We start from the raw sequence: 141,993 nt of genomic DNA on the forward strand, positions 1-141,993 counted from the left end.
GAGGATGGTTGTTTTGGGGAGGGGGTCTGCCTCTAAACCCACCACATTCTTGGCGAGCCAGGCAGGAGAGGAGTTTGTTATTGTGCATGCTGCAGATCGGATTGCAAAAGATAAGAGAGTTTAAATTTAGTTCTGGGCGTCGTTCTGGTTTTCTGGCAGTTGGGGCTCAAAGTGTTGTTGTTGGGGCGATTGTGTGAGTTCCTGTGGATTGCAGGGGGACACCTGGTGCGTGGCCGGTGGCACGGAGCCCCTCCTGCTATTTCAAGCAGGGGTGGCTCTTAACCATCGGAATTGGGGCTTCGCTTAAGAATGCGGGCCCTGCCCCTCCTCCACCTTTACTCTCTGCGGAGCGGCAGAAGCGGCGGGGAGTGAAGTGGGGGAAGGGGCAGCGGCGAGCAAATCAAAGTCAGGTCCGTTCTTGCTGCAGGGTAGGGCCAGCCGCGGCAGAGCGGGTGAGCCCGGCTCCCGATACCCAAGGAGGGCGAACGGGAACTCAGTTCGAAAGCTGTTCTCAAGGGCCCTGGGGACGCGTTTATGGCTTTCGCTGGAGGAGCCGTTTGAATGCCCGAGGGGTGGAGGCGATTTTGATTCTGTACCGCGGCGGTAGAGGTGGCTGGAGCCCTGCTGTATGCTCGGGTTGCGGCGGTGGCGGGTCCGGCCGTGCGCCAGGGGCAGAGACGGCGGCCCGGGCCGTGCACTCGGAGTGCGGCAGGGACCGGCCCTATTCTCTTCCCCGACTTTTCGGACGAGTTCTGAAAATGGCGCCTAGCACCTGGCTCCACCTCCCTTCTTCTCAGCAGGTTGTGGAGCAGCCCCTCCCTCTCCCGGGGTGGGGCTGTGTAGTTGGAGCTGCCACATCTGCGGTATGCGAACGCCCAGTGGGGGGGCGGTGTACCTGTGGCATGCATCTGTGGAGCCTCGGGCCGCGGCTGAAAGCGGTCAGCACTGGGCTTGGGATAGGTCCGTGCAGTGTTGAGAGAGGCTCAGCGTGCTATTTTCCTGGAGGGGTGGAGAAGCAGCAGAGCCTGATTGTTCTGACTGGCTTGCCCCAGGGGTGGAAATATGCCGCTGAGTAGATAGAGATGGGAATAAAGGTTTGGTTGAGAGGTTGTGAGGTTCTTTCCAGGTGACCAGGATGTCCAACGGATCCATGAAGACCTTGCACCGCAGAAGAGTGAACTCTGCATTGTGGGAGGTTCCATTAGATGAGAGAAGAAGAACTGGAATGGACTGACACTTGAGCTTGAATGAGAGACTGTTTGAGTGGACGCCCAGATGAAGAGATGGACTTCGCCGGACATGTCATCAGAAGATTTCTGATTTGATGATGTGTTTAGGTGCAAAGATTATGGTATGAAATAAGGGGTGGCGTGTTGCAGTTTGAGCTGGGTGCCCCCTGATGTGTTCACTTCCTGTGTCCAGAAGTCCAGCCCAGAGGGATGGACACAGGAAATTGTGTGTATTTCCTACCATAATTCTTTGCGCCACTATAAGATCCAGTGTGGGGTCTAGCACTTTCTCTTTTCTTCCTCCTCCGTCAGCTGGTAACTGGGGGAGATGTCTCCTGGCTTTGCGCCTGCTAGGCCCAAGGCCACGGGGAGATGGGCAGTCTCAGGCCTGGCCAGCTGTGATTAGCCCAGCAGAGGGAGGGGGAAGAAGGAGCCCTGGGGGTCTCGGGTGTACCCTCAGGTGGGAATGGGATGCCTCTGGGTTTGCTTTGGGATCTTTTTTTGTCACTGCGCTTTGGGTTTTCTGTAAACATTCACCGCTTTCTATTTAAACTTTCATCACTTTTGCAATCCGTTTGTCTTGAGTGTTTTTATTCCTGCCCGTGGTGGGGAGAGGGGGCTGCCTCAACCCAGCACAATAAGAAAAAAAAATAATTCTTGCATGCACTTTGAGCCTAACAGAATTTCTTCCTTAATAATTACTTTCTCTCTCTCTCTAACCCTTTTGGGAAAAAAGGGAGGTGGGGGGAGAGAGGGGGTACAGGGGGGGGAACCCTCCTCTTTCCGGAGGAGGGAGTTTTGTTCTGTATTACTTTCTTTGCTGTGTATTTCTGTATATATTGTAAATACTGTATATATTTTGTATACATTCACTGCATTTCATCCTGCTTGTAAATATAGCTTTAATTCATCTTGCTTCTCCGACTGAGTTAGCTGTGGTTTCTTTCTTTGTGGGGGAGGGAGAACTGAACCTTCTCTCACCACCACACTTGTAAATACAGCTTCATTTGCTTCTGAGTTGGTCTGGAAAAGTTAATGTTGGGGGGAAACTTCAACCCACCACACAGCCAAACCTCCCAGTTTGGTATCATCAGCAAACTTGCTGAGCAGACGCTCTGTCCCCTCATCAATGTCATTGATGAAGATGTTGAACAGCACTGGACCCAGCACTAATCCCTGGGGGGCTCCACTATTTACAGCTCTCTAGCTGGACTTGGCAGCATTGACCACCACTCTTTGGACTCTATTTTGTAACCAGTTCCTAATCCATCTCAGTGTGTGCTCTTCTATCCCACACTTCCTGAGCTTATTCACAAGGATGTTATAGGAGGCAGTGTCAAAAGCCTTACTAAGGTCAAGGTAGACTACATCCACTGGTCTCCCTGCATGCATCTACCCATTCTGTTACAGCATCCATGCTGACTACTCCTGATAACCACCTTCTCTTCTAAGTGCCTAGAGATGACCTCCAGAATGAGCTGCTCTATCATTTTTCCAGGGATGGAGGTGAGACTTACTGGTCTGTAGTTTCCTGGAACCTTTCTTGCTCTTTTTGAAGACTGGAGTGACATTGGCTTTCCTCCAGTCCTCAGATACCTCTCTTGTCTGCCAGGATTTTGCAAAAATGATGGAGAGTGGTAGAGCAACTACATCAGCCAGCTCTCTCAACACTCTTGGGTGCATCTCATGAGGCACCATGGACTTATGGATGTTCATTTTATGTAACTGATCCCTAACCCAGTCTTCACTGACTAGTGGGAGGTCCTCTTTCCTCTAGTCTTCTTCTTCATCCAGGGTCTGGACTTCATAGGGCAGTTCAGTCTTAGGAGTAAAAAATGAAGCAAAGAACGCATTCAGCAACTCTGCCTTCTCTGCATCCTCAATTATCAGGGCTGCCTCCTCATTCAACAGTGGGCCCACACCTTCCCTATTCTTCCTTTTCCTACTGATATATTTGAAGAAGCCCTTCTTATTCTCTTTTAATTCCTTTGCCAGTTTTAGTTCCAAGAGGTCTTTGGCCTTCCTTGTTGCCATCATAGTATCATAGTATCAGTCAATGTTGGAAGCGACCACAAGGATCATCTAGTTCCAACCCCCCTGCCATGGGCAGGGCCACCCCACACTAGATCAGCCTGGCCAGAGCCTCATCCAGCCTGGTCTTAAACACCTCCAGGGACGGCGCCCCAACCACCTCCCTGGACAACCCATTCCAGGGCTTCACCACTCTCATGGTGAAGAACTTCCTCCCCACCTCCAGCTTCATTCCATTCCCCCTAGTCCTATCACTACCTGACACCCTAAAAAGTCCCTCCCCAGCCTTCTTGCAGGCCCCCTTCAGATACAGGAAGGCCACAATTAGGTCACCTCGGAGCCTTCTCTTCTCCAGACTGAACAGCCTCAACTCCTTCAGTCTGTCCTCATAGGAGAGGTGCTCCAGCCCTCTGATCATCCTTGTGGCCCTTCTCTGGACACCTTCCAGTACCTCCATATCCCTCTTGTAAGAGGGGCTCCAGAACTGGATGCAGTACTCCAGGTGGGGGTCTCACCAGAGCTGAGGAGAGGGGGAGAATCACCTCCCTTGACCTGCTGGCCACACTTCTCCCGATGCAGCCCAGGATCTGATTGGCTTTCCGGGCTGCAAGTGCACACTGAGAGCTCATGTTGAGCTTCTCGTCCACCAGCACCCCCAAGTCTCTCTCCTCAGGCTTGCTTTCCAGCCAGTCACTGCCCAGCCTGGATTTGTGCCTGGGATTGCCTCGACCCAGATGCAGGACCCTGCACTTGGTCTTGTTGAACCTCATGAGGTTGGCTTGTGTCAAGGTCCCTCTGGATGGCATCCCTTCCCTCCAGCGTGTCTGCTGCACCACACAGCTTGGTGTCATCAGCAAACTTGCTGAGGGTGCACTCAATGCCACTGTCCATGTCACCCACAAAGATGTTGGACAAGACTGGTCCCAGGACTGATCCCTGAGGGACTCCGCTTGTCCCTGGCCTCCACTGGGACACGGACCCATTCACAGCCACTCTTTGGGTGCGGCCATCAAGCCAGTTCTTTATCCATCTAGTGGTCCACCCATCAAACCCATGTGTCACCAGTTTGGAGACCAGGATGTGGTGCGGGACAGTGTCGAAGGCTTTACTCAGGTCCAGGGAAACGACATCAGTTGCTCACCCCTCATCTATTAATGTTGTGACCTTGTCATAGAAGGCCACCAGGTTGGTCAGGCAGGATTTGCCCTTGGTGAAGCCATGCTGACTCTTCCCAATCACCTCTTCACTATTCTTCTGAGTCAGTAGTGCCTCCAGGAGGATCTGGTTCATGATCTTTCCGGGCACAGAGGTGAGACTGACTGGCCTGTAGTTCCCTGGTTCCTCCTTCTTACCCATTTTGAAAATAGGGATAATGTTTCCCCTTTTCCAGTCTGTGGGGACTTGCCCAGACTGCCATGACTTTTGGAATATAATAGAGAGGGGTTTAGCAACCTCATCTGCCAGTTCTCTCAGTACCCGTGGGTGTATCCCGTCGGGTCCCATGGACTTGAACACTTTCAGGTTCTTCAGGTGATCACGAACCTGATCTTCACTTATGATGGGCAGTTCTTCCTCCCCGTCCCTGGCATTGTCTCCCATAATATCAGGAGTGTGGCTGGAGGCCCTTGCAGTGAAGACTGAGGTAAAGAAGTTATTGAGTACCTCAGCCTTTTCCTCATCACTTGTGACCATTTCACCAGTTTCCTTTCTGAGAGGGCCCACACCTTCCCTAGTCATCTTCTTCCCATTAATATACCTGTAGAAGTTCTTAGTGTTCTCTTTAACCTCCCTGGCTAGATTCAATTCAAACTCTGCTTTGGCTTTCCTAACCAGGTCTCTTGCTGCTCGGGCAGCTTCCTTATATACCCCCTAGCTGTCCTTCCTTCCATTTCCTGTAGAGTTTCTTTTTAAGTAATAGTGTGTCCAGTAGCTCCTTGCTCATCCAGGCAGTCCTCCTAGCATTCTTTCCTGCTTTTCTCTTTGTTGGTATACATAGCTCCTGGACACAGAGGAGGTGGTCCTTGAATACTGACCAGCTGTCCTGGGTCCCTCTTCCCTCCAGGGCTTTGTCCCATGACACTTTGGCTATCAGATCCCTGAAGCGATCAAAGTCTGCACGCCTAAAGTCTAGGGTCGTAAGCTTAGAATACTTCCTTCTGATTGCCCTGAGGACATTAAATTCAACTGCTTCATGGTCACTGCAGCCAAGGCTGACTCTGAGCCTTACATTGGTTACCAGCCCTTCCCTGTTGGTGAGAACAAGGTCCAGCATAGCACCTTTTCTTGTTGGTTCCTGTGGTAGGTTGAGAGAGGGCCTAGCTCTCCCTCCCCCACAGAGTAAGTAACCATGGCTAAACTCAGTCGGAGAAAGCAGACTATATTTGCAAGCATATATGGAAAGCAGGTTATATATAACACAATATATACAGGTATTTACAATATATATATACAGAAATATACAGCAAAGGAAAATAACACAACAAAAATTCCCTCCTCAGGGAGGGTTTCCCTCCCTGTAACCCCCTCTCTCCCCCCCCACCTCCCTTTTTTCCCAAAAAGGGGTTAGAGAGAGAGGAAAAGGCAAGTTATTAAGGAAAAGAATAGTTATAAAGCTTTCAAAAGCACATGCAGGATTAGTTTGCTTATCTCAAGGTCAGCTCCGCTTAGTTTTCTGAGAAGCAGGCAGGGAGAGAAGCAGTTCAGGCTGGCACGGCAGAACAGGCTGAAACCCAAACTCCCAAACTGTGAAAAAATTCCAACTGCCCTACAATTTAAAGTTGCATTTTGCCCATCTACCAATGAAATTCATTTAGAATATCAGAGTGTTTTTGTTCTAGTACCAAAAACATTCAGCCAGTGTCCCAGTACTGTCTGTTTCTTAAAGGCACAGCCTCAAACGGTCACAGTTCCTCTACCATTTGGAGGAGGAAGTTGTCTTCTATGCAGTCCAGGAACATCCTGGTGCCTTGCTGTGTTGTCCCTCCAGCAGATGTCAGGGTGGTTGAAATCACCCATGAGGACCAGGGCTTGTGACCTGGAAGCCGCTTCTATTTGCCTGTGGAGGGCCTCATCTGCTTGGTTCTGCTGGTCAGGTGGCCTGTAGGAGATCCCCATAGTAATATCTCCTTCCCCTGTCTTGCCTTTAATTTTATCCCATACACTCTCAACCAGCTCATCATCCCTCCCCAGGTGGAGCTCCACTGATTCCAGCTGGTTATTGACATAGAGGGCAACACCTCCTCCTCTCCTTCCCTGCCTGTCCTTCCTAAAGAGCTTATACCCGTCTATCCCTACATTCCAGTCATGGGAATCATCCCACCGAGTTTCAGTAATAGCCACTATGTCATGGCATCCCAGCAGCACAGTGGCCCTTAATTCATCCTGTTTGTTGCCCAAGCTGCGTGCATTCGCATAGAAGCACTTCAGCTGGGCTGGCCCTGTCGTCCTCTTGTGCCAATTCCCCTCGGTTTCCACAGAATGTCCTGGTGCATCATTCGTGGCTTGCCTCAGGGCAGCAAGTTGAGAGCCCTTACCAGCTCTCCATCCCTCTGCCTCTGGTGAGCTGCCCCTCTGCTTGTCACAGGCCAGCAGACTATTAACCCCATGCCCTGGCAACTACTCTATAGTTCTCCCACGTGACAAGTCCTTTCCTCCATGAACTGTAAGTTTCTTCCTTCCATGAGATTTCCTTCAGAAGCTCCTTGTTCATCCATGCAGGTCTCCTGGCACGTCTCCCCCATTTTTTACTCAAGGGAACACACCTATCTTGGGCTTGGAGGAAGTGGCATTTAAAAATTGTCCAACTTTCTTGGGCTCCTTTACCCTCCAGAGTCTTAGCTCATGGGATTCCTACAAGTATATCTCTGAGGAGTGCAAAGTTAGCCCTGCAGAAGTCCAGGGTTGTAATCCTACATGCTGCTCTGCTGCTACTCTGTATAATACTAAACTCCACCATGTCATGATCACAGTTGCCAAGGCTGTTCCCGACCTTAATGTCCCTCTGTGTATCGATAACACCACACAGCTTGGTGTGATCTGCAAACTTGCTGATGGTACATTCAGTCTCACTATGTCATTGATAAAAATATTAAACCATGCAGGTCCCAGTACAGACCCCTGAGGGACACCACTTGTCACTGCTCTCCATCTGGACTTCAAGCCATTGAGCACCGCCCTCTGGATGCAACCATCCAGCCAATTCCTTATCCACTGAACAGTCCACCCATCAAATCCATATCTCTCCAACTTGCTGAGTAGGATGTTGTGGGGGACTGTGTCAAAGGCCTTGCAGATGTCCAGATAGATGACATCCACAGGTCGTCCCTTATCTACTAAAGTAGTCACTTCGTCATAGAAAGCCACAAGGTTAGTCAGGCAGGACCTGCCCCTAGTGAAGCCATGCTGGCTGTCTTGAATCACCTCCCTTTCCTCCATGTACCTCAGCATGGCATCTAGGAGGATCTGTTCCATGATCTTCCCAGGCACGGAGGTGAGGCTGACAGGTCGGTAGAATAGAATAGAATAAACCAGGTTGGAAGAGACCTTCAAGATCATCGCGTCCAACCTATTATCCAACCCACCTAATCAACTAAACCAGGCAACCAAGCACCCTATCAAGTCTCCTCCTTGTTGCAGTTTGGGCTGGGTGCCCTCTGCTACGTGAGGTGCTTCCTGTGTCCAGAGGTCCAGCCCAGTGGGCGGACACAGGAAACTAGGTATTTCCTACCATAATTCTTTGCACCGCTATAAAATCCAGTGCGGGGTCTGGCACTTCCTCTTTCTTCCTCGCTGTCACCCGGTAACTGGGGGAGATGTCTCCCGGCCATGGGCCTGGCTAGGCCCAAGGCCACGGGGGGATGGGCAGTCTCAGATCTGGCCAGCTGAGACTAGCCTAGCGGGGGGGGGGGGGGAAAGGAGCCCTGGGGGTCTTGGGTGTACCCTCATGTGCTGGGTGCTCTCTCCCCACCACGGGCAGGAATAAAACACTCAGGACAAATGGATTGCAAAAGTGATGAAAGTTTAAATAGAAAGCAGTGAATGTTACAGAAAACCCAAAGTGCAGTGACAAAAAAGAGATCCCAAAGCAAACCCAGAGGCATCCCATTCCCACCTGAGGGTACACCTGAGACCCTCAGGGCTCCTTCTTCCCCCTCCCTCTGCTGGGCTAGTCTCAGCTGGCCAGGCCTGAGACTGCCCATCCCCCCATGGCCTTGGGCCTAGCCAGGCCCAAAGCCAGCAGACATCTCCCCCAGTTACCGGCTGACGGAGGAGGAAGAAAAGAGAAAGTGCTAGATCAACAATCTTCCAGACAGAGAACAACTGAGGTTACATCCTTTAATCCTGACGAGGGGACCTCTGGTTTGGCACCACCAAAGTCAGACAGTGAATACTTTGATGAAGACCAGGAGTAGAGGGTCCCTGCCTTTGGCCAGGAGGAGGAATACTGGACTGTGTGGTCTGGCACATCAAAGCCACGTAGCTGCAAATTCTCTAGCTGAATAGTTGGGCGTAAAAAGGAAATCAAGAGAGATAATTCTAAACCAATTTCATTGGTCAGATGAGTGGGGATGTAGTTTTATGATCTTACATTTTTTTCTCTCACTCTCACTCCGTCTCTTTCTCTGGCATGCATGCTGCTCTTGGACAGAGACTGCTTATCATCTAACAACCTTGAGATAAGCATTACTAGCTTTCTAACAACGCTTTTGAACTAACTGAATTTTCCCCTAACATCTCTCCTTTTCTCTTTTCTTCTAATTATTCATTGCATTCCATTATTGCTTGTAAAATACAGCACTTTCATTTGCTTCTCCGACTGACTTCAGCCGAGCTTTTGTTTGATGTGGGTGGGTTAAACCATCACAAACACGCAGAGTTGCAGAGGCAAAAGATAGAGAAGAAGAATCCAGCCAGTTTGCAGAGGTAAAAGCTGTCCAGCTAGCTCCAGCTGAATGTGAGAGATGGCCAATGCTTTATCTCTACACTGATTCATGGATGGTAGCCAGTGCTCTGTGGGGTTGGCTAAAGGACTGGAAGAAGAATGGTTGGCAGAGGAAAGGAAGGCCTATTTGGGCAGCTGACCTGTGGCAGGACATTGCTGATCGCATTGAGAGAATTCCAGTGAAGGTGAGACACATTGATGCTCACGTGCCTAAGAGCAAAGCTACTGGGGAACAGCAACACAACCATCAGGCAGGTCTAGCTGCAAAAGTTTCTCAAGTAGATACAAACTGTGATCTCGATCTTGATTGGAAACACCGAGGTGAACTCTTTAGCTCGGTGGGCTTGCGATTCATCAGGACATCAAGGCAGAGATGCAACCTACCAGTGGGCTTGTGACAGATCCATAGACATTTCCATGGATGCTATCACGCAAGTCATCCATGACTGTGACATTTGTGCTGCTATTAAGTGAATCAAGCTGTTGTGGTATGGTGACCGATGGTCCAAGTGCAAGTATGGTGAGGCCTGGCAGATTGACTACATCACTCTACCTCGTTCTCAATCTGGTAAACAATTTGTGTTGACTATGGCAGAGGCAAGCACTGGATGGCTGGAAACGTATCCAGTTCCTCATGCAACTGCATGTAACACCATTCTTGGTCTGGAAAGATAAATCCTGTGGAGACACGGAACTCCAGAAAGAATTGAATCAGACAACGGAACTCATTTCAAAAACAATCTTGTAAAAGACTGGGCCAAAGAACACGGCATCGAGTGGATATACCACATTCCCTACTATGTACCAGCTTCAGGAAAGACTGAACGTTACAACAGTTTGCTGAAAAACCACTCTCAAAGCCATGGGGGGTGGATCTTTGAAAAACTGGGAGAAAAATCTGTAGCAGGGAAGAATTAATTGGAGTTTGATTAGAAGTACCCAGCTGCCAAGGACTGCCTGGGAATAATTGGTGTCTGTGCCCAGCTGCCTGGGGGTGTCTGGAAATGCCTGGTGTTTGATCAGAAGCTCCCAGGTGCACAATAAGAGTAGCGGATAACATGTATCTGTAGGCCCCTTTGTTTATGATTCTGAGCGGGGATGGGAACATGTTGACATCCTGAGCTGACCGCAAAAGATCTTCAAGCTCTCGCTTGACCGCTAATGGACCTGAGGGAGATGAAGATGAGGAAGGCTGTTGCTGGGCAGGGAGCGTACGACCCCCTGAGCGGGCTGTGTGCATGGGCAGTAGGGTGAGAAGTTACATAACATGATTGCAAAATATGGGTGGGGCTTTGGCTCCAAGACCCAGCCTCCTGTGATGTCTTGGCCTGACATCATGGGATGTGGGACCCTGGAACAACATCTAGCACAAGCAACCTGGTTGGTAAATAACAGAGGTTCATAAATCGAGCTGGACCTGCGCAATCAGATTTGTTACAAAAGGTAGAAGGTGATAGAGCTCCTGTTATTAGAGAAAAGAATCTGTTAGGCAAAACTGGGTATTTTCTCCTTCAGGCAAGGCCAAGCTTGTCCAAGGGGTGGTTTCTGCTGAAGGCCCGGGTCACAATTACTGGGTAATGCAAGAGAATGGTGAAAGTCAGTGTATTTCACAAAGAAATCTAACTTTAGCTGAGAGAGTTTAAATTCAGAGTGTTGTACAGACATAACATCGTGCCCAGAGGAAGAATCCATGAGGAATCTATGGTGCATGAACCCTCAGAGCCCTGAGTCACCTGAGAGACCCTGTTCCTTTTCTTCGTCTCATCTGCAAAGAGACAAACTGTTTTTTTCTTATTTCCTGGTTTTTGAACTTCTGAATCATCTACATCTGAGATAGCCAGAATAGAAGATAATCTGAAGATATGGACTATGACCTCTGTTTACTCATTATTGTAGATATTGTTTTAGATTAGATGGATAGTATTAGCAGCCAATGGAATTGTTTAGAAGGGATGGATTGTGATAGTTTTAGGCTATGCCTTTAAAAATTTTTCACAGATCTCGAACAGAAAGTAGTAAAATGTAAATAAATCACTATTGGGTGCAAAAAGGAAAATAATGATAATTCTAAACAATCCCATTGGAAGGATGACCAACTTAAGCTAGTAATGTAAACAGTTTCTCTCTCTTCTCGATTCCTCCAGCTGGGAGATACTAACTGTAGAATAGAATAGAATAGAATAGAATAGACCAGGTTGGAAGAGACCTTCAAGATCATCGTGTCCAACCTATCAACTAATCCAACCCACCTAATCAACTACACCATGGCACCAAGCAGCCTATCAAGTCTCCTCCTGAACACCTCCAATGATAGTGACTCCACCACCTCCCTGGGGCAGCCCATTCCAATGGCAAATCACACTCTCTCTGTGTAGAATTTCTTCCTAACCTCCAGCCTAAACCTCCCCTGGCGCAGCCTGAGACTGTGTCCTCTTGTTCTGGTGCTGGCTGCCTGGGAGAAGAGACCAACCTCTGCCTGTCTACAACCTCCATTCAGGTAGTTGTAGAGAGCAATAAGGTCACCCCTGAGTCTCCTCTTCTCCAGGCTAAGCAACCCCAGCTCCCCCAGCCTCTCCTCATAGGGCTTGTGTTCCAAACCCCTCACCAACTTTGTTGCCCTTCTCTGGACACGCTCCAGCAAGTCAACATCCTTCCTAAACTGAGGGGCCCAGAACTGGACACAGTACTCGAGGTGTGGCCGAAGCAGTGCAACGTACAGGGGCAGAATCCCCTCCCTGCTCCTGCTGGCCACACTGTTCCTGATGCAGGCCAGCATGCCATTGGCTCTCCTGGCCACCTGGCCACACTGCAGGCTCGTGTTCAGCCCACCATCGACCAGCACCCCCAGGTCCCTCTCCGCCTGCCTGCTCTCCAGCCACTCTGACCCCAGCCTGTAGCACTGCATGGGGTTGCTGTGGCCAATGTGCAGAACCCGGCACTTGGATGTGTTCAATCTCATGCCGTTAGATCCTGCCCATCTGTCCAGCCTGTCGAGGTCCCTCTGCGAAGCCTCTCTACCCTCCAGCAGATCAACACCTGCCCCCAGCTTGGTGTCATCTGCAAATTTACTGATGATGGACTCAATGCCCTCATCCAGATCATCAATAAAGATGTTAAAGAGCATGGGGCCCAGCACTGATCCCTGGGGCACACCACTAGTGACTGGCCACCAGCTGGATGTGGCACCATTCACCACCACTCTCTGGGCTCGGCCCTCCAGCCAGTTCCTAACCCATCGCAGAGTGCTCCCGTTCAAGCCATGGGCTGACAGCTTGGCCAGGAGTTTGCTGTGGGGGACAGCGTCAAAGGCCTTGCTGAAGTCCAGGTAGACTACATCCACAGGCCTCCCCACATCCACCAGGTGGGTCACCTGACCATAGGAGGAGATCCGGTTGGTCAGGCAGGACCTGCCCTTCCTAAACCCATGCTGGCTGGGCCTGATCCCTTGGCCATCCTTTAAGTGCTGTGTGATTGCACTCAGGATGCCCTGTTCCATAATCTTGCCTGGCACTGAGGTCAGGCTGACAGGCCTATAATTCCCTGGCTCATCCAACCGGCCCTTCTTGTGGATGGGCACCACGTTGGCCAGCTTCCAGTCTTCTCGATTCCTCCAGCTGGGAGATACTAACTTTGTGCTTCTGCTGGCTTCTGCTTCACCTTGGCTGCATTGTTTTGGTTAACTCTAACGCCTCTCTTCTCCTCTCTCTTGTCCCTTTTGTACAGGGGGGTAAGGGGGAGGCAGGGAGGGAGAAGCTAATAGCTTGCCCTGGTCCTTGGCCAGGGGGGTTCTTGTGCTGTTTATTAATTGTAAATACCTGCAAATATTATAAATACTGCATATTTAGTACATATTCATTGCATTTCATTGTAGATTGTAGTTTTGCTTGTAAATACAGCTTTCATTTGCTTCCAGCTGAGCTGGTCTGGCAAATTTAATGTTGGGGAGGAAATTTCAATGCACCACACCATCCTCCTCCATTAGTCGCTGAGGTGATGTGGTGGGTTGAGACTACCCCCCAACAAATTGGAGAATTACCCTCAAAATAAATTACCAGACTAGCTCAGTTGGTTTGAAAGCAGAATGAAGCTATATTTACAAAGCAAGCAAAATCGAGAAGTATAAAATGCAATAAATATGTACAAAATATATATACATATATTTACAATTTAGAAACAACACAAGGATCCCCTGGAATTGTTCCCAGACCCTTCTGGACAGTCCAGGGGGCTGCTTGCAACCTCCCTTCTCCCCTCCCCCGCCCCCTTCCCTTCTTGGTACCTCACAGACACAGTATACGACAGCTGAAGGTCAGGAAAGAGATAAGAGAGCAAGCCATGCAAGCCACAAAGAGAGAAGCAGCAAAAAGAGACAGAAATGTTTATGCAGCTAACTTTTATCCCTATTAGCAAAGCCAATGGAGTGATGTAGACATGTCAGTTGTTATTATTTTGCATCCAGTGGTAATCTATTTACCTTTTTACTCAAAGATGTCCAGAAAGTTCCTATTCTTGTTTCTGCAGTTAGGAACTAGGCAAAAGTTCCACCTTCAAACCATAACAGGTGATGATATGAAGCACAGCTGATCCCATCCCCTCTCAGACCATCCATGATGACATGAGGCCACAGTAGCGCAGTATGGTAGGGGTTGGAGGGGACCTCTGGAGATCATCTAATCTAATCTAACCCTCCTGCCAAAGCAGGATCATCTAGGGCAGGTCACACAGGAACATATCCGGACGGGTCTTGAAAGTCTCTAGAGAAGGAGACTCCACAACCTCTCTGGGCAGCCTGCTCCAGGGCTCCAGCACCCTCACACCAAAGAAGCTTTTCCTTCTCTTCAGATAGAACCCATTGCCTCATATCACAGGGCATCACTGAAAAGAGACTGGACCCGTCTTCTTGACACCCACCCTTAAGATATTTGTAATCACTGAGAAGACCCCCTCTCAGTCTTCTCCAGGCTAAACAGCCCTAGGTCTCAGCTCACACCTTGATTTAAATTCATGGACTGGGAAATTTTTCACATCATTTGTGTGGCCTTTATTTGTTCTCACACCGTTTCATCACAGTAGGTGAACTCAAATCCAAGACGACCAGGTCGGCTCTCCTCACAGATTCTCTACAAACCCCAAGATCCCTCCGAGGCCCCTTGTGCGGGGCAGGGAAAAGGCCTCAACCCCGCCGACTGTCCAACACTCTCCAGCCCCGCCCAGGAACCGGCTCCGCCGCCCAATAGTGCTGCACCGAACCTGGGGGCACCGTTTCTTCCCCGACGCCATGGGACAAAAGATTTGTTCATGAGCACGGTCCCACCGCAAAGGCCGTGCTCACCGCGCCATGGCAGCCCCACGCCGTTAGTCCTGCCCCCCCCCCCCCCCCCCCCCCTTATGCCGAGCACTGCCGCAGCGGTTTCCTTCACTGCCGAGCCTCCGTGCTTCCCCCGCGCTTCCCATTCGCCGCTGTTCTAGCAGGAAGTGGTGGCGGGAGACAAGGGAGATCTGGAGGAGGAGCAGCTGGCGGGGGAGGACGAGGAGGACCCGGCCGCGCTGCTGCTGTTCTCCTCGTCCTCCTCGTCCTCCTCGCCCTCCCAACTGCTCCCGTTGCTGGGTTCCGTCCTGCTATCGTCCTCCTTCGATGGGCAAGAGGCGGCGGCTGGAGCGCTCTGCGGAGCGGATGATCTTCAGGGCATGATGGCGGCGATACTGTCCCAGGCTTACGGCGGTGGTGGAGGCCTGGGCGGCGGCTGCAACGGCGCGGGGGCGGCAGGCCTGAACGACGAACAAGCGGCGCTGCTCTGCCGAAAGAGCGTTAACACCACCGAGTGCGTGCCCGTGCCCAGCTCCGAGCATGTGGCCGAGATCGTGGGTCGTCAGGGTGAGTGGGGGGACCGGGAAGGACGGGAAAACACCCCCGGGCTGGAGGGGTTGGAGGAAGTGAGCCGCGGCCTGGGCTGGGTCTGCTGTCCTTCCCCTGGGATTCGGGGCAGGCCTCTCCCCGCACACCCCGGAGATGAGCCCGGGTGAAGGACCCCCTTATTTCGGTAGGAGCTTCATGGTCCCTGGGGCCTCCCAAACCGCACAGGGCATAGGGTGCCAGCACCAGGCAAGCTCTGCCTGGGAAGCCAAGAGGTGAGAACGAGCCCTGGGTTAGCTCAGACCCTCATTTATTGTTCATTTAGGCTATAAAACCCGGTTTATAGTCTGTCCGTGTACAGGTAGGTGTTGGAATAGGTTTTGGTCTTTGGTGACACTCAACTTGTGGTCTTCAATAAGAACCTGTGTTTCACTATAGCAACTTAGAACCATTTTTTACAAAGACTTTTGGATGAGGGACTTGAATTTGCCTTTCAGAGCAGGCTGACTGTTCCTCCAGATTTCCAGGGTGCTTACCGAGACAAAATAGGACTGGGAGCCAGTGAGATGGAGAAAGGAGCCACGTGCAGCCCTCTTGTGCGTGAAAGCCCTTGTCTTTCCGCTAGGGTTGTGGCTTCCTGTTGATCAATATCGCTGTACTGTGGGATGTCTCTCTGTTGCATTGGGATAAGGTGATATCTGTGATGTCAGTGGGAGCAGGGCTTGGAGGAGTTAGAACGATGATGTTCCTCACCAGCTTTCTGGTAGTGAATCTAATTTTAAAAGCACTTTTTATATCGAGAGAAGCGCAGAGCAATGTCAAGTGTGGGTGTAGAAATGCAGGCAATCAAGTTACCATTCTCTATCTTTTCTGTGTTTGTTGTTCTTTACTGATTTTGGGGGTAGTGTGTCCCACTTGCTGATTGGCTCTGATAATGAGCAGTTATGCTGTCTGGTTTCTGCATCAGTGTGTCTAAACCAATGTAGTACTAAAGAAATAGCCGCTGAGCAGTGATGCTTAGTAGGCTTTTGTTTGCTCTTCCTACTGTTATTTTAGGCTTTTTATCAGTCAAGGGTGAGGAATCTTTTGGGTGTGTCAAAGGAGAACCAAAGGCCTTCCTATGGAAATTGTCAGGTAGCTTCCTCTGATGCAGACAAGTCTGTTCTGTTCATGCAAAAAAATATATTTTCCCCACAAAATGATGTTTGAATCTCTTAAGACTTTACACGTGTCATTGGGGATGGCAGATGGGGGAGGGGGGTAAAGATGGAAAAGAGAAAGAGAAATCTGAATTATGGGGATTCAAGGGCTGATTATGCTGCCATGTTTATTCTCCACCAGATCTCTCTAGTGTTTTTTTCAGGACTGTGAGTCACTAAGTTTGTTCATAGTTTCTCCTTTTATTCTTTGTCTGATGTCACACTCTTTGACTTGCAATAAAATCTTGAACCATGATGGGGAGGGATTGTACCATGAGAAGTATTTGGGCTACAAAAGAGAAGCAAGCAGAAGGAGTGGAGAGAGAGCTAAAACAAATTGTGAACAAATATACTTGCATGAAAGCTTTGTTGTGAGGAGGTCCTTCAGAATTCTCATTCAAGGGAGACTTAAGCTTAGAGACTGACTTATATAAGTGGTATTAGTTCTGCTAAATATTTTTGAAGTTTCTTAGAAATCCTAGTCCTTGCATTTTCCTTGTATGGTCCAGACCTGTGCCAGGTTGCTGCACAGGTAATCTCATCCATCTGCTTTGCCTCTGTCTGTGCTCTAGTGCAGTTCAATCTGCCTCAAGCAGAGCTGGCCAGAGCTGGATCCTTCACTGATGGTTCTGCTCTCTCTTAAAATGAAGATGCTGCATGTTCTCTTCCTCGCATTGTAACCAGCTGGTTGAGCAGTTTAAGTTTTGTGCCAGACTCCTCTGTGGTGTAATATTTTAATATCTAATTATGCAATTATAATGTTTCTTCAGCTGGATTTGTGCAAAGATTAAGCTTATGTCCTTTTATCTCGCTGTCTTTGTGAAGTATAAAAAGGACTTGAAATGTCTGCAGCCTGAAATCATATCATGGGGTTGAGTTTAAATTTGCTGTTATTATTCAAAACCATGCTTCTGTCATGCCAGCTTCAAAATGAAACTGCTGGCTGGAGCAAAGTATTATGGGGCTTGAAGTTCAGATTGTAACACAAGAGGCTTCCTGTTCCAATTGCTGCTTTTGACTTCCAGGGTTTTGGATGTTGGCTTCTTCCCTGATGGGATGGTGGTGTGAGAGGGAGGGATGTAGAGGTTTAGCTCGCTGAGTTTCTGCTTGCTGCTGCTGTCTACTGTGCTTTTTCTGCAAATAGGCTAAGGTAATTGTGCATTATATCATCTCATTTATATTAAATTCTTATCTCAGCTCTTTATCTCAATCGGGAGTTTTTGTGTGTTACTTTTCCCTCACTTATGTGTTGGGGGAAACAGGCAGGTTAACCCTTTCACAGTGCTTTAACCTGTTAAGAAGGATCAGCTCTTAAATGCCAGGAATGCTGAGTTTGATTTGGACTTGAGCTCATTTTTTGAAATCCAACATAAAAGCTATTTTACTGAGAAGTTAGTCTTGTCACTGTTAGAGCCTGGAATCCCAAGAACTGAAACACATGAGCATACTGTGGCATGGCACAGCTCAAACCATTTCTGAAGTTTCATAGGCCTTATTGTTCTGGTACCATGTTGCGAACATCATTTCAGTTCTGCTATTTGTCATTTGTGCTATGCAAAAGATCCAACTTGAGTTGCAAAGTATCAGGATGGGGCAAGCTCTTCAGCTGGGATGATAAATCCTCAGTCATAAATGCTGCTTTTGTGTGGCTTGTTAGGTGGGATTCGAAGGGGGAAGGGGCTGATGAAACCAGTCCTCCCAGACAGGAGTCTGGGGGTGGTAAGCTGGAGTCAGGGGTGAAACCAGCAGCCTAGCTGAAGTACATGTACACTAATGCACGAAGCTTGGGTAACAAATGAGAGGAGCTGGAAGCTTTGTTACAGCAGGAAAGCTATGATGTAGTTGCCATCACAGAAACATGGTAGGATGACTCACGTGACTGGAGCACTGTAATTGATGGCTACAGGCTCTTCAGGAGAAACAGGTGAGGGAGAAGGGGAGGAGGGGTGGCCCTGTACATCAGGGAGGCACTAGATGCCAGGAAACTAGAGATCAAGGAAGATCAGGTTGAGTGCCTGTGGGTGAGAATTAGAGGGAAGACCAACAAGGCTGACATGCTGGTTGGAGTCTGTTATAGACCACGCAGCCAGGACGAAGAAGTTGATGAATTATTCTATAGGCAGCTAGAGGCTGTCTCAAGATCACTTGACCTTGTTCTTATGGGCAATTTTAACCGGCCTGATATCTGCTGGGATCTCAAGACAGCAGAGAGGAGGCAGTCTAGGAGGTTCTTAGAGTCTATGGAGGACAGCTTCTTATCCCAGTTGCTGTGTGAGCCTACCAGGGGTAAGGCTTTGCTTGACCTTCTTTTCACAAACAGAGAAGGGCTGGTGGGAGATGTGGTGGTTGGAGGCTGTCTGGGGTCCAGTGACTGTGAAACAATTGAGTTTTCAATACACAATCGAGCTAAGAGGGGCAGCAAGAAAACCTTCACTCTGGACTTCTGGAGGGCGGAATACAGGTTACTCAAGGAACTAACTCAGAAGGTTCCTTGGGAAACAGCTCTTAAAAACAAAGGGGTCCAGGAGAGCTGGGCCTACTTCAGTGTGGTAGGTTGAGAGAGGGCTTAGCTCTCCCTCCTCCACAGAGTAAGAAACCACAACTAGCCCAGTCGAAAGAGCAAGCTATATATTTACAAGCATATATGGAAAGCAGGTTATATATAACACAAGATATACAGGTATTTACAATATATACACAGATATACAGCAAAGAGAAATAACACAACAAAAAATCCCTCCCCGAGGGAGGGATCCCCTCCTTGGAACCCCCTCTCTCCCCACCCTACCTCCCTTTTTCTCCAAAAAGGGGTTAGAGAGAGAGAAAGGCAAGTTACTAAGGAAAAGAGTTGTTAGTAAGTTTCAAAAGCCCATGCAGGATTAGTTTTTGCTTATCTGAAGGCCAACTCCAGCAGTTCGCAGAAGAAGCAGGCAGAGAGAACAGGCTGATCACCCAAACTCCCCCAACTCCCCAGCGAAACTGAACTGAGAAAAAAAAAATCCCAACTGCTTCACAATCTAAAGCTGAATTTTTGTCTATCAACCAATGAAATTTGTTTAGAATATCAGAATGTTTTGGTTCTAGTACCGAAAACATTTAGCCAGCGTCTCAGCACTGTTTGTTCTTAAAGGCACAGTGTCAAACGGTCACATTCAGGAAAGAACTCTTGAAGGCGCAGGAACAGGCTGTGCCAGTGTGCTGGAAGATGAGGCGCCAGGGCAGACGGCCAGCCTGGATGGTTGATGAGCTTCTAAAAGAACTAAGGGAAAAAAAGAGGGTGTATCATCTTTGGAAGAAAGGGGAGGCAACCCATGGAATGTTTAAGGATGTTGTTAGGTCATGCAGGAAAAAAAATAGAGAGGCAAAAATACATTTGGAGCTTAGACTGGCCTCTGCTGTGAAGGACAACAAAAAGTCCTTCTATAAATATATTAATAGCAAGAGCAGGGGCAAGGACAACTTCCACTCCTTAGTGGACATGGAGGGGAATATTGTAACTAAAGGTGAGGAAAAGGCAGAGGTACTTAACACCACCTTTCCCTCAATTTTTAGCAGCAAGATAGGTTGTCTTCTGGACAACTGGCCTCCAGAACTGGCAGATGGAGTCAGGGAGCAGTATAGTCCCCCTCTGTTCCAGGAGGAAGCAGTTACAGACCTGCTTAGCCACTTGGATCCCCACAAGTCCATGGGACCAGATGGGATCCATCCTAGGGTGCTGAGAGAGCTGGCAGAAGAGCTGGCCAAGCCGCTCTCCATCATTTTTCATCAGTCCTGGCTCACTGGAGAGATCCCAGATGACTGGAAGCTGGCCAACGTGGTACCCATCCACAAGAAGGGCCGGTTGGATGAGCCAGGGAATTCCAGGCCTGTCAGCCTGACCTCCGTGCCAGGCAAGATTATGGAAGAGGTCATCTTGAGTGCAATCACACAACACTTAGAGGATGGCCAAGGGCTCAGGCCCAGCTAGCATGGATTTAGGAAGGGCAGGTCCTGCCTGACCAACCTGATCTCCTTCTATGATCAGGTGACCCGTCTGGTGGATGTGGGGAGGCTTGTGGATGTAGTCTACCTGGACCTCAGCAAGGCCTTTGACATCACCCCCCACAGCAAACTCCTAGCCAAGATGTCAGCTCATGGCTTGGACAGGAGCACTCTGTGATGGGTTAGGAACTGGCTGGAGGGCCGAGCCCAGAGAGTTGTGGTGAATGGTGCCACATCCAGCTGGCGGCCAGTCACTAGTGGTGTGCCCCAGGGATCAGTGCTGGGCCCCATGCTCTTTAATGTCTTTATCAATGATCTGGATGAGGGCATCGAGTCCATCATCAGTAAATTTGCAGATGACACCAAGCTGGGGGCAGGTGTTGATCTGCTGGAGAGTAGAGAGGCTTTGCAGAGGGACCTCGACAGGCTGGACAGATGGGCAGAGTCCAACGGCATGAGATTGAACACATCCAAGTGCCGGGTTCTGCACATTGGCCACAGCAACCCCATGCAGTGCTACAGGCTGGGGTCAGAGTGGCTGGAGAGCAGTCAGGCAGAGAGGGACCTGGGGGTGCTGGTCGATGGTAGGCTGAACCTGCAGTGTGGCCAGGCGGCCAGGAGGGCCAATGTCATCCTGGCCTGCATCAGGAACAGTGTGGCCAGCAGGAGCAGGGAGGGGATTCTGCCCCTGTACGTTGCACTGCTTAGGCCACACCTCGAGTACTGTGTCCAGTTCTGGGCCCCTCAGTTTAGGAAGGATGTTGACTTGCTGGAACGAGTCCAGAGAAGGGCAACAAAGTTGGTGAGGGGTTTGGAGCACAAGCTGTGTGAGGAGAGGCTGAGGGAGCTGGGGTTGCTTAGCCTGGAGGAGACTCAGGGGTGACCTTATTGCTCTCTACAACTACCTGAATGGAGGTTGTAGACAGGTAGAGGTTGGTCTCTTCTCCCAGGCAACCAGCACCAGAACAAGAGGACACAGTCTCAGGCTGCGCCAGGGGAGGTTTAGGCTGGATGTTAGGAAGAAATTCTACACAGAGAGAGTGTGATTTGCCATTGGAATGGGCTGCCCCAGGGAGGTGGTGGAGTCACTATCACTGGAGGTGTTTAGGAAGAGACTTGATGGGGTGTTTGGTCCCGTGGTTTAGTTGATTAGATAGTGTTGGATGATAGGTTGGACTTGATGACCTCAAAGGTCTCTTCCAACCTGGTCTGGTCTATTCTATTCTATTCTATTCTCGTCTGAGAGGTTTTCATACACATACAAAGGAAATCCTGATGAATCTGCTTCCAAAGTGTGACATGAAAAAATGGTGATGATTTTGTTTTTAAGCTTTTAAAAGTCAGCAGATGTGCATTTCTCTCTCTTAGCACCTGTTATCATCTTCTAGTACACTGTGGTCTGCATTTCTGGAAAAGAAACTCTGTTCTAATGAAATTGTTGAATATCTCAAATGTCTTAAATTCAGTTTTGATGCAATACCTCCATCCCATTAGGCCAGTTCCTCATTGTAGGCAAAAAAATTTAACAGGGATATGGATGAAAACTTGCTGTTACCAAAAAATCCTCCAACAAACGAACCAACCAAACAAAAAAATGCAACTTTTGTGGTAATGGTTGCAATAAGCAGTGTGAGCAATCTGGCAGTGTAGGCCTAGAGCCTGACATGGTGGTAGGCCTTGTCCAGCATGGGTGCAGAAGTGGCTAGCAGTATAGCAGAATAATGGTGTGCCTGCACCATGTAACCAAAGCAGGACACCGGTAGCTATAAACACAGAGAGTTATCTCAGAATAACAGGACGCACACCTGCATCAACAATCTTGCGTGTTATTACTAGTTTAACCAATAATCTATAGTAATAGTGTGTGGTCACTCGTGAGGGGCCAATGAAGCCATGCCAGCAATGCCCTCCAAGTTGATATAAGTTGTAAAGGTTTTCTTACTGTGCACTTTCCTCTATGCACTTCTTACTAGCCTGTCAGCTCTACTTTCTGCTCTGTACTATGCTTGCATTATAATCAAATAATATGGAAGCAATAAATGGACAATACTAGATCATATTGATCAGCTGTATTGATTCCATTCTCTATTGTCGCTAAAAATTTTGACACCATTCCCCACAGCAAACTCTTGGCCAAGCTGTCAGCCCGTGGCTTGGACAGCAGCACTCTGTGCTGGTTTAGGAACTGGCTGGAGGGCTGTGTCCAGAGAGTGGTGGTGAATGGTGCCACATCCAGCTGGCGGCCAGGCACTAGTGGTGTCCCCCAGGGATCAGTGCTGGGCCCCATCCTGTTCAGTATCTTTATTGATGATCTGGATGAGGGGATTGAGTCCATCATCAGTAAATTTGTAGATGACACCAAGTTGGGAGCAGATGTTGATCAGTTAGAGGGTAGGAGATCTCTGCAGAGGGACCTTGACAGGCTGGACAGATGGGCAGTCCAACATGGTGGCATTCAACAAATCCAAGTGCCGGGTGCTGCACTTTGGCCACAGCAACCCCATGCAGTGCTACAGGCTGGGGTCGGAGTGGCTGGAGAGCAGACAAACAGAGAGGGACCTGGGGGTACTGATTGACAGCTGGCTGAACATGAGCCAGCAGTGTGCCCAGGTGGCCAAGAAGGCCAATGGCATCCTGACCTGCATCAAGAATAGTGTGGCCAGCAGGAGTAGGGAGGCCATTGTGCCCTTGTAGTCAGCACTGGTTAGGCTGCACCTTGAGTACTGTGTCCAGTTCTGGGCCCCTCAGTTTAGGAAAGATGTTGAGTTGCTGGAGCATGTCCAGAGAAGGGCAACAAGGCTGGTGAGAGGCCTTGAGCACAAGCTTTACGAGGACAGGCTTAGGGAGCTGGGATTGTTTAGACTGGAGAAGAGTAGGCTTAGGGGAGACCTTATTGCTGTCTACAACTACCTGAAGGGAGGTTGTAGCCAGGAGGGTGGTGTTCTCTTCTCCCTGGCAACCAGCACCAGAACAAGAGGACACAGTTTCAAGCTGTGCCAGGGGAAGTTTAGGCTTGAGGTGAGGAGAAAGCTCTTCACAGAGAGAGCTGTTAGCTGTTGGAATGAGCTGCCCCAGGGAGGTGGTGGAGTCACCATCCCTTGAGGTGTTTGAGAGGGGATTGGATGTGGCACGTGGTGCCATGGTTTAGTAGTCATGAGATCTTGGGTGACAGGTTGGACTTGATGATGTTTGAGGTCTCTTCCAACCTTATTGATTCTGTGATTCTATGATTCTCTGATTCTATGAAAACTGAAAAAAAAACTCCAAACAAACACAAAAAACCCCACCACAAACCAAACACTCCAAACATCTGAACTGTAGAATGTTTTTATTGAATCAAATGAAAAGGCCAAAAATATCTAAATTAAGCAGTTGTTTCTGATTTCAGCTGTTTTTTGAGAATGTCTTCCTTTTCTCTTTCAGGTATTTCTTTAAGTTCATGAGGTCTTATACCAGTGAGGGAAATTGAGCTCCGTGAGTCAGTAATCCTTTGCTGCTCCTTTGAACAGGGACATACCATCTCTTACTTTTTACTTTCTAGTTAATTTTACATTTGACAGGATACTGTGGAATTTAGTGTATGAAAACACAGCTCTAGCAGCATTTTTGAGCCAGGGATTTGGTGTAGGTGAAGATTTGCATTGTTTTTATTTCTTTTTACTGGCCACATGTGCATAAAGTGTAGCATGTTGAGTGATGGTCCTTTTTAATATTCTCCTTGTGCAGGTCAGGTTTCCCCACACTGTTGCTCACATCACAGAATGTTAGGGGCTGGAAGGGACCTTGAAAGATCATCTAGTTCAACCTCCCTGCCAGAGCAGGTTCACCTAGTGCAGGTCACACAGGAATGCATCCAGGTGGGTTTTGAATGTATTCAGAGAAGGAGATTCCACAACCTCTCTGGGCAGCCTGTTCCATGATCTGTTTAATTCCTTTGATCAATATTTTAATGAAAATAACTCTTTCTGTAGCTATTATTTGGTGGATGTACTCCCTCTCTTAACTCTTCCTTTTCTACAACTATATTGTTCTAAATTTGTTCCTTTAGTCCTTGTGCTGCAATAGTGTGAGTAATTAATATTGCAGTTGTTGCCCTCTGTCTCTATTGCTGCCTGTAACTTGTTTACTGAGTTCCCATCTGTCTTGGGAATTGGAGCAATCCTCTGCCTGTGATTGATTGTCCTAGCCTGACATCCAGAAGGAAGCAGTATGCAGGCTGACTGCTACCTAAGAAATCATTATTAAAGAGTTAGTACACAGTTCTTGAACCAAGACTTTTGTTTTCCAGAAGAGGGAAATGTCCCTAGAGCTTGTGAGCAGCCTTCCCTTGAGAAGCTTTTGCCAGTGCTCTTTTCCCATCCATTAGCTTGGCAGCAGTAGTCCTGTTCCCTGTGGTTTGGGACAGCAGAGTGGTTGACCATGATTCCTTGACTTTTGGCTGAAGTACTTGAGACTAGATATCAAGAAATTCTTTACACTGAGGGTGGTGAGATGCTGGCACAGGTTACCCAGAGAGTAGTAGATGCCCCTTCCATTGGACTGGGAGTAAATCCAACAGGAGCGCCCTGAAACAACATCAGGAGGTTCTTTTGTGATATTCCATTGGAGGAGGTTCAAAGTAGGCCACAAAAATGATGCGAGAGCTGGAACCCCTGTGCTGTGAGGACACAGTGAGACAGTTCAGTGGCTTCTGCCTGGAGAACAGCAGGCTCAAAGGAATCCTTGTGGCCTTTCAGTAGTACTTAAAGGGGGCCTATAAGAAAGATGGCGACAGACTTTTTATTGGGGCATGTTGTGACAGGACAAGGGGTGATGGTTTTAAATTAAATGAGGGGACATTCAGACTAGATAGAATGCAAAAATATTTTAGACTGAGGGTGGTGAAACACTGGTACACATTGCCCAGAAAGGTGGTAGAAGCCCCATCTCTGGAAACATTTCAGGTCAGGTTGGATGGGGCTCTGAGCAACCTGCTGTAGTTGAAGATGTCCCTGCTGACTGCAGGGGGGGTTGGACTAGGTGACTTCTAAAGGTCCCTTCCAACCTGTATCATTTTACGATTCCAGGTTGTCCTCCTTCCTGCTACCTCAACAAGCCCATACCTGTGCCACTCCAGCATCTGGTTCACCGAAGCTTGAAGCTCTGGTCTTGAAAGCACTTCATCTAAAAACCCTTCTGCTGTTCCAACTTGATGACAAGTAGGGAAGCAATTTATCATCTTAATGTTCTGTCAGCTCCCGCTGCCCTCAGCTTTGCCGCGGAACTGGATGCAGCACGGGGTGAGGCGGTCGTTCCGGCTATTTCAGGCAACAGTGTTGTTACCACAGCTCCTGATGTGGTTCTAGCAGTTTCATCTGCAGAAGTGGGTGGTGCTGGCTTGAGTGGTGTGGTCTGCTAAGGGCAGCAGGGTCATCCCCACTGCTCCTGGCATGGTCCGGGATGCCATGGCAGTGGTGGTGGCAGCAGCTCCCCCTACTCCTGGCATGGCACCAGCCCAGGATGCCATAAGTGGCCCTAGCCCAGCTGTCATTTCAAAAATGGTGCCTGGTGGAAGTGACCTCTCCCTTCTGTGTGAGTTGGTGACACAAGCAATTTGCACCCACCTCAGGGTGCCTGCACCTGGCATGGCCACTGCCCTTTCCAGTGCAGCAGTGATGATGCAGCGGGAAGCGGCCATGCCTCGGTACCTCTCTCCCCTCAGTGTAGGTGGCATGCTTGTGCAGGCAGCAGCCACAAACAGCGCACATGTGCCTACTGTAAACCTTGGTAGCCAGCCTGGACCCAAGTTGAGCACTGCCATGGGAGTGCCCACAGCAAGCCTCAGTGGGGATCCACTTCCCCCACTGCAAGTCGCTTCTGAATCTACAGCGGCTGGAAGCAGTGCTCCCTTCCAGAGCAGCCCTGATGATCCTGCAGCGGTGGTGAGCATTGGGGCTGCAGAGGCATCTGCAAGCCTCAGCGGAGATCCACCCCCCCCCCCCATCGCCCACAGACTCCTGCCATCTGGGTGGCAGAGGCAAAGGCTGTAGTGGCGACTGTCGCAGCAAGTACCAGTGGCAGCACAGGTCCCGTTAACCTGGCAGTGGCCAGTCCTTATCCCGAAACTGGCAGTGGTGATAGTGGCATTGGAGCTAGCTAGCAGGAGCAGGGCTCCATCTGCCTCTTGGCTTGTTGCCGATCCCACAGTGGCAAAGGGCGACAGCACAGGTCTGCTTCCTTTCATGTGTGTTCCCACTGATTTTTCAGATACGGCAGCCATGTCAAGTGGGCTACCTAGTGGCAGGGGCAAACACAAGCAACACCACACCCGTGGAACCGGGGGATGGTTCCCTCATGGTGGCGTCCCCTCCTGTCATCTTGGCGGTGGCACCAGCATGAATATATACATAGAATAGAATATACATAGAATAAACCAGGTTGGAAGAGACCTTCAAGATCACCGCGTCCAACCCATCAACCAATCAAACACCACCCAAACAACTAACCCCTGGCACCAAGCACCCCATCAAGTCTCCTCCTGAAAACCTCCAGTGATGGCGACTCCACCACCTCCCCAGGCAGCCCATTCCAATGGGCAATCACTCTTTCTGTATAGAACTTTTTCCTAACATCTAGCCTGAACCTCCCCTGGCGCAGCCTGAGACTGTGTCCTCTTGTTCTGGTACTGGCTGCCTGGGAGAAGAGACCAACATCCGTCTGTCTACAACCTCCCTTCAGGTAGTTGTAGAGAGTAATAAGGTCACCCCTGAGTCTCCTCTTCTCCAGGCTAAGCAACCCCAGCTCCCTCAGCCTCTCCTCGTAGGGCTTATGTTCCAAGCCCCTCACCAACTTTGTTGCTCTTCTCTGGACTCGTTCCAGCAAGTCAACATCCTTCCTAAACTGAGGGGCCCAGAACTGGACACAGTACTTGAGGTGCGGCCTAACCAGTGCAGTGTACAGGGGCAGAATGACCTCCCTGCTCCTGCTGGCCACACTGTTCCTGATGCAGGCCAGGATGCCATTGGCCCTCTTAGCTGCCTGGGCACACTGCAGGCTCATGTTCAGTCTACCGTCAACCAGCACCCCTAGGTCCCTCTCAGCCTGACTGCTCTCCAGCCACTCTGACCCCAGCTTGTAACTCTGCATGGGGTTGTTGTGGCCAATGTGCAGAACCCAACACTTGGATGTGTTCAATCTCATGCCATTGGACTCTGCCCATCTGCCCAGCCTGTCGAGGTCCCTCTGCAGAGCCTCTCTACCCTCCAGTAGATCAACTCCTGCCCCCAGCTTGGTGTCGTCAGCAAATTTACTGATGATGGACTCAATGTCCTCGTCCAGATCATCAATAAAGATGTTAAAGAGCATGGGGCCCAGTACTGATCCCAAGCTATGCCTCTCCTTCGAGCCAGAGAGCAATAGACTGTGCCCCCAAGCGGCTGTAGTCCCTCCATGGTACTATGTACACTTGCATGGCAATGCCTGCAAGCCACAAAGGTACCCTGATGGTACTGCACACACCCCTACCAATGAGGCAGCAATACCACTGAGTGGTCTCAGCCAAATAGCATCATTTGCAAGTAGCTCCAACCCAGCAGCAAGCCCTGCTGGTAGAGCGGTGCCAGCCTCTCCTGAGGTAATCTGTGTTGCAGCTGCTGGGGGGAAGGACAGGGCATAGAACAGAGAGATAGAGGAGTTTGATGAGGAAGAAGAGGAGGATGCAGAAGCAGAAATAGATGTAGGGTTGGTCCAAGGACGCCTATGGCAGCTAGTGGAGCAACCAATGGAGGGTATGCGTGCACAACTGCCTGTGGATGTCCCTTGTACTCAGCCAAAATGGTGGCTTGTGCCATCACCACTGGTTGGTGCAAAGGCACTGACAGTCAGTGTTGATGTACAACTCCCGTTGGGTGGCGTTCCTGCCCAGTCAGCAGCAGTTACTCCACTTGCCCAGCCAGTGGTACCCCCTCCTGTACAACCAGCAGCTCCTCCTGCTCCTCCTCCCATACCACCAGCAAGGCAGCCTATGCCTAGTAAAGACCCTAGCCATGAAGGTACCCAGTTGGTATCAGACACTCTTGCCAATGAGGCAGCGGTGTCGAGGCACAGTCCTGGCCCACCAGTGCCTGTGAGTGGCAATGACCCTGCAGTGGTTCCTCCCAAGGCAGCTTGGGATGCAGTGGTTCCTTCTGCTGGGCAACCAGTGGTGGTCCCTCCTGCTAAACCAGTTGTTCCTTCTCCTTGTCCTCTTCGTGAACCTCCTTCTGTTCAGCAAGCCATTGAGCAGGTGGATGAGAAGCTCAATGGAACAATAAAGGAGTTGGCTGGGCAGATGCATGGGGGAATTGAAAAGCTTGAGACATTTGTGTCTAAGTTGGAGAAAGATGATACTTCTTCTGAATTGATCCAGGTTTCAGCTATCAAAACCAAATGTGCTCCTAAAAGGCCAGCTCAAGCTGGGCCGTACCAGTCACAGGAGGCAGTGAAGAACCTCCTTTGTGACCAGGGTAAGAACATGAACCAGTGGCATAGTAAGCCTCTGATTTTGCAGGCACAATAAAAGAGCTGCAAGATGGCACCACCGGGAGTGGTGGACAGTCTGGCACAATTGAAGTGCAAACATACAGAGCTCTCATAAATATTTGAGCTCAGGTTATTTTGATCCCCTTGAAATATGTAGGGGTGGAATCCATAACTATAGCAGGAGTTACTGGTGGGTCTAAAAACTTGACTATGTTGCAGGCTGAAATAAGTCTGACTGGGAAAGTTTGGGAGAAAGATTATATTGTAACTGGGTCTGATGCTTTCAAAGATCCTAAGGGTTACAAATGGGTGCTTGGAATGGCAGTTGTGGAAACTGAAAGTAAAAAGCAACTGTCTCTTAAGCCTGAGCTTTCAGATGATCCTGCAGTTGTGGGACAGCATGAGGTAGAGGATGTGAAACTACCAATTGCTTCTCAAATTGTTCAGAACAAATGGCTCGACAGGTTGAAGAAGTGGAATCCATCTGTATTTCTGATGTGACAGAGGGATCTTTAATCCTCCATCTGTTGGAAGATGAGCATCTGAATGAAGCTACAGTTTGTCTTCACCTGGAGGGGTGGGACACAGTCTCAAGCTGTGCCAGGGGAGGTTTAGACTCAAGGTGAGGAAAAAGTTCTTCACCGAGCGAGTCATTCGTCATTGGAATGGGCTCCCCAGGGAGGTGGTGGAGTCACCATCCCTGGAGGTGTTCAAGGGGAGATTGGACGTGGCACTTGGTGCCATGGTCTAGTTGTGGGGTCTGTTGGGACAGGTTGGACTTGATGATCCTTGGGGTCTCTTCCAACCTTGGTTATACTGTGATACTGTGATACTGTGAGTGATTGTACTTAATTGTCTCACTCGATTGCCCCAGGGGTGGAAACACACCATCTGGACCATTTGAACTGGTCATGGACTGATCCAGACTGTACCAGAACAAAGTGAAGCTATAGACAACTCTGCAGTGAGTGGTTGTCTGTGCATTAGTGGTTTAGTGGGAGAATACTTGCCTGATATGTGGGAGGCCTGGGTTTGATTCCCAGCTGGTGCACCAACTGCAAATCTGTGCATTAATGGTTCAGTGTTAGAATTCTCGCTTGCTCTTTGAGGGACCTGGTGTTTGATTCCCAGCTGATGCACCCACTGCAAAGCGATCTCACCCTGAGTCCATGTTTCTTCTGGTCACCTGGGAAGTCCTGTTTTGTCTCATCTGATAATAAGAAAAAACTGTTTCCTGCTTCTGAGTGATCAACTGTTCTGAAGAACATTGAGATGAAGAATGTTCTGGGCCCCTCAGTTTAGGAAAGATGTTGACAGCAAAGCTGGGGAGGGGTTTGGCGCACAAGCCCTATGAGGAGAGGCTGAGGGAGCTGGGGTTGCTTAGCCTGGAGAAGAGGAGGTTCAGAGGAGACCTTATTGATGTCTACAACTACCTGAAGGGGGGTTGTAGCCAGGTAGAGGTTGGTCTCTTCTCCCGGGTGGCCAGCACCAGAACAAGAGGACACAGTCTCAGGCTGTGCCAGGGGAGGTTTAGGCTGGATATTAGGAAGAAGTTCTTCATAGAAAGAGTGATTTGCCATTGGAATGGGCTGCCCCAGGGAGGTGGTGGAGTCACCATCACTGGAAGTGTTTAGGAATAGACTTGATGGGGTGCTTGGTGCCATGGTTTAGTTGATTAGGTGGTGCTGGATGATAGGTTGGACTTGATAATCTCAAAGGTCTTTTCCAACCTGGTCTGGTCTATTCATCTCCTACTTGGACTTTGCTGTATGTAATCTAAAGAGACTTTCTTGTTTGATGATACATTTGATCCAAGAATTATGGAATAAAGGGGTGGAATGGGTTTAGACAGTATGTCTAACCATAGAAAAGGGTCCTACAGGGAAGGGTAGAGAGTCCTGGGATGGACCCAGGATATGATGAATTTTTTTGTTTGTAACATCCCATAATTTTGTTAGCTTACTCTATTTAAGCTGCCAGCAAAGCCAGATCTTCTTCTTTCTTCCCTCTCTTCTCCCAGGGAGGCACCTCTCTTATCTCCTTGTATTTTGTTTTACTACTCAATCATGGCCTAGGCGGGGGGGGTGGGGTAGTAGTGTGGGCTTATTGGGCCTCAAGAGGGAGAAATAAGTGGGGGGCAGTTCTGGTCTGGCCAGCCTGAACTGGCTGGAGGTGTTTAGGAGGAGTCTTGATAGGGTGCTTGTTTGCATTGTTTAGTTGATTAGATGATGTTGGATAATAGGTTGGACTTGATCTCGATGCTCTCAAAGGTCTCTTTCAACCTGGTCTATTGTATTCTATTGTATTCATTTGGTAACTGTCCACTAGCATTTTCCAGGGCTCAGTACTGAGGCCAGTTCTCTTTAAAATCTTTATCAGTGACCTGGATGAGGGGATTGAGGCAATCATCAGTAGGTATGTGGATGTTGCAGTTTGAGCTGGGTGCCCCCCTGGTGTGTTCACTTCCTGTGTCCAGAAGTCCAGCCCAGAGGGATGGACACAGGAAATTGTGTATTTCCTACCATAATTCTTTGCACCACTATAAGATCCAGTGCGGAGTCTAGCATGCTCTCTTTTCTTCCTCCTCCGCCAGCCGGTAACTGGGGGAGATGTCTCCTGGCTTTGGGCCTGGCTAGGCCCAAGGCCATGGGGGGATGGGCAGTCTCAGGCCTGGCCAGCTGAGACTAGCCCAGCAGAGGGAGGGGGAAGAAGGAGCCCTGAGGGTCTCGGGTGTACCCTCAGGTGGGAATGGGATGCCTCTGGGTCTGCTTTGGGATCTTTCTTTGTCACTGCGCTTTGGGTTCTCTGTAACATTCACCACTTTCTATTTAAACTTTCATCACTTTTGCAATCCGTTTGTTTGAGTGTTTTATTCCTGCCCGTGGTGGGGAGAGAGGGGGCTGCCTCAACCCAGCACATTCTTGGTAGCAGAGGATGGTTGTTGTGGGGAGGGGGTCTGCCTCTAACCCCACCACATTCTTGGCGAGCCAGGCAGGAGAGGAGTTTGCTATTGTGTGCATTCTTCAGATCGGATTGCAAAAGATAAGAGAGTTTAAATTTAGTTCTGGGCGTCGTTCTGGTTTTCTGGTAGTTGGGGCTCAAAGTGTTGTTGTTTTTGGGGCGATTGTGTGAGTTCTCGTGGATTGCCGGGGGATACTTGGTGCGTGGCCGGTGGCACGGAGCCCCTCCTGCTATTTCAAGCAGGGGTGGCTCTTAACCATCGGAATTGGGGCATCGCTTAAGAATGCGGGCCCTGCCCCTCCTCCACCTTTACTCTCTGCGGAGCGGCAGAAGCGGCGGGGGGTGAAGTGGGGGAAGGGGCAGCGGCGAGCAGATCAAAGTCGGGTCCGTTCTCGCTGCGGGGTAGGGCCAGCCGCGGCTGAGCGGGCGAGCCCGGCTCCTGACACCCAGGAAGGGCGAACGGGAACTCAGTTCGAAAACTGTTCTCAAGGGCCCTGGGGATGCGTTTATGGCTTTCGCTGGAGGAGCCGTTTGAATGCCCGAGGGGTGGAGGCGATTTTGATTCTGTACCGCGGCGGTAGAGGTGGCTGGAGCCCTGCTGTATGCTCGGGTTGCGGCGCCGGAGGGCCGGGCCGTGCGCTCGGAGCAGCGATGGCGGCTCGGGCCGTCCTACTCGGGCTGTGGCGGTGGCGGGTCCGGCCGTGCGCCTGGGTCAGCGACGGCGGCCCCGGCTGTGCACTCGGGCTGCGGCGGCTGAGGGCCGAGACGTGCGCTCGGAGCGGCGGCGGTGGCTCGGGCCGTGGACTCGGAGCGGCGGCGGGGCCGGCCCTATTCTCTTCCCCGACGTTTTCGGACGAGTTCCGAAAATGGCGCCTAGCACCTGGCTCCACCTCCCTTCTTCTCAGCAGGTTGTGGAGCAGCCCCTCCCTCTCCCGGGGTGGGGCTGTGTACTTGGAGCTGCCACATCTGCGGTACGCGAACGCCCAGTGGAGGGGCGGTGTACCTGTGGTATGCGTCTGTGGAGCCTTGGGCCGCGGCTGAAAGCGGTCAGCACTGGGCTTGGGACAGGTCCATGCAGTGTTGAGAGAGGCTCAGCGTGCTGTTTTCCTGGAGGGGTGGAGAAGCAGCAGAACCTGATTGTTCTGACTGGCTTGCCCCAGGGGTGGAAATATGCCGCTGAGTGGATAGAGATGGGAATGAAGGTTTGGTTGAGAGGTTGTGAGGTTCTTTCCAGGTGACCAGGATGTCCAACGCATCCATGAAGAGCTTGCACCGCAGAAGAGAGAACTCTGCATCGTGGGAGGTTCCGTTAGAAGATTTCTGACTTGATGATGTGTTTAGGTGCAAAGATTATGGTATGAAATAAGGGGTGGCGTGTTGCAGTTTGAGCTGGGTGCCCCCCTGGTGTGTTCACTTCCTGCGTCCAGAAGTCCAGCCCAGAGGGATTGACACAGGAAATTGTATTTCCTACCATAATTCTTTGCACCACTATAAGATCCAGTGCGGGGTCTAGCACGCTCTCTTTTCTTCCTCCTCCGCCAGCCGGTAACTGGGGGAGATGTCTCCTGGCTTTGGGCCTGGCTAGGCCCAAGGCCATGGGGGGATGGGCAGTCTCAGGCCTGGCCAGCTGAGACTAGCCCAGCAGAGGGAGGGGGAAGAAGGAGCCCTGAGGGTCTCGGGTGTACCCTCAGGTGGGAATGGGATGCCTCTGGGTCTGCTTTGGGATCTTTCTTTGTCACTGCGCTTTGGGTTCTCTGTAACATTCACCACTTTCTATTTAAACTTTCATCACTTTTGCAATCCGTTTGTTTGAGTGTTTTATTCCTGCCCGTGGTGGGGAGAGAGGGGGCTGCCTCAACCCAGCACAGTGGATGACACCCAGTTGCATGGAGTGTTGATCTGCTTGAGGATAGGAGAGCTTTATAGAGGGATCTGGAATGGCTGGATCAATAGGCCAAGACCAGTGGGATGAGGTTCAACAAAGCCAAGTGCTGTGTCCTGCACTTGGATCACAACAACCTCTTGCAACATTCCAGGCTTGGGGCTGAGTGGCTGTAAGGCTGCCTGTTGGAAAAGGACCTGAGGGTGTTGGTTGATAGCTGGATGAAGATGAGCCAGCAGTGTGGCCAGGTGGCCAAGAAGGCCAACACTTCCTCACTCCCTGAAAGTAGGTTAAAGTGGGAATCAATATCTTTTCCCAGGTAACAAGCAACATGATGAGAGGAAAGGGTCTCAAGTTGCACCAGAGGAGGTTTAGGTTGGATATTAGAAACAGCTTCTTCACTGGAAGGGTTATCAAGCACTGGAACAAACTTGCCAGGGAGGTGGCAGAATCACCATCCCTGGTGTCCTGGAAGGGCAAATAAGCCCAAAAATGTCCCAACAAGTCAAAACTCAACCCCCCTCTTCTCCCCCTCCCTCTGGAGTTGAGATTTTCCACACGAAACAGACAAAAGGTCAGGCACCTGTATGTCTAGGTAAACAAGGACATGTTTGGACATGTCCTTATCTGTTGTAAACAATCACACACCGGACCCATGCTTGCTTATGCTAAGGCTTATGCACTTACTGGATTTGGTCAAACTCAGTACTATAGGTTAAACCAGTCTGTTTATTTCTTTTGCTCTTGGCCAACATGTTTCTTGGGAAATGTTAAATACAAGCTGAGATGGTGAACAAATCACCCTTGTATACCAAGAAGCCCTAGTTGTTGCTAAAGATGCTGCAAAACCAGAACTACACCATAGCTGAAGCCTAGTCAGTGGAAGCTGTTTGTATTTACGACAGCCTTAGCATGAACAGCCCCACTGGCAAGCAGAAGCTGCATTGCCAAGCAGAGAAGGAAAAGCCTGGGAGAGCCGAGCGCCCCATGTGAAAGACTAAAGCTTGTCTCTCCTGGTATGACTCAACAAAGATAAAATCACCTTTGCTGCTTGCCCAGACAATAGCTGATGTGTATTGGGCAGAGCCAGTGGAACAACTCTTGGGAAGGTGCAAGGATAACATTGCTCACTGGACCACAGCTGGCCTGACAACAATGGACCAAAGCCACCTTCGGGAATATGCATAAGACAAGATAATCTCCACCCTTCAGATACCCTGGAAAGGGAGAATGGTGAGACAATGGATTCACCACCTGGCCCCTGATTTCCTGGGTGACAATACTTGGACACATACCTAAGGACTAAAAACTGTATAAAAGACTTGAGCAACTACTGGCTCAGTAGAACCAAAAACATAGAAGGAAAACACAGATGAAGAAAAACACAGGAGAAGGACAATGCTGCTGAGAAGGAAAACACGAGAGAAGGAGAAGCCTGGGGCAATGCTGCTCTGAAGAAAAACAGAAAGAAAAAATGACAGAGACATCACCATGGAGCCTGGAAGAAGCAGAACCCTCTCTCCGTGTCCTAAGTTCCGCCTGCTGCAACTCATGGAGCTGAAGAGGCTGCCCAGAGGACCACATCTCTTCTACAGCCAAAGCCTCAGCACCCTTTCTCTACAGACCCAACATCTCCTGCAGCACCTTTCCTCCACAGATTCCAACTGTCTTGGGGGGTGAAGGCTGTGGTAAAATAATTTCTTTCCTCTTCTCTCTCTCACTCTCTATTTTCTCTTTCTCCCCTTCTGATCCATCCACTTTATTTATGTAATAAATAGTCTAGCTGTTGATATTTTGGCCTTGTTTGTGCCTCTAATTTCACATCACAGGAATATTCAAAAGAACTGAATCTCTTTCCCTCTCCGGACCAAGACACCCCGGGAGAGCTGAGTGCCCCAGGAGAATTGTACCACAGCAGCTTGCAGCTCTGTGAATCAAGACCTCACCAGCCTGCAAGTCTGGAAAACTCCCAAGAGCTAAGTGCCGGAGCCCAAAACCATCTGCCTGAGAGCGGAAGAGATGCCGCCACGAAAACTGTGGCAAGACTGGTCTGAGAAACCATGAGAAAGCCGATCTGGCAAGCAGCACCAGTCACCTTGCTGAACTGGGAAATGCGCATGCCCTGTGAGCACCCAAATGCTGAGAGGCTGCCAAGTTGCAGCAGAAAGCCTAGCCAGTGAATCATACTGACTGCCATGCTATGAAAGAAACTGACGTACCCTGTGAAAGCATGCTGTTGGCTCCAAACTGGGAGCTCCCTTCTGCAAACCGTGTGTTGCAGTTTGAGCTGGGTGCCCCCTGATGGATTCACTTGCTGTGTCCAGAAGTCCAGCCCAGGGGGTTGGACACAGGAAATTGTGTGTATTTCCTACCATAATTCTTTGCACCACTATAAGATCCAGTGCGGGGTCTAGCACTTTCTCTTTTCTTCCTCCTCCGTCAGCCGGTAACTGGGGGAGATGTCTGCTGGCTTTGGGCCTGGCTAGGCCCAAGGCCACAGGGGGATGGGCAGTCTCAGGCCTGGCCAGCTGAGACTGCCCTAGCAGAGGGAGGGGGAAGAAGGAGCCCTGGGGGTCGTGGGTGTACCCTCAGGTGGGAATGGGATGTCTCTGGGTTTCCTTTGAGATCTTTCTTTGTCACTGCACTTTGGGTTTTCTGTAAACATTCACTGCTTTCTATTTAAACTTTCATCACTTTTGCAATCCGTTTGTCTGAGTGTTTTATTCCTGCCAGTGGTGGGGAGAGGGGGCTGCCTCAACCCAGCACACCATGATAGCATCAAGCCACAGCAGCCCCGGGTGCCTGAATACCAGCTGCTGCCACATGAGCCAAAGCTGCTCTCCTGAGAACCCCCTCCTACAGAAAGGAACTACTGTTAAGCCGCAGCGAAGTGCCGCCCCGTGAGACTAGTGCTGGAGTGTGCGAGAGAAACCATGCCAGCTATAGCTGAGCCCTTGGAAAAGCCCAAGAGGACCTGAGAGAAGTCACCATAGTGACCCACTAACCATGGCAGCTTTGAGAGAAGTGCACCGTGAACTAGGAAAGTCCTGAGAGCCAACTACAGCCTGAGAGCTGGGGAAAAGCCACTTTGCCCCTTCCCCATCTCTACACCAAGGTAAGACTGCTGGAAAGTAAACCTGCAAACTCTGGAAAGTTTTACTCTGGCAAGCTTACCACGTGGCACAGGCTCAAGGCAAGGAGAAAGTTCTTCACCGAGAGAGTCATTAGCTATTGGAATTGGATGCCCAGAATACATAGAATAGAATACATAGACTACATAGAATAAACCAGGTTGGAAGAGACCTTCAAGATCATCGCGTCCAACCCATCAACCAATCCAACACCACCCAAACAACTAACCCACGGCACCAAGCACCCCATCAAGTCTTCTCCTGAAAACCTCCAATGATGGCGACTCCACCACCTCCCCAGGCAGCCCATTCCAATGGGCAATCACTCTTTCTGTATAGAACTTTTTCCTAACATCTAGCCTGAACCTCCACTGGCGCAGCCTGAGACTGTGTCCTCTTGTTCTGGTACTGGCCGCCTGGGAGAAGAGACCAACATCCGTCTGTCTACAACCTCCCTTCAGGTAGTTGTAGAGAGTAATAAGGTCACCCCTGAGTCTCCTCTTCTCCAGGCTAAGCAACCCCAGCTCCCTCAGCCTCTCCTCGTAGGGCTTATGTTCCAAATCCCTCACCAACTTTGTTGCTCTTCTCTGGACACACTCCAGCAAGTCAACATCCTTCCTAAACTGAGGGGCCCAGAACTGGACACAGTACTCGAGGTGCGGCCTAACCAGTGCAGTGTACAGGGGCAGAATGACCTCCCTGCTCCTGCTGGCCACACTGTTCCTGATGCAGGCCAGGATGCCACTGGCCCTCTGAGCTGCCTGGCCACACTGCAGGCTCATGTTCAGTCTACCATCGACCAGCACCCCCCGGTCCCTCTCAGCCTGACTGCTCTCCAGCCACTCTGACCCCAGCCTGTAGCTCTGCATGGGGTTGTTGTGGCCAATGTGCAGAACCCGGCACTTGGATGTGTTAAATCTCATGCCGTTGGATTCTGCCCATCTGCCCAGCCTGTCGAGGTCCCTCTGCAGAGCCTCTCTGCCCTCCAGCAGATCAACTCCTGCCCCCAGCTTGGTGTCGTCAGCAAATTTACTGATGATGGACTCGATGCCCTCGTCCAGATCATCAATAAAGATGTTAAAGAGCATGGGGCCCAGCACTGATCCCTGGGGCACACCACTAGTGACTGGCTGCCAGCTGGATGTGGCACCGTTCACAACCACTCTCTGGGCTCGGCCCTCCAGCCAGTTCCTAACCCATCGCAGTGTGCTCCCATCTATGCCATGGGCTGACAGCTTGGCCAGGAGTTTGCTATGGGGAACGGTGTCAAAGGCCTTGCTGAGGTCCAGGTAGACTACATCCACAGGCCTCCCCGCATCCACCAGGCGGGTCACCTGATCATAGAAGGAGATCAGGTTGGTTAGGCAGGACCTGCCCTTCCTAAATCCATGCTGGCTGGGCCTGAGCCCTTGGCCATCCTCTAAGTGTTGTGTGATTGCACTCAGGATGACCTGTTCCATAATCTTTCCTGGCACTGAGGTCAGGCTGACAGGCCTGTAATTCCCTGGCTCATCCAACCGGCCCTTCTTGTGGATGGGCACCACGTTGGCCAGCTTCCAGTCATCTGGGATGTCTCCAGTGAGCCAGGACTGATGAAAAAGGATGGAGAGTGGCTTGGCCAGCTCATCTGCCAGCTCTCTCAGTACCCTAGGATGGATCCCATCTGGTCCCATGGACTTGTGGGGGTCTAAGCTGCTGAGGAGAGCTCCTATCACTTGCTCATGGAACACAGGGAAACTATGCAGCTCCCTGGCTCCTTCTGCCAGCTCTGCAGGCCAGTTGTCTGGTAGACATTTTTTCCCGCTTGTAAAAATTGAGGTAAAGAAGGTGTTAAGTACCTCTGCCTTTTCCTCATCCTGTGATACAACATTTCCCTCCATGTCAACCAAGGAGTGGAGGTTGTCCCTGCCCTTCCTCTTGCTATTAATATATTTATAGAAGGACTTTTTGTTGTCCTTCACATCAGAGGCCAGTTTGAGTTCCAAATGTGCTTTTGCCTCCCTAATTTTCCTCCTACATGCCCTAGCAACATCTTTAAACATTTTATGGGTTGCCTCACCTTTCTTCCAAAGATGATACACCCTCTTTTTTTCCCTTAGTTCTATTAAAAGTTCATTACTCAACCAGGCTGGCCGTCTGCCCCGGCGGCTCCTCTTCCGGCACATTGGCACAGCCTGCTCCTGAGCCTTCATCAGTTCTTTCTTGAAGTAGGTCCAGCCCTCCTGGACCCCTTTATTTTTAAGGGCTTTCTCCCAAGGAACCCTCTGAATTAGTTCCTTGAGCAACCTGATGTCCGCCCTCCGGAAGTCCAGAGTGGAGGTCTTCTTGCTGCCCCTCTGAGTATGACCAAATACCAAAAATTCAATTCTCTCGTGGTCGCTGGCCCCTAAACAGCCTCCGACCACCACATCACCCACCAGCCCTTCCCTGTTGGTGAAGAGGAGGTCAAGCATAGCCTTGCCCCTGGTAGGCTCACGCAGCACCTGGGATAAGAAGCTTTCCTCCATGCATTCTAAGAACCTCCTAGACTGTCTCCTCTCTGCTGTGTTGAGATCCCAGCAGATGTCAGGCAGGTTGAAGTAGCCCATAAGGACAAGGTCAGGAGATCTTTAGACAGCCTTAAGCTGTCTATAGAATGCTTCGTCGACATCATCCTCCTGGTTGGGTGGTCTATAACAGACTCCAACCAGGATGTCTGCCCTACCGGTCTTCCCTCTAATTCTTGCCCACAAGCATTCAACCTGATCGTCCCTAATCTCTAGTTCAATGGCATCTAGTGCCTCCCTGATGTACAGGGCCACCCCTCCACCCCTTCTTCCTTGCCTGTCTCTCCTGAAGAGCCTGTAGCCATCAATTGCAGCACTCCAGTCATGTGAGCTATCCCACCACGTCTCTGTGATGGCAACTACATCATAACTTTCCTGCTGCAACAAGGCTTCCAGCTCCTCTTGTTTGTTTCCCATGCTTCGTGCATTAGTGTACATGCACCTCAGCTGGGCTGCTGGTTTGGCCTCTGACCCTAGCTTACTGCCCCCAGACTCTTGCCTGAGGGGACTAGTTTCAGCCCCTTCCCCCTTCGAAACTGGTTTAAAGCCCTGTCAATGAGAGCTGCCAGTTCCCTCCGCAGAATCTTTTTAACTTTGGGGGACAGGCCATTCTCATATACTGTGATCTTTCCCCTTCTTTGGGACAGATGTACTCCATCTGTTGCCAGGTGGCCTGGTGCAGTAGAAAGTTTACCAAGATCAAAAAACCCAAAATTCTTTTGTCTGCACCAGCCTCTAAGCCACTTGTTGATTATGGCTGCTGTCCTGTTCCTTGTGGTATTCCCTCCTGCAACTAAGGGTATTGAGGAAAAAATTATTTGAGCACCTGACCCCTCAACCAGATCTCCCAGGGCCCTGAAATCATTTTTGATAGCCCTAGGGGTTATGATTACAACATCATCATTCCCTATCTGCATAAGTAGCAAAGGATAATAGTCAGAAGGCTGTACCAGCCTGGGCAGCCTTCTGGTAACATCATTAATTTGGGCTCCAGGGAGACAACAGAGTTCCCTATGAGATGGGTCTGGCCGACAAATGGGGCCCTCCATTCCCCTCAGAATTGAATCACCAATAACAATTACCCTCCTCTTTTTTTTGAGGGAGCCGGTCCTGATGCCAGGGGAGGGTTGTTTAACCTTAGGCTGCTTTGCCTTAGGACATTTAACCTTCACAGTATCACAGTATCACAGTAACTAAGGTTGGAAGAGACCCCAAGGATCATCAAGTCCAACCTGTTCCAACAGACCTCACAACTAGACCATGGCACCAAGTGCCACGTCCAATCTCCCCTTGAACACCTCCAGGGACGGTGACTCCACCACCTCCCTGGGTAGCCCATTCCAATGACGAATGACTCGCTCAGTGAAGAACTTCTTCCTCACCACGAGTCTAAACCTCCCCTGGCACAGCTTGAGACTGTGTCCTCTTGTTCTGGTGCTGGTTGCCTGGGAGAAGAGACCAACCCCCTCCTGTCTACAACCACCTTTCAGGTAGTTGTAGAGGGCAATGAGGTCACCTCTGATCCTTCTCTTCTCCAGGCTAAACAATCCCAGCTCCCTCAGCCTCTCTTCATAGGGCTTGTACTCAAGGCCTCTCACCAGCCTTGTTGCCCTTCTCTGGACACATTCAAGTGTCTCGATGTCCTTCCTAAACTGAGGGGCCCAGAACTGGACACAGTACTCAAGGTGTGGCCTAACCAATGCAGAGTACAGGGGCACAATGACCTCCCTGCTCCTGCTGGCCACACTATTCCTAATACAGGCCAGGATGCCATTGGCCCTCTTGGCCACCTGGGCACACTGCTGGCTCATGTTTAGGCGGCTGTCAATCAGCACCCCCACATCCCTCTCTGTTTGGCAGCTCTCCAGCCACTCTGACCCCAGCCTGTAGGTCTGCATGGGGTTGCCGTGGCCAAAGTGCAGCACCCGGCACTTGGACTTGTTAAATGCCATCCCATTGGACTCTGCCCATCTGTCCAGTCGGTCAAGGTCCCTCTGCAGAGCCTTTCTACCCTCTAACTGACTAACATCTGTTCCCAACTTGGTGTCATCTGCAAACTTGCTGATGACTGACTCAACCCCCTCATCCAGATCATCAATGAAGATGTTAAAGAGGATGGGGCCCAGCACTGATCCCTGGGGGACGCCACTGGTGACTTGCCGCCAGCCGGATGTGGCACCATTCACCACCACTCTCTGGGCTCGGCCCTCCAGCCAGTTCCTAACCCAGCACAGAGTGTTGTGTAATGGGTTGGGGCAGATCCCCTCCCCACCACAGGCAGAAATAACGACTCAGACAAACGGATTGCAAAAGTGATGAAAGTTTGAATAGAAAGCAGTGTATGTTACAGAAAACCCAAAGCGCAGTGACAAAGAAAGATCCCATCCCCACCTGAGGGTGCATCCAAAACCCCCAGGGCTCCTTCTTCCCCCTCCCTCTGCTGGGCTAGTCTCAGCTGGCCAGGCCTGAGACTGCCCATCCCCCTGTGGCCTTGGGCCCAGTCAGGCCCATGGCCGGGAGATCTCTCCCCCAGTTACCAAGTCTCGGAGAGGGAAGGAAAGAGAGAGTGCCAGACTCCGCACTGGATCTTATAGTGGTGCAAAGAATTATGGTAGGAAATACACAATTTCCTGTGTCCATCCCTCTGGGCTGGACTTCTGGACACAGGAAGTGAATGCACCAGGGGGGCACCCAGCTCAAACTACAACATGTTGCAGTCCAAACCACGAGCTGACAGCTTAGCCAGCAGTTTACTGTGGGGGACGGTGTCAAAGGCCTTGCTGAAGTCCAGGTAGACCACATCCACAGGCCTCCCCACGTCCACCAGACGGGTCACCTGATCATAGAAGGAGATCAGGTTGGAGAGGCAGGACCTGCCCTTCCTAAATCCATGTTGGCTGGACCTGAGCCCTTGGCCATCCTTCAGGTGCGCAGTTATTGCCGCCAGGATAATCTGTTCCATCACTTTCCCTGGCCCTGAGGTCAGGCTGACTGGTCTGTAGTTTCCAGGTTCCTCCATCCGTCCCTTCTTGTGGATGGGGACCACATTGGCCAGTTTCCAGTCATCTGGGACCTCTCCAGTGAGCCAGGACTGGAGGAAAATGATGGAGAGCGGCTTGGCCAGCTTATATGCCAGCTCTCTTAGCACCCTAGGATGGATCCCATCCGGTCCCATGGACTTGTGGGTGTCCAAGTGGCTCAGCAGGTCCCGGACTAATTCCTCATGGATTTCTGGGGCATTACACTGCTCCCCGACCCTATTACCCAGCTCAGGAGTCCACTCATCCTGGACTCCTACCTTGCTGCTAAACATCAAGGCAAAGAAGGCGTTCAAGACCTCAGCCTTTTCCTCATCTTTGGTCACCGTGTTCCCCTCCAGGTCCAGTAAGGAGTGGAGGTTCTTCTTGCCCTTCTTTTTAGCGTTGATATATTTGTAAAATTGCTTTTTATTATCTTTCACAGAGGTGTTCAGCTTCAGTTCCAACTGGGCCTTTGCCTCTCTAATTTTATTCCTACATAATCTAACCACTTCCTTAAACATACCTCGAGAAGCCTTCCCCTCCTTCCAAAGGTGATACAGCCTCTTTTTTTCCCTTAAATCCTTCAGGAGCTGCTTGCTCATCCAGGCCGGTCGCCTTCCCTGCCGGCTCATCTTTCGGCACATGGGGACCGCCAGTTCCTGTGCCTTCAAGAGCTCCTGTTTGAAGTAGGTCCAACCCTCCTGGACCCCTCGGTTCATGAGGGTTGGTACCCAGGGAACTTTACAAATAAGTTTCTTAAAGAGGCTGAAGTTTGCCCTCTGGAAGTCCAACCTTAGGTTGTTTACCCTTAGGCTCTTTAGCCTCAGGGAGAACCCCAGATGGTGTGTCCTCTGGCAACAGGACCACCTCACCCTCGATCTCCAGTGCCCCATACCTGTTTTTCAAGAGCAGCGGGGAAGGTGTGGGAAGGCAAGGAGGTTTAACCTTGTGTCTTTTGAGAGGAACCTGTGTCCATTCCCCTCTGCTTTTTGGGTAACCAGCCTCTGCTGTGGGAGCCTGCAGAGCCTGCTTACTCTTGTTCATATCTTTCCCCCTCTGGTTTATCTCTTTCCTCTTCTGGTTCATCTCTTCCCTACATTCCCTTACACTTTTAAGACTAGCAACCTCATCCTTTAGTCTGGCCACCAGGTTAAGTAGGTAGTCAATATGCTCACACCTTTTGCAAGAGTTACCCCTACTACTCTGCATCTCAAGAGCCAGGCTCCAGCACTCTCTACAGCCAGATGCCTGGACAGCTACCTGCTTGTGTTCTTCCTCAGTCTGGGTTGACACTGACTTTTTTAGGGAGGTTTTGCTACGAGTTACAACCATGATTGTCCTTGACCACAGCACCCACTAGAAAAAGAAAAAGAAAAGAAAAAAAAAAAAAGTAGCGAAACCGTGACAATACGGGCTGCCCGACGAATGGACCCCTCGTGTGCGGCAGCAAACCGCGTTTAAATCAGCCGGGGGTGTCGTAGTGATCACGAGCCCAGCGGCGCAAAGAGACTATTCCCGCCAACCTCGCGGCGTGTTCAACGGACGTTCTCAGCTCCAGCGACCCCCGCTGCCCCAACAGGAGAGAATCGGACGGTCCCCGGTGGCTGCAGGTCCCGGTGCGGTCCCGGCTCGGCTTCCCAACGAATGGACCCAGGGACCCAGGGAGGTGGTGGAGTCACCATCCCTGGAGGTGTTCAAGAGGGGATTGTATGTGGCACTTGGTGCCATGGTTTAGTCATGAGGTCTGTGGTGACAGGTTGGACTTGATGATCTTTGAGGTCTCTTCCAACCTTGGTGATTCTGTGATCTTTGCTTTGTTTAAATGCGTGCAGTGTGTACCGTATTCTTAGGATTATAGTTGCAGCCCCAGTAAACTCCATAAAATTCAGCTCTGTGAGTAATCAGCATTTGCCTATAATGTCTCTTTGTAAGACGTTCTTTTGCCATCTGCCTTGTGTTATGGTTTTTAATATTTAAAAATTGGTGGACTAATTAATTAAAAAATAATAATTTCATTAATAAAAAATCCCACAGAAAATATTAATGAAACGTATTTATTGATTTGAAATATTTGATTGTGGAAAGCTATCTCACAATCAGGAACATTTAACAATTTAAACAATATTAGCAAAACCCAGAAACAACAAACAGTAATTTAAACTGTAAAGAAAAACAACTTCGGCAACATGCCGGCTTTGCCCACAAAGGGGAACTCTAAAACTCACCCAATAGAGTGACTAGGACAACAGAACCTTTTAACAGATGATCATAAAAATTAGATTTGCTGGGTTACTCACTGCAAATCAGTTTAGTCCAGTATATTTGGTTACTTCATTTGTAATCCCAAGAATATGGGACACATTTGAATTTGTGCTGAATGGCGGTGGCATCTGCACTTGGATGCTGCTATGCTGGGGAGAAGATTCTCTGTGAAGGATGCGTCCCTGGCATGATGTAGGCAGGCAGATGATGCACATGACTGGGCGGGCTGTGATTTGGGGTATCTTCAGTGCTCAGGCTTTTGAGCAGCTCTGAGCTTGGCAGCTTTTGTAACTTTGCCTTCTATGGATGGGTTCTTTAGCTGCAACCTCCTGTCCTGAATGGCTCTGAGTCAGACAATGAGCCAGGTGGGTGTGCCTTTGGCCACGTTTGAAAAGGTGGTTTTCTATAGGTTGCAATACCAGGGTTTCACCCCTAGATCTGTGGTGCTACTGGCCATTATTGCCTCGGGAACATCTATAAGTACCAGCCCAAAGAGCCAGAGGGTTTTCTTGCACTTGTCCACCCTCTGGAAGGAAGCACGAGCTTCGCCTGGAAGCTGAACTGTGTTTCAGTTTTGCCCAGACAGGACAACAAAGACCCCTCGCTGCTTCAGCGTTGTAAAGCCCAGCGGACAAACACGCGTCTTGCCGGGCCGAGAGGTGAAACCCCAGAGGAGCTGAGTCCCCGGGACAGTTTCGTTTGACTGGAGCAAGGAGCGAGCGCTGCTACAAAGGATTACAGCCGAGAAACCTCCTCTCTACAAAGGTTTCAGCTACAAATCTTTTGGGAATAAAGCCTGCCTCAGCAATAAGCTGCAGACACCAACAGAAAGTGAAACGGTGACCCTGTAGCTTCCACATGGTCGACGCCATTTTGGTTTGTCCAGATCTTAACGTGTGCCAGGAGGTATCAGGATCAGTGAGTAATTACAATATCTGGTTTTTGTAAGCATCTATTGAAGGTCTGTTGCCCTAGGGAATTCTGGAGTTCCCCCCCCCCATTGTGGGCAATCGCCGGCTTCATTGCCGAGGTTCCTTTTCTTTGCAGTTTAAAGTGCTGTTTGTTTCTGGATTTTTGTACATATTGTTTAAATTGTTACTTGTTCCTGCTGGTGAGGTATCTGTTCCACAACCGAACACCTCAAACCTGTAAATAGGTTTTAATTAGTTGTTTGGGGTTTTTTTGCGGTATTTTTATGATTAATAAATTATTACTATTTTAATTAATCCCCCCGCTTATTGAACATTAAAATATCCTTTTATAGACCCCCCCACAACACCTCCGCAGGGGCTCTAGTTGCTTCTTCCAGTAAAACAAGGCAAATTGCTCACGCTTTGGACAAGTAATTACAGATTTCCTGTGGCAATGATAACCAGTGGCAACAATGATTAAGCGATAGAAACCTGATACCTTAACCTACAGAATCAGGTTTTCTCCAAACACGGCCAAAGGCACACACACCAGGCCCACATGCACTGCGGCAGTGCTCAGCATAATGGAGGATGGGGGAGCCAGGACTAACGGCGTGGGGCCACCATGTTGTGGTGGGCACGGCCTTTGCGTATGATAGCAGGACGGAACCCAGCAACGGGAGCAGTTGGGAGGGCGAGGAGGACAAGGAGGACGAGGAGAACAGCAGCAGCGCGGCCGGGTCCTCCTCGTCCTCCCCCGCCAGCTGCTCCTCCTCCAGATCTCCCTTGTCTCCCGCCACCACTTCCTGCTAGAACAGCGGCGAATGGGAAGCGCGGGGGAAGCACGGAGGCTCGGCAGTGAAGGAAACCGCTGCGGCAGTGCTCGGCATAAGGGGGGGGGGGGGCAGGACTAACGGCGTGGGGCTGCCATGGCGAGGTGAGCACGGCCTTTGCGGTGGGACCGTGCTCATGAACAAATCTTTTGTCCCATGGCGTCGGGGAAGAAACGGTGCCCCCAGGTTCGGTGCAGCACTATTGGGCGGCGGAGCCGGTTCCTGGGCGGGGCTGGAGAGTGTTGGACAGTCGGCGGGGTTGAGGCCTTTTCCCTGCCCCGCACAAGGGGCCTCGGAGGGATCTTGGGGTTTGTAGAGAATCTGTGAGGAGAGCCGACCTGGTCGTCTTGGATTTGAGTTCACCTACTGTGATGAAACGGTGTGAGAACAAATAAAGGCCACACAAATGATGTGAAAAATTTCCCAGTCCATGAATTTAAATCAAGGTGTGAGCTGAGACCTAGGGCTGTTTAGCCTGGAGAAGACTGAGAGGGGGTCTTCTCAGTGATTACAAATATCTTAAGGGTGGGTGTCAAGAAGACGGGTCCAGTCTCTTTTCAGTGATGCCCTGTGATATGAAGCAATGGGTTCTATCTGAAGAGAAGGAAAAGCTTCTTTGGTGTGAGGGTGCTGGAGCCCTGGAGCAGGCTGCCCAGAGAGGTTGTGGAGTCTCCTTCTCTAGAGACTTTCAAGACCCGTCCGGATATGTTCCTGTGTGACCTGCCCTAGATGATCCTGCTTTGGCAGGAGGGTTAGATTAGATTAGATGATCTCCAGAGGTCCCCTCCAACCCCTACCATACTGCGCTACTGTGGCCTCATGTCATCATGGATGGTCTGAGAGGGGATGGGATCAGCTGTGCTTCATATCATCACCTGTTATGGTTTGAAGGTGGAACTTTTGCCTAGTTCCTAACTGCAGAAACAAGAATAGGAACTTTCTGGACATCTTTGAGTAAAAAGGTAAATAGATTACCACTGGATGCAAAATAATAACAACTGACATGTCTACATCACTCCATTGGCTTTGCTAATAGGGATAAAAGTTAGCTGCATAAACATTTCTGTCTCTTTTTGCTGCTTCTCTCTTTGTGGCTTGCATGGCTTGCTCTCTTATCTCTTTCCTGACCTTCAGCTGTCGTATACTGTGTCTGTGAGGTACCAAGAAGGGAAGGGGGCGGGGGAGGGGAGAAGGGAGGTTGCAAGCAGCCCCCTGGACTGTCCAGAAGGGTCTGGGAACAATTCCAGGGGATCCTTGTGTTGTTTCTAAATTGTAAATATATGTATATATATTTTGTACATATTTATTGCATTTTATACTTCTCGATTTTGCTTGCTTTGTAAATATAGCTTCATTCTGCTTTCAAACCAACTGAGCTAGTCTGGTAATTTATTTTGAGGGTAATTCTCCAATTTGTTGGGGGGTAGTCTCAACCCACCACATCACCTCAGCGACTAATGGAGGAGGATGGTGTGGTGCATTGAAATTTCCTCCCCAACATTAAATTTGCCAGACCAGCTCAGCTGGAAGCAAATGAAAGCTGTATTTACAAGCAAAACTACAATCTACAATGAAATGCAATGAATATGTACTAAATATGCAGTATTTATAATATTTGCAGGTATTTACAATTAATAAACAGCACAAGAACCCCCCTGGCCAAGGACCAGGGCAAGCTATTAGCTTCTCCCTCCCTGCCTCCCCCTTACCCCCCTGTACAAAAGGGACAAGAGAGAGGAGAAGAGAGGCGTTAGAGTTAACCAAAACAATGCAGCCAAGGTGAAGCAGAAGCCAGCAGAAGCACAAAGTTAGTATCTCCCAGCTGGAGGAATCGAGAAGACTGGAAGCTGGCCAACGTGGTGCCCATCCACAAGAAGGGCCGGTTGGATGAGCCAGGGAATTATAGGCCTGTCAGCCTGACCTCAGTGCCAGGCAAGATTATGGAACAGGGCATCCTGAGTGCAATCACACAGCACTTAAAGGATGGCCAAGGGATCAGGCCCAGCCAGCATGGGTTTAGGAAGGGCAGGTCCTGCCTGACCAACCGGATCTCCTCCTATGGTCAGGTGACCCACCTGGTGGATGTGGGGAGGCCTGTGGATGTAGTCTACCTGGACTTCAGCAAGGCCTTTGACGCTGTCCCCCACAGCAAACTCCTGGCCAAGCTGTCAGCCCATGGCTTGAACGGGAGCACTCTGCGATGGGTTAGGAACTGGCTGGAGGGCCGAGCCCAGAGAGTGGTGGTGAATGGTGCCACATCCAGCTGGTGGCCAGTCACTAGTGGTGTGCCCCAGGGATCAGTGCTGGGCCCCATGCTCTTTAACATCTTTATTGATGATCTGGATGAGGGCATTGAGTCCATCATCAGTAAATTTGCAGATGACACCAAGCTGGGGGCAGGTGTTGATCTGCTGGAGGGTAGAGAGGCTTCGCAGAGGGACCTCGACAGGCTGGACAGATGGGCAGGATCTAACGGCATGAGATTGAACACATCCAAGTGCCGGGTTCTGCACATTGGCCACAGCAACCCCATGCAGTGCTACAGGCTGGGGTCAGAGTGGCTGGAGAGCAGGCAGGCGGAGAGGGACCTGGGGGTGCTGGTCGATGGTGGGCTGAACACGAGCCTGCAGTGTGGCCAGGTGGCCAGGAGAGCCAATGGCATGCTGGCCTGCATCAGGAACAGTGTGGCCAGCAGGAGCAGGGAGGGGATTCTGCCCCTGTACGTTGCACTGCTTCGGCCACACCTCGAGTACTGTGTCCAGTTCTGGGCCCCTCAGTTTAGGAAGGATGTTGACTTGCTGGAGCGTGTCCAGAGAAGGGCAACAAAGTTGGTGAGGGGTTTGGAACACAAGCCCTATGAGGAGAGGCTGGGGGAGCTGGGGTTGCTTAGTCTGGAGAAGAGGAGACTCAGGGGTGACCTTATTGCTCTCTACAACTACCTGAATGGAGGTTGTAGACAGGCAGAGGTTGGTCTCTTCTCCCAGGCAGCCAGCACCAGAACAAGAGGACACAGTCTCAGGCTGCGCCAGGGGAGGTTTAGGCTGGAGGTTAGGAAGAAATTCTACACAGAGAGAGTGTGATTTGCCATTGGAATGGGCTGCCCCAGGGAGGTGGTGGAGTCACTATCATTGGAGGTGTTCAGGAGGAGACTTGATAGGCTGCTTGGTGCCATGGTGTAGTTGATTAGGTGGGTTGGATTAGTTGATAGGTTGGACACGATGATCTTGAAGGTCTCTTCCAACCTGGTCTATTCTATTCTATTCTATTCTATTCTACAGTTAGTATCTCCCAGCTGGAGGAATCGAGAAGAGAGAGAAACTGTTTACATTACTAGCTTAAGTTGGTCATCCTTCCAATGGGATTGTTTAGAATTATCATTATTTTCCTTTTTGCACCCAATAGTGATTTATTTACATTTTACTACTTTCTGTTCGAGATCTGTGAAAAATTTTTAAAGGCATAGCCTAAAACTATCACAATCCATCCCTTCTAAACAATTCCATTGGCTGCTAATACTATCCATCTAATCTAAAACAATATCTACAATAATGAGTAAACAGAGGTCATAGTCCATATCTTCAGATTATCTTCTATTCTGGCTATCTCAGATGTAGATGATTCAGAAGTTCAAAAACCAGGAAATAAGAAAAAAACAGTTTGTCTCTTTGCAGATGAGACGAAGAAAAGGAACAGGGTCTCTCAGGTGACTCAGGGCTCTGAGGGTTCATGCACCATAGATTCCTCATGGATTCTTCCTCTGGGCACGATGTTATGTCTGTACAACACTCTGAATTTAAACTCTCTCAGCTAAAGTTAGATTTCTTTGTGAAATACACTGACTTTCACCATTCTCTTGCATTACCCAGTAATTGTGACCCGGGCCTTCAGCAGAAACCACCCCTTGGACAAGCTTGGCCTTGCCTGAAGGAGAAAATACCCAGTTTTGCCTAACAGATTCTTTTCTCTAATAACAGGAGCTCTATCACCTTCTATCTTTTGTAACAAATCTGATTGCGCAGGTCCAGCTCGATTTATGAACCTCTGTTATTTACCAACCAGGTTGCTTGTGCTAGATGTTGTTCCAGGGTCCCACATCCCATGATGTCAGGCCAAGACATCACAGGAGGCTGGGTCTTGGAGCCAAAGCCCCACCCATATTTTGCAATCATGTTATGTAACTTCTCACCCTACTGCCCATGCACACAGCCCGCTCAGGGGGTCGTACGCTCCCTGCCCAGCAACAGCCTTCCTCATCTTCATCTCCCTCAGGTCCATTAGCGGTCAAGCGAGAGCTTGAAGATCTTTTGCGGTCAGCTCAGGATGTCAACATGTTCCCATCCCCGCTCAGAATCATAAACAAAGGGGCCTACAGATACATGTTATCCGCTACTCTTATTGTGCACCTGGGAGCTTCTGATCAAACACCAGGCATTTCCAGACACCCCCAGGCAGCTGGGCACAGACACCAATTATTCCCAGGCAGTCCTTGGCAGCTGGGTACTTCTAATCAAACTCCAATTAATTCTTCCCTGCTACAGATTTTTCTCCCAGTTTTTCAAAGATCCACCCCCCATGGCTTTGAGAGTGGTTTTTCAGCAAACTGTTGTAACGTTCAGTCTTTCCTGAAGCTGGTACATAGTAGGGAATGTGGTATATCCACTCGATGCCGTGTTCTTTGGCCCAGTCTTTTACAAGATTGTTTTTGAAATGAGTTCCGTTGTCTGATTCAATTCTTTCTGGAGTTCCGTGTCTCCACAGGATTTATCTTTCCAGACCAAGAATGGTGTTACATGCAGTTGCATGAGGAACTGGATACGTTTCCAGCCATCCAGTGCTTGCCTCTGCCATAGTCAACACAAATTGTTTACCAGATTGAGAACGAGGTAGAGTGATGTAGTCAATCTGCCAGGCCTCACCATACTTGCACTTGGACCATCGGTCACCATACCACAACAGCTTGATTCACTTAATAGCAGCACAAATGTCACAGTCATGGATGACTTGCGTGATAGCATCCATGGAAATGTCTATGGATCTGTCACAAGCCCACTGGTAGGTTGCATCTCTGCCTTGATGTCTTGATGAATCGCAAGCCCACCGAGCTAAAGAGTTCACCTCGGTGTTTCCAATCAAGATCGAGATCACAGTTTGTATCTACTTGAGAAACTTTTGCAGCTAGACCTGCCTGATGGTTGTGTTGCTGTTCCCCAGTAGCTTTGCTCTTAGGCACGTGAGCATCAATGTGTCTCACCTTCACTGGAATTCTCTCAATGCGATCAGCAATGTCCTGCCACAGGTCAGCTGCCCCAGGGGTGGAAATAATGCCGCTGAGTGGATAGAAATGGGAATGATGGTTTGGTTGAGAAGTTGTGAGGTTCTTTCCAGGTGACCAGGATGTCCAACGGATCCATGAAGAGCTTGCACCGCAGAAGAGAGAACTCTGCATCGCTGGGAGGTTCTATTAGATGAGAGGAGAAGGACTGGGATGGACTGACACTTGAGCTTAAAGGAAAGACTGTTTGAGTGGACGCCCAGATGAAGATGTGGACTTCGCCGGACATATCATCAGGAGATTCTGATTTGATGATGTGTTTAGGTGCAGAGATTATGGTATGAAATACAGGGGTGGCATGTTGCAGTTTGAGCTGGGTGCCCCCCTGGTGTGTTCACTTCCAGTGCGGGGTCTGGCACTCTCTCTCTCTTTTCTTCCTCCTCCGCCAGCCGGTAACTGGGGGAGATGTCTCCTGGCTTTGGGCCTGGCTAGGCCCAAGGCCACGGGGGGATGGGCAGTCTCAGGCCTGGCCAGCTGAGACTAGCCCAGCAGAGGGAGGGGGAAGAAGGAGCCCTGAGGGTCTCGGGTGTACCCTCAGGTGGGAATGGGATGCCTCTGGGTTTGCTTTGGGATCTTTCTTTGTCACTGCGCTTTGGGTTCTCTGTAACATTCACCGCTTTCTATTTAAACTTTCATCACTTTTGCAATCCATTTGTCTGAGTGTCTTATTCCTGCCCGTGGTGGGGAGAGAGGGGGCTGCCTCAACCCGGCACATTCTTGGTAGCAGAGGATGGTTGTTGTGGGGAGGGGTTCTGCCTCTAAACCCACCACATTCTTGGCGAGCCAGGCAGGAGAAGGAGTTTGTTATTGTTTGCATTCTGCAGATAGGATTGCAAAAGGTAAGAAAGTTTAAATTTAGTTCTGGGCGTCGTTCTGGTTTCTCTGGCAGTTGGGGCTCAAGTGTTGTTGTTGTTGGGGCGATTGTGCGAGTTCTCGTGGATTGCCGGGGGACACTTGGTGCGTGGCCGGTGGCACGGAGCCCCTCCTGCTATTTCAAGCAGGGGTGGCTCTTAACCATCGGAACTGGGGCATCGCTTAAGAATGCGGGACCTGCCCCTCCTCCACCTTTACTCTCTGCGGAGCGTCAGAAGCGGCGGGGGGTGAAGTGGCGGAGGGGGCAGCGGCGAGCAGATCAAAGTCAGGTCCGTTCTCGCTGCGGGGTAGGGCCAGCCGCGGCGGAGCGGGCGAGCCCGGCTCCCGATACCCAGGAAGGGCGAACGGGAACTCAGTTCGAAAGCTGTTCTCAAGGGCCCTGGGGACGCGTTTATGGCTTTCTCTGGAGGAGCCGTTTGAATGCCCGAGGGGTGGAGGCGATTTTGATTCTGTACCGCGGCGGTAGAGGTGGCTGGAGCCCTGCTGTATGCTCGGGTTGCGGCGGCTGAGGGCCGAGCCGTGCGCTCGGAGCGGCGGCGGCGGCTCGGGCCGTGCACTCGGAGCGGCGGCGGGGCCAGCCCTGTTCTCTTCCCCGACGTTTTCGGACGAGTTCCGAAAATGGCGCCTAGCACCTGGCTCCACCTTCCTTCTTCTCAGCAGGTTGTGGAGCAGCCCCTCCCCTCCCGGGGTGGGGCTGTGTACTTGGAGCTGCCACATCTGCGGTACGCGAACGCCCAGTGGAGGGGCGGTGTACCTGTGGCATGCGTCTGTGGAGCCTCGGGCCGCGGCTGGAAGCGGTCAGCACTGGGCTTGAGATAGGTCCGTGCACTGTTGAGAGAGGCTCAGCGTGCTATTTCCTGGAGGGGTGGAAAAGCAGCAGAGCCTGATTGTTCTGGCTGACTTGCACCAGGGGTGGAAATATGCCGCTGAGTGGATAGAAATGGGAATGATGGTTTGGTTGAGAAGTTGTGAGGTTCTTTCCAGGTGACCAGGATGTCCAACGCATCCATGAAGAGCTTGCACTGCAGAAGAGTGAACTCTGCATCGCGGGAGGCTCCGTTACATGAGAGGAGAAGGACTGGAATGGACTGACACTTGAGCCTGAAGGAGAGACTGGTTGAGTGGACGCCCAGATGAAGATGTGGACTTCGCCGGACATGTCATCAGAAGATTTCTGATTTGATGATGTGTTTAGGTGCAGAGATTATGGTATGAAATACAGGGGTGGCATGTTGCAGTTTGAGCTGGGTGCCCCCCTGGGGTGTTCACTTCCTGTGTCCAGAAGTCCAGCCCAGAGGGATGGACACAGGAAATTGTGTATTTCCTACCATAATTCTTTGCACCACTATAAGATCCAGTGCGGAGTCTAGCACGTTCTCTTTTCTTCCTCCTCCTCCAGCCGGTAACTGGGGGAGATGTCTGCTGGCTTTGGGCCTGGCTAGGCCCAAGGCCACAGGGGGATGGGCAGTCTCAGGCCTGGCCAGCTGAGACTAGCCCAGCAGAGGGAGGGGGAAGAAGGAGCCCTGAGGGTCTCGGGTGTACCCTCAGGTGGGGATGGGATGCCTCTGGGTTTGCTTTGGGATCTTTCTTTGTCACTGCGCTTTGGGTTCTCTGTAACATTCACTGCTTTCCATTTAAACTTTCATCACTTTTGCAATCCGTTTGTCTGAGTGTTTTATTCCTGCCCGTGGTGGGGAGAGAGGGGGCTGCCTCCACCCAGCACATTCTTGGTAGCAGAGGATGGTTGTTGTGGGGAGGGGGTCTCCCTCCAAACCCACCACATTCTTGGCGAGCCAGGCAGGAGAGGAGTTTATTGTGTGCATTCTGCAGATCGGATTGCAAAAGATAAGAGAGTTTAAATTTAGTTCTGGGCGTCATTCTGGTTTTCTGGCAGTTGGGGCTCAAGTGTTGTTGTTGTTGGGGCGATTGTGCGAGTTCTCGTGGATTGCCGGGGGGCACCTGGTGCGTAGCCCGTGGCACGGAGCCCCTCCTGCTATTTCAAGCAGGGGTGGCTCTTAACCATCGGAACTGGGGCATCGCTTAAGAATGCGGGACCTGCCCCTCCTCCACCTTTACTCTCTGCGGAGCGGCAGAAGCGGCGGGGGGTGAAGTGGCGGAGGGGGCAGCGGCGAGCAGATCAAAGTCAGGTCCGTTCTCGCTGCGGGGTAGGGCCAGCCGCGGCGGAGCGGGCGAGCCCGGCTCCCGATACCCAGGAAGGGCGAACGGGAACTCAGTTCGAAAGCTGTTCTCAAGGGCCCTGGGGACGCGTTTATGGCTTTCTCTGGAGGAGCCGTTTGAATGCCCGAGGGGTGGAGGCGATTTTGATTCTGTACCGCGGCGGTAGAGGTGGCTGGAGCCCTGCTGTATGCTCGGGTTGTGGCGGCTGAGAGCCGAGCCGTGCGCTCGGAGCGGCGGCGGTGGCTCGGGCCGTGGACTCGGAGCGGCGGCGGGGCCAGCCCTGTTCTCTTCCCCGACGTTTTCGGACGAGTTCCGAAAATGGCGCCTAGCACCTGGCTCCACCTTCCTTCTTCTCAGCAGGTTGTGGAGCAGCCCCTCCTCTCCCGGGGTGGGGCTGTGTACTTGGAGCTGCCACATCTGCGGTACGCGAACGCCCAGTGGAGGGGCGGTGTACCTGTGGCATGCGTCTGTGGACCCTCGGGCCGCGGCTGGAAGCGGTCAGCACTGGGCTTGGATAGGTCCGTGCACTGTTGAGAGAGGCTCAGCGTGCTATTTCCTGGAGGGGTGGAAAAGCAGCAGAGCCTGATTGTTCTGGCTGACTTGCCCCAGGGGTGGAAATATGCCGCTGAGTGGATAGAAATGGGAATGATGGTTTGGTTGAGAAGTTGTGAGGTTCTTTCCAGGTGACCAGGATGTCCAACGGATTCATGAAGAGCTTGCACCGCAGAAGAGTGAACTCTGCATCGCGGGAGGTTCCATTAGATGAGAGGAGAAGGACTGGAATGGACTGACACTTGAGCCTGAAGGAGAGACTGTTTGAGTGGACGCCCAGATAAAGATGTGGACTTCGCCGGACATGTCATCAGGAGATTTCTGATTTGATGATGTGTTTAGGTGCAGAGATTATGGTATGAAATACAGGGGTGGCATGTTGCAGTTTGAGCTGGGTGCCCCCCCCCTGGTGTGTTCACTTCCTGTGTCCAGAAGTCCAGCCCAGAGGGATGGACACAGGAAATTGTGTATTTCCTACCATAATTCTTTGCACCACTATAAGATCCAGTGCGGAGTCTAGCAATGTCTCTCTTTTCTTCCTCCTCCGCCAGCCGGTAACTGGGGGAGATGTCTCCTGGCTTTGGGCCTGGCTAGGCCCAAGGCCACGGGGGGATGGGCAGTCTCAGGCCTGGCCAGCTGAGACTAGCCCAGCAGAGGGAGGGGGAAGAAGGAGCCCTGAGGGTCTCGGGTGTACCCTCAGGTGGGAATGGGATGCCTCTGGGTTTGCTTTGGGATCTTTCTTTGTCACTGCGCTTTGGGTTCTCTGTAACATTCACTGCTTTCTATTTAAACTTTCATCACTTTTGCAATCCGTTTGTTTGAGTGTCTTATTCCTGTGCCTGTGGTGGGGAGAGAGGGGGCTGCCTCAACCCAGCACATTCTTGGTAGCAGAGGATGGTTGTTGTGGGGAGGGGGTCTGCCTCTAAACCCACCACATTCTTGGCGAGCCAGGCAGGAGAAGGAGTTTGTTATTGTGCATTATGCAGATAGGATTGCAAAAGGTAAGAAAGTTTAAATTTAGTTCTGGGCGTCGTTCTGGTTCTCTGGCAGTTGGGGCTCAAGTGTTGTTGTTGTTGGGGCGATTGTGCGAGTTCTCGTGGATTGCCGGGGGACACTTGGTGCGTGGCCGGTGGCTCGGAGCCCCTCCTGCTATTTCAAGCAGGGGTGGCTCTTAACCATCGGAACTGGGGCATCGCTTAAGAATGCGGGACCTGCCCCTCCTCCACCTTTACTCTCTGCGGAGCGGCAGAAGCGGCGGGGGGTGAAGTGGCGGAGGGGGCAGCGGCGAGCAGATCAAAGTCAGGTCCGTTCTCGCTGCGGGGTAGGGCCAGCCGCGGCGGAGCGGGCGAGCCCGGCTCCCGATACCCAGGAAGGGCGAACGGGAACTCAGTTCGAAAGCTGTTCTCAAGGGCCCTGGGGACGTGTTTATGGCTTTCTCTGGAGGAGCCGTTTGAATGCCCGAGGGGTGGAGGCGATTTTGATTCTGTACCGCGGCGGTAGAGGTGGCTGGAGCCCTGCTGTATGCTCGGGCTGCGGCGGCTGAGGGCCGAGCCGTGCGCTCGGAGCGGCGGCGGTGGCGGCGGCGAGGGCCGTGCACTCGGAGCAGCGGCGGGGCCAGCCCTGTTCTCTTCCCCGACGTTTTCGGACGAGTTCCGAAAATGGCGCCTAGCACCTGGCTCCACCTTCCTTCTTCTCAGCAGGTTGTGGAGCAGCCCCTCCTCTCCCGGGGTGGGGCTGTGTACTTGGAGCTGCCACATCTGCGGTACGCGAACGCCCAGTGGAGGGGCGGTGTACCTGTGGCATGCGTCTGTGGAGCCTCGGGCCGCGGCTGGAAGCGGTCAGCACTGGGCTTGAGATAGGTCCGTGCACTGTTGAGAGAGGCTCAGCGTGCTATTTCCTGGAGGGGTGGAAAAGCAGCAGAGCCTGATTGTTCTGGCTGACTTGCACCAGGGGTGGAAATATGCCGCTGAGTGGATAGAAATGGGAATGATGGTTTGGTTGAGAAGTTGTGAGGTTCTTTCCAGGTGACCAGGATGTCCAACGGATCCATGAAGAGCTTGCACCGCAGAAGAGTGAACTCTGCATCGCGGGAGGCTCCGTTACATGAGAGGAGAAGGACTGGAATGGACTGACACTTGAGCCTGAAGGAGAGACTGGTTGAGTGGACGCCCAGATGAAGATGTGGACTTCGCCGGACATGTCATCAGAAGATTTCTGATTTGATGATGTGTTTAGGTGCAGAGATTATGGTATGAAATACAGGGGTGGCATGTTGCAGTTTGAGCTGGGTGCCCCCCTGGGGTGTTCACTTCCTGTGTCCAGAAGTCCAGCCCAGAGGGATGGACACAGGAAATTGTGTATTTCCTACCATAATTCTTTGCACCACTATAAGATCCAGTGCGGAGTCTAGCACGTTCTCTTTTCTTCCTCCTCCGCCAGCCGGTAACTGGGGGAGATGTCTGCTGGCTTTGGGCCTGGCTAGGCCCAAGGCCACAGGGGGATGGGCAGTCTCAGGCCTGGCCAGCTGAGACTAGCCCAGCAGAGGGAGGGGGAAGAAGGAGCCCTGAGGGTCTCGGGTGTACCCTCAGGTGGGGATGGGATGCCTCTGGGTTTGCTTTGGGATCTTTCTTTGTCACTGCGCTTTGGGTTCTCTGTAACATTCACTGTTTTCCATTTAAGCTTTCATCACTTTTGCAATCCGTTTGTCTGAGTGTTTTATTCCTGCCCGTGGTGGGGAGAGAGGGGGCTGCCTCAACCCAGCACATTCTTGGTAGCAGAGGATGGTTGTTGTGGGGAGGGGGTCTGCCTCTAAACCCACCACATTCTTGGCGAGCCAGCCAGGAGAGGAGTTTATTGTGTGCATTCTGCAGATCGGATTGCAAAAGATAAGAGAGTTTAAATTTAGTTCTGGGCGTCGTTCTGGTTCTCTGGCAGTTGGGGCTCAAGTGTTGTTGCTGTTGGGGCGATTGTGCGAGTTCTCGTGGATTGCCGGGGGACACTTGGTGCGTGGCCGGTGGCACGGAGCCCCTCCTGCTATTTCAAGCAGGGGTGGCTCTTAACCATCGGAACTGGGGCATCGCTTAAGAATGCGGGACCTGCCCCTCCTCCACCTTTACTCTCTGCGGAGCGGCAGAAGCGGCGGGGGGTGAAGTGGCGGAGGGGGCAGCGGCGAGCAGATCAAAGTCAGGTCCGTTCTCGCTGCAGGGTAGGGCCAGCCGCGGCGGAGCGGGCGAGCCCGGCTCCCGATACCCAGGAAGGGCGAACGGGAACTCAGTTCGAAAGCTGTTCTCAAGGGCCCTGGGGACGCGTTTATGGCTTTCTCTGGAGGAGCCGTTTGAATGCCCGAGGGGTGGAGGCGATTTTGATTCTGTACCGCGGCGGTAGAGGTGGCTGGAGCCCTGCTGTATGCTCGGGTTGCGGCGGCTGAGGGCCGAGCCGTGCGCTCGGAGCGGCGGCGGCGGCTCGGGCCGTGCACTCGGAGCGGCGGCGGGGCCAGCCCTGTTCTCTTCCCCGACGTTTTCGGACGAGTTCCGAAAATGGCGCCTAGCACCTGGCTCCACCTCCCTTCTTCTCAGCAGGTTGTGGAGCAGCCCCTCCCCTCCCGGGGTGGGGCTGTGTACTTGGAGCTGCCACATCTGTGGTACGCGAACGCCCAGTGGAGGGGCGGTGTACCTGTGGCATGCGTCTGTGGAGCCTCGGGCCGCGGCTGAAAGCGGTCAGCACTGGGCTTGGATAGGTCCGTGCACTGTTGAGACAGGCTCAGCGTGCTATTTCCTGGAGGGGTGGAAAAGCAGCAGGGCCTGATTGTTCTGACTGGCTTGCCCCAGGGGTGGAAATATGCCGCTGAGTAGATAGAGATGGGAATGAAGGTTTGCTTGAGAAGTTGTGAGGTTCTTTCCAGGTGACCAGGATGTCCAACGGATCCATGAAGAGCTTGCACCGCAGAAGAGTGAACTCTGCATCGCGGGAGGTTCCGTTAGATGAGAGGAGAAGGACTGGAACGGACTGACACTTGAGCCTGAATGAGAGACTGGTTGAGTGGACGCCCAGATGAAGAGATGGACTTCGCTGGACATATCATCAGGAGATTTCTGATTTGATGATGTGTTTAGGTGCAGAGATTATGGTATGAAATACAGGGGTGGCATGTTGCAGTTTGAGCTGGGTGCCCCCCTGGTGTGTTCACTTCCAGTGCGGGGTCTGGCACTCTCTCTCTCTTTTCTTCCTCCTCCGCCAGCCGGTAACTGGGGGAGATGTCTCCTGGCTTTGGGCCTGGCTAGGCCCAAGGCCACGGGGGGATGGGCAGTCTCAGGCCTGGCCAGCTGAATGTGCTGGGTTGAGGCAGCCCCCTCTCTCCCCACCACAGGCAGGAATAAAACACTCAGACAAACGGATTGCAAAAGTGATGAAAGTTTAAATAGAAAGCAGTGAATGTTACAGAGAACCCAAAGCGCAGTGACAAAGAGAGATCCCAAAGCAAACCCAGAGGCATCCCATTCCCACCTGAGGGTACACCCGAGACCCTCAGGGCTCCTTCTTCCCCCTCCCTCTGCTGGGCTAGTCTCAGCTGGCCAGGCCTGAGACTGCCCATCCCCCCGTGGCCTTGGGCCTAGCCAGGCCCAAAGCCAGGAGATATCTCCCCCAGTTACCGGCTGGCGGAGGAGGAAGAAAAGAGAAAGTGCTAGACTCCGCACTGGATCTTATAGTGGTGCAAAGAATTATGGTAGGAAATACACAATTTCCTGTGTCCATCCCTCTGGGCTGGACTTCTGGACACAGGAAGTGAACACACCAGGGGGGCACCCAGCTCAAACTGCAACACTACTTGAGAAACTTTTGCAGCTAGACCTGCCTGATGGTTGTGTTGCTGTTCCCCAGTAGCTTTGCTCTTAGGCACGTGAGCATCAATGTGTCTCACCTTCACTGGAATTCTCTCAATGCGATCAGCAATGTCCTGCCACAGGTCAGCTGCTCAAATAGGCCTTCCTTTCCTCTGCCAACCATTCTTCTTCCAGTCCTTTAGCCAACCCCACAGAGCACTGGCTACCATCCATGAATCAGTGTAGAGATAAAGCATTGGCCATCTCTCACATTCAGCTGGAGCTAGCTGGACAGCTTTTACCTCTGCAAACTGGCTGGATTCTTCTTCTCTATCTTTTGCCTCTGCAACTCTGCGTGTTTGTGATGGTTTAACCCACCCACATCAAACAAAAGCTCGGCTGAAGTCAGTCGGAGAAGCAAATGAAAGTGCTGTATTTTACAAGCAATAATGGAATGCAATGAATAATTAGAAGAAAAGAGAAAAGGAGAGATGTTAGGGGAAAATTCAGTTAGTTCAAAAGCGTTGTTAGAAAGCTAGTAATGCTTATCTCAAGGTTGTTAGATGATAAGCAGTCTCTGTCCAAGAGCAGCATGCATGCCAGAGAAAGAGACGGAGTGAGAGTGAGAGAAAAAAATGTAAGATCATAAAACTACATCCCCACTCATCTGACCAATGAAATTGGTTTAGAATTATCTCTCTTGATTTCCTTTTTACGCCCAACTATTCAGCTAGAGAATTTGCAGCTATGTGGCTTTGATGTGCCAGACCACACAGTCCAGTATTCCTCCTCCTGGCCAAAGGCAGGGACCCTCTACTCCTGGTCTTCATCAAAGTATTCACTGTCTGACTTTGGTGGTGCCAAACCAGAGGTCCCCTCGTCAGGATTAAAGGATGTAACCTCAGTTGTTCTCTGTCTGGAAGATTGTTGATCTAGCACTTTCTCTTTTCTTCCTCCTCCGTCAGCCGGTAACTGGGGGAGATGTCTGCTGGCTTTGGGCCTGGCTAGGCCCAAGGCCATGGGGGGATGGGCAGTCTCAGGCCTGGCCAGCTGAGACTAGCCCAGCAGAGGGAGGGGGAAGAAGGAGCCCTGAGGGTCTCAGGTGTACCCTCAGGTGGGAATGGGATGCCTCTGGGTTTGCTTTGGGATCTCTTTTTTGTCACTGCACTTTGGGTTTTCTGTAACATTCACTGCTTTCTATTTAAACTTTCATCACTTTTGCAATCCATTTGTCCTGAGTGTTTTATTCCTGCCCGTGGTGGGGAGAGAGGGGGCTGCCTCAACCCAGCACCTGAGGGTACACCCAAGACCCCCAGGGCTCCTTTCCCCCCCCCCCCCCGCTAGGCTAGTCTCAGCTGGCCAGATCTGAGACTGCCCATCCCCCCGTGGCCTTGGGCCTAGCCAGGCCCATGGCCGGGAGACATCTCCCCCAGTTACCGGGTGACAGCGAGGAAGAAAGAGGAAGTGCCAGACCCCGCACTGGATTTTATAGCGGTGCAAAGAATTATGGTAGGAAATACCTAGTTTCCTGTGTCCGCCCACTGGGCTGGACCTCTGGACACAGGAAGCACCTCACGTAGCAGAGGGCACCCAGCCCAAACTGCAACAAGGAGGAGACTTGATAGGGTGCTTGGTTGCCTGGTTTAGTTGATTAGGTGGGTTGGATAATAGGTTGGACGCGATGATCTTGAAGGTCTCTTCCAACCTGGTTTATTCTATTCTATTCTACCGACCTGTCAGCCTCACCTCCGTGCCTGGGAAGATCATGGAACAGATCCTCCTAGATGCCATGCTGAGGTACATGGAGGAAAGGGAGGTGATTCAAGACAGCCAGCATGGCTTCACTAGGGGCAGGTCCTGCCTGACTAACCTTGTGGCTTTCTATGACGAAGTGACTACTTTAGTAGATAAGGGACGACCTGTGGATGTCATCTATCTGGACATCTGCAAGGCCTTTGACACAGTCCCCCACAACATCCTACTCAGCAAGTTGGAGAGATATGGATTTGATGGGTGGACTGTTCAGTGGATAAGGAATTGGCTGGATGGTTGCATCCAGAGGGCGGTGCTCAATGGCTTGAAGTCCAGATGGAGAGCAGTGACAAGTGGTGTCCCTCAGGGGTCTGTACTGGGACCTGCATGGTTTAATATTTTTATCAATGACATAGTGAGACTGAATGTACCATCAGCAAGTTTGCAGATCACACCAAGCTGTGTGGTGTTATCGATACACAGAGGGACATTAAGGTCGGGAACAGCCTTGGCAACTGTGATCATGACATGGTGGAGTTTAGTATTATACAGAGTAGCAGCAGAGCAGCATGTAGGATTACAACCCTGGACTTCTGCAGGGCTAACTTTGCACTCCTCAGAGATATACTTGTAGGAATCCCATGAGCTAAGACTCTGGAGGGTAAAGGAGCCCAAGAAAGTTGGACAATTTTTAAATGCCACTTCCTCCAAGCCCAAGATAGGTGTGTTCCCTTGAGTAAAAAATGGGGGAGACGTGCCAGGAGACCTGCATGGATGAACAAGGAGCTTCTGAAGGAAATCTCATGGAAGGAAGAAACTTACAGTTCATGGAGGAAAGGACTTGTCACGTGGGAGAACTATAGAGTAGTTGCCAGGGCATGGGGTTAATAGTCTGCTGGCCTGTGACAAGCAGAGGGGCAGCTCACCAGAGGCAGAGGGATGGAGAGCTGGTAAGGGCTCTCAACTTGCTGCCCTGAGGCAAGCCACGAATGATGCACCAGGACATTCTGTGGAAACCGAGGGGAATTGGCACAAGAGGACGACAGGGCCAGCCCAGCTGAAGTGCTTCTATGCGAATGCACGCAGCTTGGGCAACAAACAGGATGAATTAAGGGCCACTGTGCTGCTGGGATGCCATGACATAGTGGCTATTACTGAAACTCGGTGGGATGATTCCCATGACTGGAATGTAGGGATAGACGGGTATAAGCTCTTTAGGAAGGACAGGCAGGGAAGGAGAGGAGGAGGTGTTGCCCTCTATGTCAATAACCAGCTGGAATCAGTGGAGCTCCACCTGGGGAGGGATGATGAGCTGGTTGAGAGTGTATGGGATAAAATTAAAGGCAAGACAGGGGAAGGAGATATTACTATGGGGATCTCCTACAGGCCACCTGACCAGCAGAACCAAGCAGATGAGGCCCTCCACAGGCAAATAGAAGCGGCTTCCAGGTCACAAGCCCTGGTCCTCATGGGTGATTTCAACCACCCTGACATCTGCTGGAGGGACAACACAGCAAGGCACCAGGATGTTCCTGGACTGCATAGAAGACAACTTCCTCCTCCAAATGGTAGAGGAACTGTGACCGTTTGAGGCTGTGCCTTTAAGAAACAGACAGTACTGGGACACTGGCTGAATGTTTTTGGTACTAGAACAAAAACACTCTGATATTCTAAATGAATTTCATTGGTAGATGGGCAAAATGCAACTTTAAATTGTAGGGCAGTTGGAATTTTTTCACAGTTTGGGAGTTTGGGTTTCAGCCTGTTCTGCCGTGCCAGCCTGAACTGCTTCTCTCCCTGCCTGCTTCTCAGAAAACTAAGCGGAGCTGACCTTGAGATAAGCAAACTAATCCTGCATGTGCTTTTGAAAGCTTTATAACTATTCTTTTCCTTAATAACTTGCCTTTTCCTCTCTCTCTAACCCCTTTTTGGGAAAAAAGGGAGGTGGGGGGGGAGAGAGGGGGTTACAGGGAGGGAAACCCTCCCTGAGGAGGGAATTTTTGTTGTGTTATTTTCCTTTGCTGTATATTTCTGTATATATATATTGTAAATACCTGTATATATTGTGTTATATATAACCTGCTTTCCATATATGCTTGCAAATATAGTCTGCTTTCTCCGACTGAGTTTAGCCATGGTTACTTACTCTGTGGGGGAGGGAGAGCTAGGCCCTCTCTCAACCTACCACAGGAACCAACAAGAAAAGGTGCTATGCTGGACCTTGTTCTCACCAACAGGGAAGGGCTGGTAACCAATGTAAGGCTCAGAGTCAGCCTTGGCTGCAGTGACCATGAAGCAGTTGAATTTAATGTCCTCAGGGCAATCAGAAGGAAGTATTCTAAGCTTACGACCCTAGACTTTAGGCGTGCAGACTTTGATCGCTTCAGGGATCTGATAGCCAAAGTGTCGTGGGACAAAGCCCTGGAGGGAAGAGGGACCCAGGACAGCTGGTCAGTATTCAAGGACCACCTCCTCTGTGTCCAGGAGCTATGTATACCAACAAAGAGAAAAGCAGGAAAGAATGCTAGGAGGACTGCCTGGATGAGCAAGGAGCTACTGGACACACTATTACTTAAAAAGAAACTCTACAGGAAATGGAAGGAAGGACAGCTAGGGGGTATATAAGGAAGCTGCCCGAGCAGCAAGAGACCTGGTTAGGAAAGCCAAAGCAGAGTTTGAATTGAATCTAGCCAGGGAGGTTAAAGAGAACACTAAGAACTTCTACAGGTATATTAATGGGAAGAAGATGACTAGGGAAGGTGTGGGCCCTCTCAGAAAGGAAACTGGTGAAATGGTCACAAGTGATGAGGAAAAGGCTGAGGTACTCAATAACTTCTTTACCTCAGTCTTCACTGCAAGGGCCTCCAGCCACACTCCTGATATTATGGGAGACAATGCCAGGGACGGGGAGGAAGAACTGCCCATCATAAGTGAAGATCAGGTTCGTGATCACCTGAAGAACCTGAAAGTGTTCAAGTCCATGGGACCCGACGGGATACACCCACGGGTACTGAGAGAACTGGCAGATGAGGTTGCTAAACCCCTCTCTATTATATTCCAAAAGTCATGGCAGTCTGGGCAAGTCCCCACAGACTGGAAAAGGGGAAACATTATCCCTATTTTCAAAATGGGTAAGAAGGAGGAACCAGGGAACTACAGGCCAGTCAGTCTCACCTCTGTGCCCGGAAAGATCATGAACCAGATCCTCCTGGAGGCACTACTGACTCAGAAGAATAGTGAAGAGGTGATTGGGAAGAGTCAGCATGGCTTCACCAAGGGCAAATCCTGCCTGACCAACCTGGTGGCCTTCTATGACAAGGTCACAACATTAATAGATGAGGGGTGAGCAACTGATGTCGTTTCCCTGGACCTGAGTAAAGCCTTCGACACTGTCCCGCACCACATCCTGGTCTCCAAACTGGTGACACATGGGTTTGATGGGTGGACCACTAGATGGATAAAGAACTGGCTTGATGGCCGCACCCAAAGAGTGGCTGTGAATGGGTCCGTGTCCCAGTGGAGGCCAGGGACAAGCGGAGTCCCTCAGGGATCAGTCCTGGGACCAGTCTTGTCCAACATCTTTGTGGGTGACATGGACAGTGGCATTGAGTGCACCCTCAGCAAGTTTGCTGATGACACCAAGCTGTGTGGTGCAGCAGACACGCTGGAGGGAAGGGATGCCATCCAGAGGGACCTTGACACAAGCCAACCTCATGAGGTTCAACAAGACCAAGTGCAGGGTCCTGCATCTGGGTCGAGGCAATCCCAGGCACAAATCCAGGCTGGGCAGTGACTGGCTGGAAAGCAAGCCTGAGGAGAGAGACTTGGGGGTGCTGGTGGACGAGAAGCTCAACATGAGCTCTCAGTGTGCACTTGCAGCCCGGAAAGCCAATCAGATCCTGGGCTGCATCGGGAGAAGTGTGGCCAGCAGGTCAAGGGAGGTGATTCTCCCCCTCTCCTCAGCTCTGGTGAGACCCCCACCTGGAGTACTGCATCCAGTTCTGGAGCCCCTCTTACAAGAGGGATATGGAGGTACTGGAAGGTGTCCAGAGAAGGGCCACAAGGATGATCAGAGGGCTGGAGCACCTCTCCTATGAGGACAGACTGAAGGAGTTGAGGCTGTTCAGTCTGGAGAAGAGAAGGCTCCGAGGTGACCTAATTGTGGCCTTCCTGTATCTGAAGGGGGCCTGCAAGAAGGCTGGGGAGGGACTTTTTAGGGTGTCAGGTAGTGATAGGACTAGGGGGAATGGAATGAAGCTGGAGGTGGGGAGGAAGTTCTTCACCATGAGAGTGGTGAAGCCCTGGAATGGGTTGTCCAGGGAGGTGGTTGGGGCGCCGTCCCTGGAGGTGTTTAAGACCAGGCTGGATGAGGCTCTGGCCAGGCTGATCTAGTGTGGGGTGGCCCTGCCCATGGCAGGGGGGTTGGAACTAGATGATCCTTGTGGTCGCTTCCAACATTGACTGATACTATGATACTATGATGGCAACAAGGAAGGCCAAAGACCTCTTGGAACTAAAACTGGCAAAGGAATTAAAAGAGAATAAGAAGGGCTTCTTCAAATATATCAGTAGGAAAAGGAAGAATAGGGAAGGTGTGGGCCCACTGTTGAATGAGGAGGCAGCCCTGATAATTGAGGATGCAGAGAAGGCAGAGTTGCTGAATGCGTTCTTTGCTTCATTTTTTACTCCTAAGACTGAACTGCCCTATGAAGTCCAGACCCTGGATGAAGAAGAAGACTAGAGGAAAGAGGACCTCCCACTAGTCAGTGAAGACTGGGTTAGGGATCAGTTACATAAAATGAACATCCATAAGTCCATGGTGCCTCATGAGATGCACCCAAGAGTGTTGAGAGAGCTGGCTGATGTAGTTGCTCTACCACTCTCCATCATTTTTGCAAAATCCTGGCAGACAAGAGAGGTATCTGAGGACTGGAGGAAAGCCAATGTCACTCCAGTCTTCAAAAAGAGCAAGAAAGGTTCCAGGAAACTACAGACCAGTAAGTCTCACCTCCATCCCTGGAAAAATGATAGAGCAGCTCATTCTGGAGGTCATCTCTAGGCACTTAGAAGAGAAGGTGGTTATCAGGAGTAGTCAGCATGGATGCTGTAACAGAATGGGTAGATGCATGCAGGGAGACCAGTGGATGTAGTCTACCTTGACCTTAGTAAGGCTTTTGACACTGCCTCCTATAACATCCTTGTGAATAAGCTCAGGAAGTGTGGGATAGAAGAGCACACACTGAGATGGATTAGGAACTGGTTACAAAATAGAGTCCAAAGAGTGGTGGTCAATGCTGCCAAGTCCAGCTAGAGAGCTGTAAATAGTGGAGCCCCCCAGGGATTAGTGCTGGGTCCAGTGCTGTTCAACATCTTCATCAATGACATTGATGAGGGGACAGAGCGTCTGCTCAGCAAGTTTGCTGATGATACCAAACTGGGAGGTTTGGCTGTGTGGTGGGTTGAAGTTTCCCCCCAACATTAACTTTTCCAGACCAACTCAGAAGCAAATGAAGCTGTATTTACAAGTGTGGTGGTGAGAGAAGGTTCAGTTCTCCCTCCCCCACAAAGAAAGAAACCACAGCTAACTCAGTCGGAGAAGCAAGATGAATTAAAGCTATATTTACAAGCAGGATGAAATGCAGTGAATGTATACAAAATATATACAGTATTTACAATATATACAGAAATACACAGCAAAGAAAGTAATACAGAACAAAACTCCCTCCTCCGGAAAGAGGAGGGTTCCCCCCCCTGTACCCCCTCTCTCCCCCCACCTCCCTTTTTTCCCAAAAGGGTTAGAGAGAGAGAGAAAGTAATTATTAAGGAAGAAATTCTGTTAGGCTCAAAGTGCATGCAAGAATTATTTTTTTTTCTTATTGTGCTGGGTTGAGGCAGCCCCCTCTCCCCACCACGGGCAGGAATAAAAACACTCAAGACAAACGGATTGCAAAAGTGATGAAAGTTTAAATAGAAAGCGGTGAATGTTTACAGAAAACCCAAAGCGCAGTGACAAAAAAAGATCCCAAAGCAAACCCAGAGGCATCCCATTCCCACCTGAGGGTACACCCGAGACCCCCAGGGCTCCTTCTTCCCCCTCCCTCTGCTGGGCTAATCACAGCTGGCCAGGCCTGAGACTGCCCATCTCCCCGTGGCCTTGGGCCTAGCAGGCGCAAAGCCAGGAGACATCTCCCCCAGTTACCAGCTGACGGAGGAGGAAGAAAAGAGAAAGTGCTAGACCCCACACTGGATCTTATAGTGGCGCAAAGAATTATGGTAGGAAATACACACAATTTCCTGTGTCCATCCCTCTGGGCTGGACTTCTGGACACAGGAAGTGAACACATCAGGGGGCACCCAGCTCAAACTGCAACACGCCACCCCTTATTTCATACCATAATCTTTGCACCTAAACACATCATCAAATCAGAAATCTTCTGATGACATGTCCGGCGAAGTCCATCTCTTCATCTGGGCGTCCACTCAAACAGTCTCTCATTCAAGCTCAAGTGTCAGTCCATTCCAGTTCTTCTTCTCTCATCTAATGGAACCTCCCACAATGCAGAGTTCACTCTTCTGCGGTGCAAGGTCTTCATGGATCCGTTGGACATCCTGGTCACCTGGAAAGAACCTCACAACCTCTCAACCAAACCTTTATTCCCATCTCTATCTACTCAGCGGCATATTTCCACCCCTGGGGCAAGCCAGTCAGAACAATCAGGCTCTGCTGCTTCTCCACCCCTCCAGGAAAATAGCACGCTGAGCCTCTCTCAACACTGCACGGACCTATCCCAAGCCCAGTGCTGACCGCTTTCAGCCGCGGCCCGAGGCTCCACAGATGCATGCCACAGGTACACCGCCCCCCCACTGGGCGTTCGCATACCGCAGATGTGGCAGCTCCAACTACACAGCCCCACCCCGGGAGAGGGAGGGGCTGCTCCACAACCTGCTGAGAAGAAGGGAGGTGGAGCCAGGTGCTAGGCGCCATTTTCAGAACTCGTCCGAAAAGTCGGGGAAGAGAATAGGGCCGGTCCCTGCCGCACTCCGAGTGCACGGCCCGGGCCGCCGTCTCTGCCCCTGGCGCACGGCCGGACCCGCCACCGCCGCAACCCGAGCATACAGCAGGGCTCCAGCCACCTCTACCGCCGCGGTACAGAATCAAAATCGCCTCCACCCCTCGGGCATTCAAACGGCTCCTCCAGCGAAAGCCATAAACGCGTCCCCAGGGCCCTTGAGAACAGCTTTCGAACTGAGTTCCCGTTCGCCCTCCTTGGGTATCGGGAGCCGGGCTCACCCGCTCTGCCGCGGCTGGCCCTACCCTGCAGCAAGAACGGACCTGACTTTGATTTGCTCGCCGCTGCCCCTTCCCCCACTTCACTCCCCGCCGCTTCTGCCGCTCCGCAGAGAGTAAAGGTGGAGGAGGGGCAGGGCCCGCATTCTTAAGCGAAGCCCCAATTCCGATGGTTAAGAGCCACCCCTGCTTGAAATAGCAGGAGGGGCTCCGTGCCACCGGCCACGCACCAGGTGTCCCCCTGCAATCCACAGGAACTCACACAATCGCCCCAACAACAACACTTTGAGCCCCAACTGCCAGAAAACCAGAACGACGCCCAGAACTAAATTTAAACTCTCTTATCTTTTGCAATCCGATCTGCAGCATGCACAATAACAAACTCCTCTCCTGCCTGGCTCGCCAAGAATGTGGTGGGTTTAGAGGCAGACCCCCTCCCCAAAACAACCATCCTCTGCTACCAAGAATGTGCTGGGTTGAGGCAGCCCCCTCTCCCCACCACGGGCAGGAATAAAAACACTCAAGACAAACGGATTGCAAAAGTGATGAAAGTTTAAATAGAAAGCGGTGAATGTTTACAGAAAACCCAAAGCGCAGTGACAAAAAAAGATCCCAAAGCAAACCCAGAGGCATCCCATTCCCACCTGAGGGTACACCCGAGACCCCCAGGGCTCCTTCTTCCCCCTCCCTCTGCTGGGCTAATCTCAGCTGGCCAGGCCTGAGACTGCCCATCTCCCCGTGGCCTTGGGCCTAGCAGGCGCAAAGCCAGGAGACATCTCCCCCAGTTACCGGCTGACGGAGGAGGAAGAAAAGAGAAAGTGCTAGACCCCGCACTGGATCTTATAGTGGCGCAAAGAATTATGGTAGGAAATACACACAATTTCCTGTGTCCATCCCTCTGGGCTGGACTTCTGGACACAGGAAGTGAACACATCAGGGGGCACCCAGCTCAAACTGCAACACTTATCTGTTATCAAGGTCAGCTCCTGCAGCTGTTGCTCAGAAGCAGACAGGCTGAAAAGGCAGAACAGACTGGAACTGAGACAGAGACTCAAACTGAACTAAAACTTAAAGTTGCATTTTACCTATCTACCAATGAAATTTGTTGAGACCTATCTTTGTTTTCAAAATATTCAGCCAGAGTGTTCCAGCAACTGTCCCTTTCTTAAAGGCACAGCCTAAAACGGTCACAACAAGCAAAATCTACACTCTACAATGGAATGCAATTAATATGTACAAAATATACAGCATTTGCAATATTTACAGATATTTACAATTAGTGAACAACATGAGAACTCCCCTGGTCAAGAGACCAGGGAAGCTGTTCCACTTCTTCCCCCCTACCTCCCTGTCCCAAGAGAGAAAGAGCGGAAAGAGAAGCAATGGGTTAGCCTTAGCCAAGGCCAGCCAAAGCACACAGATTCTCTCTCCCAAGCAAAGCAAAAACAGCTGAGATCAGAAGAGAAAAGAGAGGAATCGTTATGATACAGCTCATATTATGTTGAGGAATGGCTTGCAAAGACATGGTTCTATGGAACAACGGTTTGAACAGAGTATGTAGGCCAGACTCCATCTTGTTGTTTACTGCTCACAGTAAGCCAGTGTGTTGATGCAGCCAGGCCGCCATGACCTTGTAGCTGTGCTTGCAGCTGCCTGCAAAGGATAACAGGACACCAAAGCAAGGTCACTGCGCCCTTACAGGCGATAACAAGTAAAGAAGAATGTAAAACAGAATTCTTGTGATTATCTCATCAGGATGGGAAAGCAGGATGTTTAACCGCAGAAGGTGGGGGCCGGCAGCTAGGCTACTGTATATAAGAAGTGTCTGATGCTCAATAAAGTTGGATTTCGTGGATCATATTGATCGTTGGCGACCCCTTCTTGCGACAATATTATTCCAGATATTTACCCAATGAATTTGTTTAGAAGCATCTTTTGTTTTCCTTTTAACACCCAATAGTGATTTATTTATATTTTTCTACTTTTCTGCTCAAAATCTGTAACTGAATTTTAAAGGCATAGCCTAAAACCACCACAGGCTGATCACCTGAAGGCTGTGTGGCCATTCAGTGAGACCTGGACAGACTGAAGAGCTGGGCAGAGAGGAACCTATTGAGGTTCAACAAGGATAAGTGCAGAGTCCTACATGTGGGAAAGAATAATAAACTGCACCAGTACAGGTTAGGAGGTGATCTGCTAAAGAGCAGCCCTGTGGAGAAGGACCTGGGGAGTCCTGGTTGACAAGAAGTTATCCATGGGTCAGCAATGTGCCCTTGTGGCCAAGGCCAATGGTATCCTGGGGTGCATTAAGAGGAGTGTGTCCAGCAGATCGAGGGAGGTTCTCCCCCTCTACTCCACCCTGGTGAGACTTCACCTGGAATATTGTGTCCAGTTTTGGGTTCCCCAGTTCAAGAGGGACAAGGATCTGCTGGAGAGAGTCCAATGGAGAGCTACCAGGATGATTAAGGGACTGGAGCACGTGCCCTATGAGGAGAGGCTGAGAGCCCTGGGGCTTTTTAGTCTGGAGAAGAGAAGACTGAGAGGGGATTTAATAAATGTGTATAAAGCTCTGAGGGCTGGGTGTCAAAAGGGAGGGGACAGGCTCTTCTCTGTTGCACCCTGTGATAGGTCAAGGGGTAATGGATATAAATTACAGCACAGGAAGTTCCACCTCAGCATGAGGAGAAACTTCACTGTGAGGGTCACAGAGAACTGGAACGGGCTGCCCAGGGAGGTTGCGGAGTCTCCTTCTCTGGAGACTTTCAAGACCCATCTGGATTTGTTCCTGTGCTGGATTCTATGGTCCTGCTCTAGCAGGGGGGTTGGACTTGATGATCTTCGGAGGTCCTTTCCAACCCCTAACAGCCTATAATTCTATGATGGCATCCAGAGGGACCCGGACAAGCTGGAGAGGTGGATTCAGGTGAACCTCACAAAGTTCAACAAGAGCAAGTGCAAGGTTCTGCACCTGGACTGGAACAATCCTCACTGTCAATACAGACTGGGGGATGAGGTGTTAGAAAGCAGCCCTCTGGAAAAGGATTAGGGGGTGATGATGGACAAGAAGATGGACATGAGCAGGCAGTGTGCACTTGCAGCTGTGGTAGGTTGAGAGAGGGCTTAGCTCTCCCTCCTCCACAGAGTAAGAAACCACAGCTAACCCAGTCGAAGAGCAAAGCTATATATTTACAAGCATATATGGAAAGCAGGTTATACATAACACAATATATACAGGTATTTACAATATATACACAGAAATATACAGCAAAGAGAAATAACACAACAAAAATCCCTCCCCGAGGAGGGATCCCCTCCCTGTAACCCCCTCTCTCCCCCCCTACCTCCCTTTTTTCCCAAAAAGGGGTTATAGAGAAAGAAAGGCAAGTTATTAAGGGAAAGAGTTGTTAGTAAGCTTCAAAAGCCCATGCAGGATTAGTTTTTGCTTATCTGAAGGCCAACTCCAGCAGTTTGCGAAGAAGCAGGCAGGGAGAACAGGCTGAAACCCACACTCCCCCAACTCCCAAGCGAAACTGAACTGAGGGGGAAAAAAAATTCCAACTGCTCAACAATTTAAAGTTGCATTTTATCCATCCACCAATGAAATTCGTTTAGAATATCAGAATCTTTTTGTTCTAGTACCGAAAACATTTAGCCAGAGTGTCCCAGCACTGTTTGTTCTTAAAGGCACAGCCTCAAACGATCACAGCAGCCCAGAAAGCCAGTCACATCCTGGGCTGCATCAAAAGATGCGTTGCCTGCAGATCCACCAAGTCAACATCCTTCCTAAACTGAGGGGCCCAGAACTGGACACAGTACTCAAGGTGTGGCCTAACCAGTGCAGTGTACAGGGGCACAATGACCTCCCTGCTCCTGCTGGCCACACTGTTCCTGATGCAGGCCAGTGTGGCAATGCCAGCGACGGGCAGTGTCAGCAATCTGGCAGTGTAGGCTTAGAGCCTGACATGGTGGTAGGCCATGCTCAGCATAAATGCAGAAGTGGTTAGCAGTGTAGCAAAACAGTGCTGTTCCTGCAGCATGTAACTAAAGCAGGACACTGGTAGCTATAAACACAGAAAGTTATCTTGGAACAACAGGACACGCACCTGCATCAACAACCTCGTGTGTCATTAGTAGTTGGACCAATAATCTATAATAGTACGATGTGTGGTCACTCGTGGGAACCAATGATGCTCTCCAAGTTTATATAAGTTGTAGAAGTTCCCTTGATATGCACTTTCCCTTCTTCTTCTTTGCTTTACTTCACTGTGCTATACTCACTATGCTTGCACTATAGTCCTACAATACTGGAACAATAAAGGAACAATACTCAATCATATTGGTCGTCTGTATTGACTCCAGTCTCTGTCGCCGATAGGCCAGGATGCCATTGGCCCTTCTGGCCGCCTGGACACACTGCAGGCTCATGTTCAGCCCACCATCCACCAGCACCCCCAGGTCCCTCTCTGCCTGTCCGCTCTGCAGCCACTCTGACCCCAGCCTGTAGCACTGCATGGGGTTGCTGTGGCCAATGTGCAGAACCCGGCACTTGGATATGTTAAATCTCATGCCGTTGGACTCTGCCCATCTGTCCAGCCTGTCGAGGTCCCTCTGCAGAGCCTCTCTACTCTCCAGCAGATCAACTCCTGCCCCCAGCTTGGTGTCGTCAGCAAATTTACTGATGATGGACTCAATGCCCTCATCCAGATCATCAATAAAGATGTTAAAGAGGACGGGGCCCAGCACTGATCCCTGGGGCACACCACTAGTGACTGGCCACCAGCTGGATGTGGCACCATTCACCACCACTCTCTGGGCTCGGCCCTCCAGCCAGTTCCTAACCCATCGCAGTGTGCTCCCATCCAAGCCATGGGCTGACAGCTTGGCCAGGAGTTTGCTGTGGGGGACAGCGTCAAAGGCCTTGCTGAGGTCCAGGTAGACTACATCCACAGCCTGCCCCACATCCACCAGGCGGGTCACCTGATCATAGAAGGAGATCAGGTTGGTCAGGCACGACCTGCCCTTCCTAAACCCATGCTGGCTGGGCCTGATCCCTTGGCCATCCTCTAAGTGCTGTGTGATTGCACTCAAGATGCCCTGTTCCATAATCTTGCCTGGCACTGAGGTCAGGCTGACAGGCCTATAATTCCCTGGCTCATCCAACCGGCCCTTCTTGTGGATGGGTACCATGTTGGTCAGCTTCCAGTCTTCTGGGACCTCTCCAGTGAGCCAGGACTGCTGAAAAATGATGAAGAGCAGCTTGGCCAGCTCATCTGCCAGCTCTCTCAGCACCCTAGGACAAATCCCATCTGGTCCCATGGACTTGTGGGGGTCCAAGCTGCTGAGGAGAGCTCCAATCACTTGCTCATGGAACACAGGAAAACTATGCAGCTCCCTGGCTCCATCTTCCAGCTCAGGAAGCCATCTGTCTGGAAGACAATCTGTCCTGCTATTAAAATTTGAGGTAAAGAAGGTGTTAAGTACCTCTGCCTTTTCCTCATCTTTTGTTACATTCCCCTCCGTGTCCACCAAGGAGTGGAGGTTGTCCTTGCCCCTCCTCTTGCTATTAATTTATTTATAGAAGGATTTTTTGTTGTCCTTCACAGCAGAGGCCAGTCTAAGCTCCAAATGTGCTTTTGCCTCCCTAATTTTCTTCCTACATGTCCTAGCAACATCCTTAAACATTCCATAGGTTGCCTCACCTTTCTTCAAAAGATGGTACATGATTCTGCCACTTTACTGTGCTCTGGTGAGACCTCACCTGGAGTACTGTGTACAGGTCTGGAGCCCTCAGTATAGGAAGGACATGGACCTGATAGAGAGGGTCCAGAGGAGGGCCACAAAAATGATCAGAGGGTTGCAGCACCTCTGCTACAAGGACAGGCTAAAGGAGCTGGGGTTGTTCGGCCTGGAGAAGAGGAGCCTCCGGGGAGACCTGATAGCAGCCTTCCAGTACCTGAAGGGGGCCTACAGGAAGGATGGGGAGAGACTGTTTACAAGGGCCTGCAGTGACAGGACAAGGGGCAGTGGCTTCAAACTAGAGAAGGGCAGATTTAGATTGGATATCAGGAATAAGTTCTTCACTATGAGAGTTGTGGAATACTGGAACAGGTTGCCCAGGGAGGTGGTTGAGGCCGCTTCCCTGGAGATATTCAAGGTGAGGCTTGATGAGGCCCTGGGCAGCCTGGTCTAGTTGGGGATGTCCCTGATGACTGTGAGGAGGTTGGACTAGATGACCTTTGGAGGTCCCTTCCAGCCTGGACCATTCTATGATTATTTTTTAATATTCCTGTGTTGTGAAATTAAAGGCACAAATGAGGCCAAATATCAAAACCAAGGGTATTTATTAACAGAATAAAGTGGACAAAACCGAAGAAGGGGGAGAGAGAGGGGGGAAAATGGAGAAGGAGAGAAAGCAGGAAAGGAATTATATTAACCACACTCCTCCCTGCCAAGACCATTTGGCTGAAGGAGGTCTGAGGAACTGTGCTGCCAGTTTGGCTTGGAGGAGATGTCATCCTTGTTGGCTTGGGCTGTCCTCCCTGGAGGAGGGGAGGGAGAGATCCCAAAGTCCAAGTACTTCTCTGAGCAGCCTCCAACATGTGGCACCCTCTGCTGGTAATACAGGCTGGGAGTGATGAGATTGACAAGAAGGGCACCAGGGTGATTAAGAAGGAGTTCAGGGCCCTTGGACAATTGATCGATGGGGCAGGAGCTCAAGTGGTGTTCTGCTCAGTTCCCTCAGTGGCAGGGGAGTACACTGAGAGGAACGGGAGAACCCACACCATCAACAAGTGGCTCAGGGGATGGTGCCAGCAGCGGAACTTTGGTTTCTTTGATCATGGGACAACTTTTACTGCACCCGACCTGCTGGGTCCTGATGGGGTGCATTTTTCTAGAAGGGGTAAGAGAGTCCTAGCACTAGAGTTGGCAGGGCTCATTAGGAGGGCTTTAAACTAGGTCTGAAGGGGGTGGGTGAGGATATCGGTCCCTCTGCAGAGGAAAGAGTAGGGCACAAGGTAGGGTCAACTGAGAGGTCGGGAGCCCAGCTGCAGTGCATGTACACCAATGCATGCAGCCTGGGCAATAAGCAAGAGGAGCTGGAGGTCCTGGTCCACCAGGGCGACTATGATATAGTCGCCATCTCAGAAACATGGTGGGACAACACACACGATTGGAGTGCTGCACTGGGGGGTTACAGGCTCTTTAGAAGGGACAGGCAAGGGAGAAGAGGAGGAGGGGTGGCTTTGTATATTAGGGAGTCACTTTCTGCCACACAACTTGAGGTGGCAGATGAGGGAATTGAGAGCCTGTGGGTTAAAATCAGAGGGCAGCCTAACAAATCTGACATCCTGGTCACCCAACCAGGATGAGGAGGCTGATGAATTATTCTACAAACAACTGGAGGCTGTCTGAAGATCATCAGATCTTGTCCTTGTGGGTGACTTCGACCTGCCAGATATCTGCTGGGAACTTAATTCAGCAGAGAAGAGGCAGTCCAGGAGATTCCTGGAGGGCATGGAGGACTGCTTCCTGATGTAGCTGTTAAGCGAGCCTACCAGGGGACAGGCTCTGCTTGACCTGCTGTTCTCCAATAGGGAAGGGCTGGTGGGAGATGTGACGGTGGGAGGTTGCCTAGGGTGCAGTGACCACGAGGTAGTGAAGTTTTCAATAGGCAGGGAGATAGGGAGGAGCACCAACAGAACCTTCACCTTGGACTTCCAGAGGGCAAACTTCAGCCTCTTTAAGAAACTTATTTGTAAAATTCCCTGGGTACCAACCCTCATGAACCGAGGGGTCCAGGAGGGTTGGAGCTACTTCAAACAGGAGCTCTTGAAGGCACAGGAACTGGCGGTCCCCATGTGCCGAAAGATGAGCCGGCGGGGAAGGCGACCGGCCTGGATGAGCAAGCAGCTCCTGGAGGATTTAAGGGAAAAAAAGAGGCTGTATCACCTTTGGAAGGAGGGGAAGGCTTCTCGAGGTATGTTCAAGGAAGTGGTTAGATTATGTAGGAATAAAATTAGAGAGGCAAAGGCCCAGTTGGAACTGAAGCTGAACACCTCTGTTAAAGACAATAAAAAGCATTTTTACAAATATAAAAACACTAAAAAGAAGGGCAAGAAGAACCTCCACTCCTTACTGGATCTGGAGGGGAACACGGTGACTGAAGACGAGGAAAAGGCTGAGGTCCTGAACACCTTCTTTGCCTCAATGTTTAGCAGCAAGGTTCAGGACGAGTGGCTCCCTGAGCTGGGTAATAGGGTTGGGGAGCAGTGTGACGCCCCGGAAATCCATGAGGAATTAGTTGGGGACCTGCTGAGCCACTTGGACACTCACAAGTCCATGGGACCGGATGGGATCCATCCTAGGGTGCTGAGAGAGCTGGCAGATGAACTGGCCAAGCCGCTCTCCATCATTTTCCTCCAGTCCTGGCTCACTGGAGAGGTCCCAGATGACTGGAAACTGGTAAATGTGGTCCCCATCCACAAGAAGGGACGGATGGAGGAACCTGGAAACTCCAGGCCAGTCAGCCTGACCTCAGTGCCAGGGAAAGTGATGGAACAGATTATCCTGGCGGCAATCACTGCGCACCTGAAGGATGGCCAAGGGCTCAGGCCCAGCCAACATGGATTTAGGAAGGGCAGGTCCTGCCTCTCCAACCTGATCTCCTTCTATGATCAGGTGACCCGTCTGGTGGACGTGGGGAGGCCTGTGGATGTGGTCTACCTGGACTTCAGCAAGGCCTTTGACACCGTCCCCCACAGTAAACTGCTGGCTAAGCTGTCAGCTGTGCTGGGTTTGGAACTGGCTGGAAGGCGCAGCCCAGAGAGTGGTGGTGAATGGTGCCACATCCAGCTGGCGGCTAGTCCCCAGTGGGGTCCCCCAGGGATCAGTGCTGGGCCCTGTCCTCTTTAACATCTTCATTGATGATCTGGATGAGGGGGGTTGAGTCAGTCATCAGGAAATTTGCAGATGACACCAAGTTAGGAGCAGATGTTGGTCAGTAAGAGGGTAGAAAGGCTCTGCAGAGGGACTTCGACCGACTGGACAGATGGGCAGAGTCTAATGGCATGGCATTTAACAAGTCCAAGTGCCGGGTGCTGCACTTTGGCCACGGCAACCCCATGCAGAGCTACAGGCTGGGGTCAGAGTGGCTGGAGAGCGGCCAGGCAGAGAGGGACCTGGGGGGTGCTGATTGACAGCTGCCGAAACATGAGCCAGCAGTGTGCCGAGGTGGCCAAGAGGGCCAATGGCATCCTGGCCTGTATCAGGAATAGTGTGGCCAGCAGGAGCAGGGAGGTCATTGTGCCCCTGTACTCTGCACTGGTTAGGCCACACCTCGAGTACTGTGTCCAGTTCTGGGCCCCTCAGTTTAGGAAGGATGTTGACTTGCTGGAACGAGTCCACAGAAGGGCGACAAGGTTTCTGAGGGGCTTTGAGCACAAGCCCTATGAGGAGAGACTGAGGCAGCTGGGGTTGATTAGCCTGGAGAAGAGGAGACTCAGGGGTGACCTTATTGCTCTCTACAGCTACCTGAAGGGGGGTTGTAGTCAGGCAGAGGTTGGTCTCTTCTCCCAGGCAACCAGTACCAGAACAAGAGGACACAATCTCAGGCTGCGTCAGGGGAGGTTTCGGCTGGAGGTTAGGAGGAAGTTTTACACAGAGAGACTGGTTGCCCATTGGAATGCACTGCCAAGGGAGGTGGTGGGGTCGCCGTCGCTGGGGGTGTTCAGGTCGAGGCTTGTCAGGATGCTTGGTTCCATGGTTTAGTTGATTAGGTGGTGTTGGATGATAGGTTGGATACGAGGATCTTGAAGGTCTCTTCCTACCTGGTTTGTTCTGTTCTATTCTATTCTATTCTAAGACCCCCTCCTCCGGACAGAGGGGGGGTCCCCCCTGTACCCCCTTCTCTCCCCCTACCTCCTTTTTTTCCCCAAAGAGGGTTAGAGAGAGAAAAAGGCAGTTATTAAGTAAGAAAAAGTCTTAGTAGGCCTTCAAGCACACGCAGGAGGATTAGTGCTTATCTTACCCAAGGTCGTTCTGGCTAGATGCCCAGAACCAGACAGGCTGGAAGGGGTGAGCAATGAGGAACTGAACAAGATTCCAACTGCACTAAAACTTAAAGCTGCATTCTACCAATCTACCAATGAAATTAGTTTAGAATACCATTGTGACCGTTTGAGGCTGTGCCTTTAAGGAAGGGGCACTCTGGCTAGATGTTTATAAATATTCTGCATTGTAAAAGAATTTCATTGGTGAATTAAGGGGGAGATGAGGTCTTAGACCCAGAGCAGCTGGAACTTTCGTTCAGTTTTCTTCCCTTCTCTCTCCCTTTCAGCTGGACTGCTTCTGGGCTTCTGGCCAAATAACAGATAAGAACTAATCCTCCTGTACCAGGCCTTCTTTGTTCTGCCTTGCTAACTACCCTTTTCTCTTTTTTCTAACCCTTTTTGGGGAAGAAGGGAGGTAGGGGGTTGAAGGGGGCACAGGGGGAAGCCCCCTCTGTTGGGGGTCTGGTTTCTGATTGTGTTTCTTTGCTGTATATTTCTGTATATATTGTAAAATACCTGTATATATTGTGTTATATATAATCTGCTTCCTATATATATGCTTGTAAATATAGTCTGCTTTCTCTGACTGAGTTTAGCCGTGGTTTCTTACTCTGTGGGGGAGGGACAGCTAGGCCCTCTCTCAACCTACCACATTATTGGCCACCCAACTAGGGGTTTGGTGATAAATTAGCTTGATTTATTGCTTGCCTGAGTTGGAGAAACAAACATGAAGGTGCTGTGGGTTTTAGAGCGTCTATTCTTCTCGGTTTTTGGGGTGTTGGTCTACAGGTACTGCATCAGATTGATGTTAGACCATCTAGGTAAATATTTAATGCGTAAAATCTATTTATGGTTTATGCATAGGATCCAACTGTTATACGAAAGCTGTTTGGGTTTTTTCCGGCTCAGTAATTACGGCAATATAACGTCGTCCACTTTGCCGATCGAGATAAGGGAGTTTAAGGTTCCAGGAGGTCAAAGAGTAACTTTAAGTGATGGCTGAGATCCAAAGATGATTTATTTGACGTGTGTAATCCTGCTGTTGGTGATAATTAATGTCTATCTGCTGTGGGCTCTGCGCAGGGAGAGAAAGGTCTCTAGGCCATGTTTTCTCATTAGACATAGGCCCAGGAAGCCCAGGCATGCCCCTAGGTCTGCCCCAGAATCATCCAGTGATGAGGAAGGGGAAGAATCTGTGTCAGTTAGGAAGAAAGCAAAGTCTACTGGAAAATCTGCTTTAAATGCTACGGTTGATGATTCTGGCAAGTGGCCAGGGGTGGCGCCTCCCATTCCCAACATGGCGACTCCCCTGTTGCCGGCCACCAGTAACCAGGCGAGGTCATTTCCATCCGCCATGACAGGACTGGAAGGGGCCCCCTCATCGGCTGATTTGGATCAAGACCTGTCAGCTTCTATTAAGGTGGCTGTAAATTCAAACACAGCTCCAATTAAGCAAGTAGCAGTTTTAAAAACTAGAGGTGGAAAGGCCAAAGCTGATCCAGGAGCTAATGGAGGAGAAAAGCAGGAGACTGATCCCAGTGAGGGAACCTCTGCTAGAAAAGGGCCTGCAGGAGAGGAAGAGAAGGTTCGTCTTAGAGATATAGCTGAGTTACTGAGATCACCACAGGATGGAGATGCAGCTAGGGCAGCAGCTAGTGGTGGTGCCTCCCAGCTTAAAGAGATCCTCAGGAAAGTGACAGCAGGATTATGGGGACAAGAGGCTGAGGAGGAAGGAGCAGAGGAGGATACAGATGACATTTTGGAATGCTCCTCCCCTAGGGAGGAGCTTCGCAACATCTGTAAGGATTACCTCAGAGCAGATAAGGAACCAATCCTATCTTGGCTTGCTATATGTTATGATACAAGTGCTCCAGCTCTAGTAGTTAGAGACAAGTCAGCAGCTCAGCTAGGAACTCTCTAAAAAGGATAACGGAATAGATAGACGTCTAGGCAAGGCTCTCGGTAAGGTTAATCTGTGGATACATAGAATACATAGAATAAACCAGGTTGGAAGAGACCTTCAAGATCATCGCGTCCAACCCATCAACCAATCCAACACCACCTAAACAACTAAACCATGGCACCAAGCACCCCATCAAGTCTTCTCCTGAAAACCTCCAGTGATGGCGACTCCACCACCTCCCCAGCCAACCCATTCCAATTGGCAATCACTCTCTCTGTATAGAACTTTTTCCTAACATCCAACCTAAACCTCCCCTGGTGCAGCCTGAGACTGTGTCCTCTTGTTCTGGTACTGGCTGCCTGGGAGAAGAGACCAACATCCGTCTGACTACAACCACCCTTCAGGTAGTTGTAGAGAGTAATAAGGTCACCCCTGAGTCCCCCCTTCTCCAGGCTAAGCAACCCCAGCTCCCTCAGCCTCTCCTCATAGGGCTTGTGTTCCAAACCCCTCACCAAGTGTGTTGCTCTTCTCTGGACTTGTTCCAGCAAGTCAACCTCCTTCCTAAACTGAGGGGCCCAGAACTGGACACAGTACTCGAGGTGCGGCCTAACCAGTGCAGTGTACAGGGGCAGAATGACCTCCCTGCTCCTGCTGGCCACACTGTTCCTGATGCAGGCCAGGATGCCATTGGCCCTCTGAGCTGCCTGGGTACACTGCAGGCTCATGTTCAGTCTACCGTCAACCAGCACCCCCCGGTCCCTCTCTGCCTGGCTGTTCTCCAGCCACTCTGACCCCAGCCTGTAGCTCTGCATGGGGTTGCTGTGGCCAATGTGCAGAACCCGGCACTTGGATGTGTTCAATCTCATGCTGTTGGACTCTGCCCATCTGTCCAGCCTATTGTGGTATCACAGTATCACAGTATAACTAAGGTTGGAAGAGACCCCAAGCATCATCAAGACCAACCTGTCTCGACAGACCTCACGACTAGACCATGGCACCAAGTGCCACGTCCAGTCTCCTCTTGAACACCTCCAGGGACGGCGACTCCACCACCTCCCTGGGCAGCCCATTCCAATGACGAATGACTCAGTGAAGAACTTTTTCCTCACTTTGACACTAAACCTCCCCTGGTGCAGCTTGAGACTGTGTCCTCTTGTTCTGGTGCTGGTTGCCTGGGAGAAGAGACCAACCCCTTCCTGGCTACAACCACCCTTCAGGTAGTTGTAGAGGGCAATGAGGTCACCCCTGATCTTTCTCTTCTCCAGGCTAAACAATCCCAGCTCCCTCAGCCTCTCCTCATAGGGCTTGTGCTCAAGGCCTCTCACCAGCCTTCTTACCCTTCTCTGGACACGTTCAAGTGTCTCGATGTCCTTCTTCAACTGAGGGGCCCAGCACTGGACACAGTACTCAAGGTGTGGCCTAACCAATGCAGAGTACAGGGGCACAATGCCCTCCCTGCTCCTGCTGGCCACACTATTCCTAATACAGGCCAGGATGCCATTGGCCCTCTTGGCCACCTGGGCACACTGCTGGCTCATGTTTAGGCGGCTGTCAATCAGCACCCCCAGATCCCTCTCTGCCTGGCTGCTCTCCAGCCACTCTGACCCCAGCCTGTAGCTCTGCATGGGGTTGCCATGGCCAAAGTGCAGCACCCGCGCTTGGACTTGTTAAATGCCATGCCATTAGACTCTGCCCATCTGTCCAGTTGGTTGAGGTCCCTCTGCAGAGCCTTTCTACCCTCTAACTGACCAACATCTGTCCCCAACCGGGTGTCATATGCAAACTTGCTGATGACTGACGCAACCCCCTTATCCAGATCATCAATGAAGATGTTAAACAGGATGGGGCCCAGCACTGATCCCTGGGGGACGCCACTGGTGACTGGCCGCCAGCTGGATGTGGCACCATTCACCACCTCTCGCTGGGCTCCGCCCTCCAGCCATTTCCTAACCCAGCACAGAGTGTTGCGGTCCAAGCCACGAGCTGACAGCTTAGCCAGCAGTTCACTGTGTGGGACGGTGTCAAAGGCCTTGCTGAAGTCCAGGTAGACTACATCCACAGGCCTCCCCACGTCCACCAGACGGGTCACCTGATCATAGAAGGAGATCAGGTTGGAGAGGCAGGACCTGCCCTTCCTAAATCCATGTTGGCTGGACCTGAGCCCTTGGCCATCCTTCAGGTGCGCAGTGATTGCCGCCAGGATAATCTGTTCCATCACTTTCCCTGGCAGTGAGGTCAGGCTGACTGGCCTGGAGTTTCCAGGTTCCTCCATCCGTCCCTTCTTGTGGATGGGGACCACATTGGCCAGTTTCCAGTCATCTGGGACCTCTCCAGTGAGCCAGGACTGGGGGAAAATGATGGAGAGCGGCTTAGCCAGCTCATCTGCCAGCTCTCTTAGCACCCTAGGATGGATCCCATCCAGTCCCATGGACTTGTGAGTGTCCAAGTGGCTCAGCAGGTCCCCAACTAATTCCTCATGGATTTCCGGGGCGTCACACTGCTCCCCGACCCTATTACCCAGCTCAAGAGGCCACTCGTCCTGAACGCCTGCCTTGCTGTTAAACATAGAGGCAAAGAAGGTGTTCAGGACCTCAGCCTTTTCCTCCTCTTCGGTTGCTGTGTTCCCCTCCAGGTCCAGTAAGGAGTGGAGGTTCTTCTTGCCCGTCTTTTTAGTGTTGTTATATTTGTAAAAATGCTTTTTATTGTCTTTCACAGAGGTGTTCAGCTTCAGTTCCAACTGGGCCTTTGCCTCTCTAATTTTATTCCTACATAATTGTTGCAGTTTGAGCTGGGTGCCCCCCTGGTGTGTTCACTTCCTGTGTCCAGAAGTCCAGCCCAGAGGGATGGACACAGGAAATTGTGTGTATTTCCTACCATAATTCTTTGCACCACTATAAGATCCAGTGCGGGGTCTGGCACTTTCTCTTTTCTTCCTCCTCCACCGCCAGCCGGTAACTGGGGGAGATGTCTGCTGGCTTTGGGCCTGGCTAGGCCCAAGGCCACAGGGGGATGGGCAGTCTCAGGCCTGGCCAGCTGAGACTTGCCCAGCAGAGGGAGGGGGAAGAAGGAGCCCTGAGGGTCTCGGGTGTACCCTCAGGTGGGGATGGGATGCCTCTGGGTTTGCTTTGGGATCTTTCTTTGTCACTGCGCTTTGGGTTTTCTGTAACATTCACTGCTTTCTATTTAAACTTTCATCACTTTTGCAATCCGTTTGTCTGAGTGTTTTTATTCCTGCCCGAGGTGGGGAGAGAGGGGGCTGCCTCAACCCAGCACAATAATCTAACCACTTCCTTGAACATACCTTGAGAAGCCTTCCCCTCCTTCCAAAGGTGATACAGCCTCTTTTTTCCCCTTAAATCCTCCAGGAGCTGCTTGCTCATCCAGGCCGGTCGCCTTCCTCGTCTTTCGGCACATGGGAACTGCCAGTTCCTGTGCCTTCAAGAGCTCCTTTTTGAAGTAGGTCCAACCCTCCTGGACCCCTCGGTTCATGAGGATTGGTACCCAGGGAATTTTACAAATAAGTTTCTTAAAGAGGCTGAAGTTTGCCCTCTGGAAGTCCAAGGTGAAGGTTCTGTTGGTGCTCCTCCCTATCTCCCTGCCTATTGAAAACTTCACTACCTCGTGGTCACTGCGCCCTAGGCAGCCTTCCACCATCACATCTCCCACCAGCCCTTCCCTATTGGAGAACAGCAGGTCAAGCAGAGCCTGTCCCCTGGTAGGCTCGCTTAACAGCTGCATCAGGAAGCTGTCCTCCATGTACTCCAGGAATCTTCTGGACTGCCTCTTCTCTGCTGAATTAACTTCCCAGCAGATATCCGGCAGGTTGAAGTCACCCACAAGGACAAGATCTGATGATCTTCAGACAGCCTCCAGTTGTTTGTAGAATAATTCATCAGCCTCCTCATCCTGGTTGGGTGGTCTGTAACAGACTCCAACCAGGATGTCAGATTTGTTAGGCTGCCCTCTGATTTTAACCCACAGGCTCTCAATTCCCTCATCTACCTCCTCAATTTGTGTGGCAGAAAGTGTCTCCCTAATATACAAAGCCACCCCTGCTCCTCTTCTCCCTCACCTATCCCTTCTATAGAGCCTGTAACCCCCCAGTGCAGCACTCCAATCGTGTGTGTTGTCCCACCATGTTTCTGAGATGGCAACTATATCATAGTTGCCCTGGCGGACCAGGACCTCCAGCTCCTCTTGCTTATTGCCCAGGCTGTGTGCATTGGTGTACATGCACTGCAGCTGGGCTCCCGACCTCTCAGTTGACCCTACCTTGTGCCCCACTCTTTCCTCTGCAGAGGGACCGATCTCCTCACCCACCCCCTTCAGACCTAGTTTAAAGCCCTCCTAATGAGCCCTGCCAACTCCAGTGCTAGGACTCTCTTACCCCTTCTAGATAAATGCACCCCATCAGGACCCAGCAGGTCGGGTGCAGTAAAAGTTGTCCCATGATCGAAGAAACCAAAGTTCCGCTGCTGGCACCATCCCCTGAGCCACTTGTTGATGGTGTGGGTTCTCCCGTTCCTCTCAGTGTACTCCCCTGCCACTGAGGGAACTGAGCAGAACACCACTTGAGTTCCTGCCCCATCAATCATGTGTCTAAGGGCCCTGTACTCCTTCTTAATCGCCCTGGTGCCCTTCCTGTCAATCTCATCACTCCCAGCCTGTATTACCAGTAGAGGGTAATAGTCAGAGGGATGGATCAGCTTGGGGATTCCCCTTGCAATGTCCCTTCCCTGCGCCCCGGGTAGGGAGCAGAGCTCCCTGTGGGATGGGTCGGGATGACATATGGGTCCCTCAGTACCCCCCAGGAGAGAGTCCCCAAAAACTATAACCCTTCTCCTTTTCTTTGTGGAGCTGGTCGTTATAGCTGGTGGGGACCGCTTGGCCTTAGGCTTGGCCTTAGGCTCCTCTCCGGAGCTGGTCGTTACAGCCGGTGGGGACCGCTTGGCCTTGGTCTCCCCTCTGGATGGCTGCTCCTCAGCCCTCTCATCCCCACTGCCCTCGGCCTGCAGGGCCTCATACTTATTATGCAAGGGCGGCAGAGGAGGAGGAGAGGGCCGGGGTGGATTTCTCTTGGCACCCTTGGCAGGGACCTGTGTCCATCCCTCTCCGTTTCCAGGGGCCCTTCCCTCAGCAGGGGAGATACATAGAATAGAATACATAGAATAAACCAGGTTGGAAGAGACCTTCAAGATCATCGCGTCCAACCCATCAACCAATCCAACACCGCCCAAACAACTAACCCACGGCACCAAGCACCCCATCAAGTCTTCTCCTAAAAACCTCCAGTGATGGTGACTCCACCACCTCCCCAGGCAGCCCATTTCAATGTGCAATCACTCTTTCTGTACAGAACTTTTTTCTAACATCCAGCCTGAATTGAGATCTGCAGAGCCTTCTCCCACAAATCTTAACTCCCTTTCGCTTTCCCTTATTGACCTGAGCCTAGACACCTCCTCCTTCAGCTCGGCCACTTTGTCCTTCAGCTCAGCCACCAGGCTGAGGAGAAAGTTCACCTGGTCACACCTGACACAGGTGTCCTCTCCCTCTCCCTCTATTCCAAGTGCCAGGCTGAAGCACTCTCTGCAGCTGGCAGCCTGGACTCCAGCATGCTGGAGAAACAACTCTGTCTGGGTAGATGTTGTTTTTCTACCCTTGGTCTGGGTGACGACCATGGTGCAGCGTATGAGTGAAAACAAAAACAAAAACAAAAAAAAGAATTATTTTTTTTAATTTTTTTTTTTTCAAGCAGCTGAAAGGCTATTGGCTATCAAGCCAAAATAGCGCCGTGTGCACAGCCCGGCTGGGATTTAAAGCTCCTGCCACTGACGTCAGGCTCTTGTACCCGTGCACGCTCACGAGAGCACGATGCCACCTCGATCCCTGCACCCCAGGAGTTCTCCCGACCCGCAAAACCCCGAAAGCAAGGCGAAAAGCCAAGCAGAAACTCACAAAGCAAGCGGTGCTGTCCCGAGCAGCGGTGCTGACCGGCTATCGAGCCAAAATGGTCCCTCTGCAGAGCCGCTCTACCCTCCAGCAGATCAGCTCCTGCCCCCAGCTTGGTGTCGTCAGCAAATTTACTGATGATGGACTCAATGTCCTCGTCCAGATCATCAATAAAGATGTTAAAGAGCACAGGGCCCAGCACTGATCCTTGGGGCACACCACTAGTGACTGGCCGCCAGCTGGATGTGGCACCCTTCACCACCACTCTCTGGGCTCGGCCCTCCAGCCAGTTCCTAACCCAACGCAGTGTGCTCCCATCCAAGCTATGGGCTGACAGCTTGGCCAGGAGTTTGCTATGGGGAATGGTGTCAAAGGCCTTGCTGAAGTCCAGGTAGACTACATCCCCAGGCCTCCCCACATCCACCAGGCGGGTCACCTGATCATAGAAGGAGATCAGGTTGGTCAGGCAGGACCTGCCCTTCCTAAACCCATGCTGGCTGGGCCTGATCCCTTGGCCATCCTCTAAGTGTTGTGTGATTGCACTCAGGATGACCTGTTCCATAATCTTGCCTGGCACTGAGGTCAGGCTGACAGGCCTGTAATTCCCTGGCTCATCTTGTGGATGGGTACCACGTTGGCCAGCTTCCTGTCAGCTGGGACCTCTCCAGTGAGCCAGGACTGATGAAAAATGATGGAGAGTGGCTTGGCCAGCTCATCTGCCAGCTCTCTCAGCACCCTAGGATGGATCCCATCTGGTCCCATGGACATGTGTGGGTCCAAGCTGCTGAGGAGAGGTCCAATCACCTGCTCATGGAACATAGGGAAACTATGCTGCTCCCTGGCTCCTTCTGCCAGCTCTGCAGGCCAGCTGTCTGGTAGACATTCTTTCCCGCTAGTAAAAATTGAGGCAAAGAAGGTGTTAAGTACCTCTGCCTTTTCCTCATCCTGTGATACAACATTACCCTCCATGTCAACCAAGGAGTGGAGGTTGTCCCTGCCCTTCCTCTTGCTATTAATATATTTATAGAAGGACTTTTTGTTGTCCTTCATAGCAGAGGCCAGTTTAAGCTCCAAATGTGCTTTTGCCTCCCTAATTTTCTTCCTGCATGATTTGTCTACATCCTTAAACATTCCATGGGTTGCCTCACCTTTCTTCCAAAGATGATACACCCTCTTTTTTTCCCTTAGTTCTATTAAAAGTTCATTACCCATCCAGGCTGGCCATCTGCCCCGGTGGCTCATCTTCCGGCACCTTGGCACAGCCTGTTCCTGCGCCTTCATCAGTTCTTTCTTGAAGCAGGTCCAGCCCTCCTGGACCCCTTTATTTTTAAGGGCTTTCTCCCAAGGAATTCTCTGAATTATTTCCTTGAGCAGCCTGAAGTCTGCCCTCTGGAAGTCCAGAGTGGAGGTCTCCTTGCTGCCCCTCTTAGCTTGCCCGAATACTGAAAATTCAATTATCTCGTGGTCGCTGGCCCCTAAACAGCCTCCGACCACCACATCACCCACCAGCCCTTCCCTCTTGGTGAAGAGGAGGTCGGGCATAGCCTTGCCCCTGGTAGGCTCACGCAGCATCTGGGATAAGAAGCTGTCCTCCATGCATTCTAAGAACCTCCTAGACTGTCTCCTCTCTGCTGTGTTGAGATCCCAGCAGATGTCAGGCAGGTTGAAGTCGCCCATGAGGACAAGGTCAGGAGATCTTGAGACAGCCTGAAGCTGCCTATAGAATGCTTCATCAACATCTTAATCCTGGTTGGGTGGTCTATAACATACTCCAACCAGGATGTCTGCCCTACCGGTCTTCCCTCTAATTCTTGCCCACAAGCATTCAACCTGAACGTCCCTGATCTTCAGCTCAATGGCATCTAGTGCCTCCCTGATGTACAGGGCCACCCCTCCACCCCTTCTTCCTTGCCTGTCTCTCCTGAAGAGCCTGTAGTCGTCAATTGCTGTGCTCCAGTCATGTGAGTCGTCCCACCACGTCTCTGTGATGGCAACTACATCATAACTTTCCTGCTGCAACAAGGCTTCCAGCTCCTCTTGTTTGTTTCCCATGCTTTGTGCATTAGTGTACATGAGCCTCAGCTGGGCTGCTGGTTTGGCCTCTGATTCTAGCTTATTGCCCCCAGACTCTTGCCTGAGGGGACTAGTTTCAGCCCCTTTGAAACTAGTTTAAAGCCCTGTCGATGAGAGCTGCCAGTTCCCTCCCCAGAATCTTTTTACCTTTGGGGGACAGGCCATTCTCATATTAATTCAGTATTAATTCAGTATTACTAAGGTTGGAAGAGACCTCAAAGATCATTGAGTCCAACCTGTCACCACAGACCTCATGACTAGAGTAGGGAGGACACTAGTGCCCACTGCAGGCTTGAACTCACGACCTTCCCCATTAAAGGTCTTATGTGCTACCAACTGAGCCACACCACTCCCTAATCATTTGCTGCTTACCCAGTCTTGGGCACAGCCACTCCAAGGATGAGTGTGTGGGCAGGAGATGGAGAAGGAGGAGGCAGAGTCTGCCCCCCCCCCCTCCATTCTGACCCCTGCCCAAACACACAGCAATACACAGAAAGATTTCCTGGGGAATGATACCTGCATACTTACCTAAGGATGACTTCCTGGCCCCTGTGACCTTTCCCCTTCTCTTGGACAGATGTACTCCATCTGTTGCCAGGTGGCCTGGTGCAGTAGAAAGTTTACCAAAACCCAAAATTCTTTTGGCTGCACCAGCCTCTAAGCCACTTGTTGACTATGGTTGCTGTCCTGTTCCTTCTTGTATACCCTCCTGCAACTAAGGGTATTGAGGAAAAAATTATTTGAGCACCTGACCCCTCAACCAGATCTCCCATGGCCCTGAAGTCATTTTTGATAGCCCTGGGAGTTCTGGTTACAACATCATCATTCCCTATCTGCTTTTTTTTTTTTTTTTTTTAATTTTTTTTTTTTTTTCTTTCCTAGTGGGTTCTGTGGTAAGGGACAATCATGGTAGTAACTCGTAGCAAAAACTCCCTAAAAAAGTCAGTGTCGACCCAGACTGAGGAAGAACACAAGCAGGTAGCTGTCCAGGTATCTGGCTGTAGAGAGTGCTGGAGCCTGGCTCTTGAGATGCAGAGTAGTAGGGGTAACTCTTGCATAAGGTGTGAGCAGATTGACTACCTACTTAATCTGGTGGCCAGACTAAAGGATGAGGTTGCTAGTCTTAAAAGTGTAAGGGAATGTAGGGAAGAGATGAACATGAAGAGGAAAGAGATAAACCAGAGGGGGAAAGATATGAACATGAGTAAGCAGGCTCTGCAGGCTCCCACAGCAGAGGCTGATTACCCAAAAAGCAGAGGGGAATGGACACAGGTTCCTCTCAAAAGGCACAAGGTTAAACCTCCTTGCCTTCCCACACCTTCCCCGCTGCTCTTGAAAAACAGGTATGGGGCACTGGAGATCGAGGGTGAGGTGGTCCTGTTACCAGAGGACACACCATCTGGGGTTCTCCCTGAGGCTAAAGAGCCTAAGGGTAAACAACCTAAGGTTAAACGGCCTAAGGCAAAACAGCCTAAGGTTAAACAACCCTCCCCTGGCATCAGGACCTGCTCCCTCAAAAAAAAGAGGAGGGTAATTGTTATTGGTGACTCACTTCTGAGGGGAATGGAGGGCCCCATTTGTCGGCCAGACCCATCTCATAGGGAACTCTGTTGTCTCCCTGGAGCCCAAATTAATGATGTTACCAGAAGGCTACCCAGGCTGGTACAGCCTTCTGACTATTATCCTTTGCTACTTATGCAGATAGGGAATGATGATGTTGTAGTCAGAACTCCCAGGGCTATCAAAAATGATTTCAGGGCCCTGGGAGATCTGGTTGAGGGGACAGGTGCTCAAATAATTTTTTCCTCAATACCCTTAGTTGCAGGAGGGAATACCACAAGGAACAGGACAGCAGCCATAATCAACAAGTGGCTTAGAGGCTGGTGCAGACAAAAGAATTTTGGGTTTTTTGATCTTGGTAAAATTTCTACTGCACCAGGCCACCTGGCAACAGATGGAGTACATCTGTCCCAAAGAAGGGGAAAGGTCACAGTATATGAGAATGGCCTGTCCCCCAAAGGTAAAAAGATTCTGGGGAGGGAACTGGCAGCTCTCATCGACAGGGCTTTAAACTACTTTCGAAGGGGGGAGGGGCTGAAACTAGTCCCCTCAGGCAAGAGTCTGGGGGCAGTAAGCTAGGGTCAGAGGCCAAACCAGCAGCCCAGCTGAGGTGCATGTACACTAATGCACGAAGCATGGGAAACAAACAAGAGGAGCTGGAAGCCTTGTTGCAGCAGGAAAGTTATGACGTAGTTGCCATCACGCAGACGTGGTGGGATAGCTCACATGACTGGAGTGCTGCAATTGATGGCTACAGGCTTTTCAGGAGAGATAGACAAGGAAGAAGGGGTGGAGGGGTGGCCATGTACATCAGGGAGGCACTAGATGCCATTGAGCTAGAGATTAGGGACAATCAGGTTGAATGCTTGTGGGCAAGAATTAGAGGGAAGACCGGTAGGGCAGACATCCTGGTTGGAGTCTGTTATAGACCACCCAACCAGGAGGATGATGTCGATGAAGCATTCTATAGACAGCTTAAGGCTGTCTCAAGATCTCCTGACCTTGTCCTTATGGGCGACTTCAACCTGCCTGACATCTGCTGGGATCTCAACACAGCAGAGAGGAGGCAGTCTAGGAGGTTCTTAGACTGCATGGAGGACAGCTTCTTATCCCAGGTGCTGCGTGAGCCTACCAGGGGCAAGGCTTTGCTTGACCTCCTCTTCACCAGCAGGGAAGGGCTGGTGGGTGATGTGGTGGTCGGAGGCTGTTTAGGGGCCAGTGACCATGAAATAATAGAATTTTCAGTATTCAGTCAAGCTAAGAGGGCCAGCAAGAAGACCTCCACTCTGGACTTCCGGAGGGCGGACTTCAGGTTGCTCAAGGAAACAATTCAGAGGGTTCCTTGGGAGAAAGCCCTTAAAAATAAAGGGGTCCAGGAGGGCTGGACCTGCTTCAAGAAAGAGCTGATGAAGGCTCAGGAGCAGGCTGTGCCAATGTGCCGGAAGAGGAGCCGCCGGGGCAGACGGCCAGCCTGGCTGTGTAATGAACTTTTAATTGAACTAAGGGAAAAAAAGAGGGTGTATCATCTTTGGAAGAAAGGTGAGGCAACCCATGGAATGTTTAAAGAGGTTGCTAGGGCATGTAGGAGGAAAATTAGGGAGGCAAAAGCATATTTGGAACTTAAACTGGCCTCTGATGTGAAGGACAACAAAAAGTCCTTCTATAAATATATTAATAGCAAGAGGAAGGGCAGGGACAACCTCCACTCCTTGGTTGACATAGAAGGAAATGTTGTAACACAGGATGAGGAAAAGGCAGAGGTACTTAACACCTTCTTTACCTCAGTTTTTACTACCTGGAAAGAACGTCTACCAGACAGCTGGCCTGCAGAACTGGCAGAGGGAGCCAGGGAGCTGCATGGTTTCCCTTTGTTCCATGAGCAAGTGATAGGAGCTCTCCTCAGCAGCTTGGACCCCCACAAGTCCATGGGACCAGATGGGATCCATCCTAGGGTGCTGAGAGAGCTGGCAGATGAGCTGGCCAAACCACTCTCCATTATTTTTCATCAGTCCTGGCTCACTGGAGAGATCCCAGCTGACTGGAAGCTGGCCAACGTGGTACCCATCCACAAGAAGGGCCGGTTGGATGAGCCAGGGAATTACAGGCCTGTCAGCCTGACCTCAGTACCAGGAAAGATTATGGAGCAGGTCATCCTGAGTGCAATCACACAACACTTAGAGGATGGCCAAGGGATCAGGCCCAGCCAGCATGGGTTTAGGAAGGGCAGGTCCTGCCTGACCAACCTGATCTCCTTCTATGATCAGGTGACCCGCCTGGTGGATGTGGGGAGGCCTGTGGATGTAGTCTACCTGGACCTCAGCAAGGCCTTTGACACCGTTCCCCATAGCAAGCTCCTGGCCAAGCTGTCAGCCCATGGCTTGGATGGGACCACACTGCGATGGGTTAGGAACTGGCTGGAGGGCCGAGCCCAGAGAGTGGTAGTGAATGGTGCCACATCCAGCTGGCAGCCAGTCACCAGTGGTGTGCCCCAGGGATCAGTACTGGGCCCCATGCTCTTTAACATCTTTATTGATGATCTGGACGAGGGCATCGAGTCCATCATCAGTAAATTTGCTGACGACACCAAGCTGGGGGCAGGAGTTGATCTGCTGGACGGTAGAGAGGCTCTGCAGAGGGACCTCGACAGGCTGGGCAGTTGGGCAGAGTCCAACGGCATGAGATTTAACACATCCAAGTGCCGGGTTCTGCACATTGGCCACAGCAACCCCATGCAGAGCTACAGGCTGGGGTCAGAGTGGCTGGAGAGCAGTCAGGCTGAGAGGGACCTGGGGGTGCTGGTCGACGGTAGACTGAACATGAGCCTGCAGTGTGCCCAGGCAGCTAAGAGGGCCAATGGCATCCTGGCCTGCATCAGGAACAGTGTGGCCAGCAGGAGCAGGGAGGTCATTCTGCCCCTGTACACTGCACTGGTTAGGCCGCACCTCGAGTACTGTGTCCAGTTCTGGGCCCCTCAGTTTAGGAAGGATGTTGACTTGCTGGAACGAGTCCAGAGAAGAGCAACAAAGTTGGTGAGGGGTTTGGAACATAAGCCCTACGAGGAGAGGCTGAGGGAGCTGGGGTTGCTTAGCCTGGAGAAGAGGAGACTCAGGGGTGACCTTATTACTCTCTACAACTATCTGAAGGGAGGTTGTAGACAGACAGATGTTGGTCTCTTCTCCCAGGCAAGCAGTACCAGAACAAGAGGACACAGTCTCAGGCTGCGCCAGGGGAGGTTCAGGCTGGATGTTAGAAAAAAGTTCTATACAGAAAGAGTGATTGCACATTGGAATGGGCTGCCTGGGGAGGTGGTGGAGTCGCCATCACTGGAGGTTTTTAGGAGAAGACTTGACAGGGTGCTTGGTGCTGTGGGTTAGTTGCTTGGGCGGAGTTGGATTGGTGATGGGTTGGACGCGATGATCTTGAGGGTCTCTTCCAACCTGGTTTATTCTATGTATTCTATGTATTCTATGTATTCTAAATAGTAAAGGATAATAGTCAGAGGGCTGTACCAGTCTGGGCAGCCTTCTGCCTAAGCCATGGACTACCAGTGATGAGGGAATTAAGCGTCTGAGAGAATTTGCTGTTAGAGAGATACTCTATGGTGAACATGAAACTCTGAATCCTGACGATATTCCTGTGGCAGCTGGTCTTGCTAAAAAGCTCATCAAGCTTGCTCCTTCCAATTATGCAAACATTTTGGCAAGCAGAATTGTAGCAAGAAATTATGGTGGAGATCCTCCCACGGTTGGCCAATTCACTGATCAACTGAGACAATTGGATGATAGCATGACACGTGCTTCTTTGGTTTCAGCCATTGAAACTCTGGAAAGCTGGAGAATTGCATGAAAGAGCTGAAAGATTCCATATACCAATTGGCACAAAGAGATAATTCCAATTCTTCCTCCAGGTGGGTGCAGGTTTCAGCTGTGAGGAATAGACATCCTCCAAGGAGGTCATTCCAAAACAGGCCAAACCAAACCAGACCACCAAGGCAATCACGTAGGACCATTTGGATAACTCTACGTGATCAGTTTGGTGAGAACATGAACAGGTGGGATGGTCAACCAACTTCTAATCTCTTCAGGAGACTGAGGGAACTGCAAAGTGGCAGAACCCAGGGTAGCAATACCAGAAGGGTAGCTGTTACTTCCACAGTTCCCCAGGACAACAATGACAGCTCCAACAGTGACTCCAGTTCTAACACTGCACAGTGTGCTCGTTGCACCTGTGGAAATGTTCCCCATAATTAGGGGTGCCCTGCCTCCTGCCAGGGGGAGGAGAGGGATAATAGAGATAACAGAATCTATTGGGATGTGTACATCCAGTGGCCTGGCACTTCACACTTTTGGAAGTACAGGGCCTTGGTTGACACAGGAGCTCAGTGCACCATATTGCCATCAAATTATCAGGGATCGGAGTCCATAACTATTCTGGGAGTCACTGGTGGATCTCAAGAGTTAAGCAAGGTAGAGGTTAATATAAGCCTAACTGGTAAGCAGTGGAAGAAGCATACAGTTGTGACCGGACCTGATGCACCTTGCATTTTGGGAATTGATTTTCTGAGAGAAGGGCGTTTCAAGGTGTGGTGGTTTGAAAGGAAAGGCTCTGCTTTCCCTCCCCCACTGAGAAAGAGACCACGGCTAAACCCAGTCGGAGAAATGAGAGTATATTGTACAAGGAAACAGATTCTATGTAACACAACAAACACAGGTATTTTACAATATATACAGGAATATACAGCAAATGAACTCAACCAGAAACCAGACCCCCCACAGAGGGGGCTTCCCCCTGTGCCCCCTTCACCCCCCTACCTCCCTTCTCCCCCAAAAGAGGTAGAAAAGAGACGAGGACGGTTAACAGGGCAGGAAAGGAAGAAAGGCCTTGCACAGGAGTTAGTATCTTATCTTAGTTGGCCAGAATCCCAGAAGCAGATCCAGCCGAAAGGGACAGCGAAGGAAAGAAGACTGAGAGAAAGTTCCCAGCTCCCCCGGGTCCAATCTGACCTCCCACAATCCTACCAATGAAATTCGTTTAGAATACCAAAATATTTTACAAACATTTAGCCAGTGTGCCCCTTCCTTAAAGGCACAGCGTCAAACGGCCACAATCCACCCCTTCTAAACAATTTCATTGGTCGTTCGCACTGTCCATCCAATCAGAAACAATATTTACAGTTCGTGAGTAAAGTTCATAGTCCGTTCCGGCTATACTCAGATGTAGACGATTCAGAAGTCCAAAAAGTCAGGAAATAAGAAAATGGAAACCAGCTTGTCTCTCCGCAGACGAAGTGAAGAAAAAGCAAACAGGAACACAGGGACTCTCAGTTGACTCAGGGCTCTCAGGGTTCGTGCACTGTAGATTCCTCAGGGATTCTTCCTTTGGGCGCGTTGTAGCTGTACAACAGTCTGAAATTAAGCTCTTTCAGCTAAAGTTAAATTTCTTTGTGGAATACACTGAATTTGACCATTCTCCTGCATTACCCAATAAGTGTGACCCGGACCTTCTGCTGAAACCACCCCTCGGACAGGTTTAGCCTCTCCTGAGGGTGAAAATACCCAAACAGTTTTACCTAACAGATTCTTTTCTCTAACAACAGGAACTCTATCACCTTCTACTCTCCGTAGCAAATCTGAATGTGCCGGTCCAGCTCGGTTCACTGAACCTCTACTATTCACCAGCCAGGTTGCTTGTGCTAAATGTTTCTCCCAGTTTTTCAAAGATCCACCCCCCATGGCTTTGAGAGTGGTCTTCAACAAACCGTTGTAGCGTTCAATCTTCCCTGCAGCCGGTGCATAGTAAGGAATGTGGAAAATCCACTCAATACCGTGCTCTTTTGCCCAGCTCTTTACAAGGTTGTTCTTGAAATGAGTTCCGTTGTCTGATTCAATCCTCTCTGGAGTTCCGTGTCTCCACAGGATCTGTCTCTCCAAACCGAGAATGGTGTTGCGTGCAGTTGCATGTGGAACTGCATAAGTTTCCAGCCATCCAGTGTTCGCCTCTACCATAGTAAGCACGTACTGCTTACCAGAACGGGAACGTGGTAGAGTGATGTAGTCAATCTGCCATGCTTCACCATACCTGTACTTGGACCATCTGTCACGAGCCCATTGGTATGTTGCATCTCTGCCTTGATGTCCTGACGAATCGTGAGCCCACCGAGCTAAGAATATCTCACCTCGGTGTTTCCAGTCGAGATCAAGTTCAGAGTCCTTGTCTACTTGAGAAACTCTTGCAGCTAGATCTGCCTGATGGTTGTGCTGCTGTTCCTCAGTAGCTTTGCTCTTAGGAATGTGAGCATCAATGTGTCTCACTTTCACTGGAATCCTCTCGATTCGATCAGCAATGTCTTGCCACAGGTCGGCTGCCCAGATGGGTTTTCCTTTCCTCTGCCAGCCATTCTTCTTCCAGTTCTTTAGCCAACCCCATAGAGCATTGGCTACCATCCATGAGTCGGTGTAGAGATAAAGCTTTGGCCATTTCTCACGTTCAGCTACGTCGAGAGCTAGCTGGACAGCTTTTACCTCTGCAAACTGACTGGATTCTCCTTCTCCATCTTTCGCCTCTGCAACTCGGCGTGTTGGACTCCACACTGCAGACTTCCACCTTCGTTTGTTCCCGACGAGACGACAGGAACCATCTGTGAACAAAGCATATTTCTTCTCATCATCAGAAAGGTCATTGTAAGGAGGAGCTTCCTCAGCACGAGTTACTCTCTCCTCTGGAGGTTTAGCACAGTTGGTACCTTCAGGCCAACTCGAGATCACCTCCACCAGACCAGGTCTTTCAAGATTTCCCATTCGAGCTCTCTGTGTTATCAGAGCCATCCACTTAGACCAGGTGGAATCTGTAGCATGATGTGGTGTGGAACCCTTGCCTTTGAACATCCAATTCAAAACTGGTAATCTGGGAGCTAAAAGAAGTTGTGATTCAGTTCCAATCACTTCAGAAGCTGCTTTCACTCCTTCATAGGCAGCTAGAATCTCTTTCTCTGTTGGAGTGTAATTAGCCTCTGAACCTCTGTAACCTCGACTCCAGAAACCAAGAGGTCGTCCACGTGTCTCACCTGGAGCTTTTTGCCACAAGCACCAGGTTGGACCATTGTCACCTGCAGCCGTGTACAAAATGTTCTTAATGTCTGGACCATCTCGGACAGGTCCCAGACCCACTGCTTGTACCACTTCTTGCTTTATCTGGTCAAAGGCTGCTTGCTGTTCAGGTCCCCAGTGGAAACTGTTCCTCTTCCGAGTCACATCATACAGAGGTTTCACAATCTGACTGTATCCAGGAATGTGTAGTCTCCAAAATCCCACTATCCCCAAGAAACGTAGAGTTTCTTGCTTGTTGGTGGGATTTGCCATGGTAGAGACTCTGTTTACCACATCCACTGGAATGTGTCGGCGTCCATCCTGCCACTGCACTCCCAGAAACTGGATCTCTGTGGTAGGACCTTTCACTTTGTCTCTCTTGATGGCAAAACCTGCATTCAGGAGAATGTCCATGATTTTGTTACCTTTCTCGAAGACTTCCTCAGCAGTTTTACCCCAGACGATGATATCATCGATGAACTGGATGTGTTCTGGAGCACCACCTTCCTCCAGAGCATCATGGATTACTGCATGACAGATGCTGGAGCTGTGGATCCAGCCCATTGGCAGTCTGTTGAAAGTGTACTGGATTCCTCTCCAGGTGAAAGCAAACTGAGGCCTGCATTCCTCTGCTATGGGAATAGAGAAGAAGGCATTAGCAATGTCTATGGTAGCATACCATTTGGCCTCTTTGGATTCCAGCTCATACTGGAGTTCCATCATGTCTGGTACTGCTGCACTCATAGGCGGAGTTACTTCATTCAGGGCTCGGTAGTCCACTGTCAGACGCCAGTCTCCATTCGGCTTTCGCACAGGCCACACTGGACTGTTGAAAGGTGAATGAGTTTTGCTGATGACTTTCTGACTCTCCAACTGACGAATCAGATTCTGAATGGGCAACAAAGAGTCACGGTTGGTTCTGTATTGTCTGTGATGCACAGTCCGAGGAGCAACCGGCAACTTAATGTCCTGAATCTTGTGTTGTCCCACAACTGCAGATTCATCAGAAAGTTCAGGTCTAGCAGACAGCTTCAGCTTTTGTCCATCAATCTCTACAGAAGCTACTCCAAAAGCCCATTTGTAACCTTTAGGGTCCTTGAAACGCCCTTCTCTCAGAAAATCAATTCCCAAAATACAAGGTGCATCAGGTCCGGTCACAACTGTGTGCTTCTTCCATTGTTTACCAGTTAGACTTATATTAACCTCTACCTTACTTAACTCTTGAGATCCACCAGTGACTCCCAGAATAGTTATGGACTCCGATCCCTGATAATTTGATGGCAATATGGTGCACTGAGCTCCTGTGTCAACCAAGGCCCTGTACTTCTGAAAGTGTGAAGTGCCAGGCCACTGGATGTACACATCCCAATAGATTCTGTTATCTCCATTATCCCTTTCCTCCCCCTGGCGGGAGGCAGGGCACCCCTAATTGTGGGGAACATTTCCACAGGTGCAACGAGCACACTGTGCAGTGTTAGAACTGGAGTCACTGTTGGAGCTGTCATTGTTGTCCTGGGGAACTGTGGAAGTAACAGCTACCCTTCTGGTATTGCTACCCTGGGTTCTGCCACTTTGCAGTTCCCTCAGTCTCCTGAAAAGATTAGAAGTTGGTTGGCCATCCCACCTGTTCATGTTCTCACCAAACTGATCACGTAGAGTTATCCAAATGGTCCTACGTGATTGCCTTGGTGGTCTGTTTTGGTTTGGCCTGTTTTGGAATGACCCCCTTTGAGGACGTCTATTCCTCACAGCTGAAACCTGCACCCACCTGGAGGAAGAATTGGAATCATCTCTTTGTGCCAATTGGCATATGGAATCTTTGATTTCATCCTTCAGCTCTCTCATGCAATCCTTTATCTCACTAGACAGAGCTTTAATGGCTGAAACCAAAGAAACACGTGTCATGCTATCATCCAATTGTCTTAGTTGATCAGTGAATTGGCCAACCGTAGGAGGATCTCCACCATAATTTCTTGCCACAATTCTACTTGCCAAAATATTTGCATAATTGGAAGGAGCAAGCTTAATGAGCTTCTTAGCAAGACCAGCTGCCACAGGAATGTCATCAGGATTCAGAGTATCATGGTCACCATAGAGTATCTCTCTAATGGCAAACTCTCTCAGACGCTTAATTCCCTCATCTATGGTAGTCCAGGGCTTAGGATTCCATGGAAGATCATCTCGGGAAGGGTATCTCAGGGAAACCGCCATTAAAAGGCGTATCCACAGATTAACCTTACCGAGAATCCTGGCTAGATGTCTGTCTATTCCATTATCCTTTGAGAGAGTTCCTAGCTGAGCTGCTGACTTGTCTCCAACTATTAGAGCTGGAGCACCTGTATCATAACACCTAGCAAGCCAAGATAGGATGGGTTCCTTATCTGCTCTGAGGTAATCTTTGCGGACATTGCAAATCTCCTCCCTTGGTGACGAGCATTCGGTGATGTCATCTTGCTCTCCATCTATCACATCTTCCTGAACCTTTTGTCCCCATAATCCTGCTGTCACTCTCCTAAGGACCTCTTTAAGCTGAAAAGCGCCACTGCCAGCTGCTGTCTTAGCTGCATCTCCATCCTGTGATGATCTCAATAACTCAGCTATATCTCTAAGACAAATCTTCTCCTCATCTTCAGCAGGCACTTTCCTAGCAGAGGTTCCCTCACCAGGATCGGTCTCCTGCTCTTCTCCTCCATTAGCTCCACTAGCTCCTGGATCAGCTTTGGCCTTTCCACCTCTGGTCTTTAAGACTGCTACTTGTTTAACTGGAGCTGTGTTTGAATTTACAGCCATCCTGATAGAAGCTGACAGGTCCTGATCTAAATCAGCCGCCGTGGGGGCCCCTTCCGGTCCTGTCATGGCGGACGGAAATGACCTTGCCTCACTACCGGTCGCCATCTTGGGAATGGGAGCCGCCCCTGGCTGCTTGCCAAAGTCATAGAGTGGAGCATTTAACGCAGCTTTTCCAATAGGTTTTGCTATTTTTCTAACTGACGCAGCCCCTTCCTCGTCACTCGAGGACTCTGGGGCAGATTTAGAGGAACGCCTACGCTTCCTAGATTTTTTGCTTAATCACAAAACATGGTCGAGAAACCTTTTTCTCTATATATAGAGCCCACAGCAGACACACAATAATTATCAGCAACAGCAGGATTACACCTGTCAAATAAATCACCTTAAGATCCCAGACAGCACTTAAAGTTACTCTTTGACCTCCTGAAGTGTTAAACTCCCTTATCTCGATCGGCAAAGTGGAAGACGTTCTATTGCCGTAATTAGTGAGCCGAAAAAAAACCCAAACAGTGTTTATACAACAGCTGGATCCTATGCATAAACCACAAATAGATTTTACGCATTAAATATTTACCTATCTGGTCTAACATCAACCCGATGCAGTACCGGTAGACCAACATGCCACAGACCGAGAAGAATAAACGTTCTAAAACCCAGAGCACCTTCATTTCGTTTCTCCGGCTGAGACAAGCAATAAATCAACTTAATTACTTAATTACCCGGCCCCACGTTGGGCGCCAATAAAAAAGTGTGTGTGGTGGTTTGAAAGGAAAGGCTCTGCTTTCCCTCCCCCACTGAGAAAGAGACCACGGCTAAACCCAGTCGGAGAAATGAGAGTATATTGTACAAGGAAACAGATTCTATGTAACACAACAAACACAGGTATTTTACAATATATACAGGAATATACAGCAAATGAACTCAACCAGAAACCAGACCCCCCACAGAGGGGGCTTCCCCCTGTGCCCCCTTCACCCCCCTACCTCCCTTCTCCCCCAAAAGAGGTAGAAAAGAGACGAGGACGGTTAACAGGGCAGGAAAGGAAGAAAGGCCTTGCACAGGAGTTAGTATCTTATCTTAGTTGGCCAGAATCCCAGAAGCAGATCCAGCCGAAAGGGACAGCGAAGGAAAGAAGACTGAGAGAAAGTTCCCAGCTCCCCCGGGTCCAATCTGACCTCCCACAATCCTACCAATGAAATTCGTTTAGAATACCAAAATATTTTACAAACATTTAGCCAGTGTGCCCCTTCCTTAAAGGCACAGCGTCAAACGGCCACACAAGGACCCTAAAGGTTACAAATGGGCTTTTGGAGTAGCTTCTGTAGAAACTCATGGACAAAAGCTGAAGCTGCCTGCTAGACCTGAACTTTCTGATGAATCTGCAGTTGTGGGACAACACAAGATTCAGGACATTAAATTGCCGGTTGCTTCTCAGACTGTGCATCACAGACAATACAGAACCAACCGTGACTCTTTGTTGCCCATTCAGAATCTGATTCGTCAGTTGGAGAGTCAGAAAGTCATCAGCAAAACTCATTCACCTTTCAACAGTCCAGTGTGGCCTGTGCGAAAGCCGAATGGAGACTGGCGTCTGACAGTGGACTACCGAGCCCTGAATGAAGTAACTCCGCCTATGAGTGCAGCAGTACCAGACATGATGGAACTCCAGTATGAGCTGGAATCCAAAGTGGCCAAATGGTTTGCTACCATAGACATTGCTAATGCATTTTTCTCTATTCCCATAGCAGAGGAATGCAGGCCTCAGTTTGCTTTCACCTGGAGAGGAATCCAGTACACTTTGAACAGATTGCCGATGGGCTGGATCCACAGCTCCAGCATCTGTCATGCAGTAATCCACGATGCTCTGGAGGAAGGTGGTGCTCCAGAACACATCCAGTTCATCGATGATATCATCGTCTGGGGTAAAACTGCTGAGGAAGTCTTCGAGAAAGGTAACAAAATCATGGACATTCTTCTGAATGCTGGTTTTGCCCTCAAGAGAGATAAAGTGAAAGGTCCTACCACAGAGATCCAGTTTCTGGGAGTGCAGTGGCAGGATGGATGCCGACACATTCCAGTGGATGTGGTAAATAGAGTCTCTACCATGGCAAATCCCACCAACAAGCAAGAAACTCTACGTTTCCTGGGGATAGTGGGATTTTGGAGACTACACATTCCTGGATACAGTCAGATTGTGAAACCTCAGTATGATGTGACTCGAAAGAGGAACAGTTTCCACTGGGGACCTGAACAACAAGCAGCCTTTGACCAGATAAAGCAAGAAGTGGTACAAGCAGTGGGCCTGGGACTTGTCCGAGATGGTCCAGACATCAAGAACATTTTGTACACGGCTGCAGGTGACAATGGTCCAACCTGGTGCTTGTGGCAAAAAGCTCCAGGTGAGACACGTGGACGACCTCTTGGTTTCTGGAGTCAAGGTTACAGAGGTTCAGAGGCTAATTATACTCCAACAGAGAAAGAAATTCTAGCTGCCTATGAAGGAGTGAAAGCAGCTTCTGAAGTGATTAGAACTGAATCACAACTTCTCCTAGCTCCCAGATTGCCAGTTTTGAATTGGATGTTCAAAGGCAAGGGTTCCACACCACATCATGCCACAGATTCCACCTGGTCCAAGTGGATGGCTCTGATAACACAGAGAGCTCTAATGGGAAATCTTGAAAGACCTGGTCTGGTGGAGGTGATCTCAAGCTGACCTGAAGATACCAACTGCACCAAACGTCCAGAGGAGAGAGTGACTCGTGCTGAGGAAGCTCCTCCTTACAATGACCTTTCTGATGATGAGAAGAAATATGCTTTGTTCACAGACGGTTCCTGTCGTCTCGTCAGGAACAAGCGAAGGTGGAAGTCTGCAGTGTGGAGTCCAATATGCCGAGTTGCAGAGGCGAAGGATGGAGAAGGAGAATCCAGTCAGTTTGCAGAGGTAAAAGCTGTCCAGCTAGCTCTCGACGTAGCTGAACATGAGAGATGGCCAAAGCTTTATCTCTACACCGACTCATGGATGGTAGCCAATGCTCTATGGGGTTGGCTAAAGAACTGGAAGAAGAATGGCTGGCAGAGGAAAGGAAAACCCATCTGGGCAGCCGACCTGTGGCAAGACATTGCTGATTGAATAGAGAGAATTCCAGTGAAAGTGAGACACATTGATGCTCACATTCCTAAGAGCAAAGCTACTGAGGAACAGCAACACAACCATCAGGCAGATTTAGCTGCAAGAGTTTCCCAAGTAGACAAGGACTCTGAACTTGATCTCGACTGGAAACACTGAGGTGAGATATTCTTAGCTCGGTGGGCTCACGATTCATCAGGACATCAAGGCAGAGATGCAACATACCAGTGGGCTCGTGACAGATCACAGTATCACTGTATCACAGTAACTAAGGTTGGAAGAGACCCCAAGGATCATCAAGTCCAACCTGTTCCAACAGACCTCAAAACTAGATCATGGCACCAAGTGCCACGTCCAATCTCCCCTTGAACACCTCCAGGGACGGCGACTCCACCACCTCCCTGGGCAGCCCATTCCAATGACGAATGACTCGCTCAGTGAAGAACTTTTTCCTCACCACGAGTCTAAACCTCCCCTGACACAACTTGAGACTGTGTCCCCTTGTTCTGGTGCTGGTTGCCTGGGAGAAGAGATCAACCCCCTCCTGTCTACAACCACCTTTCAGGTAGTTGTAGAGGGCAATGAGGTCACCTCTGATCCTTCTCTTTTCCAGGCTAAACAATCCCAGCTCCCTCAGCCTCTCCTCATAGGGCTTGTGCTCAAGGCCTCTCACCAGCCTTGTTGCCCTTCTCTGGACACGTTCAAGTGTCTCGATGTCCTTCCTAAACTGAGGGGCACAGAACTGGACACAGTACTCAAGGTGTGGCCTAACCAATGCAGAGTACAGGGGCACAATGACCTCCCTGCTCCTGCTGGCCACACTATTCCTAATACAGGCCAGGATGCCATTGGCCTTCTTGGCCACCTGGGCACACTGCTGGCTCATGTTTAGGCGGGTGTCAATCAGCACCCCCAGGTCCCTCTCTGTTTGGCAGCTCTCCAGCCACTCTGACCCCAGCCTGTAGCTCTGCATGGGGTTGCCGTGGCCAAAGTGCAGCACCTGGCACTTGGACTTATTAAATGCCATCCCATTGGACTCTGCCCATCTGTCCAGTCGGTCGAGGTCCCTCTGCAGAGCCTTTCTACCCTCTAACTGACTAACATCTGTTCCCAACTTGGTGTCATCTGCAAACTTGCTGATGACTGACTCAACCCCCTCATCCAGATCATCAATGAAGATGTTAAAGAGGATGGGGCCCAGCACTGATCCCTGGGGGACGCCACTGGTGACTGGCCGCCAGCCGGATGTGGCACCATTTACCACCACTCTCTGGGCTCGGCCCTCCAGCCAGTTCCTAACCCAGCACAGAGTGAGTCCAAACCACGAGCTGACAGCTTAGCCAGCAGTTTACTGTGGGGGACGGTGTCAAAGGCCTTGCTGAAGTCCAGATAGACTACATCCACAGGCCTCCCCACATCCACCAGACGGGTCACCTGATCATAGAAGGAGATCAGGTTGGAGAGGCAGGACCTGCCCTTCCTAAATCCATGTTGGCTGGACCTGAGCCCTTGGCCATCCTTCAGGTGCGCAGTTATTGCCGCCAGGATAATCTGTTCCATCACTTTCCCTGGCACTGAGGTGAGGCTGACTGGTCTGTAGTTTCCAGGTTCCTCCATCCATCCCTTCTTGTGGATGGGGACCACATTGGCCAGTTTCCAGTCATCTGGGACCTCTCCAGTGAGCCAGGACTGGAGGAAAATGATGGAGAGCGGCTTGGCCAGCTCAACTGCCAGCTCTCTCAGCACCCTAGGATGGATCCCATCCGGTCCCATGGACCTCCACTCCTTGGTTGACATGGAAGGAAATGTTGTAACACAGGATGAGGAAAAGGCAGAGGTACTTAACACCTTCTTTACCTCAGTTTTTACTAGCTGGAAAGAACGTCTACCAGACAGCTGGCCTGCAGAGCTGGCAGAGGGAGCCAGGGAGCTGCATGGTTTCCCTGTGTTCCATGAGCAAGTGATAGGAGCTCTCCTCAGCAGCTTAGACCCCCACAAGTCCATGGGACCAGATGGGATCCATCCTAGGGTGCTGAGAGAGCTGGCAGATGAGCTGGCCAAGCCACTCTCCATTATTTTTCATCAGTCCTGGCTCACTGGAGAGATCCCAGATGATTGGAAGCTGGCCAACGTGGTACCCATCCACAAGAAGGGCCAGTTGGATGAGCCAGGGAATTACAGGCCTGTCAGCCTGACCTCAGTGCCAGGAAAGATTATGGAGCAGGTCATCCTGAGTGCAATCACACAACACTTAGAGGATGGCCAAGGGATCAGGCCCAGCCAGCATGGGTTTAGGAAGGGCAGGTCCTGCCTGACCAACCTGATCTCCTTCTATGATCAGGTGACCCGCCTGGTGGATGTGGGGAGGCCTGTGGATGTAGTCTACCTGGACCTCAGCAAGGCCTTTGACACCGTTCCCCATAGCAAACTCCTGGCCAAGCTGTCAGCCCATGCCTTGGATGGGAGCACACTGCGATGGGTTAGGAACTGGCTGGAGGGCCGAGCCCAGAGAGTGGTGGTGAATGGTGCCACATCCAGCTGGCAGCCAGTCACCAGTGGTGTGCCCCAGGGATCAGTACTGGGCCCCATGCTCTTTAACATCTTTATTGTTGATCTGGACGAGGGCATCGAGTCCATCATCAGTAAATTTGCTGACGACACCAAGCTGGGGGCCGGAGTTGATCTGCTGGAGGGTAGAGAGGCTCTGCAGAGGGACCTCGCCAGGCTGGACAGATGGGCAGAGTCCAACGGCATGAGATTTAACACATCCAAGTGCCAGGTTCTGCACATTGGCCACAGCAACCCCATGCAGAGCTACAGGCTGGGGTCCGAGTGGCTGGAGAGCAGTCAGGCTGAGAGGGACCTGGGGGTGCTGGTCGACGGTAGACTGAACATGAGCCTGCAGTGTGCCCAGGCAGCTAAGAGGGCCAATGGCATCCTGGCCTGCATCAGGAACAGTGTGGCCAGCAGGAGCAGGGAGGTCATTCTGCCCCTGTACACTGCACTGGTTAGGCCGCACCTCGAGTACTGTGTCCAGTTCTGGGCTCCTCAGTTTAGGAAGGATGTTGACTTGCTGGAACGAGTCCAGAGAAGAGCAACAAAGTTGGTGAGGGGTTTGGAACATAAGCCCTACGAGGAGAGGCTGAGGGAGCTGGGGTTGCTTAGCCTGGAGAAGAGGAGACTCGGGGTGACCTTATTACTCTCTACAACTACCTGAAGGGAGGTTGTGGACAGATGGATGTTGGTCTCTTCTCCCAGGCAAGCAGTACCAGAACAAGAGGACACAGTCTCAGGCTGCGCCAGGGGAGGTTCAGGCTGGATGTTAGGAAAAAGTTCTATACAGAAAGAGTGATTGCACATTGGAATGGGCTGCCTGGGGAGGTGGTGGAGTCGCCATCACTGGAGGTTTTCTGGAGAAGACTTGATGGGGTGCTTGGTGCCGTGGGTTAGTTGTTTGGGTGGTGTTGGATTGGTTGATGGGTTGGACGCGCTGATCTTGAAGGTCTCTTCCAACCTGGTTTATTCTATGTATTCTATTCTATGTATTCTATGTATTCTAGTAGCTGAATCATATATTTAAACCATAAATATAATTTTTGCATTATATATTTCCCTATTTGATCCAGAAGTAAACCTAAACAATATTTGTAGATCAGGACATAACATAACTGAAAAAGCTAGATGCTCTAAAATCCAAAACACCTTCATGTTTGCTATTCCGACTCAGGCAAGCAATAAATCAAGCTAAATAATCTCGGGCCACACGCTGGGTCCGCCAATAATGTGGTGGATTGAGAGAAGGCGTAGCTCTCCCTCCCCCACAGTGAAAGAAACCACAGCTAACTCAGTCGGAGAAGCAAAGCTATATTTACAAGCAATATGGAATGCAGGTCATATATACACAATATATACAGTATTTACAATATCTATATATATAAATATACAGCAAAGGAAAATAACACAACAAAATTCCCTCCTCCGGACAGAGGAGGGTTCCCCCCCCCATACCCCCTCTCTCCCCCTACCTCCCTTTTTTCCCAAAAACGGGTTAGAGAGAAAAAAGAGGCAGTTATTAAGGAAGAGAGTTCTTATTAGGCTTCAAAGCACATGCAGGGATTAGTTTTGCTTATCTCAAGGAGATTCCAGCTAGTTTGCTCAGAAGCAGACAGGCTGGAAATGCAGAACAGGCTGGAACTGAGAAAAATTCCAACTGCACTAAAACTTAAAGTTGCATTCTACCAATCTACCAATGAAATTTTTTTAGAATATCTGAATGTTTTCATTCTACACCAAATCATTCAGCCAGAGTGTTCCAGCACTGTCCCTTAAAGGCACAGCCTCAAACGGTCACAATCACCTTCTACTTTCTGTAGCATATCTGAGTGTGCAGGTCCAGCTCGATTTACTGAACCTCTACTATTTACCAGCCAGGTTGCTTGTGCTAAATGTTGCTCCCAGTTTTTCAAAGATCCACCTCCCATGGCTTTGAGAGTGGTCTTCAGCAAACCGTTGTAGTGTTCAACCTTCCCTGCATCTGGTGCATAGTAGGGAATGCGGAATATCCACTCAATGCCGTGCTCTTTGGACCAGTTCTTTACAAGATTGTTTTTGAAGTGAGTTCCGTTGTCTGACTCTATTCTCTCTGGAATTCTATGTCTCCACAGGATTTGTCTCTCCAGTCCAAGAATGGTGCAGTTGCATGTGGAACTGGATAAGTTTCCATCCATCCAGTGTTTGCCTCTATTGCTTAGCACATATTGCTTAGCAGAACGAGAACGAGGTAGAGTGATATAGTCAATCTGCCAAGCTTCACCATACTTGGACCATCGTTTACCATACCACAAGGGCTTGATTTGCTTTGCCTGCTTAATAGCAGCACAAATGTCACAGTCATGGATGACTTGTGTGACAAGTCATCAGTGTTGGACTCCACACTGCAGACCTCCATCTCCGCTTGTTTCCAACAAGACTACAGGAACTGTCTGTGAACAAAGCATATTTCTTTTCATCATCAGAAAGATCACTGTAAGGAGGAGCTTCCTCAGCACGAGTTACTCTCTCCTCTGGAGGTTTTGTGCAGTCATTGCCTTCTGGCCAATTTGTGATCACTTCCACAAGACCAGGTCTCTCGTGATTTCCCATCCAAGCTCTCTGTGTTATCGGAGCCATCCACTTAGACCATGTGGCATCTATTGCATGATGTGGTGAGGAACCTTTGTCTTAGAACATCCAATTCAAAACTGGCAGTCTGGGAGCTAAAAGAAGTTGTGACTCAGTTCCAATTTCTTCAGAAGCAGCTTTTACTCCTTCATAAGCATCTACTATCTCTTTCTCTGTTGGAGTATAGTTTGCTTCTGAGCCTTTGTAGCCATGACTCCAGAAACTAAGTGGATGTCCGTGTCTCAGTCCGGAGAGGGAAAAAGACTCAGTTCTTTTGAATATTCCCATGTTATGAAATTAGAGGCACAAACAAGGCCAAAATATCAACAGCTAGACTATTTATTACACAAATAAAGTGGATGGATCAGAAGGGGAGAGAGAGAAAATAGAGAGGAAGAGAGAGGAGAGAGAGAGAGAAGAGGAAAGGAATTATATTACCACACCCCTCACCCCCCAAGACAGTTTGAGTCTGTGGAGGAAAGGTGCTGCAGCTTTGGATGTAGAGGAGATGTTGGGCCTGTAGAGAAGGGGTGCTGTAGCTTTAGCTGTAGAAGAGATGTGGTCCTCTGGGCAGCCTCTTCAGCTCCATGAGTTGCAGCAGGCGGAACTTAGGACACAGAGAGAGGGTTCCTCTTGGTCTGCTTCTTCCAGGCTACATGGTGATGTCTCTCATTTTTCTCTCCTGGTATTCTCTCCATTTTTCTTCTCAGCGCAGCACTATCCAGGTCTTTTCCTTCTCCCATGTTTTCCTTCTCCCATGTTTTCCTTCTCCCATGTTTTCCTACTCCCATGTTTTCCTTCTACTGAGCCCATAGTTGCTCAAGTCTTTTATACAGTTTTTAGTCCTCAGGTATGTGTCCAAATGTTGTCCCCCAGGAAATTGTTGTGGTCGTTTGAGGCTGTGCCTTTAAGGACAAACACTGCTGGAACACACTGGCTAATGTTTTCGGTACTAGAACCAAAACATTCTGATATTCTAAACGAATTTCATTGGTTGGTAGACAGAAATGTAGCTTTAGATTGTGAAGCAGTTGGAATTTTTTTTTTTCCTCAGTTCAGTTCAGTTTGGGAGTTGGGGGAGTTGGAGGTTTCAGCCTGTTCTCTCTGCCTGCTTCTTCTGCGAACTGCTGGAGTTGGCCTTCAGATAAGCAAAAACTAATCCTGCATGGGCTTTTGAAGCTTACTAACAACTCTTTTCCTTAGTAACTTGCCTTTCTCTCTCTCTAACCCCTTTTTGGGGAAAAAGGGAGGTGGGGGGGAGAGAGGGGGTTCCAAGGAGGGGATCCCTCCCTCGGGGGGGGATTTTTGTTGTGTTATTTCTCTTTGCTGTGTATTTCTGTGTATATATTGTAAATACCTGTATATATTGTGTTATATATAACCTGCTTTCCATATATGCTTGTAAATATATAGCTTGCTCTTTCGACTGGGCTAGTTGTGGTTTCTTACTCTGTGGAGGAGGGAGAGCTAAGCCCTCTCTCAACCTACCACAATTGTCCTTAGGTAAGTGTCCAGGTATTGTCCCCCAGGAAATCGTCCTGTTTATTCCTTTGTGTTTGGACAGGGGTCTGAAGTAAGGGGGGAGGGGCACCCTCCGCCTCCTCCTTCTCCATTTACCTGCCCACACACCCAATACACATCAGGGGCCAGGTAGTGAATCCATTGTCTCACCATCCTCCCTTTCCGGGGTCCCTGATGGGTGGAGATGATCTTGTCTTATGCATATTCCCGAAGGTATCGGTAGCAGTGGCCTCGGTCCATTGTTGTCAGGCCAGCTGTAGTCCAGTGAGCAATCTTTTATCCTTGCACCTTCCTGAGAGTTGTTCCAGTGGCTCTGCCCAATACACACCATCTATTGTCTGGGCAAGCAGAAAAGGTGATTTTATCTTTGTTGAGTCACATCAGAAGAGACAAGATTTTAGTCTCTCACAATCCGCATGTCTCACCTGGAGCTCTCTGCCATGAGCACCAGGTTGAACCATTGTCACTTGCAGCCAAATACAGAATGTTCTTAATGTCTGGACCAGTTTGAACAGGTCCCAAACCCATTGCATGGACTACTTCTCTCTTTATCTGGTCAAAGACTGCTTGTTACTCAGGACCACACTGGAAATTATTTATCCTTCGTGTCACATCATAAAGAGGTTTCACAATCTGACTGTATCCAGGGATATGCAGTCTCCAAAATCCCACTGTACCTAAGAAATGTAGAGTTTCCTTCTTATTGATGGGATTTGCCATGGTAGACATTCTCTTTATCACATCCATTGGAATGTGACAGTGACCATCCTGCCACGGCACTCCCAGAAACTGGATTTCTCTGGCAGGTCCTTTCACCTTGTCTCGCTTAATGGCAAAACCTGCTTTTAAGAGAATGTCAATGATTTTGTTACCTTCCTCAAAGACTTCTTCAGCAGTTTTACCCCAGAAGATGATGTCATCAATGAACTGGCTGTGTTCTGGTGCTCCACCTTTCTCCAAAGCATCATGGATTACAGCATGACAGATGGTTGAGCCGTGAATCCATCCCTGGGGCGAACGATTGAATGTGTACTGTATGCTCCTCCAGGTAAAGGCAAACTGAGGCCTGCATTCCACTGCTATGAGAATAGAGAAGAAAGCATTAGCAATGTCTGTGGTAGCATACCACTTGGCCTCTTTGGATTCCAGCTCATACTGGAGTTCCATCATATCCGGTACAGACGCACTCATGGGTGGAGTTACTTCATTGAGGGCATGGAAGTCAGCTGTCAGGCACCATTCTCCATTCTGCTTTTGCACAGGCCAAATTGGACTGCTGATAGGTGTATGAGTCTTGCTGATGACATTCTGACCTTCCAACTGACAATTCAAGTTGTGAATGGGCACCAAAGAGTCACAGTTTGTATTGCCTGTGATGCACAGTTTGAGAAACAACCAGCAGCTTCACATCCTCTATCTCATGCTGTCCCCCAACTGCAGGTTCAGGTCTAATAGACAACTTCAACTTTCCTCCATCAATTTCCACAGTTGCTATTCCAAAAGAACATTTGTAACCCTTCAGGTCTTTGAAATGCCCTTTTCTCAGAAGATCAATTCCCAAAATACAAGGTGTGTCTGGTCCTGCTACAGTAGTGTGTTTATTCCACTCTTTCCCAGTTAAACTTATGTCAACCTGCAACTTAGATCCACCCATGACTCCCATAATGGTTATAGGTTCTGACCTTGATAATTTGATGGCATTATGGTGCACTGAGCTCCTGTGTCAACCAAGGCCCTGTACTTCTGAAATTTTGAAGTGCCAGGCCACTGGATGTACTCATCACAATAGATTCTGTTATCTCCATTATCCCTTTCCTCCCCCGGCGGAGGCAGGGCACCCCTCATTATGGGAATTACATCACATGTACAGTTGACACAGTGCCTAGTGTTAGTGTCAGAATCACTGTTGGAGCAATTAGAGTTGTTCTGGAAAACTGAGGAAGTGACAGCTACCCTTCTGGTATTGCTACCTTGGGCTCTGCCACTCTGCAGTTCCCTCAGTCTCCTGAAAAGATTAGAAGTTGGTTGACCATCCCACCTATTCATGTTTTCCCTAAACGGATCATGCAGGGTTATCCAAATACTCCCACATGATTGCCTCCATTGTCTGTTTTGGTTTGGCCTAATTTGAAATGGCCTTCTTGGATGACATCTTCTTCTAACAGCTGAAACTTGTATCCACTTGGAAGAAGAACTGAGATCATCCCTGTGGTGGGTTGAAAGGAAAAGCTCCACTTTCCCTCCCCCACTGAGAAAGAAACCGCCGCTAAAACCCAGTCGGAGAAATGAGACTGTATTTTACAAGAAAACAGATTATATGTAACACAACAAATACAGGGATTTTACAATATATACAGAAATATACAGCAAATAAACACAGTCAGAAACCAGCCCCCCAACAGAGGGGGCTTCCCCCTGTGCCCCCTTCACCCCCCTATCTCCCTTCTCCCCCAAAAAGCTAGAAAAAGAGAAAAAAGGGGAGTTAGCACAGCAGACAGAGGCCTAAGCACAGAGAGTTAGTTAGTTCTTATCTCTTGGCAAGAAGCCCAGAAGCAGTCCAGCCGAAAGGGACAGTGAAGAAAGGAAGACTGAGAGAAAGTCACAGCTGCGCTGGGTCCAATCTCACCTCCCCCCTTAACCAGCCAATGAAATTCGTTTAGAATACCAAAATATTTTATAAACATTTAGCCAGTGTGCCCCTTCCTTAAAGGCACAGCCTCAAATGATCACAATCCCCCTTCTCCAATTTGGATATGGAGGTTTTAAATTTCTCCTTCAGCTCTTTCATGCAACTTTCCATGTTTCCAGACAGAGTTTCAATGGCCGAGACCAAAGAAACAATGTGTGAGACTGTCCTCCAATTGCCTCATTTGGTCAGTAAAATGACCAACAGTAAGAGGCACTCCACCATAATTTCTTGCCACAATTCTGCTTGCCAGAAGGAGCATGTTTGATGAGCTTCTTGGCAAGACCTGTTCCCACAGGAATTTCATCAGGATTCAGTGTACCATGATGTCCATAAATTAGTTCTCTCAATGCAAACTCTCTCAAATGTTTGATTCCCTTATATATCGTGTTCCATTTCTGAGGCTTCCATGGTAAATCATCTCTGGACAGGTAGCTCATTAGGATAGCCAATAGGTTGCATGCCCACAGAGAACCTTTACCAAGGCAACTGCCTAAATGCTTATCAATTCCCAAGTCTTTCGCGAGTGTTCCTAGCTGAGCTGCTGACTTGTCACCTACCACTAAAGCAGGAGCACCTGTGTCATAGCATCTTCCCAACCAGATCATTATTGGCTCAGTGTCTCCTCTAATATAATCCTTTCTTATATGCCTAATTTCCTGCCTGGGTGCATTAGCTGACTGTATGTCATTCTTGTGGTTGCATGGTTTAGTTGATTAGGTGGTGTTGGATGATAGGTTGGACATGATGATCTTGAAGGTCTCTTCCAACCTGGTCTATTCTATTCTATTCTGTTCTATTCTATTCTATTCTATTACCTTCCTCATCCTGCTGTCCCCCTGTTGAAAGCCTCTGTAGGAGCTCCTTAAGTTCAGAAGCACCTCCCTGGGTTCCTGATCTACTAGGACTCATATCCTGTCCTGCACCTCCATCATCCATTTGTGGCTTCACTAATCTAGCTAGATCTTTAAGACAGACTTTCTCTTCCTCATCAGAAGGATCCTTTACCTTAGACTTCTTGTCCTGAGCAGCAACCAATGTTACTAGTGCTGCTTGTAATTTCACAATGGGACTGGCAGAAGCAGAAGGGGCTTGCACAGAAGCAGTGTCTCCAGGTGCTCTTTGGGACCCTGCTGCTGCTGCTGAACTCGCTTCCGTTCCAGCCACAGCAGGTGGAAGTCTCTGTGCCTCGATATATGGGCCCTGGTAGAGGTCTGCCGCCACTGGTGCTGCCACTGCTGCTTGCACAGGGGCCACAGGCGAAACTGATGGTGCTGCCACCTTTACTGGCGCAACTGGGGTTGCAGCCGCCACTGGCACAGCCACTGCTGCTTGAGCAGGGCTAGCTGCTGCTGGTACAGGAGCTAGCTGCCGCCCCCCCATTGGCTCAGTGCCAGCTCTGCCACGGTGTTTGCTGTGGTTCCCATTAACTCCTGCCTGCCTGCTACTGACTGTTGCTGCAGCTTCTCCTTTCTCTGCGTCTTCCTCAGCACTAGAACTCTCTGCATTAGAGCCAGACCTCTTACATCTCCTCCGCTTAGACACAGAGCAATCAGCTGCACACCCCTTTCGGTATAATGCTATTAACAGACCTATTATTACCACCAACAGCAAATTTAGGCATAGCAAACAGACCATTTTAAGATTCAAACCACCAAGATAACTCTCAGTTACAGGAACACTAAATTAAAAAACCTCAGGAGGGACACTCACAGTTGTATTGCTGTATCCCCCCAAACCAACAAATCCAAGGCTGTAATCACCAAACCTCTTTAACTTGCATTTAAACCAAAGGAACAGCTTATATACTGTGTCTCTGCCAACTCGGTCAATTAGTGCAGAAACAAACCATTATAAAACATCACACTTAGAACAGAGTATATCAAATACCACAAATCCCAAAACAGCTTCATTTCGGCTTCCTTAATCTGAGCAGGAATTAAACAATCAAGCAATGCCCCACGTTGAATAGGCGCCAATTAATTTTGTAATGTGGTGGGTTGAAAATTTCCACCCCAACATTAAATTTGCCAGACCAACTCATTTGGAGGCACATGGAAGCTGTATTTACAAGCAAAACGACAGTCTACAATGGAATGTAATGAATATGTCCAAAATATACAATATTTACAGATATTTACAATTAATAAACAGCACAAGAACCCCCCCTGGCTAAGGACCAGGGGAAGCTGCTACCTTCTCCCTCCCTGCCTCCCCTTTACGCCCCTGTACAAAAGGGACAAGAGAGAGAAGCAGAGAAGTTAATACCAGTCACAACAAAAGCAGTGCAGCCAAGGTCAAGCAGAAGCAAGTTAGTATCTTCCAGCCCGAGGAATGGAATAGAATAGAATAGAATAGAATAGAATAGAATAGAATAGAATAGAATAAACCAGGTGGGAAGAGACCTTCGAGATCATCATGTCCAACCTTATCATCCAACACCACCCAATCAAATAAACCATGCAACCAAGCATCCTGTCAAGCCTCGCCCTGAACACCCCCAGCGACGGCGACCTCACCACCTCCTCAGGCAGCCCATTCCAATGGGCAATCACTCTTTCTGTGTAAAACTTCCTCCTAACCTCCAGCCTAAACCTCCCCTGGTGCAGCCTGAGACTGTGTCCTCTTGTTCTGGTACTGGTTGCCTGGGAGAAGAGACCAACCTCTGCCTCACTACAGAGAGCAATAAGGTCACCCCTGAGTCTCCTCCTCTCCAGACTAAGCAACCCCAGCTCCCTCAATCTCCTCATAGGGCTTGTGTTCCAAGCCCCTCACCAACCTTGTTGCCCTTCTCTGGACACACTCCAGCAAGTCAACATCCTTCCTAAACTGAGGGGCCCAGAACTGGACACAGTACTCGAGGTGCGGCCTAACCAGTGCAGTGTACAGGGGCAGAATGACCTCCCTGCTCCTGCTGGCCACACTGTTCCTGATGCAGGCCAGGATGCCATTGGCCCTCCTGGCTGCCTGGGCACACTGCAGGCTCATGTTCAGCCTACCATCAACCAGCACCTCCAGGTCCCTTTCCACCTGGCTGCTCTCCTGCCACTCTGACCCCAGCCTGTAGCTCTGCATGGGGTTGTTGTGGCCAATGTGCAGAACCTGGCACTTGGATGTGTTAAATCTCATGCCGTTGGACTCTACCCATATGTCCAGCCTGTCAAGGTCCCTCTGCAGAGCCTCTCTACCCTCCAGCAGATCAACTCCTGCCCCCAGCTTGGTGTCGTCAGCAAATTTACTGATGATGGACTCAATGCCCTCATCCAGATCATCAATAAAGATGTTAAAGAAGCGAGAAGAGAGAGAAATTGTTTGGGGAACTAAATCATATGGTAGATATCTCACCAATGGGGTTGTTTAGAATTATCTTAATTTTCCTTTTTACGCCCAATAGTGATTTATTTGCATTTTACTACTTTCTGTTCAAGATCTGTGAAAAATTTTAAAGGCATAGCTTAAAACTATCACAGTGCAGCCATCAAGCCTTTGTTGGGAGACCTCCTGTGGGGGTTCTGGTGGAGGTAGGGCCTCTGAGAGCCCTCCCTATGAGCTGTTGAAGATAATTAACTTACTCTTCATCTGTCCTGGAAACTAAAGGCTTATGTTCAGCATTTGCTGGGTGCAGGAGCCCTGCAAGAAGCATCTCTTCCTTCCCTCTCTTCTAACCAGCATCTGCATATTTCCCTTTTTTTTAATTACTAGAATAAAATGCATCTTTGAGTGGGATTTCAAGTGTAAAACTGTTATTGCTAGTGGTACCTTGGGTGCAAGGGACTGACAAAACACCATTTGGTGAGACTATTTTGCCTATCCAGCTAGTTAATAATGAAAACATGAACAAATTTCACTCTGCAAGTGAGATGATGCTTAAAATTCTTGATCTGCAAATGTTGCTTATCGTTGTTTCAGTGTATGCTGTAAAGTGCCATTTAGTGCATGTGCTTTTGAATTTGGTTTAATATAGGTGAAATTTAGTTGAGAACAAATTCAGCAGACTATCTTGCATGTTATGGACCTGCTGGTGTCTCTTCATTCCACACTGCCTCCTTTTCTAGTCCTTTGGTGGGTAAAAGGTGCTTCTGGATGCCTAAATACCATCTTGGGAAGGAGCTTCTCACCACCGTGTCCTAGCAAAGTTTCTAATTCAGCCCCAAAACTCAAAGACAAATGTCCCATGAACTTTTTACTTCTCTTCCAGATTGTATTTACTTGGTTAATGAGAGCAATCATGTGTAAGCATATGATAAGCTTTATTTGCATTCAACAAACTGCTCAAATTTCTACTTGACAGTTCAAGGAGCAGCTCCTTCATCCCACAGGGAAGAGATAAGCATTATTTAAACCTTGCAATAACAGGAATCAAATGGAGAGTTCTCATCAAATCAATTATTTTTATTCATAAGCCTAAACAGACCCTTCTCTCACTTGTGTTTCATTTGATCTTAGGTCAAGTTTGTCAAAAAAAGCCATCCATGTTTTTTTCACCATCTAATAGCAATTGAGGGGTTGATGGGCTAAGCCAGTCCAAGAAACATTGCTTAAAAGAGCTGTGGTTGTCTGTATCAAAGGTCTGTGTGGAAAATAACAGAATTTGTTTCTGCTTTCTCTAATGTGGCTCACAGTGTGCTGGTCTCTTCTCACAGGTAATTAGTGATAGAACAAGAGGGAATGGCCTCAAGCTGAGACTGGGTAGGTTTAGACTGGATATTAGGAAAACATTTTTCACGGAAAGAGTGGTCAGGCATTGCAATGAGCTGCTCAGGGAAGTGGTTGAGTCACCAACCCTGGATGTGTTTAAAGGTCTTTTGGATGTGGTGCTTGAGGACATGGCTTACGGGTGAACCTTGCAGAGTGAGGTTATCGGTTGGACTTGGTGATCCTGAGAGTCTTTTCCCATCTGAATGTTTCTGTGATTCTGTGAAATTCTGTGAAATCAACTGCTTCTGGTTTCACCCAATGGGTTCTAGGAGCTCTCAAGCTGTGGCTTCCTAAACTCAGGTGTCTTGCTAAATTTGCTGTGTTTCCTTTAAACAGGTTACAAAATAAAAGCACTAAGGGCCAAGACAAATACTTACATTAAGACCCCTATTCGTGGAGAAGAGTCCATCTTTGTCATTACTGGACGGAAAGAGGACGTAGCCATGGCCAAAAGGGAAATTCTCTCAGCTGCTGAACACTTCTCCATGATCAGAGCATCACGCAACAAGAACGGTTCTGCCCTGGGAAACTTGCCATGTACCCCTAACCTGCCAGGGCAGACAACAGTCCAAGTCAGGGTGCCTTACCGTGTAGTTGGGCTTGTGGTGGGACCAAAAGGAGCTACCGTCAAAAGAATTCAGCAGCAGACCCATACCTACATAGTCACGCCCAGCAGGGACAAGGAGCCAGTCTTCGAAGTGACGGGAATGCCTGAGAACGTTGACCGTGCACGCAAGGAGATTGAGATGCACATAGCCATGCGCACCGGGAACTACATTGAGATCAACAAGGAGAATGACTTCCATTGCAACGGGACGGATGTCAGCTTTGAAGGAGGCATTCTCAGCGCTACCTGGCTTGCTTCTAATCCTAACCCTCCTATCCACACCAGAATGATTTCCAATTATCGGAATGGCAGCTCCAGCTCCTTGGGAAGTGGCTCTACAGATTCCTATTTTGGAAGCAATAGATTGGCTGACTTCAGCCCAACGAGACCATTCAGCACAGGCAACTTCTGGTTTGGAGAAATGCTGCCTTCAGTGGGTACAGAAGACATTGTAGTTGACTCTCCCACATATGACTCCTTGCCAATGCCTTCCCAAACCATTTGGACTCCTTTTGAACCTGTAAACCCCCTCTCTGGCTTCAGTAGCAACCCTGTTAGTAAAGCCAATCTTCAGCATCAAGGGAGCCAACCATCTACTCCTTGCGTGTCACCCACTTTTCCAGAAAACTTGGATCATCCACTGGCCAGGAGAGTGAGGAGCGACCCATCTAGCACTGCCCACCAAGCCGGCCTTCCCATCTACATCCCTGCTTTCTCCAATGGTACCAACAGCTATTGCTCTTCCAATGGTGGCTCTACCTCCAGCTCCCCTCCGGAGTTGACACGGAAACATGACTGCATCATCTGCTTTGAGAGGAAAGTCACTTCTGCCCTGGTCCCTTGTGGCCACAATCTCTTCTGCATGGAGTGTGCCAACAAAATCTGTGAGAAGGAAACACCAGCGTGTCCCATTTGCCAGGTAGCTGTTACTCAGGCGATCCAAATTCACTCTTAAATATATATATATATGACATTATTATATAATGAACTTTTAAAAACTCTTAAAGGCGGGGGGGGTGTAATGGTACCCTCTAGTAAACTTCCTAATGAATTCTTGACTGTTGTGCTTTCTTGGGATGAGGCTGCTATGATAGCACTAAACCAAGATGGTCTCTGGTTCAGTGTAAGCAGATAGAATCTTCAGCAGAGCTACATCTGCTGCCTTGTCATGGCACATCAAGGGGAAGTTCTCATTGATGACACAACAGGAAAAAATCCCAACATGCAACAAATTTTACAAGTTGTTTTAAAGGATCTCTGTGAAGTGTTCAACTTCTGTGTCCTGGCTGTACCACAGCCTTGTTGCCTGCTCTTGCCCTGGAAGGGTTTGTGGCATTATCAGTACTATATCAAATGACACTTCCAATGCTGCCTTTTTTACACTGCCAGTTCTGAAATGAAATAAAACAACAGGTTTGGGGAAATATGTGTTTGTTGTACGTGATGACTTACACCTAATTCTTCAGTATTAAAACCAATTTTTTTGTTTGTTCATGTTTGGAGTTTTTTGAAGAATAGTTGGATTAAAATGGATGATGTTCATATGAGGCAGGAGGGAAAGAGAATCTTCCTCCACATCTTTCATTTAGGTGCGTGTACCCATTTCTATCAGCCACCAAGTACAGATGAGAAAATTGACCTAGTTTAGTATTTGCTAATTTTACTACACTTTTTCTTATGTATATGTAGGGAGGTCATAAGGATTAAAAATTCAATTTGAGTAAAGTTAAAAAAACCCAACAAGCCAACAAACTATATATTTTATGATAAAGGGCCTTTAACTTATGATGGCCAAAGCACTGATATTATATATTTGTGGTAAAGAGAATTATAAGAGTTTTATTTTTCTGATATTAAACCTTACTTAATAAAGACTTGTTTCCATTAACTTGAATGGTTTGCTGTCTTCATGGTTGTCTCTTGGAGAAGCTCGTAAAGGCTAGAACTAGCTGACCTCCCTCCTTGCCTTTCTTCCCTCTCTCCTTTCCTCCCTTTCTTCCCACTCATTCTCACAGAGGGTTTCCCAGTGCCTAACACACCACAGATGTGGCTGGGTGACTTCATATGTGAAGAATGTTGTTTTCCATTAATTTCTGGCTTTACACCCTGCCTTTAAAAAGCAACTTGTGGTCTTCCAGAGAGCACAGCTGCAGCTTCCTGCAACGCTCAAGAACTTGCATTTCAGAGTTATTTTGGTGCAGCTGCAAAATGAACTCCCTGTGCTGGTGTTTGTGAGCAGAATGGTTTAGGTTGGAAAGGACCTTTAAATGTCATCTAGCCCAACCCCCCTGAAGTCAGCAGGGACATCTTCAACTACAGCAGGTTGCTCAGAGCCCCATCCAACCTGACCTGAAATGTTTCCAGAGATGGGGCTTCTACCACCTCTCTGGGCAACCTGGGCCAGTCCCTCGCCACCCTCACTACAAACAATTTCTTCTTAGTCTGAATCTCCTCTCTTTTAGTTTAAAGCCACCATCCCTTGTCCTGTTGTGGTAGGTTGAGAGAGGGCTTAGCTCTCTCTCCTCCACAGAGTAAGAAACCACAGCTAACTCAGTCGAAGAGCAAAAGCTATATATTTACAAGCATATATGGAAAGCAGGTTATATATAACACAATATATACAGGTATTTACAATATATACACAGAAATACACAGCAAAGACAAATAACACAACAAAAATCCCTCCCCGAGGGAGGGATCCCCTCCTTGGAACCCCCTCTCTCCCCCCCTACCTCCCTTTTTCCCCAAAAAGGGGTTAGAGAGAGAGAAAGGCAAGTTACTAAGGAAAAGAGTTGTTAGTAAGCTTCAAAAGCCCATGCAGGATTAGTTTTTGCTTATCTGAAGGCCAACTCCAGCAGTTCGTGAAGAAGCAGGCAGGGAGAACAGGCTGATACCAAACTCCCCCAACTCCCAAACGAAACTGAACTGAGGAAAAAAAAAATTCCAACTGCTTCACAATCTAAAGCTGGATTTTTGTTTATCCACCAATGAAATTCGTTTAGAATATCAGAATGTTTTGCTTCTAGTACCGAAAACATTTAGCCAGTGTGTCTCAGCACTGCTTGTTCTTAAAGGCACAGTGTCAAACGGGCACAGTCCACCCCTTTCTAAACAATTTCATTGGCTGTTCATACTGTCCATCCAATCCAGAACAATATTTACAGTTTGTAAGTCAAGTTCATAGTCCATTCTAGCTATACTCAGATGCAGATGATTCAGAAGTCCAAGAAAATAAAAAATCAAGAAAATGGAAAACAGTTTGTCTCTCTGCAGACGAAGCGAAGAAAAGGGAAACAGGGAAACAGGGACTCTCAGTTGACTCGGGGCTCTCAGGGTTCTCAGGGTTCGTGCACCGTAGATTCCTCAGGGATTCTTCCTTTGGACGCACTGTAGCTGTACAACAGTCTGAAATTAAACTCTCTCAGCTAAAGTTAAATCTCTTTGTGGAATACACTGAATCTCACCATTCTCTTGCATTACCCAATAAGTGTGACCCGGACCTTCTGCTGAAACCACCCCTCGGACAGGTCAAGCCTCTCCGGAGGGTGAAAATACCCAAACAGTTTTACCTAACAGATTCTTTTCTCTAATAACGGGAACTCTATCATCCTCTACTTTCCGTAGCAGATCTGAATGTGCCGGTCCAGCTCGGTTCACTGAACCCCTACTATTCACCAGCCAGGTTGCTTGTGCTAAATGTTTTTCCAAGATCCACCTCCCATGGCTTTGAGAGTGGTCTTCAACAAACCGTTGTAGCGTTCAATCGTCCCTGCAGCTGGTGCATAGTAAGGAATATGGAAAATCCACTCAATACCGTGCTCTTTTGCCCAGCTCTTTACAAGGTTGTTCTTGAAGTGAGTTCCTTTGTCTGACTCAATCCTCTCTGGAGTTCTCTGTCTCCACAGGATCAGTCTCTTCAGACCGAGAATGGTGTTGCGTGCAGTTGCATGTGGAACTGCATAAGTTTCCAGCCATCCGGTGTTTGCCTCTACCATAGTAAGCACGTATTGCTTACCAGAACGAGAACGTGGTAGAGTGATGTAGTCAATCTGCCAGGCTTCACCATATCTGTACTTGGACCATCTGTCACCATACCACAAGGGCTTAATTCGCTTTGCCTGCTTAATAGCAGCACAAATGTCACAGTCATGGATGACTTGTGTGATAGCATCCATGGAAATGTCTATGGATCTGTCACAAGCCCACTGGTAGGTTGCATCTCTGCCTTGATGTCCTGATGAATCGTGAGCCCACCGAGCTAAGAATATCTCACCTCGGTGTTTCCAGTCGAGATCAAGTTCAGAGTCCTTGTCTACTTGAGAAACTCTTGCAGCGAAATCTGCCTGATGGTTGTGTTGCTGTTCCTCAGTAGCTTTGCTCTTAGGAATGTGAGCATCAATGTGTCTCACCTTCACTGGAATTCTCTCGACTCGATCAGCAATGTCTTGCCACAGGTCGGCTGCCCAGATGGGTTTTCCTTTCCTCTGCCAGCCATTCTTTTTCCAGTTCTTTAGCCAACCCCATAGAGCATTGGCTACCATCCATGAGTCGGTGTAGAGATAAAGCTTTGGCCACCTCTCACGTTCAGCTAAGTCGAGAGCTAGCTGGACAGCTTTTACCTCTGCAAACTGACTGGATTCTCCTTCTCCTTTGTGACCGTTTGACGCTGTGCCTTTAAGGAAGGGGCACAGTGGCTAAATGTTTATAAAATATTTTGGTATTCTAAACGAATTTCATTGGTAGAATTGTGGGAGGCGAGGTTAGTCCCAGTGCAGCTGGAACTTTCTCTGTCTTCCTTCCTTCGCTGTCCCTTTTGGCTGGATTCTGCTTCTGGGATTCTGGCCAACTAAGATAAGATACTAACTCCTGTGCCAGGCCTTTCTTCCTTCCCTGCCCTGTTAACCGTCCACATCTCTTTTCTACCTCTTTTGGGGGAGAAGGGAGGTAGGGGGGTGAAGGGGGCTCAGGGGGAAGCCCCCTCTGTGGAGGGTCTGGTTTCTGGTTGAGTTCATATATAGTATAATAAAAGGTGCATCAGGTCCGGTCACAACTGTATGCTTCTTCCACAGTTTACCAGTTAAACTTATATTTACCTTATATTTACCTCTACCTTACAGACCACCAAGGCAGTCACGTAGGACTATTTGGATTACCCTGCGTGATCAGTTTGGTGAGAACATGAACAGGTGGGATGGTCAACCAACTTCTAAACTTTTCAGGAGACTGAGGGAACTGCAAAGTGGCAGAACCCAGGGTAGCAATACCAGAAGGGTAGCTGTTACTTCTACAGTTCCCCAGGACAACTATGACAGCTCCAACAGTGGCTCCAGTTCTAACACTGCACAGTGTGCTCGTTGCACCTGTGGACATGTTCCCCATAATTAGGGGTGCCCTGCCTCCCGCCAGGGGGAGGAGAGGGGTAATAGAGATAACAGAACCTATTGGGATGTGTGCATCCAGTGGCCTGGCACTTCACACTTTCGGAAGTACAGGGCCTTGGTTAACACAGGAGCTCAGTGCACCATATTGCCATCAAATTATCAGGGATCAGAGTCTATAACTATTCTGGGAGTCACTGGTGGATCTCAAGAGTTAAGTAAGGTAGAGGTAAATATAAGTTTAACTGGTAAACAGTGGAAGAAGCATACAGTTGTGACCGGACCTGATGCACCTTGTATTTTGGGAATTGATTTTCTGAAAGAAGAGCGTTTCAAGGACCCTAAGGGTTACAAATGGGCTTTTGGAGTAGCTTCTGTAGAAATTGATGGACAGAAGCTGAAACAGTCTGCTAGACCTGAACTTTCTGATGAATCTGCAGTTGTGGGACAACACAAGATTCAGGACATTAAATTGCCAGTTGCTTCTCAGACTGTGCATCACAGGCAATACAGAACCAACCGTGACTCTTTGTTGCCCATTCAGAATCTGATTCGTCAGTTGGAGAGTCAGAAAGTCATCAGCAAAACTCATTCACCATTCAACAGTCCAGTGTGGCCTGTGCGAAAGCCGAATGGAGACTGGCGTCTGACAGTGGACTACCGAGCCCTGAATGAAGTAACTCCACCTATGAGTGCAGCAGTACCAGACATGATGGAACTCCAGTATGAGCTGGAATCCAAAGAGGCCAAATGGTATGCTACCATAGACATTGCTAATGCATTCTTCTCTATTCCCATAGCAGAGGAATGCAGGCCTCAGTTTGCTTTCACCTGGAGAGGAATCCAGTACACTTTCAACAGACTGCCGATGGGCTGGATCCACAGCTCCAGCATCTGTCATGCAGTGATCCACGATGCTCTGGAGGAAGGTGGTGCTCCAGAACACATCCAGTTCATCGATGATATCATCGTCTGGGGTAAAACTGCTGAGGAAGTCTTCGAGAAAGGTAACAAAATCATGGACATTCTTCTGAATGCAGGTTTTGCCATCAAGAGAGACAAAGTAAAAGGTCCTACCACAGAGATCCAGTTTCTGGGAGTGCAGTGGCAGGACGGACGCTGACACATTCCAGTGGATGTGGTAAACAGAGTCTCTACCATGGCAAATCCCACGAACAAGCAAGAAACTCTACGTTTCTTGGGGATAGTGGGATTTTGGAGAGTACACATTCCTGGATACAGTCAGATTGTGAAACCTCTGTATGATGTGACTCGAAAAAGGAACAGTTTCCACTGGGGACCTGAACAACAAGCTGCCTTTTACCAGATAAAGCAAGAGGTAGTTCAAGCAGTGGGTCTGGGACCTGTGCGAGATGGTCCAGACATAAAGAACATTTTGTACACGGCTGCAGGTGACAATGGTCCAACCTGGTGCTTGTGGCAGACACCTGGTGAGTAGCTGATGGCGCGAAATCTTTCCTGTTGTTTTAGGCAGTGGGGGTGTTTTCTGCAGCTGTTGGCATGGGGCAACGTTTAGGAATGCAGGACCTGCCCCTTTCCCCCTTTGCTCTCTGTGGAGCGGCAAGCAACAGGGAGCAAAGTGGGGGGAGGGACAGCAGCAAGCAGATCAGAGTCAAGCCCATCTTCTTGCGGGGGAGGGCTAGCCATGGCAGGTGAGCGAGTGATAGCTCCCGAAACCTGAGAAGGTGAGTGGTGGCTTCAGCTGAAAGCCGTTCTCAAAGGCTGGGGAATGTGTTTGTGGCTTTGGCTGCAAAAAGCTGCTTGTGTGCCTGAGGGGTGGAGGTGACTTTCATCCTGTACCCCAGTGTTAGAGATGGCAGTAGCCCTGCCGTGCTGTGTTAGGGTGACGGCGGCAGCTGTAATCTCTTCCCTGATTTTCGGACGTGTTCCAAAAATGGTGCCTAGCACCTGGCTCCACCTCTCTTCTCAGTGGGTTGTGGTGCAGCCACTCCCTCTCCTGGTGGAGGGCTGTGTAGTTGGAAGCTGTCATGCCTGGCATGCGAACGCTCAGTGGGGAAATGGTGTGCCTGTGCGTGGTGTGCACCCGTGTAGACTTGGGCTGTGGCTGCAAGCGGTCAGCACTGGGCTTGGGATAGGTCCGTTCAGTTTATGAGAGGCTCAGTGTGCTGTTTCCTGGAGGGGTGGAAAAGCAGTCGAAGAGCCTGATTCATAGTATCATAGTATCAGTCAATGTTGGAAGTGACCACAAGGATCATCTAGTTCCAACCCCCCTGCCATGGGCAGGGCCACCCCACACTAGATCAGCCTGGCCAGAGCCTCATCCAGCCTGGTCTTAAACACCTCCAGGGATGGTGCCCCAACCACCTCCCTGGACAACCCATTCCAGCGCTTCACCACTCTCATGGTGAAGAACTTCCTCCTCACATCCAGCCTGAATCTCCCCATCTCCAGCTTCATTCCATTCCCCCTAGTCCTATCACTACCTGACACCCTAAAAAGTCCCTCCCCAGCCTTCTTGCAGGCCCCCTTCAGATACAGGAAGGCCACAATTAGGTCACCTCGGAGCCTTCTCTTCTCCAGACTGAACAGCCTCAACTCCTTCAGTCTGTCCTCATAGGAGAGGTGCTCCAGCCCTCTGATCATCCTTGTGGCCCTTCTCTGGACACCTTCCATCACCTCCATATCCCTCTTGTAAGAGGGGCTCCAGAACTGGACACAGTACTCCAGGTGGGGGTCTCACCAGAGCTGAGGAGAGGGGGAGAATCACCTCCCTTGACCTGCTGGCCACACTTCACTTGATGCAGCCCAGGATCTGATTGGCTTTCCAGGCTGCAAGTGCACACTGAGAGCTCATGTTGAGCTTCTCGTCCACCAGCACCCCCAAGTCTCTCTCCTCAGGGCTGCTTTCCAGCCAGTCACTGCCCAGCCTGGATTTGTGCCTGGGATTGCCTCAACCCAGATGCAGGACCCTGCACTTGGTCTTGTTGAACCTCATGAGGTTGGCTTGTGCCCACCTCTCCAGCCTGTCAAGGTCCCTCTGGATGGCATCCCTTCCCTCCAGCGTGTCTGCTGCACCACACAGCTTGGTGTCATCAGCAAACTTGCTGAGGGTGCACTCAATGCCACTGTCCATGTCACCCACAAAGATGTTGGACAAGACTGGTCCCAGGACTGATCCCTGAGGGACTCCGCTTGTCCCTGGCCTCCACTGGGACACGGACCCATTCACAGCCACTCTTTGGGTGGGGCCATCAAGCCAGTTCTTTATCCATCTAGTGGTCCACCCATCAAACCCATGTGTCACCAGTTTGGAGACCAGGATGTGGTGCGGGACAGTGTCGAAGGCTTTACTCAGGTCCAGGTAAATGACATCAGTTGCTCGCCCCTCATCTATTAATGTTGTGACCTTGTCATAGAAGGCCACCAGTTTGGTCAGGCAGGATTTGCCCTTGGTGAAGCCATGCTGACTCTTCCCAATCACCTCTTCACTATTCTTCTGAGTCAGTAGTGCCTCCAGGAGGATCTGCTCCATGATCTTTCCAGGCACAGAGGTGAGACTGACTGGCCTGTAGTTCCCTGGTTCCTCCTTCTTACCCATTTTGAAAATAGGGATAATGTTTCCCCTTTTCCAGTCTGTGGGGACTTCCCCAGACTGCCATGACTTTTGGAATATAATAGAGAGGGGTTTAGCAACCTCATCTGCCAGTTCTCTCGGTACCCATGGGTGTATCCCGTCGGGTCCCATGGACTTGAACACTTTCAGGTTCTTCAGGTGATCACGAACCTGATCTTCACTTATGATGGGCAGTTCTTCCTCCCCGTCCCTGGCATTGTCTTCCATGACACCAGGAGTGTGGCTAGAGGCCCTTTCAGTGAAGACTGAGGTGAAGAAGTTATTGAGTACCTCAGCCTTTTCCTCATCACTTGTGACCGACTTGCTTGCCCCAGGGGTAGAAATATGCTGCTGAGTAGATGAAGATGGAAATAAAGGTTTGGTTGAGAAGTTGTGAGGTTTTTCCAGGTGTCCAGGATGTCCATCGGATCCATGAGGAGCTTGCACTGCAGAATAATGATTCTGGGCTGCTGGGAGGCTCCATCAGATGAGTCAGAAGAACTGGAATGGACTAATACCTGAGCCTGAATGAGAGACTGTTAGAAGGACGCCCAGATGAAGATTTGGATTTTGCTAGACATGTCATCAGAAGATTTCTAATTTGATAATATGTTTTGGGTTCAGGAATTATGGTATGAAATAAGGGGTGCCTTCTGCTGCTACCACACAAAATACACCTTTGGTGCCCCGGGTGTCCAGCCCAGTGGGTGAACACAGGAAATAGCATATTTCATTCCCATAATGTCCTTCCTGCTCCCTATAAATCTATCAGCAAGGTCTTACAGTTCCTCTTTCTTCCCTCACCGCTACCGTGGGAGATCACAGTATCGCCAAGGTTGGAAGAGACCTTGAGGATCATCGAGTCCAACCTGACACCACAAAACCCATGACTAGACCATGGCACCAAGTGCTGCGTCCAATCCCCTCTTGAACACCTCCACGGATGGTGACTCCACCACCTCCCTGGGCAGCCCATTCCAATGATGAATGAGTCTATCCGTGAAGAACTTTCTCCTCACCTTGAGCCTAAACTTCCCCTGGTGCAGCTTGAGTCTGTGTCCCCTTGTTCTGGTGCTGGTGGCCTAGGAGAAGAGACCAACCCCTTCCTGGCTACAACCACCTTTCAGGTAGTTGTAGAGAGCAATGAGGTCACCCCTTAGCCTCCTCTTCTCCAGCCTAAACAATCCCAGCTCCCTCAGCCTCTCCTCATAGGGCTTGTGCTCAAGGCCTCTCACCAGCCTTGTTGCCCTTCTCTGGGCACATTCAAGAGTCTTAATGTCCTTCTTAAACTGAGGGGCCCAGAACAGGACACAGTACTCAAGGTGCGGCCTGACCAATGCAGAGTACAGGGGCACAATAACCTCCCTGCTCCTGCTGGCCACACTATTCCCAATGCAGGCCAGGATGCCATTGGCCCTCTTGGCCACCTGGGCACACTGCTGGCTCATGTTTAGGCAGCTGTCGATCAGCACCCCAGGTCCCTCTCTGCCTGGCCGCTCTCCAGCCACTCTGACCCCAGCCTATAGCTCTGCATGGGGTTGCCGTGGCCAAAGTGCAGCACCCGGCACTTGGACTTATTAAATGCCATGCCATTAGACTCTGCCCATCTGTCCAGTCAAGGTCCCTCTGCAGAGCCCTTCCACGCCCTAACTGACTAACATCTGTTCCTAACTTGGTGTCATCTGCAAATTTGCTGATGACTGCCTCAATCCCCTCATCCAGATCATCAATGAAGATGTTAAAGAGGATGGGGCCCAGTACTGATACCTGGGGGACTCCACTGGTGACTGGCCGCCAGCTGGATGTGGCACCATTCACCACCACTCTCTGGGCTCGGCCCTCCACCCAGTTCCTAACCCAGCACAGTGTTGTGGTCCAAGCCACGAGCTGACAGCTTAGTCAGCAGTTTACTGTGGGGGACAGTATCAAAGGCCCTGCTGAAGTCCAAGTAGACCACATCCACAGGCCTTTCCACGTCCACCAGACAGGTCACCTGATCATAGAAGGAGATCAGGTTGGAGAGGCAGGACCTGCCCCTCCTAAATCCATGTTGGCTGGACCTGAGCCCTTGGCCATCCTTCAGGTTCAGTTACTGCCGCCAGGATAATCTGTTCCATCACTTTCCCCGGCACTGAGGTTCCAGGTTCCTCCATCCGTCCCTTCTTGTGGATGGGGACCACATTTACCAGTTTCCAGTCATCTGGGACCTCTCCAGTGAGCCAGGATTGGAGGAAAATGATGGAGAGCGGCTTGGCCAGCTCATCTGCCAGCTCTCTCAGCACGCTAGGATTTATCCCATCCGGTCCCATGGACTTGTGAGTGTCCAAGTGGCTCAGCAGGTCCCGAACTAATTCCTCATGGATTACCAGGGCATTACACTGCTCCCCGACCCTATCGCCCGGGTCAGGAGGCCACTCGTCCTGAACTCCTGCCTTGCTGTTAAACATTGAGGCAAAGGCGGTGTTCAGGACCTCAGCCTTTTCCTCGTCTTCAGTCACCATGTTCCCCTCCAGGTCCATTAAGGAGTGGAGGTTCTTCTTGCCCATCTTTTTAGTGTTGGTATATTTGTAAAAATGCTTTTTATTGTCTTTCACAGAGGTGTTCAGCTTCAGTTCCAACTGGGCCTTTGCCTCTCTAATTTTATTCCTACATAATCTAACCACTTCCTTGAACATACCTCGAGAAGCCTTCCCCTCCTTCCAAAGGTGATACAGCCTCTTTTTTCCCCTTAAATCCTCCAGGAGCTGCTTGTCCATCCAGGCCGGTCGCCTTCCCCGCCGGCTCGTCTTTCGGCACATGGGAACTGCCAGTTCCTGTGCCTTCAAGAGCTCCTGTTTGAAGTAGCTCCAACCCTCCTGGACCCCTCGGTTCATGAGGGTTGGTACCCAGGGAATTTTACAAATAAGTTTCTTAAAGAGGCTGAAGTTTGCCCTCTGGAAGTCCAAGGTGAAGGTTCTGTTGGTGCTCCTCCCTATCTCCCTGCCTATTGAAAACTTCACTACCTCGTGGTCACTGCACCCTAGGCAGCCTCCCACCATCACATCTCCCACCAGCCCTTCCCTATTGGAGAACAGCAGGTCAAGCAGAGCCTGTCCCCTGGTAGGCTTGCTTAACAGCTGCATCAGGAAGCTGTCCTCCATGCACTCCAGGAATCTTCTGGACTGCCTCTTCTCTGCTGAATTAACTTCCCAGCAGATATCTGGCAGGTTGAAGTCACCCACAAGGACAAGATCTGATGATCTTGAGACAGCCTCCAGTTGTTTGTAGAATAATTCATCAACAAAGATAAAATCACTTGCTGCTTGCCCAGACAGTACCAATCCTGGATGCAAATCACCTTGCGATTGCATCATGATAACACTGGACTGCAGCTGGCCTGTAACAATGACCCAAGGACCCAGCCATCACGCCTATCATTTCCTAGCTATCAGATACCCCCAGGAAGGGAGGGTGGCGAGACAATGGACTCACCACCTGTTTCCTCATGTGGAATGGGTGTGTGGGCAGGGTAGATGGAGAAAGGGGAAGGCGGAGGCCTCCCCCCCCCTCCATCTAGACCCCTGCCTAAACACACAGGATTACACGGAAAGATTTCCTGGGGAACGATACCTGGATATTTACCTAAGGTGGACTTTCTGGCTCCTGAATTCCTGCGGGACAATGCTCAGACACATACCTAAGGACTAAAAACTGTATAAAAGCCTTGACCACTACTGGCTTAGCAGGAAGAAAAATGCAGGGAAGAAAAACGCAGGGGAAGAAAAACGCAGGGAGAAAAACGCTGAAGGAGGACCATGCCGCTGAGAAGGAAGGAAGCAGACTGCACCCTCCCTCCGTGTCCTAAGTCCCGCTTGCTGCCACTCATGGAGCTGACCCACGCTGCCCAGAGGGACCTCATCTATTCTCCAGCCAAAGCCTCAGCACAAACCCAGCATCTTTCCTCCACAGACTCAAACTGTCTTGGGGTGGGTGAGGGGTGTGGTAATATGATTCCTTTCCTCTTCTCTCTCTCTCTTCTCTCTCTCCCTCTCTATCTTCTCCCTCTCCCCTTCTTATTTCCATTTTCTCTATGTAATAAATAGTCTAGCTGTTGATATTTTGGCCTCGTTTGTGCCTATTAATTTCACAACACAAGAATATTCAAAAGAACTAGTCTCTTTCCCTCTCCAGACCGAGACAGTTGTCCCACCATGTTTCTGAGATGGCAACTATATCATAGTTGCCCTGGTGGACCAGGACCTCCAGCTCCTCTTGCTTATTGCCCAGGCTGTGTGCATTGGTGTACATGCACTGCAGCTGAGCTCCCGACCTCTCAGTTGACCCTACCTTGTGCCCTACTCTTACCTCTGCAGAGGGACCGATCTCCTCACCCACCCCCTTCAGACCTAGTTTAAAGCCCTCCTAATGAGCCCTGCCAACTCTAGTGCTAGGACTCTCTTGCCCCTTCTAGGTAAATGCACCCCATCAGGACCCAGCAGGTCGGGTGCAGTAAAAGTTGTCCCATGATCGAAGAAACCAAAGTTCCGCCGCTGGCACCATCCCCTGAGCCATTTGTTGATGGTGTGGGTTCTCCCGTTCCTCTCAGTGTACTCCCCTGCCACTGAGGGAACTGAGCAGAACACCACTTGCGCTCCTGCCCCATCAATCATGTGTCTAAGGGCCCTGTACTCCTTCTTAATCGCCCTGGTGCCCTTCCTGTCAATCTCATCACTCCCAGCCTGTATTACCAGTAGAGGGTAATAGTCAGAGGGATGGATCAGCTTGGGGATTCCCCTTGCAATGTCCCTTCCCTGCGCCCCGGGTAGGGAGCAGAGCTCCCTGTGGGATGGGTCGGGACGACATATGGGTCCCTCAGTACCCCCCAGGAGAGAGTCCCCAACAACTATAACCCTTCTCCTTTTCTTTGTGGAGCCAGTCGTTACAGCCGGTGGGGACCGCTTGGCCTTGGTCTCCCCTCTGGATGGCTGCTCCTCAGCCCTCTCATCCCCACTGCCCTCGGCCTGCAGGGCCTCATACTTATTATGCAAGGGCGGCAGAGGAGGAGGAGAGGGCCGGGGTGGATTTCTCTTGGCACCCTTGGCAGGGACCTGTGTCCATCCCTCTCCGTTTCCAGGGGCCCTTCCCTCAGCAGGGGAGATCTGCAGAGCCTTCTCCCACAAATCTAACTCCCTTTCGCTTTCCCTTATTGACCTGAGCCTAGACACCTCCTCCTTCAGCTCGGCCACTTTGTCCTTCAGCTCAGCCACCAGGCTGAGGAGAAAGTTCACCTGGTCACACCTGACACAGGTGTCCTCTCCCTCTCCCTCTATTCCAAGTGCCAGGCTGAAGCACTCTCTGCAGCTGGCAGCCTGGACTCCAGCATGCTGGAGAAACAACTCTGTCTGGGTAGATGTTGTTTTTCTACCCTTGGTCTGGGTGACGACCATGGTGCAGCGTATGAGTGAAAACAAAAACAAAAAAAAGAAATTTATTTTTTTTTTAATTTTTTTTTTGCAAGCAGCCGAAAGGCTATTGGCTATCAAGCCAAAATAGCGCCGTGTGCACAGCCCGGCTGGGATTTAAAGCTCCTGCCACTGACGTCAGGCTCTTGTTCCCGTGCACGCTCGCGAGAGCACGATGCCACCTCGATCCCTGCACCCCAGGAGTTCTCCCGACCCACAAAACCCCGAAAGCAAGGCGAAAAGCCAAGCAGAAACTCACAAAACAAGCGGTGCTGTCCCGAGCAGCGGTGCTGACCGGCTATCGAGCCAAAATGGTCCCTCTGCAGAGCCGCTCTACCCTCCAGCAGATCAACTCCTGCCCCCAGCTTGGTGTCGTCAGCAAATTTACTGATGATGGACTCAATGTCCTCGTCCAGATCATCAATAAAGATGTTAAAGAGCACAGGGCCCAGCACTGATCCTTGGGGCACACCACTAGTGACTGGCCGCCAGCTGGATGTGGCACCGTTCACCACCACTCTCTGGGCTCGGCCCTCCAGCCAGTTCCTAACCCATCGCAGTGTGCTCCCATCCAAGCCATGGGCTGACAGCTTGGCCAGGAGTTTGCTATGGGGAATGGTGTCAAAGGCCTTGCTGAGGTCCAGGTAGACTACATCCACAGGCCTCCCCACATCCACCAGGCGGGTCACCTGATCATAGAAGGAGATCAGGTGGGTCAGGCACGACCTGCCTTTCCTAAATCCATGCTGGCTGGGCCTGATCCCTTGGCCATCCTGTAAGTGCTGTGTGATTGCACTCAGGATGACCTGTTCCATAATCTTGCCTGGCACTGAGGTCAGGCTGACAGGCCTGTAATTCCCTGGCTCATCCAACCGGCCCTTCTTGTGGATGGGTACCACGTTGGCCAGCTTCCAGTCATCTGGGATCTCTCCAGTGAGCCAGCTAACTCAGCCGGAAAAGCAAAGGGAATGCTGTATTTTACAAGCAATATGGAAACGCAGGGTATGTACACACAATATATACAGTATTTACAATATATATACAGAAATATACAGCAAAGAAAGATGCAGGAACAAATCCCCTGGACAGAGGGTAGTTCCCCCCTGTACCCCCTTCTCCCCCCCTACCTCCCTTTTTCCCCAAAGAGGGTCAGAGAGAGAAAAGGGCAGTTATTAAGAAAGAAGAATTTTAGTAGGCTTATGAGTACAGGATTAATGCTTATCTGTTATCTGCAGTCATTCTTGGCTAGATGCCCAGAAGCAGACAGGCTGGAAGGGAGAGCAAAGAGGAGCACACACACACACACTGAACAAAATTCTAACTGCACTAAAACTTAAAGCTGCATTCTACCAATCTACCAATGAAATTTGTTTAGAATATCAATATTTACAAAATATTCAGCCAGAGTGTCCCAGCACTGTCCCTTTCTTAAAGGCACAGCCTCAAACTGTCACAGTCCACCCCTTCTAAACAATTTCATTGGCTGTTCGTACTGTCCATCCAATCTAAAACAATATTTACAGTTCGTAAGTAAAGTTCATAGTTGTGCTGGGTTGAGGCAGCCCCTTCTCCCCACCACGGGCAGAAATAAACACTCAAGACAAACAGATTGCAAAAGTGATGGAAAGTTTAAATAGAAAGCAGTGAATGTGTGGTAGGTTGAGAGAGGGCCTAGCTCTCCCTCCCCCACAGAGAAAAGAAAACCACAGCTAGCTCAGTTGGAGAAACAAGCTATATTTACAAGCATATATGGAAAGCAGGTTATATATAACACATATACAGGTATTTACAAAATATATACAGAAATATACAGCAAAGAAAAATAACACAACAAAATCCCCTCCTTAGGGAGGGTTTCCCTCCCTGTAACCCCCTCTCTCCCCTCCCTTTTTTCCCAAAAAGGGGTTTAGAGAGAGAAAGAAAGGCAAGTTATTAAGGAAAAGAGTTGTTAAGCTTCAAACGCCCATGCAGGATTAGTTTGCTTATCTCAAGGTCAGTTCCGCTTAGTTTGCTGAGAAGCAGGCAGGCAGAGAGAAGCAGTTCAGGCTGGCACGGAGGACAGGCTGAAACCCAAACTGAGAAAAAATTCCAACTGCCCTACAATTTAAAGTTGCATTTTGCCCATCCACCAATGAAATTAGTTTAGAATATCAGAGTGTTTTTGTTCTAGTACCGAAAACATTCAGCTAGAGTGTCCCCTCACTGTTTTAAAGGCACAGCCTCAAACGGTCACACACCTGCATCAACAAACCTCGCGTGTCATCAGTAGTTGGACCAATAATCTATAATAGTGTGATGTGTGGTCACTCATAAGGGACCAATGAGTCCATGCCAACAAGGCACTCCGAGTTTATATAAGTTGTAGCAGTTCCCTTGCTATGCACTTCTGCCTGTCCTATCCCTTCTCTTTCCATGCTATACTGTGCTATACTCTCACCATAGGCCTGCGCCATAGGCCTGCAATACTGAAACAATAAAGGATCAATACCCGATCATATTGGTCAGCCGTATTGATTCCAACCTCCGTCGTCGCTAAATGAAGTGGCTGAGCTGAAGAAGGAGGTATCTAGGCTGAGGACAGTAAGGGAAAGCGAAAGGGAGTTGGATTTGTGGGAGAAGGCTCTGCAGATCTCCCCTACTGACGGAAGGGTCCCTGGAAACGGAGAGGGATGGATACAGGTCCCTGCCAGGGGTGGCAAGAGAAATCCACCCCGGCCCTCTCCTCCTCTTCCGGTGCCCTTGCATAATAAGTATGAGGCCCTGCAGGCCGAGGGCAGTGGGGATGAGAGGGCTGAGGAGCAGCCATCCAGAGGAGAGCCTAAGGCCAAGCGGTCCCCACCAGCTATAACGACCAGCTCCGGAGAGGAGCCTAAGGCCAAGCGGTGTGGGAACACCAGCGATGAGTGGTGTGAGCAATCTGGTAGTGCAGGCCTAGAGCCTGACATGGTGGTAGGCCATGCTCAGCAGAAGTGCAGAGCCAGCTACCAGTACGCCAAAACAGTGCTGTGCTTGCAGCACTGTAACTAAAACAAGACACTGGTAGCTAGAAACATAGTGAGTTATCTTGGGACAACAGGACATGGACCTGCATCAAAAAACCTCGCCTGTCATCCATAGTTGGACCAATAATCTACAATAGTGTGATGTGTGGTCACTCATAGGGAACCAATGAGTCCATGCCAACAAGGCATACCAAGGTTATATAAATTGTAGCAGTTTCCTTGCTACGCACTTCTTTTTCTGCCTGTCCTGTCTCTCTTCCTTCCAAGCTTTACTGTGCCATGCTTTCACCATAGGCCTGAGCCATAGGCCTGCAATGCTGGAACAATAAAGGATCAATACCGATCATACTGGTCAGCCGTATTGATTCCAAGAACCTCCGTCGTCACCAAATATGGCTAAAAAGCAGTCCCCAACAACTATAACGACCAGCACCACAAAGAAAAGGAGAAGGGTTATAGTTGTTGGGGACTCTCTCCTGGGGGGTACTGAGGGACCCATATGTCATCCCGACCCATCCCACAGGGAGGTCTGCTCCCTACCCGGGGCGCGGGTTAGGGACATTGCAAGGAGACTCCCTAAATTAATCCAGCCCACTGACTATTACCCTCTGCTGGTAATATAAGCTGGGAATGATGAAATTGACAAGAAAGGCACCAGGGCAATTAAAAAAGAATTCAAGGCCCATGGACAATTGATTGATGGGGCAGGAGCTCAAGTGTTCTGCTCAGTTCCCTCAGTGGCAGGGGAGTACACTGAGAGGAACGGGAGAACCCATACCATCAACAATTGACTCAAGGGATGGTGTCAGCAGGGGAACTTTGGTTTCTTCAATCATGGGACAACTTTTACTGCACCTGACCTGCTGGGTCCTGATGGGGCGCATTTATCTAGAAAGGGTAAGAAAGTCCTAACACTAGAGTTGGCAGGGCTCATTAGGAGGGCTTTAAACTAGGTCTGAATGGGGTGGGTGAGGAAATCGGTCCTTCTGCAGAGGAACGAGTAGGGCACAAGGTAGGGTCAACTGAGAGGTCGGGAGCCCAGCTGCAGTGCATGTACACCAATGCACACAGCCTGGGCAATAAGCAAGAGGAGCTGGAGGTCCTGGTCCACCAGGGCGACTATGATATAGTCGCGATCTCAGAAACATGGTGGGACAACACACACGATTGGAGTGCTAAACAATTCTATGATTTTATGCTCCTCCCTGGGTGTTCCTGGGCAGCCACCACAAACAAATTGATCCATATATAATTATTTTTTTCCTTGAGTTATGGGCACACAATTGGTTGATGACTCAATTTCACTCTTCCCCAGAATTCATGAAGCCTGACCTGCCCTTCTAGCTGAACCATGGCTTCAGCCTCCACCTGCATGTTGCTCCTTCTCAATGCATTGCATTCAGAGAGCAAAACTTAGATTTCCCTTCAGCAGATTTGTCCTGCTCCTCATACCTAATGCTCCCATGCTGTATTCCATGCCATGGAGAAGTCTCCTGCTGGAATGTTCTACAGCCCCTTGGTGCAGTTCATTTGCCCAAAGAACATGTATTTTCTTTGCAACAACCTACACCCCTGGGTCCTTCAGCTTCTTTTGAATGTATTTAATTTAAACTTTACCCAAACAGCTCCCACAACTTTGGAAAAGATTGGGCCAAGGATACTTTGGGGGGAAAAATAAACCCAACCCTGAACGCCCCCCTAATTTTTCTGTTTATACCAGTTATGGTAGTGGAGTGGAGCCCTGTGGCACAGTAATGGGATCCCACCAGCCTGGGCCCTGCTTGTTGTACAGGCAGAAATGTTGCAGGATGAGGATCAGGAAGTGTCCAGTGGCAGAGGGAGCTCTTTCTTGGGAGCAAACTCATCCACAGGTAAGTTTTCCCCCAAACTCTCCATTCCAACTCCAAATGCCAGCCTTGACTACTGAGTCATATAGAATCATCTGCATGACATTCTGGTCTCTAAACTGGAAGGACAGAGATTTGATGGATGGACCACTTGGTGGATAAGGAATTACAGAATCACAGAATCAAACAGGTTGGAAGAGACCTACAAGATCAAGTCCAACCTATCGCCCAACACCATCTAATCAACTAAACCATGGCACTAGGTGCCTAATCCAATCTTATTTTAAACACTTCCAGGGACAGTGACTCCACCACCTCCCTGGGCAGCCCATTCCAATGGCCAATTACTCTTTCTGTGAAGAACTTCTTTCTAAGATCAAGCCTAAACTTCTGCTTGCACAGCTTGAGACTGTGTCCTCTTGTTCTGTTGCTGGTTCCCCAGGAGAAGAGATCAACCCCCACCTGGCTACAACCATCCTTCAAGTAGTTGTAGATGGCAATAAGGTCTCCTCTGAGCCTCTTCTTCCCCAGGCTAAACAACCCCAGCTCCCTCAGTTGCTCCTCATAGGCCCCTCACCAGCTTTGTTGCCCTTCTTTGGACACGTTCCAGCAACTCAACATCTTTCCTAAACTGAGGGGCCCAGAACTGGACACAGTACTCAAGGTGTGGCCTAATCAGTGCTGAGTACAAGGGCAGAATGACTTCCCTGCTCCTGCTGGCCACACTATTCCTGATACAGGCCAGGATGCCATTGGCCTTCTTGGCCACCTGGGCACACTGCTGGCCCATTCTAATGGCAAATCACTCTCTCTGTGAAGAACTTCTCCCTAATATCCATCCTGAACCTCCCCTGGCACAGCTTGAGACTGTGTCCCTTCGTTCTGTTGCTGGTTGCCTGGGAGAGCAGACCAACCCTCACCTGGTTATAACCTCCCTTCAGGTAGTTGTAGACAACAGGTCCCTTCCATCCCAAAGCATTCTGTAATTTTAAGCATTCTGTAATTCTAATTCCCATGTATTTGACACATGGGACTCTTTGAAGACTCTGAAAACACAACCCTGCCCCTGAGAGCATTCCCAGCCATGGAACAGTTTGATTGCAGTGAGCTGTTTTATATATGAGAATGTTTTGTGTATGAGAATGGCCTGTCCCCCAAAGGAAAAAAGATTCTGGGGAGGGAACTGGCAGCTCTCATTGACAGGGCTTTAAACTAGTTTCGAAGGGGGGAGGGGCTGAAACTAGTCCCCTCAGGCAAGAGTCTGGGGGTAGTAAGCTAGGGTCAGAGGCCAAACCAGCAGCCCAGCTGAGGTGCTTGTACACTAATGCACGAAGCATGGGAAACAAACAAGAGGAGCCGGAAGCCTTGTTGCAGCAGGAAAGTTATGACGTAGTTGCCATCACGGAGACGTGGTGGGATAGCTCACATGACTGGAGTGCTGCAATTGATGGCTACAGGCTTTTCAGGAGAGATAGACAAGGAAGAAGGGGTGGAGGGGTGGCCCTGTACATCAGGGAGGCACTAGATGCCATTGAACTAGAGATTAGGGACAATCAGGTTGAATGCTTGTGGGCAAGAATTAGAGGGAAAACCGGTAGGGCAGGCATCCTGGTTGGAGTCTGTTATAGACCACCCAACCAGGAGGATGATGTCGACGAAGCATTCTATAGACAGCTTAAGGCTGTCTCAAGATCTCCTGACCTTGTCCTTATGGGCGACTTCAACCTGCCTGACATCTGCTGGGATCTCAACACAGCAGAGAGGAGACAGTCTAGGAGGTTCTTAGACTGAATGGAGGACAGCTTCTTATCCCAGGTGCTGCATGAGCCTACCAGGGGCAAGGCTATGCTTGACCTCCTCTTCACCAGCAGGGAAGGGCTGGTGGGTGATGTGGTGGTCGGAGGGTGTTTAGGGGCCAGCGACCACGAGAGAATTGAATTTTCGGTATTTGGTCAAACTAAGAGGGGCAGCAAGAAGACCTCCACTCTGGACTTCCGGAGGGCGGACTTCAGGTTGCTCAAGGAACTAATTCAGAGGGTTCCTTGGGAGAAAGCCCTTAAAAATAAAGGGGCCCAGGAGGGCTGGACCTGCTTCAAGAAAGAACTGATGAAGGCTCAGGAGCAGGCTGTGCCAGTGTGCCGGAAGAGGAGCCGCCGGGGCAGACGGCCAGCCTGGCTGTGTAATGAACTTTTAATAGAACTAAGGGAAAAAAAGAGGGTGTATAATCTTTGGAAGAAAGGTGAGGCAACCCATGGAATGTTTAAAGAGGTTGCTAGGGCATGTAGGAGGAAAATTAGGGAGGCAAAAGCACATTTGGAACTTAAACTGGCCTCTGATGTGAAGGACAACAAAAAGTCCTTCTATAAATATATTAATAGCAAGAGGAAGGGCAAGGACAACCTCCACTCCTTGGTTGACATGGAGGGAAATGTTGTAACACAGGATGAGGAAAAAGCAGAGGTACTTAACACCTTCTTTACCTCAATTTTTACTAGCTGGAAAGAACGTCTACCAGACAGCTGGCCTGCAGAGCTGGCAGAAGGAGCCAGGGAGCTGCATAGTTTCCCTGTGTTCCATGTGCAAGTGATAGGAGCTCTCCTCAGCAGCTTAGACCCCCACAAGTCCATGGGACCAGATGGGATCCATCCTAGGGTGCTGAGAGAGCTGGCAGATGAGCTGGCCAAGCCACTCTCCATTATTTTTCATCAGTCCTGGCTCACTGGAGAGATCCCAGATGACTGGAAGCTGGCCAACGTGATGCCCATCCACAAGAAGGGCCGGTTGGATGAGCCAGGGAATTACAGGCCTGTCAGCCTGACCTCAGTGCCAGGAAAGGTTATGGAGCAGGTCATCCTGAGTGCAATCACACAACACTTAGAGGATGGCCAAGGGATCAGGCCCAGCCAGCATGGGTTTAGGAAGGGCAGGTCCTGCCTGACCAACCTGATCTCCTTCTATGATCAGGTGACCCGCCTGGTGGATGTGGGGAGGCCTGTGGATGTAGTCTACCTGGACCTCAGCAAGGCCTTTGACACCGTTCCCCATAGCAAACTCCTGGCCAAGCTGTCAGCCCATGGCTTGGATGGGAGCACACTGCGATGGGTTAGGAACTGGCTGGAGGGCCGAGCCCAGAGAGTGGTGGTGAATGGTGCCACATCCAGCTGGCAGCCAGTCACCAGTGGTGTGCCCCAGGGATCAGTACTGGGCCCCATGCTCTTTAACATCTTTATTGATGATCTGGACGAGGGCATCGAGTCCATCATCAGTAAATTTGCTGACGACACCAAGCTGGGGGCAGGAGTTGATCTGCTGGAGGGTAGAGAGGCTCTGCAGAGGGACCTCGACAGGCTGGGCAGATGGGCAGAGTCCAGCGGCATGAGATTTAACACATCCAAGTGCCGGGTTCTGCACATTGGCCACAGCAACCCCATGCAGAGCTACAGGCTGGGGTCAGAGTGGCTGGAGAGCAGTCAGGCTGAGAGGGACCTGGGGGTGCTGGTCGACGGTAGACTGAACATGAGCCTGCAGTGTGCCCAGGCAGCTAAGAGGGCCAATGGCATTCTGGCCTGCATCAGGAACAGTGTGGCCAGCAGGAGCAGGGAGGTCATTCTGCCCCTGTACACTGCACTGGTTAGGCCGCACCTCAAGTACTGTGTCCAGTTCTGGGCCCCTCAGTTTAGGAAGGATGTTGACTTGCTGGAACGAGTCCAGAGAAGAGCAACAAAGTTGGTGAGGGGTTTGGAACATAAGCCCTACGAGGAGAGGCTGGGGGAGCTGGGGTTGCTTAGCCTGGAGAAGAGGAGACTGAGGGGTGACCTTATAACTCTCTACAACTACCTGAAGGTAGTTGTAGAGAGTTACACCTCATTAGAGGTGTTCAGGAGGAGACTTGATGGGGTGCTTGGTGCCGTGGGTTAGTTGTTTGGGCGGTGTTGGATTGGTTGATGGGTTGGACGCGATGATCTTGAAGGTCTCTTCCAACCTGGTTTATTCTATGTATTCTATGTATTCTATGTATAGCCAGCTAGAAACATGGTGAAAGCTGTCCACTGAATGAAATCAAGCAGCCACAGACTTGAATCTTTACTTTTTTTAATCAAAAACATACTCTGTTACAGAATTTCAGGAAAGTTAACTACAGATTATCCACAAACTAGGTCTAATGAAAAACATAGAGTAAAGCTACAAAGGAAATACTGGGAATTCTGTTGATCACTTATCAAAAGGCAATGACTGAAAGAAGAAACGTTTAACTAGGCTTTCATGCTCAAAAGAACCCTCTCTCATGGTGAGTTTGGGGTTTATGGGTGCTTCACAGCACTCAGTCCAGCTGAACCACAACTTGACAGTGACACCAAATTTTACCAGAAAGCCACAAAAAAAAGGTACTGGAGCAAGAAAGTGCTAGGTTATTGTGGTAAGCTCCAAAGAATTAAGGCCTCTAAAT

At 50.1% G+C, this 141,993-nt stretch overlaps 1 protein-coding gene and 1 non-coding gene across 2 annotated transcripts; both read left to right on the forward strand.

Moving 5' to 3' along the window:
• Positions 1-10,362: 10,362 nt before the first annotated feature.
• Positions 10,363-119,289, forward strand: LOC104300432 (RNA-binding E3 ubiquitin-protein ligase MEX3C). Its single transcript, XM_054177725.1, has 4 exons — positions 10,363-10,446; positions 14,674-15,076; positions 15,189-15,242; positions 118,013-119,289. Exons 1-4 carry the CDS (start codon positions 10,363-10,365, stop codon positions 119,236-119,238), a joined length of 1,767 nt encoding a protein of 588 aa, XP_054033700.1. The 3' UTR covers positions 119,239-119,289.
• Positions 29,715-29,785, forward strand: TRNAI-GAU (transfer RNA isoleucine (anticodon GAU)). Its single transcript has one exon. It is a non-coding gene; the product is annotated as a tRNA-Ile (tRNA).
• Positions 119,290-141,993: the final 22,704 nt, after the last annotated feature.

Source organism: Dryobates pubescens, chromosome W (assembly GCF_014839835.1).
Source record: "Dryobates pubescens isolate bDryPub1 chromosome W, bDryPub1.pri, whole genome shotgun sequence".
Lineage (NCBI taxonomy): Eukaryota > Metazoa > Chordata > Aves > Piciformes > Picidae > Dryobates > Dryobates pubescens.

What these genes read in the sequence shown, in the direction of transcription:
- LOC104300432 (XM_054177725.1), top strand. Translation starts at nt 10,363, where the DNA reads ATGGACCTGAGGGAGATGAAGATGAGGAAGGCTGTTGCTGGGCAGGGA. An exon ending in GCGGGCTGTGTGCATGGGCA is followed by an intron (nt 10,447 to 14,673) that starts GTAGGGTGAGAA and finishes CTGTTCTAGCAG; the next exon opens with GAAGTGGTGGCGGGAGACAA. An exon ending in CGAGATCGTGGGTCGTCAGG is followed by an intron (nt 15,077 to 15,188) that starts GTGAGTGGGGGG and finishes GATTCGGGGCAG; the next exon opens with GCCTCTCCCCGCACACCCCG.